Genomic DNA, 142,971 nt, shown 5'->3' on the forward strand with positions numbered 1-142,971 from the left:
AAATCTTGATTCCAGCTTGTGCTTCATCCAGCCCAGCATTTTACATGATGTACTCTGCATATAAATTAAATAAGCAGGGTGATAATATACAGCCTTGATGTACTCCTCTCCCAATTTGGAACCAGTCTGTTGTTCCGTGTTCAGTTCTAGCTGTTGCTTCTTGACCTGCATACAGATTTCTCAGGAGGCAGGTCAGGTGGTCTGGTATTCCCATCTCTTTAAGAATGTTCCACAGTTTGTTGTGATCCACACAGTCAAAGGCTTTGGCATAGTCAATAACACAGAAGTAGACAGTTTTCTGGAACTCTCTTGCTTTTTTGATGATCCAACAGTTGTTGGCAATTTGATCACTGGTTCCTCTGGTTTTTCTAAATCCAGCTTGAACATCTGGAAGTTCATGGTTCATGTACTGTTGAAACCTGGCTTGGAAAATTTTGAGCATTACTTTGCTAGCATGTGAGATGAGTGCAATTGTGTGGTAGTTTGAACATTCTTTGGCATTGCCTTTCTTTGGGATTGGAATGAAAATTGACCTTTTCCAGTCTTGTGGCCACTGCTGAGTTTTCCAAATTTGCTGACATATTGAGTGCAGCACTTTCACAGGATCATCTTTTAGGATCTGAAATAGCTCAACTGGAATTCTATCACCTCCACTAGCTTTGTTTGTAGTGATGCTTCCTAAGGCCCACTTGACTTCATGTTCCAGGATGTCTGGCTCTAAGTGAGTGATCACACCATTGTGGTTATCTGTGTCATTAAGATCTTTTTTGTATAATTGTTCTGTGTATTCTTGCCACCTCTTCTTAATATCTTCTCCTTCTGTTAGGTCCATACCATTTCTGTCCTTTATTGTGCCCATCTTTGCATGAAATGTTCCCTTGGTATCTCTAATTTTCTTGAAGAGATCTCTAGTCTTTCCCATTCTATTGTTTTCCTCTATTTCTTTGCATTGATCACCGAGGAAGGCTTTCTTATCTCTCCTTGTTGTTCTTTGGAACTCTAAATTTAGATGGGTCTTTAGATCTTTCCTTTTCTCCTTTGCCTTTAGCTTCTCAGAAAAATAGGGACCCTTTAATCCTTATTTTTAAAGAGTATGTTCTTTAGACTGAAAGCTCCATAAAGAAAGAAAATAGCTTTTTTAACCACTGACTCTGATGCGGGAGGGATTGGGGGTGGGAGGAGAAGGGGACGACAGAGGATGAGATGGCTGGATGGCATCACTGACTCAATGGATGTGAGTTTGAGTGAACTCCAGGAGTTGGTGATGGACAGAGAGGCCTGGTGTGCTGCAGTTCATGGGGTTGCAAAGAGTCAGACATGACTGAGCAACTGAACTGAACTGAACTGAACCTTATCTCGATGTATGGGACATAGTGGATACTTCACAAATTCTCTTTTTTGAATGATTGAAAAATGGGTGAAAGAATTTCAACATGAAGTAAGGGGTAAAGGAAAGTGCATATTTCTGTGGTCAGGCATGATCTAATTTGCAGTGGGACATTTGTTGAGAGCTTCCCAGGTGGCTCATGTGTAACAAACCTGCCTGCCAATACAGGAGACGCAGGTTCGATCCCTGGGTTGGGAAGATCCCCTGGAGAAGGAAATGGCAACTCACTCTAGTATTCTTGCTTGGGAAATCCCATGGACATAGGAGCCTGGCGGGCTATAGTCCATGGAGTCGCAAAGAGTTGGACACGACTGAGAGACTCAGCATACACACACACACACACACACACACACATGATTCTGGTGGAGGCCTAGGTATGTCTTCAGCAAGAATGTAGCAGGTGGGCCTTAAATAGGGAGGCGACTCCTCCACTCTTTGAGATTCAGCTTCAGGGCTTCCATTCTGAGGAGCCGAGACATTGGGATCTGTGTTCTGTGGAAATCCTTGCTGAGATCTCCCCTCCCCACTCCTTCATGGGAGGAGCATGGGAGACAGAACATGACAGGGCCTGAGAGCCTGAGAAGGAACTTTGCCTACAACCAGTTTATCTAGTTTGGTGTTTCTCTTGCTGTTTTATGGTTTCCTTCCTTTAGCTTGGTCGAGCATTTCAGCTTTGTCTTAGCTACACAAAAGGACATCAAAGGAAGAATGACACACCCCAGGGCTCGAGGTCCACAGGCCAGCTGGGTGGCAGCATCCGTCAGTAAGAGAGATTAAGAGGAAATTGGCTGTCAGGGGATCAGAGCCTGACTTTGTGGCCTTGCTGTCCTTTTTTTTTTAAAAAAAACTTTTTGGCCACACCCCTCCACCTGTGGGATCTTAGTTCATTGACCAGGAGTCAAAAACACACCATCTGCATTGAAAGGCAAAGTTTTAACCATGGGAATGTGAAGGAAGTCTGCTGTCCTTTTTTAATTTGGAGGTTTTCTTTACAGTGATAAGCTTAGAGGGTTTTCTTTTCATTTTAAAAAGTGGGATTTTTCTTTCATTTGGTAGTCTGATGCAGTTGATCCCTATTCCCTTGAATAATTTTCTATGCTAATGATTTCTGCCTACCAGGCAAACCAATGGCCGGTTGGGTAGATGAAGATCAGTCTGCCACTGCCATTTATAGGAAAGCAAGGATTTACCTGGTGGCTTTACCTTGTGGCTCAAACGGTAAAGAATTAGCCTGTAATACAGGAGACCCGGGTTCGATTGTTGGGTTGGGAAGATCCCCTGAAGAAGGAAATGGCAACCCATTCCAGTATTCTTGCCTGGAGAATTCCAGGACAGAGCAGGCTGGCGGACTAGAGTCCATGGGGCTGGAAAGAGTTGGACATGACTTAGCGACTAACACTTCCACTTTTTAAGGGCCTTCCGCAGTCACTTGTTGAACCAATACAGATCTGCCATCTGGCTGGAGATGGTGTTATCAACAAGCATCTACTGAATTTTCACACGAACTTGTTCGAGGACAGTTAGTGTCTGTGTGGAAAGGTTTCTTACCTAGACTTCACAAGGAAGGGGACACGGACAAATCTGTCCTCACAGACTGCCATCCTATTGGATGGCATGTTTGACCCAGACATAGGAGAACAGATACTAGAATTCGGCCATTGTAGGGTCTAGATGGCAGGCCTTCTACGAGAAAAAGCTTCCTCGAGGGCTTTCCTGGTGGCTCAGTGGTAAAGAGATCGCCTGCCAATGCAGGAGACACTGGTTCCATCCCTGGTCTGAGAAGACCCCACATGCCGTGGAGCACCTAGGCCTGTGTGCCACAACTATTGAGCCTGTGCTGTGGAGCCGGCGAGCTGCAAATACCGAGCCCATGAGCTGCAACTGCCGAAGCCCATGCACCCTAGAGCCGTGCTCTGCAACAAGAGAAGCCACCTCAGTGAGAAGCTCACCTCAAGTAGAGAGCAGCCCTCGCTCGCCTCAACTAGAGAAAAAGACCTGTGCAGCAACAAAGACCCAGCACAGCCAAAAATAAATAAAATTTTTAAATTATTAAAAAGAAAAAACACTTCCTCAAGTGCACCACCCAATATGAAAGGCATGTCACACACCCCTCAGATTAGACCATGACACAGGAATTTGGTCGTTTGGTCAAATGCCTTTCCCTATGTAAAGATGACAGAACTTCTACCCAGAGTAACCCTGACTCTAACTTTGGTGATGTTTCTTTGGTTTGACTTTTTTCTTTTTTACTCTTTTTGGTCAGACTGAAGCACTGGAAAGTAAAGGATTATTAACTACAAGCTTTTGTTATTCTGCAGTTTGGGTGGAGTGTTTGCATTTAACGAGGCAAGAACTGATCGTTATTTGGGTTGGTATACTTTGTTATTTTTGCTTTGCCTGCCGTGGGATCCTGTGTCGGAGTGGTATGAGGGTGGGGAGTGCTGGAACGAGCTGTTTTGGGGTTGGGTTGTTAGTGGAAATGTTCCTACTGCTTAGCGGAGAAGGCATGTTAGGTAAAACCACTCTGTCCCTTTGACCCTGAGTCTTAAGGTATTTAAATAGCCTTTCCAGAGGTGTTTAGTATTCACACACGCCTGGGAGACCGAGTCAACAATCTGTACAGTAGACACAATCCTGTAACAGATGTTCCTCATAAGTGAGACTAGAAAGTTTGGTTCTTAAAAAAAAAAATTATTTTATTATAGTTGATTTACAATTTTGTGTTAGCTTCCAGTGTACAGCAAACTGATTCAGTTATATGTATACATATATACATACATGTATATACACATGTACATATATATATACATGTATGTGCTTAGTCGTGTTCGACACAATCTTTTTCATACTTTTTTGCAATATAATTTATTACAGGATATTGAATATAGTTCCCTGTGCTAAACAGTAGGACCTTGTTGTCTCTCCAACCTATATATACTACTTTGCATAATCCCAAGCTCCCAACCCATCCCTCCCTGCCAGCCTCTCCCTTGGCAACCACAAGTCTATTCTCTGTGAGTCTGCTTCTGTTCTGTAGATAAGTTCATTTGTGTCAATTTCAAATTCCACATATATGTGACATCATATGATATTTGCCTTTCTCTTTCTGTGTCACTTCACTTGGTATGATAATCTCTAGGTTCATCCGTGTTGCTGCAAATGGCATTATTTCATTCTTTTTCATAGCTGAGCAGTATTCCATGGCATACATGTGTGTATATATTTATGTCACATCTTCTTTATTCATTCATTTGTTGATGGACGTTTAGGTTGCTTACTTATCTTGGCTATTGTGGATCGTGTTGCTGTGAACATAGGGGGGCATGTATTTTTTTGAATTATAGTTTTGTCCAGATACAGTCTTAGGAGTGGGATTGCTGGATCATAATGGTAACTCTATTTTTAGTTTTTTTTTAAAACAATTTTTTAAAAGTCTTTATTGAATTTGTTACAATATCATTTCTGCTTTACGTGTTTTTGTTTGTTTCTTTGGCCCTGAGGCCAGTGGTATCCTAGACCCCAATCAGAGATTGAACAGGCACCCCCTGCATTGGAGATGAAGCTTAACCATTGGACCACCAGGGAAGTTCCCTATTTTTAGCTTTTTGAGGAAATTCCATACTGTTATCCATAGTAGCTGCACCAATTTACCTTCCTCCCAACAGTGTACAAAGGTTTCCTTTTCTCCACACCTTCTCCAGCATTTATTGTTTGTGGACTTTTTAATGATGGGCATTCTGACTGGTGTGAGGAGATACCTCATGGTGGTTTTGATTGCATTTCTCTAATAATTTAATGTGCTTAGTCATTCAGTCATGTCCAACTCTTTGCAACCCCATGGACTGTAACCCGCCAGGCTCCTCTGTCCGTGGAATTCTCCAGGCAAGAATACTGGAGTGGGTTGCCATGCCCTTCTCCAGGGGATCTTCCTGATCCAGGGGTCGAAACTGGGTGTCCTGCATTGCAGGCAGATTTTTTACCAACGGAGCCACCAGGAAAAGCCCAGTACTTTAAAGCCTGGTTCTTAGAGAATAGAGAGCACCGTCTGTCCTACATGGGAACAGAATGGCAGAATTGAGCTATGTTTTGATTTGCTAAACATATGTCAGATCATCACAACAGGAAAGAGACCCTGCCCCCACCCCCCACCCCGGTGACCCAGTGGCTGGGACTTCACCTTCCAATGCAGAGGGTGCAGGTTCGAACCCTGGTTGGGGAGCTAGTATCCCACATACCTCCTTGCCCAAAAACTGAAACATAAAACAGAAGCAATGTTGTAACACATTCAATAAAGACTTTAAAAATGGTTCACATCAAAAATGTCTTAAGAAAAAGGTAACAACAGGAAAGTTCCACATTTGGGATATTATATGAAGATGTGTAGATCTTAATCAAACCATCATGGCAGAAGCTATTGGTTACCTAGCCAACAACCATGTATTTCCCCCTACTTGCTTCCTAAGAGAACGGCAGTTTTGTTGGAGCCTGTCATGGGTCCGGACCTGACAATGCGTCATAATCAGTCTAAGCCTATTTCCACTCTCACAGCTTTTATGACAGCTAAGGCTGATCACACAGCCCAGATATGGCCAATGAGATATGAGCAGATTTCTGCTGAGAAATCTTCTGGAAAAGCTCTTGCTCTCCAGATAGGAGGAGGCAGAGGCAGCTGGCATCACTAGTTCCTCTTCTTCCTGCCTTGAATACAGACCTGAAGTTCAGAGCTGCATCAGCTGTTTTTTGACTGTAAAGCAACATGCTAAAATCATGCGGAAACAACCTCTTATATAGTTAAGCCACTATCAGTTCAGGCTTTCTATAAGATATATACGAATGACTCTCTAATATGCTGTAATAATACAAGAGATGTTTGAGTGCCTCACATTAACGTACCCAGCATTCTGACAGGACGGGGGCAGGAAGTGCGAGTTATTTCCAGGGATTCTTTGATGACAGACCCTGAAGATTCTAAGTCGGAACAGCTCACATTTCAGACAGGAGTTTATTCGATCTTGTGCAGCTGGGCTTTCTCATGTGTTGTCCTAGATTAGCTCTGCTTGGTTGAGGAACCATTGTAGGATTCTGGGTGACCATTTATAGTTCCTCTAGTCACGCTCAAAGCCTTTGTCCCCTGGTCTGTCTCAGCACCTCTTTCCCTTGTCCCAAGTCTGTTGTGTGGGCTTGCTATATTTAGACTTACTGGAGAGTCGGGAAAATTCCTTTAAGACAGAGACAAGAACCCAAAGATAGATGAGGACTGGATGGGTTCAGGCATTTTTTCTCTGGTCAGATGGCTGATCTTTATTGGTTTTAAAAAATTGACAGGTCGGAGACCCTTTGTATGCGTATGTGTGCTCAGTCACATCCAATCTTTTGCGACCCCGTGGCCTGCAGCATGCCAGGCTTCCCTGCCCTTCACTGCCTTCCAGAGTTTGCTCAGATTCATGTCTGTTGAGTTGACTGTGCCATCCAACCATCTCATCCTCTGTTGTCCCTTCCCCTTCTGCCCTCAATTTTTCCCAGGATCAGGGTCTTTGCCAGGGTGTCGGCTCTTCACATCAGGTAGGCAAAGCATTGGAGCTTCAACGTCAGCTTCTGTCCTTTCAGTGAATATTCAGTGTTGATTTCCTTTAGGATGGACTGGTTTGATCTTCTTTCTGTCCAAGAGACTCTCAAGAGTCTTCTCCAGTGCCACAGTTTGAAAGCATCAATTCTTCAGTGCTCAGCCTTCTTTATGGCCCAGCTCTCACATCTGTCCATGACTATAGTGCAATGAAGCAAATACTGTCATCCACGTTTTACCAGCAAGGAACTTGTGGGGAAAAAGAGAAGTTAGGTAACTTGAATAAATCACACAAGCTGTAGGCAGCAGAGCTGGGATTCCACTCAAATCTGGCTCACCACAAAGCTCTTCCTTATGGTGCCACCTCTCCTGTCTTTGGGGCTTCCCAGGTAGCTCAGCTGGTAAAGAATCCGCTTGCAATGTGGGAGACCTGGGTTCAATCCCTGGGTTGGGATGATCCCCTGGAGAAGGAAATGGCTGGCTACCCACTCCAGGATTCTGGCGTGGAGAATTCTGTGGACTGTATAGTCCATGGGGTCACAAAGAGTCAGACACAACTCCTCTCCTATCTAGATGAATTTCTCCCCTACCCATGTATCTTTCAGTCATGGAGCCATGTGGCCGAATTGCTCTATGTTCGCACATTAGGCAACCACCTTCTGCTCCCCTCTAGGAAAAGATCTTGGTTCTGAGGGCTCTTGTCAGGCTTCTGTTTCCTTTTGGAGTTACTAGTTTAAACAAAATCAAGAATTCTATCAGACCACTTACCTGGGTTGGCATGGGTGGACCCGGGGGCTTAGAATGGTGCTGTCAAGTCTCTGTTTCCCTTGCCATCTTTCCACAGTGCTTCTCTCAGAGTCTCTCTGTGTTAGATTGACCCTCACATTGGTGAAGAGGCTGCAGACAGGCACCAAACTGCAAAATTAAAAAAAAAAAGAGAGAGAGAGAGGGAAAGACCATTCTCTGTATGAATCCATATACCAAATTTTGAAAGGGCTCTGTGCAGTCCTTCTTGGGTATTTCTCCACAATACTGACAAGCACTCCAGGAAAACGCAGATTGGACCAAGCCTAGGATGAGATGCTGACAGCCATAAACACATCCATATAAATGCTGAGCAAGGTGGAATCATAGAGTGGAGAGCTGTGGTCTGTTTCCTCCTCCTCAATCTTACACCAGCACGTTATTAGCAGTTATCAGCCTACCTAGAAGCCTCAGGGGTTCCCAGCTGGTGCAGTGGTAAAGAATCTGCCTGCCAATGAAGGAGGCTCAAGAGACTCGGGTTCCATCCCTGGGTTGCGAAGATCCCCTGGAGGAGGGCATGGCAACCCACTCCAGTATTCTTGTCTGGAAAATCCCATGGACAGAGGAGCCTGGCGGGTTACAGTCCATGGGGTCGCAGAGTCACACACGACCGGGCACAGCACACCAGCCCTGCCTGGTAATTGTTCACATCTTACCTTCCTCACTCGGCTGTGAATACCTGTGAAACCAGGATTCCATTTTTCATTTTGACATCTCAGAATCTAGCATATTGCCTGAGATAGAGGAACTCAAAACATATTTACCAAACAAATGAATATAATACAGAATAATGCTATGATTTGCAATGCTGTGGTTAAGAAAACATTCTCCAGAGGTCTGGCAGGCACCACAAGAATAAAAGCCACTCCTTAGAGGCCTCTGTATAATTTACAAAGTAAACAATAGCTACTTTCCTGAAAACTTTTATATACACATCTCATTTAAACCTGAACGCAAGGAGAATGTATGTACCAGTACTTAGAAGCCTCACACTTAGTGGGTGTAGAGGAGGGTGAGGGAGGTGGGAGAGGTGGAGGATGTGATCTGTAAGGAGACTGTGGTTCTGAGGATAACTAAGGCAATGAGAAAAATCACTCCAAGACAGTGGGGGACTAATTCCTTCATTCAAATGGATGTTCAGGTGCTCCCTGGCAAAGGCCCAGCGTCAGCTCAGGTTCCAAGGAGGAACTTCGGGATCTATTCAGAGCGGAGTTAGAAGGGTGACAAGAAGATGAGCTAAAAAACATGACATGTGTGGAAAGGTTAAAGGAACTGGGATGACTCAGGTTGGAGAGGAGAAGGCCAAGAGGAAACTGAATCATTTTCTTCAAGACAAAGAAGGGATCTCTCGCTGGGGGCTGGTGACCAGCTGTCCTCCGTTGCCTCTGCATGTGGAGCAAGGGGAAACGGGCTTAGACCGAAGGCAGGGCTAAGATTAGAGACAAGGAAGAACTTGGCAGTGAGGGATGTTGTATAACCTACTTTACAGACACTTGGGGACTGAGGAGACTCCCACATTCCTGGTCCCGGCCCAGTGGACTGGATGCGGGGATGGTCTGGCAGGCTGGCAGGGAATGGAGGAGGAAGGGATCCTGGGGGCCCTCCGTCCGTGGCCCGATCTTCCTCGGTGTCCTCAATTTCCCGTTGGAAAATTCAGTTCCCCAGTTTTGGAGCTGGCAAGGCAGCACCTCCCCCACCCACCACGCACTGCACCAGTGTTCTGGGCTGGGTAATAATGCCTGTCATTTCCTCTCCCGGGGGAGTGGGGCTGCAACCGCCCTGACAGCCCCGAGGGATTGAAGGCAACTAAAAATAGTGCATTAAATATAATCTGTTGAGGGGCACGTTTGCATTGCTCTTCTTTCCCCCTCTGGTCTTTTTATCCTGCTGGGCAGGCCAGGCCTGGGTCCAGCTCTGGGGCCCTGGGAATCAGGTTTTGAGCTCCAGCTGCTCTCATTTTGTTGCAGAAGGATTCTCTCGGCAAGAGATTTCAGGGAGCAAATCCACAAAGTACAACCGGGGATCCTCAGGGGCCACCTCTCCTCACTTCCCAGTGGGCCCTCTGGGTCCTTCAGGGCCCGAAGGTACAGGGAGAGAAGCTGGAAGTGGGGGAGACAGTGTTGAGAAGGAGAGCCAGCTCCGGCTTTGTTCTCCCATCAGCCACTTCCGTCTGCTGCACAATCTTTCTGAGGTTAAATATTAATTAAGAGCAGAATGACAGTGAGCGCTGAGCAGTGTCACTTTCTGTCCCAACACAAATGCTAATTTCCTTCCCGGTATGAAGTGACTTTGGAGTGGGATTGGCAGCGCAAGGAGAAAAGCTGGTGGGGGGGGTGGGGAGAAGGAGAGGGGAGGAGAGATGGGTAGCCCAGCTTTAGAGAACTAAGAGGAATGATGCGAAGGAGGGGGAAGAAGAGGGCTGTCAGGTGACAAAATGTGGTCACGATGCCAGCAGGGCCCTGTGGGACTGCTGGGCACGGATGCCTTTGGTCCCCCATCCCTTGTAGGCAAGATTCTAGCCTCCACGACCTTCTCTGAGTTCCAGGAGGGAAAACAGTTGCTGATCGAAGGAGAAGCCGCAATGAACCACCTGAGGCAGAGTCTCATCCAGAGTAGGAGATGGACCACTTAGGACCCTGTGAACACCCTAATCTGTCAGCAACCCCACCCTTTTGAAACTGCAGAAGAAAGAAGAATGCAAGGTTGTTACTGCCTTGAATCCTTATCCCATTCTCCTGCCTGACTATAAAACCTTTCCCTGCTCACCAGGGAAGGGACCGCAGTTCTTGAGGCGCTAGCCTACTTACTCAGTTCCCCCTTTGCCTGGCAAAGTAATAAAGCCACTCTTTCTTTCTCCTCCATAACTCTGTCTCCGTATTTCTGTCTGGCATTGGTACACAGAGAACCAAGATTTTGGCAACAGTCACAACACAATCCTAGACTTTCTCCACTTTGTTTTTTTTTTAAAAACTTTAAATTTTGTATTGGAGTATAGCCAATGAACAATGTTGTGTTAGGTTCAGGTGGACAGTGAAGGGACTCAGCCATACATATCCATGTATCCTTTCTCCCCCAGACTCCCCTTCTATCCAGGCTGCCACATGACATTGAGCAGAGTCTCCTGTGCTCTACAATGGGTCCTTGATGGTTATCCATTTTAAATATAGAAGTTGAACATGTCCATGTCAAACTCCCTAACTATCCCTTCCCCCATCATTCCCCACTGGCAATCATAAGTTCATTCCCTTAAGTCTGTGAGTTTCTTTCTGTTTTCTAAATAAGTTCATTTGTATCATTTCTTTTTGGATTCTGCTTATAAGGGATGCCATATGATATTTCTCCTTTCCTGTTTGATTTACTTCACTCAGTATGATCACTTTAACCTGATGATCTAAGAAGCTGGGGTAGAGCTGAGTGTCCCCACATCTATAAGGCAGGGTTCTTGACATGGGTCCATGCATTGGTTACAGGGCTTATGAAACTGGAAGTTGTTTGCAAAATTGTGTGTGTGTACATAAGCAGCTTTCTGAGATTTCTGAATTTCCATCACAGCCAATATGATGTTCCACAGGGTCAGCCTCAGTATGTGGTACCCATCTCATGGCTCAAGATGGCTGCTAGAACCTTAGCCAAACATCTGTCTTCTAGGCAGGAGAAGGAAAAAGGTGGGACGAAGAGGGGAGGGCAACAAAGTTCTACTCCAGTTTTCTGTTTCCCTATTAATGAACTGTCTCAGAAATCCCTGGTGGCTCAAACAGTAAAGAATTGACCTTTAATGCAGGAGAACAAGGTTCGATCCCTGGGTCAGGAAGATCTGCTGGAGAAGGAAATGGTTACCCACTCTAGCCTTCTTGCCTGGAGAAGCCCATGGACAGAGGAGCCTGGTGGGCTACAGTCCATAGAGTTGCAAAGAGTTGGACAGACTGAAGCAACTGAGCTCAGGGGCACCTGGAGAGGTTAGTAAAAGAGAGAGGGATTTAGGGAGGAATACTGATTTGTGTGAGGCCTTAAGGCAAAATCAAACCCCCATTTTTAGGGCAGCACCTGGAACTGTGGTGTTTGAGAAGACTCTTGAGAGTCCCTTGGACTGCAAGTAGATCCAACCAGTCCATCCTAAAGGAGATCAGTCCTGGGTGTTCATTGGAAGGACTGATGCTGAGGCTGAAACTCCAATACTTTGGCCACCTCATGCAAAGAGATGACTCATTGGAAAAGACTCTGAGGCTGGGAGGGATTGGGGGCAGGAGGAGAAGGGGACAACAGAGGATGAGATGGCTGGATGGCATCACTGACTTGATGGACATGAGTTTGAGTGAACTCCGGGAGTTGGTGATGGACAGGGAGGCCTGGCGTGCTGCGATTCATGGGGTCCCAAAGAGTTGGACACGACTGAGCGACTGAACTAAACTGAATTGAAGGAAGGGGCAGGAGGAAGAGAAAACATAATCTTTGGAGGTCAGATGTTTTGGCAGGGCTGGAGAATTCCTTTGGGAATCTAGAAGTGTTTCTATTTAACACAGGGAAACTATGCTCTCTATGTTGGGTTGAGTACAAAGCCTGACTTTTTCTTCTGGAAGGAGACTGTGTTGTTCTTTATTTTATTTTTAAAAATATTTTTTGTGTTTATTTATTTGGCTGCCTCTGGTCTTAGTTTTAGCACATGGCATCTTAGTTCCCCGACCAGGGATCGAACCTGCAGCCCCTGCATTGCAAGGCAGAGTCTTAACCACTGGACCATGAGGGAAGTTCCTCTTGTTCTTGTATAGCTTGAAAGTGCTGGTCAAGGTGTCAGGATGGCGAGATGGAGGTGTTCAGGGAGAGGAGGCGAGAGGCCAGGGTGGGGGCTGGGATGCGAGCCACCTTGGTCCAAGTGTTTTGCAGGCCTTTGGGAAGGAGATCCCATGCTAGGTCCTTCCCTCGCCCTTCCTTTTTCTGTCTTTCTTAAAATATCCTGTGTTTCTGCAGCAGTGCGGCTGCTAATCTAAAATAAAAACAGCAGGAAATGCAAATGGTCAGGTTCTCCTAGCAACAGGAGCCAACCCACGCAGGGCGTGTGGAGCAGAGAAAACTGTCCTGAGGCTGAGATGTGGGTGGCTGGGCCAAGGAGCAAGACTCCTCTGACAGTCTCGCCCCTCTCACTGCAGACAGGGGCTGTCTGGTGGGCAGCCACCTGTTGTGCAAAGAAGCCCTCTATGAACTGGACTGGGGCAAAGGATCACGTGCTGGGGAGATGGTGCGAGGGTAGGGAGATAGCAGCAGCCTTGGTTTATTTAAGACACCTCCTAACCAACACAACACAAAATGTAAGCCATTTTCCTCTGATTAAAAAAAAAAAAAAAGACATCTGTTGACGGTAGTGGCTGGAGTGACCCCTTGGAACCTGACAGAGGGGGTCTAACTAGGTATGTGATTGGGAAGGGCCTTGATTTATCAACATGTTCTTATATGTCTATTTGAGTCAACCCTTGGAGCCTTGCCGTTCCGAAACAATAGCCATAACAATTTAATAACAATAGGTTATGAAATGAGAGGAAGCAGAAAATGGCTCAGATGCTTAGGTAAGGGGACCAAAACCAGGAGACTGCAAAGACTCTTAGAGACTCCTGGTTTAGGGACTTACTTGGTGGTCCAGTGGTTAAGAGTCAGCCTGCAATGCAGGGGACATGGGTTTGATCCCTGCTCCCGGATGATCCCAGGAATGGTGAAGCAACTAAGCCCGAGAGCCACAGTTAATGAGCCAGCCCTCTAGAGCTCATGTTCCGCAACGGGCTTAGGCAACTTACATAGGTTCTGAGAACTGGATTCTTTATCTGTAAAGCAAGAGCAATTGTGTCTGTTTCACAGAGTCGCATCTCACAGAGGTATGTGAAGTGCGAGCACCGCCAGGCATACAGTAGGCCCTCAACAGATACTGGTTTTTGCACCTCTTACTTGTGGTTGCGGTTGCTCAAGGGACCAGGTGGGAGTTTCGACTGCTATTGCCAAGGCAGGGAATGCTATTTTCCAGGTAGCCCGAGATGCAGCTCAAAATGGAATTCTCCCACACACACACACACAAAGGAGCTTGCCTTCATTATTGATTAAATGGCTTTTTAATAGATAGATCTGAGACCATAATGCCTATGTCTGTTTTTCATCATTGTGTCCTCAGCACCTGGTACTCAATAAACAATTGTTGAGTGAATGAACCAATGTGGTGTTTTTTCCATGAGGAAAGGGTTAGGGTTAGGGTTAGGGTTAGGTTAGGGTTAGGGATAGCCAGCTTACAAAAGAATATTGAAGCAAATGGACTTCCTGAGTTTGATCTGCTTAGGCAACCTCTTTGAGGTCAGGTCCAGAGAAGACAGGTCATGGCCCAGGGTGGGGATCTGACCTGTTAGTGGGTTTACCAAGCCATGACCTGCAACCCTGCTCTGTGCAGTTTCTTGGCTCAGACAAGACGACAAGCTGTCCTGATTGATATAAATGGCTGATGAGGGGGTAGGTCTTTTCAGGAGATCTCTGATGGGCTGTTGGGCTCAGAAAAGTGAGTCATCACCCTTGGCCTCAGCAACTCCATCCTCCATCCCACTCTTCTACCTGATGAGGGGCATATGAGGCTGAGGTCACCTCCAAGAAGGGGTTTGCTCTTCCGTCTTATTTGTAAACATCTCCCTGACCCTACACCACTGTCTCAGTCCCTCTCTGTGTTTTTTGTTTTTTTTTTTTAATTAATTAGTTTGTTTGGTTGCGCTGGGTCTTAGTTATGGCAGGCCAGAACTTTGATCCTCATTGTGGCATGTAAAATCTTCAGTTGCTGCCTGTGGGATCTTAGTTCTTTGACCAGGGATCAAACCCAGGCCTCTTGCATTGGGAGCAGGAGTCTTAGCCACTGGACCACCAGGCACATTGCCTTTTTTACTTTCTTTTCTCTCTATTGCATCCTTCTCTTTCTCTCTCTCTCTCCCACACATACACACGCATACAGACATGCACATATGAATTCGGATATTGATTTTTACTATTTTAACTCCAGGTTCTGTTCTTCAAATGTGGATAGTTCCAGCTTATTCATTATTCCCTTGTCACTGGGGCTGTCATAAAAATGAGTTTCCTGTTGCTGAGATAGTAGCCCCTGTGTGTCTCAGGGAGATCAGCAAGGGCAAAGACCTTCCCATCAGACCCCTGGGAAATCACAGAGCCTGTTGGAGTGTGGGCTCAGCATGTGAGGTCCCCAGGGAATTATGGCCCACTCCTCCTGGGAATTGTGGACCTGCTGAGCTGATTTGCAATCTCCTTGAATCCCAGACTTACAGGAGTGTTCAGAGTCTCTTCTTTTTGCTTTCTCCACTTAACACATTAAAGACCTACAAGAGGGCAGAGTACCTAAGGATGAGGCAAAGTCTTTGGCCTTAGTTTTTTTCTTTATAATATAAGTTATATTAGTTAGCTCCCTAGAATCTGGCTGCCTAATATCATTATCCATGAAACAGGTGGAGAGTAAGAACTGTCTTTGTCTTCATGGGTAGGAAATCAGGTCATCCTCTCCAAAGGTATAGAATACTCCCCCAGGCTGTGGAGAGCAGGTTCTGGTTTCTACCCAGAAAAGCTAGAGAGGAAAACTGTGGCTGCCTACTAGAGTATCAGGGGAAAAAGCAGAGATATTTTTAACATACGGAATATCAGTGAACAGAATGCTAAGGAACTAGAAAACTTATTCCAATAAATATGAAGCATATGCTCTTCCTAAAGCAAACCCAGCTTCTGCTATATACAAATTTCATGAAGGAAAAAAAATGTTGGAAATAGCAGAAATATCTGGCCTGAAGTGGGCTACAACCACTTACTGCAGGAGACCTGGAAGGCTGCACAGACAGCCTGGGAACAGTGACTGGGGGGTCGGGGGTTCTTGGCCATCTTGTCATGCGGGTTGGGGATTGTCCAGAGCCCTCTGGAGTCCGGGGAGCCCAGCTCAAGATAGACAGTCAGACACACAACCACAGCTTGTAATGTCAGAGCATGCGTCACCAACAATCGGAATGTCCTCTCCAGCTCCGCTTACCCAGAATCCCAAAACACAGAAAATGCCTTTCTGAGTGGCAGAGATTCCTGCCATCAAATGGCCTTTTGAATCAACCTGTTTTTCCTCTTGCAAGCAGAAAAGGCGATTTGTATTCATCTCATTAGTAGGGTTTTGGTAACTGGGGCTATTATTAATAATTTCATTGCGAAACCTGACAAATATTTTACTCTCTCCTGTAGTGGGTAATTGCATCCCCAACAGCATCTCTTTTTGTGGCGCCAGATGGAGAGGATGTGTGTTTGCCATTCTCATTAATACAGTTAGTACCTTAGCATCGCGCCTGTCCTCTCCCTAGCCCCACGCTCTCCTGGCTCGGGGTGGGGAGGGGAGACCGAGCAGGAGGCCTGCTGGGGTAGGGTGGGGGGCGCCTGGGGCCCTGGGCGGAGGCGGGGAAGGCTGTGGGAGGGGCTGGCGGGAGAACCCTGAGAGAGGCTAGGCACTGCAGAGTGCTAAACCACAATAAAAACACCGCCGCTAACAACAGGGTGATGGAGGAGACACAAATCACGATGCTGCCTAAAACTCCCACTGCAGTATTTCAACCCCAGAACAGCTCCCCTGATTCAGGGTGCCGCCGGCCGCCCTTCCACCCGCCAGCGCCACCCCCGCAGCCAGACTGCTAACACGGTGCAGCCACTCGCGCCCCCGGCTGTCCCCGCGCCCAGCACTTCGCTCCTCCCCGCCGGGAGATGCTGGGAGCCCCGTCGGGGAAGGGGGAGCGCTCTCAGCAGGCTGGTATCTGAAAGCCTGTTCCTCTTCCCCGGGAGGAGGAGGAGCAAGGATCGCGCTCCGGTTGCCTGGGCCTCCAAGTCTCTCTCTCCACCCCCCATCCGAAGGCTGCTAACCTGGCCAAATCCTCACGACGTTCCTGGCCCCGCCTCCTCAGCCCCAGCTGGCCCCTGACTAGCAGACGCTGGCCTGATACAGCTTCTCTCCTGGAGGGATAGGGACAAGGGCAGACGCCGGTGAGGGATGTAGCTGCTTCTGCTGCTGCTGTTAAGTCGCGTCAGTCGTGTCCGACTCTGTGCTACCTCATAGATGGCAGCCCCCCAGGCTCCTCTGTCCCTGGGATTCTCCAGGCAAGAATACTGGAGTGGGTTGCCATTTCCTTCTCCAATGCATGCATGCTAAGTTGCTTCAGTCGTGTCCGACTCTGTGCGACAACAGCCCATGGACAACAGCCCGTCAGGCTCCCCTGTCCCTGGGATTCTCCAGGCAAGAACACTGGGGTGGGTTGCCATTTCCTTCTCCCATGAGGGATGTAGTCCAGCCCGCATCTCAGGGTTCCTTTCTGCGGGGTGTCACAAATGAGACCCATGACGCACTAGCTGGAGTCCCCTGGCTCCTGCCTTTTCCCAGTTGTCCGGGAGATGCTTGAGGGTTACCCCTCACTTCCAACTTTGCCTACTCCAAAGGGAAGGCAAAACTAGGCAGGGTAACCTTTCTCTGGCGTCTGAGTGTGGATTTGGGGACCTTGAGGGAAGAGTTCCAGAAAGAAACCACCTCGAGGCCAGCCACAGTCTACTCCTAGGAAGGAGTCTGTCCTTCAAGGGACCTAGGTTGTTATAGAATGAAAATAATTAAAAAAAATCATCCCTGGGTATAGCAGCTAAGAGTGGCCATAGTGCTGCTCCATCCAGGTTTGCCCAGGGGCACCACTTTCTTTTCCCCCATTTTGGGTCACCTACTAATATCATTTGAGCCAGATATGGCATTGGTGGCAAAGACTATTACAGTGGGGTTTGGACTTGAAGAACCTGGGTAGAAGCAAGCCTATGGTCCCTAATCCTGCTAATGTCACCATAGGGGCCAAAGCTCTGAGCTTTGTGTGACCTCTATAATTTAAGACTGATACTTCTTCCTGAGCTTCAAGATTTAAAAATTTTTTTATTGGCAATAATAAAATAATTTTTATTGGAATAAATAGTTGCTTTATAACATTATTTTCTGCAGTTCAGCAAAGTGAATCAGCCATACATATACATATATTTCTTTTTTGGGATTTCCTTCCCATTTAAATCACCAGAGTTCTCTGTGTTGTACAGTAGGCTCTCAATAGTTATCTGTTTCATATAGAGTATCAATAGTGTGTCTCCTTCATGGACCATAGCCTTGTTGTGGAGAAGCATCACCGACTCCATGGACATGACATTGAGAGAGCTCTGGGAGATAGTGGAGGACAGAGGAGCCTAGCATGCTGCAGTCCATGGGGTTGAAAAGAGTTGGATATGACCTAGCGACTGAACAACAACAATCAATAGCGTGTATATGTCAATACCACCCAATTCATTCCAGCCCTTTCCCTTCTTGGTGTCCATATGTTTGTTCTCTACATCTGTGTCTCTATTTCTGCTTTGCAAATAGGTTCATCTGTGCCTTTTTCTAGATTCCACATATATCATTAATGTACAATACTTTTTTTTTGAGGTTTTTGAAACAAAACTGAATGAAAATACCTGAGTATTATAGCGGTTTCCCCTGACTCGGATGGACTCATCTTTTCTTTCCAACATATGATCCCAAACCTCTTCTCCCAGCAAGAAACTTTCCTTGACCTGTTCTTTTCCATGAAGTCATCTTCATGGAGAAGGCACTACCTGTCTCACTCACCATTGATCTGACAGCCTTATGATGAGTTTCCTGATATGTGGGTAGGAGCAACACGATCATATGTGGTATATGTTGCCTCTAAAATTCAAAGAGGCAAGCACTGTGCCTGTCAGAGTATATTCTGACATGATCTAGACCTCTAGATCCTTAGGAATGCTGCTGATGTGGCAAATCCTTGAGCTTTCTATCATGACAACAAATGTGACGGACTAGTATGATGTTCTTAGGGTACCAAGACAATCAAGGTCTCCCCAGACTGTCATGACAAAGAGCAGGTGCCTTTACAGTGAAATATATTGTTGTCTCTGCCACCTGGAGTCAGATTGCTTCTGATTAACTTTGGCCATCAGAATGGGGAGTGGGGGAGAATTTGTTAGGCTACAATCTGCATACCAGTTTCCAAGGGCTCTGTTGCTTTGCTCCAGCAAAGATACCACATCCAGAATCAGCTGCAAATGGCATCACTGATTAAGTGTGTGATAATCTACAGCCATTCTCCAAGACCATCTGTTTTTTGAAAGAGCCAAAAAAGGAAGTTAAATGGGGATGTGGTTGGAATCACACCTCTGCCTCTTTCAAGTCTTTAACGGTGACACTAACTCTGTGATTCCTCTGGCATGGTTTCTAGCTTGTTTTTGGGTTACTAGCTCAGCAGAGGAGAATGGGTGGGGGTAAGGCCGTTCAAGGACCTTCAGGTTGGCCCTCCTTTCTGTATAATAGACTGCACTCCATAGGTCACGGAACCACTATGTTATTACCTGTGTCTGTTCCAAGTATATTTTCTGAGACTGGGAACCATAAAAATAGATCCATGGTCCCACTGAGTTTCCAAGGAAGGTGGATCTTTTACCTGACTTTCATAAGCACACTCTGACTAGTGGACCAAGGTGAGGGGCTTCAGATTTTAGCATTTGTGTGTGCATTTTCCAGGCAAGAATACTGGAGTGGGTTGCCACTCCAGGGGATTGTCCCGACTCAGGGATCAAACCCGTGGCTTCTGTGTCTCCAAAGAGTCCTGCCAAGCATTGGGCCTGAGCCACCTGGATTAGGTTACATTTACCACAGAGCCACCTGGATTAGGGTCAGGTTAACTGGAAGGATTGGGGGCAGGAAGAGAAGAGGACGACAGAGGATGAGATGGCTGGATGGCATCACCGACTCGATGGACGTGAGTCTGAGTGAACTCCAGCAGTTGGTGATGGACAGGGAGGCCTGGCGTGCTGCGATTCATGGGGTCACAAAGAGTCAGACACGACTGAGCGACTGAACTGAACTGAATTTATTTCTTAATTCCTTGAAGAATGGAATACCTTCCAGGAACTCCTGAGGAAATATGGCTGCCGAGTGGTTGAGTAGGTTGTACATAATAGATCCTTTTTAGCATCCTCACCTTCTTTAGCATTTAGACCTCTGTCTATAGCATGTCTGATATTTCAGTCTTACTGGCTATAGCTTACTGTCAAGATTGGCTAACCTAGTTGAATATTAATACCTCTTCCCAAGTGCTCAAACCATGACATTACATCCTATTTTCCAGTTGAGCACCCATTTCAAAATATTTTAGGTAATCAGGCCTTCGATTACATTCTTGTTTGTCTAGCAACCTTAGAATCTAGTTAAATGCATGTTCCCCAGAACTCTTTACAGGAGTTGATGTAAGTTAATGAAATCCTGCACTTCTTTTGGCAAAAAATCTGTCTCCTCCAGGCACATGTCTTGTACTTTACTATCTGAACTATGCTGCCATTTAACCCTCCTTGAGCATAGCGGAGGTGGTTTCTGAAGAAAATCACATTTTCTTGGCGTGGTCATTGAAAGGTTTTCATTTGGGAAGGTTTAGAAGGATTTGCATATTCAAGGTCTCAGTTTCATCTGTGTCTGCACAAATGTCTCCATTCCATACCTTGGAATCTTCCTTCTTTCTCATCCGTGTGTGCATGCTCACTCACTTCAGTCATGTCCAACTCTTTTGTGACCCCATGGACTGTAGCCCGTGAGGCTCCTCTGTGCATGGGATTCTCTAGGCAAGAACACTGGAGTGGGTTGCCATTTCCTTCTCCAGGGGATCTTTCTGACTTGGAGATTGAACGTGGGTCTCCTGTACTGCAAGCTAATTCTTTACCCACTGAGCCACCAGGGAGGCCTTTCCCATCATACCCTCCAATTATTGTAAGGGACTTAAACCAAAGGGTTTGAGTATTTAATTGGGTTTGCAACTCTGCCACATTAAAATCATTTTCTAGACTTGATCCTCATCCACATCAATCCAGAGGCTACAGGAGGAGAAGTCTTTCTTTAGAGCAAACACTGAGACTTCCTGATTTTCCACCTGGTTCTGAGTCGGGTATTAAAAGTTTTCAACAGGTCCTTTTCCCTTCTTACTCTCTTTGGAGCCATCAGAAGCAGCCAGCTGACTCTACAGTCTTTATAATAACTATTGTCACCATGGTGACTAAGTTTCACAGTTACTGTATTTCTATTGCCCACCACCTGAACTTCATCCCTTGCAACACCAATGATAAATTGAGTCACTGTGATGCCACTAAATGCCATGGATTATCAGTATCCCATTTTCTCCTGGTAAAAAAGTTAGTTGTGTGCTTCTTAAATATGAGAGTAATAGAGATTTCTCTGGTGGTCCAGTGAGTGGCTAAGATTCTGCACTCCCAATTCTGAGGGCCCAGGTTTGATCCCTGATCAGAGAACTAGATCCTGCATGCCTCAACCTAAAAAAAAAATCCCTCATGCCCCAATGAAGATCAAAGATCCTGCCTGCCTCAACTAAGACCCAGTGCAAAGAAATAAATATTTTTTAATATTTATTAAATAGAATATATAAATATATATATAATTTATATATATAAATATTTGTAAATATAAATATTTAATATTTATTAAATAGAATATTTAAATAGCTATAGAATATTAGAATCCCATTTTTAGGGACAGTTTTCTTCGGTCCTTTTTTGATATCTATTCTTACCTTTGTCTAGAGCCTGGAAGGCAACAAATGGCACACTCAAATAATGTAATTGAGGTGGATTTAATAAAAGGGGCTATTTATAATGATGAAGATGGGACCAGCAGATTGAATAACTGACTTCAATTCTTTATCCTTATTTTTATCCATATCCTTACATGGTATTGTTATTTGTAGAGTGTAATTCCCAGTCTCACTTCTTTGGGCTTGGAGGACTTTTTGGCCAATAGTATGTGGGTGAACGTGAGACCATGCCGGTCCCAAGCTTAGGCCTTAAGAGGAAGCCTGTGTTTTGTTTGCTCTTTTGAGGCTCTGCCACTGTCATGAGACAAACATACCTACCGATCCAAGGGTGAGAGGCCTGTGGAGCAGAGTTGCTTCCATCTCACAGACCTCCAGTGAGAAAAGCAGCTGCCCCAGCTTCCAAAGCATGAAGTAAAGAAGTCCAGCTGAGCCCGTCCTAAGTCACCCCAGTTCTAGCTGACCTGGAGATCTGTCAGAACAAATGGCTGCTTTAAGACATGGACTCCAGAGTGGTGGAAATGCAGTGCTGGTATATGCAGCAGATACACAAGAATAAGTAAAAAACAGTAAAAGATGGGGCAGAGCCTCAGAGATGCTGATGGAAGGCTTAAAGGATCAAGGGGAGGGAGGAGTTACCAGAACTTGGGCAGTAACTGTAGGAGAAGGTGTGTGATGAGAGCTGTGGCCTTTGATAGAGGGATGGAGACAATCCATAGAAGCCAAGTGAGGGGAACAAATTTCATTCCTTTGCTCTTGTTGCGTCCTCTGACCTCCTGATGGTGCCTTTTGTTATCAAAACTGGAAGGCAAGGGAGCCCACTGATGCAGACCATGAAAAAAATTCTCTGAGTACACAGAGCGGGATGAAGGTCTGGAAGGGACAATGGAAGATATCTAACAAACACACTTTGCATGTCTGAGAACATCTTTGTTCACCCTCATACTTGTATGATAGCTTGGTGGAGTATAGAATTCTAGGCTTGAAATGATTTCCTTTAGAAGTTTGAAGAAATTTCCAATACAGTGTAGCTATTGAGAAGCTTGGAAGTCTTCTGATCTCTTACCCTGTATGTGGGACCTATATGTGTCTTGAAATAAGTAGAATCTTCTTGTCCCCAGTAGTCGCAAATTTTCTCCAGGTGCCTTGCCGTGGATTTACTTTCAGTTATTGTTCTGGACACCCATAGGGTCCTCAATCTGGAAACCTATGTCCTTCAGTTGTTTCTAGAATTATTTCTTGGATAATTTCTCCTATTCTGTTTTCCTGCTCTCTCTAAATTTCTAATTTTCTTTCTCCTATTTTCCATCTTTTTCCTTTGACTCTTCTTTCTGGGAGCTTTCCTCAACTTTTCCCTTCAATTCTCTTGATTTTATTTTAATAGCATTTTAAAATTGAAATATGTCTCACATATTATATTTACAACTTTAAAGTGTACACTTCAGTGGTTTTGAGTCTACTCACTATTTTGTGCAGCCATCACTTCTATTAAATTCCAGAACATTCCCAACATCCCTGAAAGAAGCTGTGTGCCTATTAGCAGTTAATCCTGATTGCCTCCTACTGCCAGCCCCTGGAAAACACTGATCTATTTCCTGTCTCTTACGGATTCACCTATTCTGAACATTTCATATAAATGGAATCATACAATATGTGGACTTTGTGTCTGGCTTCTTTCACCTGGTTCATCCATGTTCTAGCATTTGACAATATTTCATTCCTTTTTAGGGCAGAATAATATTCCATTGTAGAGTGGTCCCTCACTATCCGTGGGGATTTCCAGAATCAATCCAAATCCATGGCTGCTCAAGTCATTTATATAAAATGGCATAGAATACAGTCAACCTTCCATATCTGAGGATGTGAAATTCACAAATAGAAAGGGTTGATTGCATTTATTGAAAAAAAAAAAATCCAGGTGTAAGTGGACCCCAGAAATTCAAACCTCTGTTTTTCAAAGGTCAAACGTAGAGATATGCCACATCTCATTTACTTAGTCATCAGTGGATGAACATTTGGTTTATTTCCACTTTTTGGTTATTACGAATAATGCTGCTGTGAACATTCATGTACAAATTTTGTACAAACATATGTTTGCAGTTCTCTTGGGTATGCACCTAGAAGTGGAATTGCTGGGTCATATGGCAATTCTATGTTTAACTTTTTGAGGAACTGCCAACTTCATTGAGTTTTAAAGTTCTGTAACCAAGTTTGACATTTCTGAGAGCTTTTCTTTTCATTTCCTGAGTGTTTATCCTTTGAAAAAAATTGATTGTAATCTCTCTCCTCTCTGAGGATATCACTGGAATTAAAAAAAAAAAAAGATTTCTTCTCCCTGAATAGCCTATCTTATAAAGCTAATTTAATTTTTAAAAACCTCTGCTTTCTAGGGCTCCTTGGTGGTCCAGTGGTTAAGAATCTGCCTGCCAATGCAGGGGACACGGGTTCCACTCCTGGTCCGAGAAGATCCCACATGCTGCGAGGCAGCTACACCCGTGTGCTGTAACTACTGAGTCCACGAGCCAGAACTGCTGAGCCCGAGTGCCCGCGAGCCTGTGCTCTGCAACAAGGGAGGCCACTGCAGCGACAAGCCCTCACACCTGCTCAGTGCATCTAGAGGAAGCCTGTATGCAGCAAGGGAGACCCAGCACAGCCAAAAAGCAATAGAACTAAAAAAAAAAAAAAAGAAAAGAAAACCACTCTGTTTTCTGCGTTAGTAGCTTTGATCAACTGTCTATATATCTCATAATCCTTGGCCGATCAAGAGTGATTTTATTCAAGAATAAAGAACCAGAAAACTGATTGGATCACATTTGCTATCACATGGGTCATCTTCTTGACTTTGAGTTTCAAAGTGATTTGATGGGCTGTTTGTGGAGAACCCCTAATGCCAGTTATTCCCATGAGAGTCTTCAGAGAAGGACCTTCCAGTCTCTCATCTGGAAGGTTAGGATTCTTCTCCCTATGCTGTGGGGGAGGAATGGGAAAAAGGGTTGGATGTCTCTGGACTCACGAGTCAGTGTGCTCGTGGTCACGCCACACTCTTCTTTGGGCGAGGTGGTTCTGCCCTCAATGGGGCCTGTATCTCCCAGTCTGGGGACTATGCTATTTTCTCTGGATTGCAAACCTCCGGATTTCTGCTAGTGTGTTGGGGCAGGTTCCCAGTGGCATGAAATGGAGAAAGGAATCTAAGGATCTGACTGCTGCTTAAGCAGCTTTTAAGCCATTTTCTTTTACATTGCCTGCCACCTCCCCCCTTTAACTAATGAGTCCTGCATATTCCTGCCAATGCGGTGGTGCGAATTGTGTTGATGCTCAGCCTTCCTCGGATTAGGCTTGGGATTTGGAGCTCTCAGTTCAGCTGAATCTAGTTTCCAGTTTCTAAAATTTGTTGATTTTTGCCTCATTTCCTATTGCACTAACCATGCTAGAATGTAAAAAACAAACAAAAATCCACTTGCTGTTGTTTTTGTGGGGTTACTGGAGGATACAGAATTAGATGCACATGTTCAGTCTTCCAACTTCATCCAGAAGTCTGCGTCCCACTCTTCTTAATGAAAAAAAAAAAAAAAAGAAAACTGATATTTTGATTCCCATCTGAATTAGACACCATATAATCATGGAACAAAACCCTCTATAGTTATCTTAATAGATAGAATGTAACATAAAGAATTGTTAATCAGGTGTAAAGAATTGTTAACACGGTGACTGAAAAAGTTAATAGAGGAACCTCAGCTATTAAGGAGATAGAAATTGCAGGAAGCAGCTACTAACTGTTAGGCCTGGAGGAACAAAGAGAAGAAGCTGGAGTTTTTAAAACATAGAAGAGACTCACAGACTTAGAGAAAACACTTATGGTGGCCAGGGGGAAGGAGAGGGGGAAGGGATAGTTAGGGAGTTTGGGATGGACATGTACACACTGCTATATTAAAAATGAATAACCAACAAGGATCTACTGTAGAGCACAGGGAACTCTTCTCAGTGTTCTGTGGCAGTCAGGATTGGCAGGGAGTTTGGGGGAGAATGGATACATGTGTACGTATGGCTGAGTCCCTTCACTGTGTACCGGAGTTGTGTACAACATTGTTCATTGGCTATACTACGATATAAAAGTTAAAAACCAACAACCAAACCTAGAAACATAGCGAAAGGGGCTCACGGAGCTGGAAGTCAGACCTCTGAGGAGGAACACATCTTGGCTGGGGCCGGCACCTCCGAGGGGGCGTGCTGAGGCTAGCTGTGACTGTTGGAAAGCTGGGCTAAGCTGCTTCAGGACTGGACACTGCCCTGGGATGAGAAGAAGCACAGCGAAACCAATGGGCAGAGGAAGCCAACAAGAAGTGGACAGAAATGAGCATGTGTCACCTTCTCCTTCAGCCTTGCAGTCTCCCTCGTGGCCTTACTGTAGGAGCCTAAAAGAGGTCCAGGGCTTCCCTGGTGGCTCAGTGGTTATAGCATCCTCCTGCCAATGAAGGAGACACGGGTTTGATCCCTGGGTTGGGAAGATCCCCTGGAGGAGGGCATGGCAACCTACTCCAGTATTCTTGCCTTGAAAATCCCATGGAGAGGAGCCTAGTGGGCTACAGTCCATGGGGCTGCAAAAGAGTCAGACACAACTTAGCAACTAAACAACAACAAAAGAGTCCAGCTTGCAAAGGACAGGAGTGGGGTGTGGTGTGCGGTGCCCAGTCCCAGCATCACAGAGCCAACCGGAAGGCGGGCTTGAAGCTGAGGAACAGCTGCTTAGTAACTAGTATAGTCTATGCTTTCAGGTACTTGAATGCCTATGTATCCTGCTGAGCCTATTGTGAGCTTTCATTACAACAAAATCCACACTGTGTCTCCATCTTCTCACAAAACCATTCTCACTCTCTCCCCAAATGAGAAGACGCCAAGTCCCAAGAGCAGTTGTACTGATACGTGGGAGATGGTTTCACTATCTATTCCGAGCTATATTAACAGCTGATCAAATTCAGCCACAGTTCCACCCAAACACTCTGTTTCTAAACAATGTCTTTTGATCTGGTGTTCCTCCTTTTTCTCAGTTGGTTCAGAATTTGGGGTGGGAAGACAGGGGTATTATATACTGACCTTCTTTCCCACTAATGGGTGTACTTATTGTCGACACATTTACCAGCTTCTGTGCCAATTTACATTCATCCCCAAGAGCAATGTGAGTTTCAACTGTTTCACAGCATCGACTCATTACTGTCAGACTTAAATTTTGCCAATTTATGAATGACAAATTGTATCCCATTATTGTTTAATTTACATTTTCCTTAATGGGGAGGCTGAACATGTTTTTCCCATTTGCTTTTTGGACTCTGGTTTCTGCTCATATTTTTTGCCCAATTGTCTAATTTTTTCTTCTTAATGAATTGCAAGAATTCATAAAATTTTTTTGGTAAAATGTATATGAAACATGTATACATATGGCCGATCCATGTTGACTGTGAGGAGATACCCTACATCCAAGGGCAGAGAAGCCCCAGCAAGATCATAGGTGCTAGAGCGGCAGCTGCCTGGTGCTGGAGTGACTTTGAGGAGATACTTCACATCGAAGGGTAAAGGAGAAGCCCCAGCAAGATGGTAGGAACGGCGAAATCACATTTAGGATCAAACCCCATACCCACCAGAAACACTCAAACATACCTTGTGCCACAAGGACCCAGAGAGTGAGACAGAACTGTGTCTGAGTGTCTCCTGAGGAGGGACGGGTCAGCAGTGGACTGTTGCAGGGGCAGGGGCTCTGGGTGCAGCAGACTTGGGTATGGCATAAGCCCTCTTGGAAGAGGTCACCATTATCCGTGCCATAGAGCCACTGGAACTTACACAGGACTGGGAAACAGACTCTTGAAGGGCACAAACAGAACCTTGTGTGCACCAGCACCCAGGAGAAAGGAGCAGTGACCCAAGAGACTGACCCAGACTTGCCGGTGCATGATCCAGAAGGCGTGGGTCAGTGGTGGCCTGCTGCAGGGTTGGGGGCACTGAGTGTAGCGGTGCGTGCATGGGACCTTTTGAAGGAGGTTGCCATTTTCTTCATTACCTCCACCATAGTTTGGCCTCAGGTCAAATACCAGGGAGGGAAAACAGCCCTGCCCTTCAACAGAAAATTGGATTAAAGATTTACTGAGCATGACCCCCTGCTCATCAGAACAAGACCCAGTTTCCCTCTCAGTCAGTCTCTCCCATCAGGAAGCTTCCATAATCCTCTTATCCTTCTCCATCAGAGGGCACACAGATGGAAAACCACAATCATAGAAAACTAACCAGTCTGTTTACATGGACCACAGCCTTATCTAACTCAATGAAACTATGAGCCATCCCTAGCTCTATCTATCTAGGGCCACCCAAGATGGACAGGTCATGGTGGAGAGTTCTGACAAAACGTGGTCCATTGGGGAAGGGAATGGCAAGCCACTTCAGTGTTCTTGCCTTGAGAACCCCATGAACAGTATGAAAAGGCAAAAAAATAGGACACTGAAAGATGAACTCCCCAGGTTGGTAGGTGCCCAATATGCTACTGGAAATCAGTGGAGAAATAACTCCAGAAAGAATGAAGATCAGATCAGATCAGATCAGTCGCTCAGTCGTGTCCGACTCTTTGCGACCCCATGAATCACAGCACGCCAGGCCTCCCTGTCCATCACCAACTCCCGGAGTTCACTCAGACTCACGTCCATCGAGTCAGTGATGCCATCCAGCCATTTCATCCTCTGTCGTCCCCTTCTCCTCCTGTCCCCAATCCCTCCCAGTATCAGAGTCTTTTCCAATGAGTCAACTCTTCGCATGAGGTGGCCAAAGTACTGGAGTTTCAGCTTTAGCATCATTCCTTCCAAAGAAATCCCAGGGCTGATCTCCTTCAGAATGGACTGGTTGGATCTCCTTGCAGTCCAGGGACTCTCAACAGTCTTCTCCAAACCACAGTTCAAAAGCATCAGTTCTTCGGCACTCAGCCTTCTTCACAGTCCAACTCTCACATCCATACATGACCACAGGAAAAACCATAGCCTTGACTAGACGAACCTTTGTTGGCAAAGTAATGTCTCTGCTTTTGAATATGCTATCTAGGTTGGTCATATCTTTCCTTCCAAGGAGTAAGCATCTTTTAATTTCATGGCTGCAGTCACCATCTGCAGTGATTTTGGAGCCTGGAAAAATAAAGTCTGACACAGTTTCCACTGTTTCCCCATCTATTTGCCATGAAGTGATGGGACCGGATGCCATGATCTTCGTTTTCTGAATGCTGAGCTTTAAGCCAACTTTTTCACTCTCCACTTTCACTTTCATCAAGAGGCTTTCTAGTTCCTCTTCATTTTCTGCCATAAGGGTGGTGTCATCTGCATATCTGAGGTTATTGATATGGAGCCAAAACAAAAACAGGAGATGGCAAGAGTGAACATTGACATTTTAGGAATCAGTGAACTAAAATGGACTGGAATGGGTGAATTTAGCTCAGATGACCATTATATCTACTACTGTGGGCAAGAATCCCTTAGAAGAAATGAAGTAGCCATCACAGTCAACAAAAGACTCCAAAATGCAGTACTTGAATGTAATCTCAAAAACAACAGAATGATCTTTGTTCGTTTCCAAGGCAAACCATTCAATATCACAGTAATCCAAGTCTATGCCCCAACCAGTAATGCTGAAGAAACTGAAATTGAATGGTTCTATGAAGACCTACAAGACCTTCTAGAACTAATAGGCAACAAAGATGTCCTTTTCATTATAGGGGACTGGAATGCAAAAGTAGGAAGCCAAGAAATACCTGGGGTAACAGGCAAATTTGGCCTTGGAGTACAGAATGAAGCAGGGCAAAGGCTAATAGAGTTTTGCCAAGAGAACACACTGGTCATAGCAAACACCCTCTTCCAAGAACACAAGAGAAGACTACACATGGACATCTCCAGATGGTTAATATTGAATTCAGATTGATTATATTCTTTGCAGCCAAAGATGGAGAAGCTCTATACAGTCAGCAAAAACAAGACCTGGAGCTGACTGTGGCTCAGATCATGGAACTCCTTATTGCCAAATTCAGACTGAAATTGAAAGTAGGGAAAACCACTAGACCATTCAGGTATGCCCTAAAAAAATCCCTTACGATTATACAGTGGAAGTGACAAATAGATTCAAGGGATTAGATCTGATAGAGTGCCTGAAGAACTATGGATGGAGGTTTCTGACATTATACAAGAGGCAGTGATCAAGACCATCCCCAAGAAAAAGAAATGCAAAAAGGCAAAATGGTTGTCTGAGGAGGCCTTACAAATAGCTATGAAAACAAGAGAAGGGCAAAGGCGAAAAGGAGAGATATACCTATTTGAATGCAGAGTTCCAAAGAATAAAAAAGAGAGGTAAGAAAGCCTTCCTCAGTGATCAGTGCAAAGAAATAGAGGAAAAAAAAACAAAATGGGAAAGATTAGGGATCTCTTCAAGAAAATTAGAGATACCAAGGGAACATTTCATGCAAAGATGGGCTCGATAAAGGACAGGAATGGTATGGACCTAAAAGAAGCAGAAGATATTAAGAAGAGGTGGCAAGAATACATAGAACTGTATAAAAAAGATCTTCATGACCCAGATAATCACAATGGTGTGATCACTCACCTAGAGCCAGACATCCTGGAATATGAAGTCAAGTGGGCCTTAGGAAGCATCACTACAAACAAAGCTAGTGGAGGTGATAGAATTCCAGTTGAGCTATTTCAAATCCTGAAAGATGATGCTGTGAAAGTGCTTCACTCAATATGCCAGCATATTTGGAAAACTCAGCAGTGGCCACAGGACTGGAAAAGGTCAGTTTTCATTCCAATCCCAAAGAAAGGCAATGCCAAAGAATGTTCAAACTATTGCACAATTGCACTCATCTCACATGCTAGCAAAGTAATGCTCAAAATTCTCCAAGCCAGGCTTCAAGAGTATGTGAACCATGAACTTCCAAATGTTCAAGCTGGATTTAGAAAAAGCAGAGGAACCAGAGATCAAATTGCCAACATTCGCTGGATCATCGAAAAAGCAAGAGAGTTCCAGAAAAACATCTATTTCTGCTTTATTGACTATGCCAAAGCCTTTGACTGTGTGGATCACAATAAACTGTGGGAAATTCTGAAAGAGATGGGAATACCAGACCACCTGACCTGCCTCTTGAGAAACCTGTATGCAGGTCAGGAAGCAACAGTTAGAGCTGGACATGGAACAACAGACTGGTTCCAAATAGGAAAAGGAGTACACCAAGGCTGTATATTGTCACCCTGCTTATTTAACTTATATGCAGAGTACATCATGAGAAACGCTGGGCTGGATGAAGCACAAGCTGGAATCATGATTGGTGGGAGAAATATCAATAAGCTCAGATATACAGATGACACCACCTTTATGGCAGAAAGTAAAGAAGAACTAAAGAGCCTCTTGATGAAAGTGAAAGAGGAGAGTGAAAAAGTTGGCTTAAAGCTCAACATTCAGAAACCTACGATCGTGGCATCTAGTCCCATCACTTCAAGACAAATAGATGAGGAAACAGTGGAAACAGTGAGAGACTTTATTTTTCTGGGCTCCAAAATCACTGTGGATGGTGATTGCAGCCATGAAATTAAAAGATGCTTGCTCCTTGGGAGGAGAATTATGACCAACCTAGACAGCATATTAAACAGCAGAGACATTACTTTGTCAACAAAGGTTCGTCTAGTCAAGGCTATGGTTTTTCCAGTAGTCATGTATGGATGTGAGAGTTGGACTATAAAGAAAGCTGAACACTGAAGAATTGATGCTTTTGAAGTGTGGTGTGTGAGGAGACTCTTGGGAGTCCCTTGGACTGCAAGGAGATCCAACCAGTTCATCCTAAAGGAGGTCAGTCCTGGGTGTTCATTGGAGGGACTGATGTTGAAGCTGAAACTCCAATACTTCGGCCACCTAATGAGAAAAGCTGACTCATTTGAAAAGACCCTGATGCTGGGAAAGATTGAGGGTGGAGAAGAAGGGGACGACAGAGGATGAGATGCCTGGATGGCATAACTGACTCAGTGGACAAACTCCAGGAGTTGGTGATGGATAGGGAGGCCTCTTGTGCTGTAGTTCATGGGTTGCAAAGAGTCAGACACAGTCAGTTCACAGCTGACTGAACTGACTGATATAAAAGATACAAATTAGAATAGAGGATCTGCTGTTGTTGTTCAGTTGCTAGGTCATGTCTAACCCTGTAACCTCTGCAGCACACCAGGCTTCCCTGTCCTTCATCATCTCCTGGAGTCTGCTCAAAATCAGGTCCATTGTGTTGGTGATGCCATCCAACCGTCTCATCCTCTGTCACCCTCTTCTCTTCCTGCCCTCAGTCCTTCCCAGCATTAGACTCTTCTCCAATGAGTTGGCTTTTCATATCAGGGGCCAAAGGATGGAGCTTCAGTGTCAGCATCCATCCTTCCAATGAATATCCAGGGTTCATTTTCTTTAGGATTGACTGGTTTAATCTCTTGCTGTCCAAGGGACTCTCATGCATCTTCTCCATCACCACAATTCAAAAGCATCAATTATTCCATGCTCAGTCTTCTTTATCGTCCAACTCTCACATCTATACATGAGTAGTGGAAAAATCATAGCTTTGTATAGAAGATATTAAAAAATACTCTCATGTTTCCCTCACCTAGTTTCATTAAATTGTTGTATTGGTTTTCATTCATTGTCTTAATTTGCTTCAGATTAAAGAAAACAGAGAAACACAGTGGACACTCTGTATCCATGGAGGCTGCTGCAACCAATCCCCCATGGCTCCCAAAGGATGACTATACACTGTTGAGATCCCTTTCGTTCCCTTCTCTGTTTTTACTCTTCTCTGATCCTTCCACAGTCATCTCTATCATGGATTTAGTGTTTACCATTCTCATGCACAGCTTTTATACTGAGTGGGAGTTATATTCTGGATACTAATCTTTTGTTAATTTTATGCATTTTGAATTGCAAATATCTCCTCTCATTCTGCGCTGTTTTTTTCACTTTGCTTATGGTGTTTTTTTGATATTTGAAAGTTTTAAATTTTAATGTGATCGTATTTATCAGCTGTTTCCTTTATGGTTTGTGCTTTTTGTGTCATGTTTTTAAAAAATCCTTTCTCTTATCTTTCCTGTACTCTTTTTTGGTGGATGTTTTGTTTTATTTCCTTGATGAATGTCTGTGGTTCCTTGAGGAAAGACAAAATCATGATTATGTATGTCTTTCATCCTCTACAATGTTAATAATTCCAGTGACTCCCAAATGGTAGGTGGGAAAGGCCAGATTGGTGGACAGTCGCTTGTTATCTTTCTCTGCAGATCAGGCTGTAGCTGCTGTTCTCTTTAGTCACTATCTTAGGTTCTTTCCTCTCTTTCCCTTTTTTTCATATCTATGTTTCTCCTTTCCATTCTTTTACACAGTACTCAAAAGTTTAGAAGAACATCAGTTGCAGCTTAAAACTACTAAAAATAAAGGGGATTTACCATAAACAGTAAATGCTAGAGAGGGTGTGGAGAGAAGGGAACCCTCCTACACTGTTGAAGGGAATATAAAGTGGTATAGCCACTATGAAGGACAGAATGGAGGCTCCTTAAAGAATAGAGCTACCATATGACCCTGCACTCCCACTCCTGAGCATGTATCTGGAGAATAACATGGTCCCAAAGGACACATGTGCCCCAGTGTTCATTGCAGCACTGTTTACAATAGCCAAGACATGGAAGCCCTTACACATCTATTGACAGAGGAATGGATAAAGAAGATATGGTACACATATACAAGGAAATATTACTCAGACATTAAAAAGAATAAAATAATGCCATTTGCAGCAAAATGGATGGACCTAGAGACTGTCATATTGAGTGAAGTGAGTCAGACAGAGAAGGAGAAATATCCTATAATAGCCCTCATATGCAGACTCCAAAAAGAAGTGATGCAAATGAACTTATTTACAAAACAGAAATAGACTCAAAGAATGAATTTATGGTGGCCAGGGGGAAGGATTGGGGGAAAGGATAGTTAGGGAGTTTGGGTGTTGGGATGGACATGTACACACTGCAATATTCAAAGTGGATAACTAACAAAAATACCTACTGTAGAGCACAGGGAATTCTTCTCACTGTATGTGAAAGCCTGGATGGAAGGGGAGTTTGAGGGAGAATAGATACATGTAAACATGTGGCTGAGTCCCTTCGCTGTCCACCTGAAAGTATCGCAGCACTGTTAATCAGCTATAAGGTGAAAGTTGCTGGGTGGTGTCCAGCTCTTTGTGACCCTGTGGACTATACAGTCCATGGAATTCTGGACTGTATACTGGAGTGGGCAGTTGTTCCCTTCTCCAAGGGATCTTCCCAATCCAGGGATCAAACCGAGGTCTCCCACATTGCAGGTGGATTCTTTACCAGCTGAGCCACCAAGGAAGCCCTAATCAGCTATACCTCAATATAAAAGAAAAGTTTAAAATGGAATAAAAAAGTAAAGGGGATTAATTGGCTCAAACAAGTAGAAAGTCCTTGGACTTCAGCTTTGATTCAGCAGGTCATTGACATAACACCATTAGTAAAGGGACAGATACTCTGTCTTTCCACTTTTTTGCTCTACTTCCTACCAGGTCAGTTTTATTCTAAACTTGTTTCCCTCTCAAGCGCATGACATTTTTAATGCCTAATTTAGGATTTCTTGAACTTGACACTAGTGACATTTGGGTTGTCTAATTTGGGGATATGGGGGCCTGTCTTGAGCATGGTAGGATGGTAAGAAGTGTGTGGAGAGAGGAGCCTGGTGGGCTACAGTCCATGGGGTCACAAAGAGTCAGAAAGGACTGAGCGACTAACTCTAACACTAACAAGAAGCATTCTGGGCTCTACCCATTAGGTACAAACAGCAGAAATCCTCCCCACCCTGAGCTGTGACAACCAAATGTCTCCAGACATTGTCTGATGTGTCCTGGGGTGAAATCACCCCTGGTTGAGAGCGTCTCTCCTAATTAGATAGGCTTAAATCACATCACATGTCTGGTCTTGGAATAATGAGAGTCGCCTGAAGGGATGAAGGTGCTAATTGGCTTAAGCAGATCTGGATTTATTTCTAGAGCAGGCTCAGCCTTTGGTCTGTGTTGACAACAGGTAGACACTGGAAAGAAGATCTAGGTGAGAGCAGAAAGGAGGACGGTGGAGATGATTCTGAACAGTTAAACGGCTCCCCCAAACAATCTGATATGAAGCCCAAAGTGACAGCTGAGCGACCTTTGCTACTCTTTCCCACTTTAATATTCAATTGTCAATTAAAGGTAAGCCTTCACCATTAGCTCTTCCATTGTAATAGAAAGAGGCAAGATGGATGAATAGAGAAACTGGTGCATACATACAATGGAATATTATTCAGCCTCAGGATTTTCAGAAGGAAATTTGCAACAGCATGCGTAAATCTGGAGGACATTATGGGAAGTGAAATAAGGCAATCACAGAAGGAAAAATGCTACATGATTCCACTGGTATGAGGTATTAATACTAACTAAACTTACAGAATTTACTAAACTAATAGAGTTTTGCCAAGAAAATGCACTGGTCATAGCAAACACCCTCTTCCAACAACACAAGAGAAGACTCTACACATGGACATCACCAGATGGTCAACACCGAAATCAGATTGATTATATTCTTTGCAGCCAAAGATGGAGACGCTCTATACGGTCAGCACAAACAAGACCAGGAGCTGACTGTAGCTCAGATCATGAACTCCTTGCCAAATTCAGACTGAACTCCTTGCCAAATTCAGACTGAAATTGAAGAAAGTAGGGAAAACCACTAGACCATTCAGGTATGACCTAAATCAAATCCCTTATGATTATACAGTGGAAGTGAGAAATAGATTTAAGGGCCTAGATCTGATAGACTGCCTGATGAACTATGGACAGAGGTTCGTGACATTGTACAGGAGACAGGGATCAAGACCATCCTCATGGAAAAGAAATGCAAAAAAGCAAAATGGCTGTCTGGGGAGGCCTTACAAATAGCTGTGAAAAGAAGAGAAGAGAAGCGAAAAGCAAAGGAGAAAAGGAAAGATATAAGCATCTGAATGCAGAGTTCCAAAGAATAGCAAGAAGAGATAAGAAAGCCTTCCTCAGCGATCAATGTAAAGAAATAGAGGAAAACAACAGAATGGGAAAGACTAGAGATCTCTTCAAGAAAATTAGAGATACCAAGGGAACATTTCATGCAAAGATGGGCTCGATAAAGGACAGAAATGGTATGGACCTAACAGAAGCAAAAGATATTAAGAAGAGGTGGCAAGAATACACAGAAGAACTGTACAAAAAAGATCTTCATGACCCAGATAATCACGATGGTGTGATCACTCACCTAGAGCCAGACATCCTGGAATGTGAAGTCAAGTGGGCCTTAGGAAGTATCACTACAAACAAAGCTAGTGGAGGTGATGGAATTCCAGTTGAGCTATTTCAAATCCTGAAAGATGATGCTGTGAAAGTGCTTCACTCAATATGCCAGCAAATTTGGAAAACTCAGCAGTGGCCATAGGACTGGAAAAGGTCAGTTTTCATTCCAATCCCAAAGAAAGGCAATGCCAAACAATGCTCAAACTATCGCACAATTGCACTCATCTCACATGCTAGTAAAGTAATGCTCAAAATTCTCCAAGCCAGGCTTCTGCAATACAGGGGTGAAATCACCCCTGGTTGAGAGCTTCTCTCCTAATTAGATAGGATTAAATCACATCACATGTCTGGTCTTGGAATAATGAGAGTCACCTGAAGGGATGAAGGTGCTAATTGGCTTAAGCAGATCTGGATTTATTTCTAGAGCAGGCTCAGCCTTTGGTCTGTGTTGACAACAGGTAGACACTGGACAAACAATGCTCAAACTATTGTACAATTGCACTCATCTCACATGCTAGTAAAGTAATGCTCAAAATTCTCCAAGCCAGGCTTCTGCAATACATGAACGGTGAACTTCCTGATGTTCAAGCTGGTTTTAGAAAAGGCAGAGGAACCAGAGACCAAATTGCCAACATCTGCTGGATCATGGAAAAAGCAAGAGAGTTCCAGAAAAACATCTATTTCTGCTTTATTGACTATGCCAAAGCCTTTGACTGTGTGGATCACAATAAACTGTGGAAAATTCTTCAAGAGATGGGAATACCAGACCACCTGACCTGCCTCTTGAGAAACCTATATGCAGGTCAGGAAGCAACAGTTAGAACTGGACATGGAACAACAGACTGGTTCCAAATAGGAAAAGGAGTACGACAAGGCTGTATATTGTCCTCCTGCTTATTTAACTTATATGCAGAGTACATCATGAGAAACGCTGGACTGGAAGAAACACAAGCTGGAATCAAGATTGCTGGGAGAAATATCAATAACCTCATAAGGGTGGTGCAGATGACACCACCCTTATGGCAGAAAGTGAAGAGGAACTAAAAAGCCTCTTGATGAAAGTGAAAGTGGAGAGTGAAAAAGTTGGCTTAAAGTTCAACATTCAGAAAACAAAGATCATGGCATCCGGTCCCATCACTTCATGGCAAATAGATGGGGAAACAGTGGAAACAGTGTCAGACTTTATTTTTCTGGGCTCCAAAATCACTGCAGATGGTGACTGCAGCCATGAAATTAAAAGACGCTTACTCCTTGGAAGGAAAGTTATGACTAACCTAGCTAGCATATTAAAAAGCAGACATTACTTTGCCAACAAAGGTCTGTCTAGTCAAGGCTATGGTTTTTCCAGTGGTCATGTATGGATGTGAGAGTTGGACTGTGAAGAAGGCTGAGCGCCAAAGAATTGATGCTTTTGAACTGTGGTGTTGGAGAAGACTCTTGAGAGTCCCTTGGATTGCAAGGAGATCCAACCAGTCCATTCTGAAGGAGATCAGTCCTGGGTGTTCTTTGGAAGGATTGATGCTAAAGCTGAAACTCCAGTACTTTGGCCACCTCATGCGAAGAGTTGACTCATTGGAAAAGACTCTGATGCTGGGAGGGATTGGGGGCAGGAGGAGAAGGGGACAACAGAGGATGAGATGGCTGGATGGCATCACCGACTCAATGGATGTGAGTTTGGGTGAACTCCGGGAGTTGGTGATCAACAGGGAGGCCTGGCGTGCTGCAATTCATGGGGTCGCAGAGTCAGACAAGACTGAGCGACTGAACTGAACTGAACATTCAGGACTGATATCTGTTAGGATGGCAGGGACGCAGGACTGGATAGGACTGTGATAAAATTGCAATACAAGCTCAGTTAATACTGTGACTGAGAGCTGGGATGGCCCTGCAGGGTTGCCTCATTTTGAGGCAAAAGGCCAAGCCCTTGTACCACTGCGGTGACTAGTCAGTAGACACAAGCTGTCTTGAGGGACAGTGTAACCTGGACCTAAGTAGCTCATACATACTGCTGAAGGCTTAAGTTAGCGAAGTAATCTAAAAGAAAGCAATCTAAACTCACCATCAAGATTGTTTACCGTATTGTTAGGTCTCTAGGCAAGCATTCTATTGTCTTAAAAGCAAGTTTTCTGATAGATTCCAAAATTGGTTTAATGCCTGATTTATCAAACTGAGCCCTACTTTTTTAAAAGATAATTTTTATTTGTATATTTTTGGCTGTGCTGGGTTTTTGTTGCTCCGCGGGCTTTTTTCTAGTTGCAGTGAATGGGGGGCTATTCTTTCTTGCGGTGCATGGGCTTCTCATTGGGGTGGCTTCTTTTATTGCAGCGTACAGGCTGTAGGGCACACGGGCTTCAGTAGGTGCAGCTCCCAGTCTCTAGAGCGCAGGTTCAATAGTTGTGGATCTTTGGCTTCGTTGCTTCACTGCCCGTGAGATTTTCCTGTACCAGGAATCGAACCTGTGTCTCCTGCATTTGCAGGCAGATCTTTTACCACTGAACCACCTGGGAAGCCCTGAGCCCTACTTCTTAGTAATATGATTTCAATGGAATAAAATGCCTTCATTCTTGGTCAGAATCCTCTGAGACAGGAGCCTTCAGGGAGAGAATGATGGCCAATGTTGACACCTTTTCCTTATATATGACCCCCTTCGGGTAGTGTTGATATACTCCCTCTGGTGATCTCCTGGTTTTGGAGTGCTACCATCCTTTGCCAAGGTGTGTGGTAATGAGTATGGTGGCTGTCCAGATTTTAGCTACTATGACATCACCACCTGACAGGCATTTGCTTTTTTTTGCTCCACACAACAGAGACTGGTTACTCCCAAGCACGGTTCATTGATGAAAATAATTTCACATTGTGAAATATTGTATTTTGCATGTTAAGTCTCTTCTGATAGCCTCACGGGCATGAATAACTGTCAATCCCAGTAGCTATATTTGTCTGAAGTACTTCAGATTTGAAATGTTTATCAACATCATAAATTGATACAAATTGGGTCATGATTATACACTCCTTAGAGACAGATGGGAAAAACAGGATTAAAAATGAAGAGTGAAAGTTCTTGTCCTGTTTGTAAACTGCTCTTTAGAAATATCCTCATGTCAAGAGAGCTGCATGTGGGAAATTAGTAGCTGGCTCCTGTATGGCCTCTCCTCTTTCCCATAAAATAAGATCATGGGAAAATTTCACAGGAGAGAATCCACAGTTTGAAGAAAATATAGTACCTGCTGAAAGGTCTTCAAATGTTAAGAAACTCAGACTCAAGTTGTTTTGAGGTACAGAGAGGAATGATTGGGTGGATTTTATTGAGAAATTAGGGAAGTAAGTATTTATTTTGCTTTAGAAAAATGACAAAAGTGAATGATATAACTGAGTGTGGAAAATTATTAAACATTGAAAGAAATGTTGGTTTAATTAGCAAATTGTGACATTGATGCATGTTCTAAAATATTTTTTTAAATGCAGCACTTTAAAATGAAGATTATTTTAAACTAAAGTGTTCTGGGAAATTCCCTGGAGGTGTAATGGTTAACTACAAGCTTGGACTACAGGGGCACGAACTCAATCCCTGGTTTGGCAACTAAGATCCTGCATGCCATGGCAGGGCCAAAATTTTTTTTTTTAATTTAAAAATTTAAAAGGTTAAAGTATCTTGGACTAGAATAACTGTATGAAAAGGCAAACACATTTTGTTATAGAAAATCTAATCTGACTTTAAAAAAAAAAATGATACCTGTTTAGGCACAGAATCATAGCAACAATCAGATCCTTAATCTGGGCCTCATTTCTCACTCATAGAAACACTGATCGAGCTCTGTACACAGCACAACAGAGAACATGTCCCTCCAGATGATACTGGACTTACATTTACTGAAAAGGACGGACTGATGATCTTGACAGAAGACTCTTTTTCTCTAGATAGTGTTCATATGAAACGTTCATATGAATGTTTTATGAAAAACGCATGTTCACAGACACTCACATGCAGCCTCCCACAGAGCAACATTTTGCCTGTGTTTTAAAAAAACAGTTTGTTTTTTCTCTCTCACATGATCTTCATCTTCTCCTAGAATCCAAAGCTCTTTCTTTTGGGAGGTTCCCCTGTCTGCATCGCACAGCTCCAAGGAACACCCGTTCAGATTGCAATTTCTGTGGCAGGCGATTTAAATCCCTGCAGGTCTGTGTTTGTTAAGCTCTCATTCACTGTTTTAACTATTTCCTTTTTTCCCCAGCCTTTGCTTGTGACAGAAGATTTAATAGGCAGTACAAGCATAGTGAGAAGCCCTGTGGATTCAAATATTGTGAAGGGTATTGTTTGCTGCCCAGCACCCACTATTCCTTTCCCCTGACAGTATTACACTATTTCCTGTAAGGGACTTCAAACTGCCTTGAAATTCAGCCAGGTGACCTCTTACTCCATGGGAGTGTTATGAGCGAAAGCCTGGAATATTCTCCTCTGTTGGCTTTTCCTGCTTGTGCTTCTGTGACCACCATGAGAAGAACATGCCCCAGGTAGTGTTTTCAGCCTAGGCTCTGAACAGGAGACATGAAACAAAGGGACTGCAGATGACTCTTGGGCTCACAGCCGGAAGCAGACCTTCCACAGCCAACCCACAAAGCCTTAGCTTACAGCAGACCTGAACTTGCTCTTGAGCCCAAAGTCCAGCCCAGCCAGCCCAGCTCGCTTCCCAGGAGGTTCTAGAGGTAAAGAATCTGCCTGCCAGTGCAGGAGATGTAAGAGACATGGGTTCCATCCCTGGGTTGGGAAGATCCCCTGGAGGAGGGCATGGCAACCCACTCCAGTATTCTTACTTGGAGAATCCCATGGACAGAGGAGCCTGACAGGCTATAGTCCATGGGGTCACAAAGAGTTGGACACGACTGAGCATGAGAAAAAATGTTTGAAATCAATGAATTTGGAGTGGGTTGTACAGCATTAGTGTGTCAATGACCAAGACAGAGGGAACTGCGATGCGTCATGAGAGACATGATGGGAACTAGAACCAGGGTGGCAGCAACAGAAGTGGTTAGATGCCGGGTAATTTTAGCCATAGAGTCTACAGATTTTGCTGACAGATTGTAAACGAGGACTCCTGTGCCACACCTAAAACCTGATGCAGCCATAAATAAGTAAATAATATACTAAAAAAGAAAAAAAAATAAAGCCAAGACTGGACAGGATCCACAAGTAAGTGTGATCACTTGAAAAGAGGTCCAAGGACTAAGGCTGGGGGCATTTTGTATTTGGTGGCTGAGGTGTTGACGAATTAGCAGCAGAGAAGATTGAAAAGGAGCAGCCAGAGAGATAAGAAGAAAATCAAACACATGCTAATAAAGTTAATTCATATGCCTTGTCCTAACACCGCCACCATTTTTCTTTTCCTCCTTCACCCAAAATATTACCATCCCTAGATGTGTCTGTGTATGTGTGTGTGTGTGTCTGCGTGCACACTGACTACATGGAAGACACAGTTTTAATCACTTCCCAGGTATAATAGAATTATTGAAAAAGTTAACTGGCATCTTATTTTGCCCTGTTATATATTCACTAGGGAAAAAGTCTTTGTCTCTTACATCAGGCAGAACATTATCTTAGTCTGCTGGTAGATGGCAACAGCACTAATTAAAAGATAAAACTCCATTTTCTCTCCGTTTTATTCTGGGAAGGGAACTGCAAGTTTTGGCCTAAGGCATGAACCCTGCAGTCTTTTTGATATTCAAGGGTGGGGAAGCCTCAAAAAAGGAAAACTAAACTTTCTGAAAATAAGGCCCTGAGAGCCTGAGTGGTTCACTGAAAAATAAAAGGCATGGGCTCCTGAGTTTGTGAAACATGTATTATCATTTACAATTTAAAGAAACTTGGGAAATTTTAGCTAAAGAACAGAGCATCTATGACGTTATGATAGGTTTTGTTTTTTTTTGCAAATATTATACATTAGTTCTGTGCAGTTCTGGAAAGCAAGACAAAAGAAAAAACAAACAAACAAAAAAAACCTGCCAGCTGCACGAGTGTAAGAGCAGATGTTTACTACTAAGTCCCGGCCCATGAATTGTGCTCAATACATTTTTTCAATAAAAGATTGTCTGCATGCATGACAAATGAAAACCAGTGAGTGAAACTTCCAGGGAGACAGGTTTTTGACTCAGTTTATCTTTCTAATAAATTTGAGTTACTCAAAAATTAAATGGACTATTCTAGAAAGGCAGTGAAATTGTCTACTACTGGGAGTGAAACAAGAGACAAAGGACTATTTTTCAGGGATGTGATAGAGAATATTTATTCATTAGATAATGGTTAGGCCAGACACTCTAAATCCAGCTTTGGAACTCTAAATCCAAGGGCCTCTAGACACACACTCGGGAGAAGTATAAACAAGACTCATGATATCAGAGAAATCTTCAAGAGGCATGTGTTCAATGGCATGTTTATTAAACAAATGCTCACGACAGATTTTTCACAACAGCAACAAATGTTATTTCATGACATCAAATATCACTTACTAAGAAAAAAAGACAATCACAACAAGGTTGATGGATTTGGATTTTTTTCTTGTTTTCTGTGGGGGTAAAGCCAGTCTCCTCACTCGTTTTCCTCTGTTTTCTCTTCTTCAAGATCACTCGATTTCATTTTCTTTACCTCCTCTCTGGCTAAGTGTCCCCGGAAGGCTGCCTGGATTTTGAGAGCAGCATTCTCTTCCATGTCCTTGTCTTCTTCAGGAGATTCCTTCCCGGAAAGGAGAACAAGTAAGAGACTTTTAAACATCCCCCATATTTTGATGCCATAAAAATAAATGCCTAAATTTAATCGATTTAGGGATGTAACCGTTGAGATGGGTTGCTTCCTGAGGGGATTTTACATACATACCACCACGTTGGATATGCACCAAATGCTGTCCCTGTTGTTTAGTCACTAAGTCATGTCCGACTCTTTGCGACCCCAGGGACTATATAGCCCTCCAGGCTCCTCTGTCCATGGGATTTCCTAGGCAAGAATACTGGCGTGGGTTGCCACTTCCTTCTCCAGGGGATCTTCCCAACTTAGGGACTGAACCCTTGTCTCCTGCACTGGCAGGCAGATTCTTTACTGCTGAGCCGCCAGGGAAGCCCACAGGGGTACCAAATAGTGAACGCCAAAATAGTAGGCATTTTGTTTTGTCAATTTTTGATGTGTCTCTGCAATAAAAGATTGCTGTCAATTTCTTCCCTCCTGAAATAGCTCCTATTTAACAGCTTCTTATTTAACATTTTTTGGTGGGGGAAATAACTCAGAATCCTTGAAACAGGGTAAAAATGCCAAGAATAGTAAGTGTGCTGTTCAAAAGAATGGTGATTACACAAAATGGATTAAAGTAAATTCTCAATGATTAGCTAATCAGAACCATATATTTAAAATGAAATGCCACAGAGGAATCTATTTAATGTGACAAAATCAGTTTTAACATGATTAGTTGAATTTTTACATATAGTTTCCTTCTTTAAAAAAAACAGGTATAATTTACAGATAGTGAAATGCACACATCTTGGGTGTACAGGTCAATAGACATACAGCTTTTAATATATTTTTTAAATTTTAAAAGTGATACATATACATTTAAAAACTTAAGTACAGTGGTAGTGAAGGTTTTCTCTGTCTTACAAAGTTCTACACCTAAGAGATAACTGTTATTATAGGTGAAGTAAATATAACCTTATAAAATTTCTCTATATATCAAATGTAATCTTATGGGTATATATTTGCCTTTTTATTTAAAGAAATGAGATCATGCTAATCACAATGTTCTACAACTACTTTTTCCATGTGACAATGAATCTTGCCTCTCTTTTTCTATGTTATTCACTACATAATTCTGCCCACTTTTTAATGGCACCATTGTATTCCATTGCATTGATGTACTTTGATTAATTTACTCATTTTCCTATTAATGGATCTTTGGGCTAATTTAAACCCCTTCTCCCCTGATGACAAACAGGCAAATTCAGCTCTTGAAATTTATTAAAATGCAAACAGATTGGTATAAAATTCTCTGAGATGATACCCTAACATGGGCAAAAGAATTATGCTGAAGTCAGAAATCAATGGGACCAAAATTCAAAGTCAAAAAATCTCTGTAAGAGCATCTAATTAGAGATGTAAGGAAAGGATACTCCCTCCCTTATTTCCTGACCTCCCAGTGTATCTTGTGCTCATGTTAAGCAGATGGAGTTGCACTGAAATGAATTATAAAGGTTATAAGGAAAACTCTCACCCCACTGGGGAGGGGGATGCCCATTTTGGGGGTCAATTATTGGGTAATTAACTGGGACATTAATATATTAAAAGAAATTCAGAAGTCTGGCCTTTAACACTGTAGACAGTGAGTTCTTCTCACTAGGCTTGGTCCTCTTGGATCTGGACAATGAAGCATATAGACAGTGATATGTTTATAGTAAATGTTTAACTGGCTCTTCAGAAAAAAACAGTCATCATCTGTAGTATTTATGATGATCTTAATACTCCCACTATAGCTGATTTCAAATATCAAAGTGATAATTTGGAGTGGTGTAGATATGTGCACAACTGTCTCTTAAGAGCTAGCTTTAGCACATTATTGAATATAAGCATTTTGAAGGTGGACAGAGCCTAACCCACCATTGCTTGGATGTAGGCCATCAGGCAGAATTTTGTAGAGTGAAATTCATGGAAGATGAGTAGGACTCACTGAGTGAAGCCATTTAATTTGACTGTAATAAGTAATTCCCCATGAGAACAATTTCCCCATAACAAATTTCCTTTGTTATGTGTGAACCTTTGCCACTGTGTAGTGGGAACAGCCTTGATTAGTGAAAAGTTCCCCGAGTGGAAGAGGAATCTGAAAGATCAAGGCTGAGACTGTGAATTGGGTCTGTTTGTCTCCTTGGGGAGATTTTTCCCATGATAATCTTGGAAAATAAGATTTTCTTTATAAGGGGAAGAATAGTTTTCTTTATAAGAGGCAGGGCTAAAAATGATCCAGCAGTTAGTACATCACTGTTGCTAGTTATCTAGAAAGCAAAATCATTATTTTCAGTTCAGTTCAGTTCAGTCACTCAGTCATGTCCGACTCTTCGACCCCATGAATTGCAGCACCCCAGGCCTCCCTGTCCATCACCAACTCCTGGAGTCCACCCAAACCCATGTCCATTGTGTCGGTGATGCCATCCACCATCTCATCCTCTGTTGTCCCATTCTCCTCCTGCCCTCAATCTTTCCCAGCATCAGGGTCTTTTCAAATGAGTCAGCTCTCTGCATCAGGTGGCCAAAGTATTGGAGTTTCAGCTTCAACATCAGTCCTTCCAATGAACACCCAGAACTGATCTCATTTAGGATGGACTGGTTGGATCTACTTGCAGTCCAAGGGACTCTCAAGAGTCTTCTCCAACACCACACTTCAAAAGCATCAATTCTTCGGCGCTCAGCTTTCTTCGCAGTCCAACTCTCACATCCATACATGACCACTGGAAAAACCATAGCCTTGACTAGATGGATCTTTGTTGACAAAGTAATGTCTCTGCTTTTTAATATGCTGTCTAGGTTGGTCATAAATTTCCTTTCAAGGAGCAAGCGTCTTTTAATTTCATGGCTGCAATCACCATCTGCAGTGATTTTGGAGCCCAGAAAAATAGTCTGCCACTGTTTCCACTGTCTCCCCATCTATTTGCCATTAAGTGATTGGACCAGATGCCATGATCTTCGTTTTCTGAATGTTGAGCTTTAAGCCAACTTTTTCACTCCTCTTTCACTTTCATCAAGAGTCTCTTTAGTTCTTCTTCACTTTCTGCCATAAGGGTGGTGTCATCTGCATATCTGAGGTTATTGATATTTCTCCCGGGAATCTTGATTCCAGCTTCTGCTTCATCCAGCCAGTGTTTCTCATGATGTACTCTGCATATAAGTTAAATAAGCAGGGTGACAATATATAGCCTTGATGTACTCCTTTTCCTATTTGGAACCAGCCTGTTGTTCCATGTCCAGTTCTAACTGTTGCTTCCTGACCTGCATACAGGTTTCTCATTATTTTAGCAATATGGATAAGAGACTGGATTAATATTTGAAGTATAATTTTAAATTGAGTGAAGTCATTTTTTTTTTGTAGGAACCCAACAGTACATGGAAAATATAACTTACTAAGGCTGTCTTCTCTTTCACAGATGTCTGAGAATTTTCTTTTCCAGTCTCATGTTTTTCAGGCGATTCTTGCTCCTGGAGAGAGGGGAGAGGTCCAAATAGGTAATGTTTCCAAAACAATAAAGTCTTGGATCAAACTCTTTAAAGGTGATTAAAGATTAAATTATTGATAAGTACTAGAAATTAAATACATATTTTTAAACAAGGAAAGCTGGTTGGATAAAAAAAGAAAACTCTCAAGGGAATAGCATAAACAAATATTAAAGACCAAGGAACTGGTTAAAAAAAGTTTGACCTGATTTTGGAATGTGTGTAATATTGTTTTATATTAAAAACAAGCAATTGTCTTATACTAAAACTTCATATGATGCTGTAATGAACCTTGAACAAAGAATAAAAAAGAGATGCCAATAGTTCCTCAAATAGGAATGAAATAAATCCTATTTTGTTCCATAATGTGAAGCCAAGTAGACTTTTTAATGAAGTTTGTAAATTAAAAACTAAGTCAAAGAAGTAAGTTTTGCTGTGGGGAAGGATTTAAATAGAAAAAAAGGAAACCAGTTCTATCTTGACATGGTTACCGAAATCTTCCTCCAGAAGAGCAGCATTGTTAATTCACAACCTATGGGAAGAGCTTCTTTAATTCATAAAACATAAATTTAAGGACTTATAAGCTAATCAAATAAAGCCTTTAGAATTCAAAAGAGAAGAAAAAATACTCTAAAATTGCTATGTGACTTAAGATTAAAAATTTTTCAACATTATTTCTTTGCTTTCAATAAAACAGGAACACAGAAAATCAAGTTAGATGGAAAAAAAAAGAACACCTCTATGTCTGGCAGGCACAAATGGATGGAACTTCACTTTTGAACTCACAGAATAAGTCTCAGTGGGATTTGCCCAGAAAATCCCCCAAGTCTACTCTGTAGCATTATCAAAATTTGACCTTTGCTTACTAATTCTAGTACCTGATGATGCTTCATGGCTAATGTATTATCACAGTTGCCTAAAGTAGTGTTTCTCAGACTACATCCAGATTCTGGCGTATCTACAAGTTACTTTGTGGGTCTTGTTAAAATTTAACTTCTGATTTGGTAGACCTGGGGTAGAGCCTGAGATTGAATTTCCACCAAGTTCCAAGTTGGAGCCAAAGACGCTGGATCACACATGGCCTTTCTCAACCAGTGTTTCTCACTGGAGTCACAGAACATAGAATGCTTTAAGTGATTATTTTCTCAATTTTCCCAAGGATGGTACATAAACATAATCAGTCTAGATACAAAGGAGAGACATTGATTCCTGACATGCAATGGATGCCTTAGGCTTAGGGCTTAATTATTTCGAGGAGCCTCGGTTGAGAAAGACTGGTTCTGAGAATGCTACTGAGAAGAAGACGGGTTCAGACTGAATAGATTGGTTTAATAGAGAAGGCTCTAGATCATCTTGAATTCTAATCAGTCTTTTGTAAGATATCAACAATAATGAATAATTGTTTTATTTTATGTGTTTTGTTTTATTTTATTTTATGAAATAGCATTCATTAATTCAACCACTGTTTATTGCACATCTGCTATTGATAAGCACTGTGATAATAACATTTGCACAATAACTGAAAGTAATCATTCTATCTCTTTCAAGTAACATTTTTCCTGTTGATCATCTGTAAATTTAAGCTAAGTATGGTACATGATTCAGATACCTTAGAAAAGAATTTATTTCCAGAAAGAATAGCACAATTAAAAAGATTTCATAAGATATTTGTAATGCCTTTCACAATATTCATGATTATGGGCAATCCCAAGGATCTCTGTATTGGAGACAGAGAGAAGTATTAATCAAATCCAAAAGCTTATTGGGACCATACCTTGAATGCATGGTTGTTATAGAAGCGGTCATCAACCTTAGCCCCCCATTCTGCTGGATCAAAGCTGGTTTCTAAATAACAAAAATATAAGTCCAGACTTACTTTGAAGTTCATTAAAGTAAATGCCGACTAGTAACATAAAATGCTTTCTTTTTGAAATTATAGGTCCTTTATTTACCCTTGAAAATTTTATTGACATTGTACAGAGCCTAGTGCTGTGGATATAACCAGTGATGATGATGAATTAAACACCAGATGAACCCTTGAGGATGTTTAGAAAGGCAGTTAAAAAACCTACTTGATGCTTTCATAGAAGTTATAATAAAATGGGAGTGGTAGAGAACAAATGGCAATACTTAAATATCAGTATAGAAATGTATTACTATATACTTATAGAAACTTATTATGTATTAGTAAACATAAGGAAAATGTATAAAAATAAATGGTGAATAGTGAGGAAATTTGGAAAAATGAAAGAGGGGAGAAGTTTTTTCTTAAAAAAAAAGTAGGCATATTATGTAGTCAGGTAGACAGAAATATTTATATTTAAATAGAATTTTTCTTTAACTTTTCATTATGAAGTATTTCAGACTTAGAAAGTAGAGAGAATAACAAATTTCCAAGTGCACATTACTCAGATTCAATAATTACAAGCTCATGATTGATCTTATTTTATTTGTAACTTCATTCATTTTCCTGCCCTTTCTTCTGATTATTTTCAAGCCAACCCCAAGCATCTTATGATTTCATCTATAAATACTTGCATCAGCATGCATCTCTGAGATATAAAGCCATAATGCCATTATCATAATAACATAATAGCAATAATTCCTTAATACCATCAAATATCCAAATTCCTCCCATTATCTAGTATTGCTTGTGCTCAGCTGCTCAGTCGTGTCCCACTCTTTGCAACCCCACTGACTGTAGCCCGTCAGGCTCCTCTGTCCAGGGAATTTTCCAGCCAAAGCTACTGTAGTAGGTTGCCACTTCCTACTCTAGGGGATCTTCCCAACCCAGGGATCAAACCCATATCTCTTGCATCTTCTACTGAGCGACCTAGGAAGCTCCATTATCTAGTGTATTTTTATTTATTTATTTTTACTGTTGATCTGTTCAAATCAGGACCCAAACACACAACCTTTTGCAGTGTCTTTTAAATCCCTTTTAATTGAAACTTCCCTATCTCCCACCCCATATTTTTTCCTTGCCATTTATTTATTGAGGAAATTAAGTCATTTTTCCTTTGGAGTTTTCCACAGTTTGGATATTTCTAATTCCATTCCCATTACGATTTTTTAACAAGTTCCTCTGCCTTTGAACTTCCTGTATATTTCCAGTTAGATCTACAGGCTTGATCTGATTCAGGTTTGATTTTTTTTTTCCCAAGAATACTTTATAGGTAGCATGGTATAATTCTGTTAGGAAATATATATCTGGTTGTTTCTCTTTTTCACAGTTTTTATGGGCCCATTGATGACTCGCTTAGATAATTTCTTTAAGGATTGCAAAATGGCAGTGTTCTAATTTGATTATTACTTCTCTATTTCTGGAGTATGCAAGAAAAAATACTTTACCTATTTGGTTACTCTGAAATACAGTTCTTACAGTAAAGGCAGGTTAGAGGTTTGACTATTTACCAATTTTTAGATTAATAAGTAAGTTCCTTAGGATCCTCTCAAGGAGTTTTTTGTTGTTGTTTGTTTTGCTTTCCAGTAAATAATTATGAACTAATTAACAGTTAAGAAATGGAATGAATTTCAGTCCCCTGCATTTATTCATCTTGCTGCTGTTGCTAAGTCCCTTCAGTCGTGTCCGACTGTGTGCGACCCCATAGACGGCAGCCCACCAGGCTCCCCCGTCCCTGGGATTCTCCAGGCAAGAACACTGGAGTGGGTTGCCATTTCCTTCTCCAATGCATGAAAGTAAAAAGTGAAAGTGAAGTCGCTCAGTCGTGTCCGACTCCTAGCGACCCCATGGACTGCAGCCTACCAGGCTCTTCTGTCCATGGGATTTTCCAGGCAAGAGCACTGGAGTGGGGTGCCATTGCCTTCTCCTTATTCATCTTACTAATGTTCTAATTGTCCCAAATTGGCCAGTATGAGCTTATTCAGGTGTTCAGATGTTCCTGAGTCCTATGGAAACAACTCTAATAATCTTTGATAGCTTTCTTACTTTCCAGTACAACAAGGTGATGAGGCTAATCTTGCATACTTTCTGGTCAGTTCACGGGATTGGTTGGTTCTCCAGGAAGAAAAATTGTAGTTAGAAGCCACAGTCTAGGGACGAAGGGCTCACTGATACTGGGCTGGTCATTGTTTTGAGACCTTTAAAAAAGTATATAGAGCTAGAAAATAATATTGTCTTTTTTTTAAAGAGAAAATACACCATGAAGTCACACTGACACTTTTCAATTCAAATTTAGAATTATGGGAGTTTATTAACTTCTTTCATTTTTATATTTGTATGTACTTTTTCTTACATTAAAAATCCTATTCCTAATACCAATAGGATAGTTAATTATTTGCTATGTCCTACAATGTATAAAAACTTTGAAATAACTACACTGTAATATTATTAACAGTGATAAATGAAAACAATTTAATATATTTTTTTAAACATCATTTTGTTTTTAGGCTATATCCATCAGGAATGCACAAAGCACTGTGTTATAAAGTAACATGAAATAATTCTTTTTTCTGTGGTCATGTTACCCATTTAATACTAGTTAGGTCCATTTATTTCATTTTACTTCTAAATTTAGAAATTGCTGAACAATTTTAATTCTATTTTTATAACTATGTTAAACATACATGATTTGATTTAAGATACAGTCAGAGAAGTCTAGCTTCTATGCTATTCCCTCCACTCTTCCTTCTCCTGGTTGGGGTAAAAAATAATTTTTAGAAAGATTTATTCTCCATTTAAAAATATAAGTGAACAGTTATGTATTCATATCAATACCTCTGTTAGATAATTGGTACATACTAAACATATTTTCTTCTATCTTACTTTTTTCACTTAATATGCCCTGAAGATCACTCTATAGCATCATAGAGATCTTCCTCATTTCATTTTTGCTTGTTTTTTTATAGCTGCACGTTTATCAGTAGTGTAGACTTACTCAAATTTATTTTAAAAAATCCCCGATGATGAATATTTGGGTTGCTTCCTCAAGTAACAATACAATGAAAAGTGAATAAAATACAGGTCAAATGTAAAAATAGATGTAATTTGGTAGATATTGCTAAGTCCCCTCCTTGGGATTGTTATCATTTTGCATCTCCTCCAGCAATGTATATGAGTGCTTATTTTCTCTCTAGTGTTGCCTACAATAAATTGGCACACTTTTGGCTTTTTGTCAACTTGATGAGTGGAGTCCTGTTGGTGGGTGGTGGAACTTCATTCTAGTTTTGGTTTGGGCTTCTGTTATTCTGTTATCATGGGTTACTTTGAATACATTTTCATATGTTGAGGGTGAGTCATTTACACTTGTTTTTGTGCAAATTGTCTGCTCGTATCACTTGCCCATTTTTATTATAAGGTTGTTGTTTTCTTCTCATGATTTTGACATGCTTTTTATTCACTACATTTATTAACCCACTGTAATAGAACTTGCAAACATCTTTTTTCTGTCATTTGTAGTTTTCTTTTCCATGTGGTGATTTTTGTGAAAGTAAAAATCTATTTCTATGTTGCCAATTTTGTCAATATTTTCTTTAACTGCTTTTGGATTTTTAAAGTATAGTAACTTAGTTAGCAAAAATTTTTCCTCTTTTATGTTACAGAGAAATTCAGCCATGCTTTCTTTCAGTATTTGTATGGTTTCATTTTTAAAAATATTTAAATCTCTGATCAATTTGAAACTTTGTCCTGGCATATGATATAAGAAATAGATTCAATTTAATCTTTTAACATCTTTATCTCAAGATCATTTGATAAAAGCCCACCTTTTCCCTAGAGGTTTGATACCACTTAATGTCACATACTAAAACATTTCCTGTCACAAAAAAATCTTCAAGATTAAGATGAGTTATTACCTATGAGTAATGCTGGCAAGGGAATTCTTGCACTCTGTGAGAGACTAGGCTAGAGGACTCTTTTCTGTCTTTTTGGAAAGGCTAACTTCTGATCCTTGTATCACCTTGTTTATATGAGTGGAAACGGGTGTGGCACTTATATTTTTCAAAGTAGTTTTACCCATTTTTTATTAGTTAGAAAGTTTGTATTCTGAGACCATTAATCTGAATCACCAGTTACTTTAATTATCATGATCTGGCGACAAATGACTCACATGGTTTTGTAATGGGATGTTTCTGAGGTCTAAAATCAAATAAACAAAGACTTTTTAGTCATGAGTTTGTAAAATTAATGTTATAATAAGAAAATTAATGTTCATTGCAGTTTACCTCTTACTCTCAAGGATTTCTCTTAATTGTTTTTTTAGTGGCATTTAAGTTTCAGATTGGGTAACAAATATTTACACTGACCGGAAATGGAAAAGACCAGCAATTCCGAAAATTGGCAGAGATTCTGAGCTTGGTTAAGGTAGAGCAAAGAGGAGAAGGAGGTGGAGCTATGTAGTGTGTATGGGTTGTTTCAGTTCAAGCCTCAGGTAGGTTTCCTCCCTCTGTAAAATGATTAAAATGGAATGTTTATTTGCTTGTGACTATTTGTTTCTTGTTGTTGTTTAGTCACTAAGCTGTGTCTCTCTGCGACCCCATGAACTGTAGCCTGCCAGACCCCTCTGTCCAAAGGATTTCCCAGGCAATAATACTGGAGTGGGAGCCATTTCCTTCTCCAGGTGATCTTCCTGATGCAGGAACCAGCGTCTCCTGCATAAGCAGGAGGATTCTTTGCCTTTGAGCCACACCAGGGGCACCTTTACTACTCTGTTGGAATACTATTATCAAAAGTAATGACAACAGCTTAAACAAAATGGTTGTTCTAGTCAGCATTTTTAATAGAAACTTAATAGTTGAGAATTTGGAAATTTTATTTATGGAAGTGAAGAAACTCTGCTTTGGCTCTCAGCCAAAGAGTTAGCATGAATCTTAGTCTTTGGACAGTATGGGACCTTGGAAATATAGAAAAAGAATACAAATTACTTTCCCAAGCTGGAAGTTCACTTTTCAAAGCAGTTTTTCTCTGTACTTTTATTGAGGAACAGTTTCATACACCCCTGCGAATACCAACTTATTTAATGTAAGGAGTATAACATTTTTTTTTACAGCACTAGAAATACAAAGCAGGTCTGGGTGATAAACTGGTAACCTTCAATAATGTGAAATAATGTGATTCAAGGCACCCGTGTGTGTTCTAAGCCACTCCAGTCGTGTCAGACTCTTTGCGACCCCATGGACTGTAGCCTGCCAGGTTCCTCTGTCCATGCGATACTACTAGAGTGGGTTGCCATGCCCTCTTCCAGGGGATCTTCCCAACTCAGGGATCGAACCCGTGTCTTTTAACTCTCCTGTATTACTGTATAAAGTTGGGTACTTTACCACTAGTGCCACCTGGGAAGCCCCCAAAGGCTGTTTCAAATAACAAGAACTCTTAGTTGAAAGCTCCCTGCCTCATAAAGGATTTCTGTGGAATGACGCTGGTCTTAAACAAGTCTCACCATAATCAAACGTTTAGTCTCTCTCTTTTTTTTAAAGCCTATTTTTATAAAGCTTACTTTCTCTTTTCTCTAGAAGATTCTCAAAATATGCTGCGGCAAAAGCTGGTATATTGTCCGGCTGCTCCCTCAGAATCTCGCGTGTGAGCCCTTCAAGAAGATTTCCAAATCCTTGTGGAATTCGGTACTGGGTGTTGGAAAATGGAATCGACATCTCCTTGGGAGGAACTGTCTACTGTACCTAGAGATGCATGAAAGAGTTCTGTCTTTAAATTTGTCTCATTTCACTCAGATAATCACAACTAAGACCACAAATTATTTCTGAGACCCCAAATTTCTGGACTTCAATCCTTTCCCCCCCAGTACAATCCAAGTCCGTCAATTTCTTCCAAAGAGTTTTGAAATTTTCATTAGAACATTAAAAATATTTAATAGGTGAAATCATTTTTAAAAAATTACAAAAATCACAGATTTTCACTATGATACTAAGTACTTTCTCCTCTCTCCCTTTAAAAGAGTAATTTTTCCTATCCCACAGTAATTTAGAGAATGATTGCTAAAAATTCATCTTAAATTGCTGGAAAAAACCCTGTTTAAGGTCTTAAAAAAAAAAAAAGTAAGTCATTGAAACTACTCTAGCTTGTCGAATGAATATGTTTCGGACTTAAGTAAGTCGTTCCCCTGGCTTCCACTTCTGAAGTAAGACCTAGGGTGCCTCGTCGAAGCATCTCTGTATTTGTGGAAGAGGCAGTGGGGCGAGAGAGCTGGGGGCAAGGTCACGACATAGCAATTCCAGCCTCAAAAGGTTTGGGATTCTTACTTTTTTGTTTGTTTGTTTTGTTTTCTCTCTTAGCATACAAGGGCCAAGATAAGGATAGATGCTAAGCAGCGGGTTGGGCTACTGAGTCTGCAAACAACTCTCAGGGACCTGGCGTGTTTGTGACAGCGTCACTGCCGAATAAGCCCGGAAGTCGTGGTAGGGGTCTCGGTGGGGGTCTAGAAAGCTTAATGAGGCCGAATCTGTGGACTTTCTTCTCCTTCTTCTTTTTTTTTTTTTTTTTGACGGAACAGGAGGTGAAGCATTGAATCATTGGTTGTGAGAGGAAGAAACCCTGGACCGATACGGGGAGTGGAGGGCGGTCGGAGAGGGACCACAGGTCTACTGGGGGGCGGGTCGTCGAGGATCTGGGATTTCAGACTCGCAGAATGGACTACTGGGTTCCCAGCCTGTCCTCGGCTTCCCAGATTGCGGGAGAGGATCCTGAGACGAAGGGAAAAGGCGAGGTCTCTATTTCGAAGAGGAAATGGGGTAAACCGCCTCACCTCTTCGTTCTCTTAGAGCTGGAGTCGATGGTTCCGGTTGTTTTTTCTCGTTGCCGGGAAACCGTTTCCTCCTTCGTCCCCGTTCCCTCATTCCACTACGGTGGCCGAAGAGAGGCACGGGCCCCCGGCGGCCGCGGACGGCTTCGCGGACTTCTGGCCTGGGAAGGGCGGAGTCAGACCTTTTCCGCCCCGCCCCTCGGCCCCGCCCTCGCTGGCGTCCATGCCTCGAGGCCTGCGCGGCGGGAACGGCTTCTTGCCAACATGATTGCGTCGGAATTTGTCTTGGGTCTGGTGCTACGGTTATTCCTGCAGGCCCACGTAAGTGCAGGTGAGGCGGCCGCGCTCGGCCCGACCCCTGCCCATCCGTCGGCCTGCGAGGACTCCGAGATTCCGCGTCCTCCGCAGGACCGCCCCCGGCGCCTGCTTCTCTAGGTCGGGAAAGGATCCCCGGGCAGGAACCGGGTTCTACGGCCCAGGCCTAGGTTGCAGGTGTCTGCTGGGCCGGAACCCCGGCCCGTCTGCTTCCTCCACTCCCTTCCACCGCCCTTATGACGCCTCGCGTGGGGCAGCGAGAGCGTTCGGTTTATCTCAGGAGGGGAGGCCTAGGTGTGCCCAGACCGATGCTCTCAGGGTCTTTAAAGAACTGCGGGGGAACTCGAAGGGGAGGGGGAGAAGCTAGTTAGATAATATTTGGAAACGGGTGACTGAGTCATCCAAAACATTTCAGTGCTGCCCCCTCAGTGGTACCGTTGGGGAAGGTTTGCCCCGGGCTGGATTCCTTGGGGGAATTAACTTTTACTAGTTTAAGTGGTGATGATGGCTAAGACAGACAACCCCCTCACCAGCTCGGAGTATTTAAGACTCAGCTTTGATTCCTGCTCGCGGGCATTGATAGTGGGATAATAGCCGTTTTTTGGGGGTAGGAGGATGACTCATTTTGACTATTGTCCTGGTCATATCGTGTCGTTTGACCCCGGGCTGGACGCTGGGTCACAGAAAGAAAGTTTAAGTGGGAGAACAGACTGCGTGCAGTAAAGGCACTCTTGCTCTGTGTATGAATCCGCAAAGTACATAGATGAAGACAAACTGCAGCTCATAAGTGGTTTTCGGGGCTTAACAAAGGCATAAACGAGCACTCTGTATCGTTTCCTGATTCATCCCACACAGTGACCTTTGAGTCCAGTATATGAAGTGGGGAGAAGGGAAAGAGGGCCATTATTAGTTTTTATGTTAAAGGCTGTTAACTTTAACATCAGTATTTTATTTATCTTTGCCTTTGGGTCATATTGTTACATAACCTTAATTAACAATGTCTTTATTTTTTTATTCATTGATGCTCTAGATTTTCTTTCCTTGGTATTTGGTTGCATATCCGAACTTCTTCAAATCATTCCCTCTCTTCCCATGTTTATAATGTAATATTTGAAATGTACATGAATATATGTAGCAGTGAAGCAATAAAATGAACACCCAAGGGTTTTACACACAATTTAAGAGGTAGACTGTTGCAGTGTTATTGAGACTCCAAGAATATTCCTCCCCAAGGGAGCTACTAGTTCTTCACCAGAAGTAACCACTGCCCTCATGTTGTCAGTCTACTTTTAATGACTACTTTTAACATCCCAGAACACTAATTCCTGTTTTTCTACTCTGACACCAAAATGAAGAAAAAATTGAAGACCTAAAACAAAAAAATTCAAATGTTAAATGTCTTGTAGTTGACAAAAACAATGACCAGTCCCACCACCTTTCTCGTTCTGTTTTGTCCATTGTTCCATTCCTTGGTAATGTACCACTGTCTACTGTTGTCAGCTTGGAATGTGAGCTTTATAACGACAAGGAATGTGACTTTTCTTTGCTTTACTACCAGTATCTAACTGTGGCAGAGTAGTGATTGCAGTTATCTTGGAATCAGGTGGCTTGAGTTCTTGTCCTGTCCTGAACTACCTGTGTGATTTGGGGCCAAAGAAGTTTAACATCTGTCATGTGTCTAGTTCTCTGCCTGCCACAGTTAAGCTCCCCAGTAGAATGTAAGCTTCCTGCTGGCAAGGAATTTTGTCTGCCTCCCTCTCGCCCCCAACTTCTTTCCCTGTTGTATCCTCAGTGCTTAAAATTGTGCCTGGCACATAGTGCATGCTAAGTCACTTCAGTCGTGTTTGACTCTTTGCAACTCCATGGACTGTAGCCCGCCAGGCTCCTCTGTCCATGGGATTCTCCAGGTAAGAATACTGGAGTGGGTTGCCATTTCCTTCTCCATGGCACATAGTCAGTTCAGTCGCTCAGTTGTGTCCTACTCTTTGCGACCCCGTGAACCGCAGCACACCAGGCCTCCTTGTCCATCACCAACTCCTGGAGTCCACCCAAACCCATGTCCATTGAGTTGGTGATGCCATCCAACCATCTTATCCTCTGTCGTTCCCTTCTCCTCCTGCCCTCAATCTTTCCCAGCATCAGGGTCTTTTCAAATGAGTCAGCTCTCTGTATCAGGTGGCTTAAGTATTGGAGTTTCAGCTTCAGCATCAGTCCTTCCAATGAACACCCGGGACTGATCTCCTTTAGGATGGACTTGCAGTCCAAGGGACTCTCAAGAGTCTTCTCCAACACCACACTTCAAAAGCATCAATTCTTCGGCACTCAGCTTTCTTTATAGTCCAACTCTCACATCCATACATGACCACTGGAAAAACCGTAGCCTTGACTAGACGGACCTTTGTTGACAAAGTAACGTCTCTGCTTTTGAATATGCTGTCTAGGTTGGTCATAACTTTCCTTCCGAGGAGAAAGCATCTTTTAATTTCATGGCTGCAATCACCATCTGCAGTGATTTTGGAGTCCAGAAAAATAAAAGTCTGCCACTCTTTGAACTGTCTCCCCATCTATTTGCCATGAAGTGAACATAGTGGGCAACTTAAAATATTTGTTGAAATAATACGCAAACTATTTAAAAAAATTATCTAATCTAGTTGGGTCTCAGTCTGTTGATCAGTAAATAACATGATTCTACCCTAGGGTGGCAAAGATCCTTTCCATCTCTCAAATTCTGTAACTCAGAATAGAGTCGTGCACAAACAGTTTCAACGGATGTGTGTGGTCAACAACAGACTAACTGAGGGGTTGGGGGAAGGTATTTTCCCCCGACGTTTGAGAAGGTGGCTGCACACACCCAGAACCCCTCATTTGCATGATCTCATGCCTGCAGCCAGCCCCCTCCAGTATTCTTGTCTGGGAAATTCTGTGGACAGAGGAGCCTAGTGGGCTGTGGTCCACGGGGTCACAAAAGAGTCTGACATGACTTACTGACTAAACAACAATAACGCCTGCAGCAGCCAGTTTTCTTCAATCCCTTCCCTACCCCATCCTCTTTCTGCTTAGCTCTTAGGCCTTGAGTTTTCAGGTTTTGTTCCATTTGAAGCACTTACCCAAGACTAGGCCTTCCCACGCATGCGCCTCTTCCCTTCCCTCCAGCAGGCTGCCAAAAGTGCTTATGCAATTCTAGACTGTTGTAGTCTCCTCTTAGAGCATTTTGCTCCTGGTAGCTGTGCATCTCCAGCCTAGTGGGTCTTCTGGATGATCTTTGATTGTCATGTAGATTTTACGATGGAACAAACTCCTAAGAGAGAGCTGAGGATGTCTAAGGACTGGGCTGTTATTTGAAGTGCAGGACAAATAGGCCACCAAGTCTATGTAGGAGACCCATTAGTGATACTGCCCTGTTAAGTATAGCCTGAGGGGCTGTCACCCTTTGGAGCTTCCGGGGAGAAAAAAATGTCAACTTTGTTAGTTTTGATTCTCTTTCCTGCCTATCATTTTTATTTAAAACACTTGAAAAAAAATCTTAATTTTGTTAATTATTTTCTTCTAGGGGGTTTTGGTCTGTTTTCTTCAGATAAAGTGGGATGTAAGTGAAAAAAAATTTTTTTCCTTCTCATTAAGTTTTGATGAATTCACTGAGATAATTTGGATAGATACTTGTTATTAATAAAATACTTCGATATAGGCTGGAGCTTAAAAATAGGAATGATCTCGTTAAAGTGAATTCTTATTCAGCCTTGTTAGTGACTGTCTAGAATAGAATCCACAGTTTCAAGGGCTCTTTCTCTTTTCATATAATTTAGCTTGCAAAATGGGCGAATTGCAAGGAAAGACCTTTGGTTCAGACACTTTGACCTTCTCTCTCTCACTAACCCTATTTTTTGCATCTTAATTGGTTTGAATTTACCTTAGAAGCAGTCAGACTTGTCACATAAACTCATAAAGGTTTATTTAGAATTTTCAGTGGGTTGTCAAAAAAACACAATAAGGAGAGTTATTTGAGGGAAATTGACACTGAGAGAATGGAAGAGGGGAGATAAAGAGTGGAGGGAAAAGATTAGAAAGGGCTGTGATGGAGAGAGGCAGCCTCTTTATTCCAAGCTATGAGGAGTGGGAGTGGCAATAGAAAGTAGGGAAAGGAAGTGGTTTATTTTTCTCATAAATACCATCTGTGAGAGGCATAAAAAGAGAGTGTTTGGTGATTTTGGGGGGAGGGAGTCAAGCGTTAGGGCCAGGCCTGAGAGCAAAGGAACATGAGGAGCTTTGAAGGGGAGGAGGCACATATTAAATGGGTTGTCCCAGGCTCTTTGAATTTCCCTTACTGGTCATCTTGTTCTATGATGCATACTGCTGGAAACTGTCCTTGTGATGCTGCTTACCTAATTAGGAGGAATAAGATCTGGTTTTAGAAAATTGAAAGGACAGGGTAACTTGGAATTCTCACGTATTAAGACTGCGTGTTCCTCGCTGTTTCACCAGATTCAATCTGGCACTGAATCTCTCCAGTGATGCTCGTCTAAATATTTGCTGGATTTTTCAGATGTTGGTTTTCGCTTTGCTTCGTACGTCGATGACTACATGGTGCTGCAGAGGGAGCCTGCAGGGGCAGTGATCTGGGGTTACGGCACACCCAGAGCCACAGTGACGGTGACGCTGTGCAGGGATCAGGAGCCCATCATGAAGAAAGTGACCAGTGTGAAAGGTAAGACAGGTCAGCCTCTGTTCAGCTTTTGTCTTCTTCTGCCACCTGCTGGATGATGTGAAAATGAATGCTAATAGTCCAGCTCAGGTTACCCATCCATCCATCCATCCAAGTTACTTGAGTATTTACCATGTGCACTGAGGATACAAAGGAAAATAAGACCAAGTCAAAGTCCCTGTCCTCCAGGATCTCGTGCAGTAATGGGAATAGACACCAAGCCATATAGTGAGTGTGGTCAGTGCTGACGGGAGGTGGATATGGAGTGTCATGGGATGCAGAAGAGAAACACCTCAGGTTGGATGGTAAGGGAAGGTTTCCACTGGAAGTGACATTTGAACTGAATCATGTGTAAAGGAGAGGTCGCTGTACGGGGAGGGTTAAGAACCTAAGCCCTGGGATTCACCGTTCCCATTCAGATCCTGTTTCTTAATGGCTATATGCCCTTGGACATTTTATTTAACATCTCTGCGTCACAATTTCTTTATTTTAAAACAGTGATAAAAATAATATTTAGGCTTATTTTGAAGATTAAATGAATTAACACATATCAAGTACCTCGAACAGTGCCTGGTGCGTAATAAGTACTGAATAAGTGTTAGCTGTTGTTATTTCTGGGCTTCCCACTGGCTCAGTGGTAAAGAATCTGCCTGCCACTGCCGGAGATGCAGGTTCAATCCCTGGGTCAAGAAGATCTGCTGGAGAAGGAAATGGCAACCGGCTCCTGTATTCTTGCCTAGGAAATCCCATGGACAGAGGAGCCTGGTGGGCTATAGTCCATGAGGTCACAAAGAATCAGTCATAACTTAGTGACTAAACAACAACAACATTGTTATTGCTGTCATTATTATTATTATGTTATTTAGTCAGTCACTCGGGTATTTACTGAGTCACTACTAGGTGTCAGATACAGGGTTAGGTATTGGTTATCTAGTGATGAGCAAAACAGAAAAGCTTGGAGGCTAGGGGAGGAAACAGAAAAATAATAATCAATTACAGTGAAGCGTGATGCCACAGTGGGGAAGTATAGAGTGCTGTAAGAGTGCTTAGGAGGGATAGTAAACTTAGTCTAACTATCCAGGGTCAAGAAGATTCCCTAGAGAAGGAAATGACAATCCACTCCAGTGTTCTTGCCTGGAGAATCCCATGGGTAGAGGAGCTTGGAAGGCTACAGTCCATGGGGTCGCAAGAGTTGCACGCAACTTAGTGACTACACCACCATGACCCGCAAGGCTTGTTTTGAAAGATGAGCAGGGCAGACCCAACAGAGGGAGCAACCTGGGCAAAGGCATGGAGGTGTGAGTGAGCCCGGGTTGCTGGAGGAGTGACAGGCAGGTTGGTTTGTCTGGATCACTAGGGTGTGTGATGGTGGATGGCAGGAGATAAGGCTGGAAATGGAGGGAGGCTTGTTTGTCATTTCCAGGGAGTATATACACTACTTTGGGTAGATGGCTTTTAAGCAGCAAAAGAACACAACCAGATCTGTATTTTAGAAAGATTACTCTGGCTGCTTTTACTCTTACTCTTACTGGGGAAGAAGAGTTGGAGATGGATGAAACGAGAAGTAGGTGGGACCTGTTAGTAGGCTGTTAGGATATTCAGGCGATAGACAGGGAAGGCCTGACTCCAAGTAGTGGCTGTGAGCATGTTCAACAAGGTGAGAATTAGCAGTTAGCAGACTTCATGAGCAGAGAGGTCATACAGAGGAGTCTCTGCCTAGAAGAGAGAAGGATGTATTAGGTAGTGTGTGGAGGAGCTCGAAGTTCCAGGATGCAGGAAGGCAGGTTCAGGGCTGGGTCAAGTGGAGACCTGGTTGTATTATATCTCAGTTAGAGGTCTCTCTACAGCTATGGGATGTTGAGGTGAGAGTCAGACAGGTGAGGACGCTTCTCTGGGGTGGGTGGTGGTAATGTGGGGGTTGGTGGCTTGATAAGGGACTTGAACATACATGTGACAGCAAAGCTTGTGAAAATTTTATTGGCCCCTGAAAACAAAGACCACCTGATTAGTTTTGTCAGTGTACAGGACCAATCTTCAATCCAGAGTGATGCAAACGCTGGTGCAGACTTTTAATAATTCATTTCCAGGGCCTTCCCTGGTGGCTCTGGTAAAGAATTGCCTGTCGATGCAGGAGACACGGGTTCAATCCCTGAGCAGAGGAGATCCCACATGCGATGGAGCAGCTAAGCCTGCGCATCACCACTGTTGAGCCTGTGCCCTAGAGCCCGTGCTCTGCACCAAGAACAGCCGCCACCATGAGAAGCCCACACACCGCAACTGGAGAGTAGCCCCCATTTGCTGCAACCAGAGAAAGCCCTCACAGCAACGAAGACACAGGACAGCCAAGAATAAAAAAAAGAATGCATTTCTTTCAACAAACATAAAGAAAGTATGTACTAAGTACTAGGCATAGGTGCAAGGTAAGTGCTTCTGGTTCTTGGGTTTTAACAAGACTTTTTAGCAGAAGAAGCTTATTTGGTGAAATTCAGAGAGCTGAAAGGGGAACTTAAGCTGATTGAGAAGTTGTTCTCTGTTAGATATAAATGCTGTTGGTGACTTGCAGGATATACTGAAAATGAAGAATTTGGGAGACTAGTAGTGCTTTCTTTTAGTGTTGTGTCATCTCAGAAATAAGCCGTATGGAGTACAGGTAGTGGTACTCTCAGTAAAATGACGTTGACTTAAAGAGCTAAAGAATTGATGCAGTTTAATTAAGTTTTGGCTTCCCAGGTTCTTCAGTGGTAGTGTAAAGAATCTGCCTGCCAGTACAGGAGATGCAGGAGATGCAGGTTTGATCCCTGGGTCAGGATTATTTTTAATTAATTAAAACAATTTTAAACAATTATTTAAAAATTTTTGACCATGCCCCACAGCATGTGGGATCTTAGTTCCCCAACCAGGGACTGAACCTGCACACCCCCCAACCCCTGCACCCCCAGCATTTGGATGCACAGAGTCTTAACTGCTGGACCCCCAGGGAAGTCCCAAGAATTGATGTAGTTTAAAAATAAGAAATAGGATTTCTTTGGTGCTAATAATTAACATTACCAATTAATACTTAGGAGACAGAGATTGCACACTACTGTAGAAATAGAGCAAGCACATAATATGTAGCTTTTCAGTCTTAAAAATGTTCTTATGCATTATTTTTAGTTTTTTTACCCTTTCATGGCTGTTGCAGGACCGATATTTGGAGTGGCCAGAGACAACGCAGGAGAGTAGGTGGTGACAAGAAGAAATAAAAGCTGATAATTAGGAGATGAGCCCCTCTCCTTCTTTAGTGAACCTGTTCACTTATCTTGAGTTCAATTCTGTGAATGCCAACTGAGGGCTTATTATTTATAATAAGCTAGAAACCCTAGAGATTCAAAGAAGAATGTAAGTAGTGTCCACCCTCCAGGAACCCACTCGCTCATGCCTTCCTTTCCATTCCCATTTGGCAGTTTAGATTCAGCTCAGTTGCATCACTGAAAAGTGATGCATCGTTTGGAGTTTGGATGTATAGCAGCAACTGACAGGAGCCAAGTGATTCATGGACTGTTGATGGGAATTTCACAGGGAAAGAGATTGTTGTTGTTGATGGGGTCAGGAAGGGGCTATTTGGTGGGCTTCCACACTGTCTTGGTAGAAAAAAAAGGTACCATAGTTTATACAGATCCATAAAATAGCTTCAGTGGACAGCTTGCTCTGTCCTGCCCATGAAGCAACATGGATAAAGTGATATTTGGAATAAAAAAGATAGACATGTAGGAAATTTCACTGGGCAGTGAAGGAAATGTGTCTCAAAGGAGACACTGTGGGGCATTTTGAAGGGTTGACTTCTATTTAGATTCTGATGACGACCCTGGGATTTTCAGCCAGACTGCCTCATTTGGCCACTCTGTCCATCTCTGTTAATATTTAACTTATTACCTATAATCCCCTAAGTGCCCACAGCAAAGCAGAATTTAATGGCATAAAGGGTTTTGTCCAGTAGACTGACACTTGAGCTTTGGGAAAGTTGAGACCTGAGGGATGGCTGGGAACATGGTCAGGTTCTGGGCCTGTTTATGTCATCAGGTGACGCATAATGCTTCTTTCAGAGACAAGGCGTAAACTTGGGGCAAGGAGCCTGCATCCTCTCACTTTGACACACGTTGGGGGTGCACCTGCAGGTGATAAAATGAAGGTGTATCTGCTTGAATTTGTCATCATGATTGAGGTAAACATAAAAACTCAAAAAGCCTAAACCTCATAGAAAGTAAAAAATCTGCATTAGTTTTCTGTCACATAGTAAGTTATCGCCAACTTAGGTGATTAAAACAACTTACTTTTACTATCTCTGTCGATCTGAAACTTGGCCGTCATTTAGCTGGGTTCTCAGAGTTTCAGAAGGTTGAAATCAAGGTGCTGGCTGGGCCGAGTTCTCATCTGGGGGCTCGAATAGGGAATGATTAACTTCCAGGTTCCGTTAGGTTGCTGGCAGAGTCCTGTCCTTGTGCCTGTAGAATTCATGGCCCCATCTCTGAAGCTTCACATCTCTGACCTCTAGACCCTACTTAACGGGCTCACCTTCTTTGGGTCAGACCCACCCAGAACAATCTCCCTTTGAGTTAACTTCAAGTCAACTGATGAGGGATTATTCATTATACCTGCAAACCTCCTTCATCCTTTCTAGGTAACATAACATAATCATGAGGATGGCATCTAATCCCCTCTGCCATTTTCTGTTGGTTAGAAGCAAATCATGAATTCTGCCAGCACTTGAGGAACTCTGCAAGGGTGTGACTTATTGGGGGTCATCTTTGGCTGTGTCTGCCATAGCAGGCTATAGATTAAGGAATTTACAGGAATAGTTTTATTGATAGAAAAATATTTAAGCTTTTTATTTTTCATTCATGGTGGCTGTAGAGATGAACTTTATATAGAATAATGCAGGTCTGGAAGGGGCAGTTTGGGCAGTAAGGCCTCCTTTACCTCCAGGTCACTTCCACAAACCAGTGAGCCTGTCTGCAGTTGGTGGGGTGCCAGGGTTCTGTGGGGGAACAGTGACTGGGGGCTTCTTCCTGATCCAGGTTTTTCCTCTTGGAAAGGGAAGAGTTGTTGGATAATTTTCCTTTTTCTCTTCTTGGCTGCTGAGATTTGGCACAATAACCTGAAAAATAATTAACATCTGATGTGAATGGCAAAGAGGAAAAAAGCAAGATGTGCTTTATGACTAATCACGTCTCTAGACTCATTATTTTCTTTCTTTTTTTTTTGCCTTTGATTTGTTGATTCTTCCCATTTTGAGGTGGGGGCTGGTCTGGGGGATGGAGAAAACATGGAGAGAGTTCTTTTCTTATGCCTGTGGCTGGAAAATGAAGAGAAGAGGGACAGTGAGAAATAGACCACCAGATACGCTAGTGGTTGGGCAGGAAAACACAGTCAGTTTGCGTGGCTTTCTTGTCAGTATAACCTGGCACTGGGGTTTGCTCTCTGCCCTTACTTGGTGACGCTCCTGGCACATGGTGGGCACAATGAAGGAAGGACATGTATCTTCCTGGATGAAGAAGAAAGAATGGAGGAAGCAGATGTTTGACTGCAGCAAAAATGAGCATTTACAGAAACCTGGGCCTGGATTGGTAAGAGATATGACAAGACGGCAAGTGATGGGGGCCTAGAGGAAGGACCTGGAACAGCTGTTGCTCAGGAAGCCCATTGGGGTCAGCAAACGCCGGCTGAATAGTGAGCTTCAACTCTTGGTGGTCAGTCACTTAATTTTATCACTTGGACTCAAGCTAATGGACTTGGTGGGTCAATGGTTTCTAAAATCTACAACTGGACTTCACTGGCCTATGGTCAGCTCCACTTAAACAGCCAGTCCTAAATGGATGGGCCAAGGCCGAATCAGTGCTCCTTGTGGACCGTCCCACCCTTGCTTTCAGTCTAGAAACAGTCTTCACGAGGGCTGTTCTCCTTTGTATACACTTTGTTGTTCGGGCACTAAGTCATGTCTGACTCTGTGACCCCACGGACTGCAGCATGCCAGGCTTCCCTGTCCTTCACTATCTCCTAGAGTTTGCTCAAACTTATGTCCATTGAGTCAGTGAGGTCATCCAATCATCTTATCTTCTGTTGCCCGCTTCTCCTCCTGCCTTCAGTATTTCCCAGCATCAGGGTCTTTTCCAGTGACTCAGTTCTTGGCATCAGGTGGCTAAAGAATTGGAGCTTCAGCTTCAGCATCAGTCCTTCCAATGAATATTCAGGGTTAAATTTCCTTTAGGATTGACCGGTTTGATCTCCTTGCAGTCCAAGGGACTCTCAAGAGTCTTCTCCCACCCATGGAAGTAAATCTGCATTGTTTTAAACTGATTGTTTCTGAGTTAGTTTGGCCATTAATAACCTCTCTGTCGTGGAGCTGGTTTCTCCTGCCTTGTGTGGCAGTTAACTTTACTTGACCCTCAGTGTGTCAGAGTTTTTCTTTTATGAAGTGGGAGAGGAAAAGAGCTAGAAACTAAAAGAACTCGGGGACTAGAACAGAAGGAAGTTCTCAAGGTCTTTGAGGAAGTTGAGAGGTTTCCTAGAGGGAGCGGTTCTGGAGAGCAAGGCTCTCGATGCCTGATTCTCTTCAGACGCTTTGGGCTCTAGGGGAAGTGCCTCCTCTGGCTGAGGTAGGGGGGTGGTGCTGTGTTTTGCCCAGCTTCCTCCCCCTTTCCTTCTTTGCCTTTTTATTGCTGGGCAGCAGAGCTTTTCAGAAGCTCTGGGGAAGGTGGTTTTCCACACCAGCCATATTGCTTGGATGGAGACTAAGTGCAAACACCTAATTAATAGTAGTGACTCAGAATAGCATGTACTGTAGTAGAAGGCTCAAAAAATAGCCCTGTCCTAGGTTTTCCAGGGATTGACCGCATTATCACAAATGAGTAACGTTGATGGCAGGAGGACGGAGCTCCGGTAAGAAGCCTGGGAAGACCTTGGCAAGGCTGCCGTTGGGACAGCTGGAGAGTCTGCCTTCTCAGACGAGAGCGCCGTACGGATCACCTCACACCTGTGCGGTGCAATCTGTGCTCGCTGCCCACTGTTTCCCAAACAGTGGTTTTTTGCTTTAGGTGCATTCTGCATTTAATGTGCTGATGTCTGTGGCGATTGGTGGTGTAAAAACAATAGCAGACATTCGGTCCTGGGCTCAGTTGCCCTCTCACGGGTGGGAATAGCGGACTCAGTTGGCTCTGCTTCTAAGAGGAGTGACCTGAGCCCTTTCACTGTTGCCTAAGGGTTTTGGATATTTCTCCCAGGCTCTTAGTAATCTGTTACCATTTCAGCCTTTACCCATCTCCTGCCATGTGTCTGGACTTCTCCCGTTAGCTCTTACTGACTAGGAGGATCTTAGCATGTGGTACAGAGTAGGCACTTGGCTCGTATTTTTGTTTTTTAGTATTTTTATAATTGATATTTTTTCTGGTTGGTACAATAACCTTGGCTTCCCAGGTGGCTCAGATGGTAAAGACTCCTCCTGCCAAGCAGGAGAAGTGGGTTCAAAACCTGGGTCAGGAAGATCCCCTGAGAAGGAATGGCAAGGGAAGGAATGGCGACACATTCCAGTAATCTTGCCTGGAGAATTCCATGGACAGAGGAGCCTGGCGGGTCCATGGGGTCGCAAAAGAGTTGGACATGACTTAGTGGACTCAACAACCACAACGATAACCTTAGGATGCCTCATTTGCCATTCTTGCCATTCCTTCCCTTTGAATTGACATTGATCTGATGGGCACAAATTATCAATCAGTCCATATTCTTCAACATTATGCCAAGAATATTTCTTTTAAAATGACCGTCTCTATTTTATCTATTTTCTCCTTCCACTTCTTCAACTTGGTTTCTTGTGCTTTAGTTCTCCTAGGCATAATTTTGCCACTTGGAAGATATTCTTCTTGAGTTTCTGAGTATGATGTTGGCAGTGGTGGTGGTATGAGTGGGTGAGAGGTGGGAAGGTGGTGGGGGGGTGGTTCCTAGGGAATATGCTATGAATTTCTGAAACAGGGCCTTGGATGGCTTTTCATCTCCTTAATTGAGTCCGAAAACATTAAGACTGGTAAATAACTCTGTGAAAATAATTAATTGGGTAAGTCTAAATATCTTCTTCAAAGAGAGATGAATTTATTTGCCTCCTACTACTTCTTTGCGTCCATTTCTCCACTCACCTGTTTAACTGTAGATAGAAGAGGCCAGAACCACTGGTGTTTTTAATCCCCAAGAGCAACATGGGGAGGAGGTGGGGGTGTTGATGACAAGGATGGTACCATCAAGTAAGTTTCAGATGATGAGTGGTTTTCTCTAACCTGTGCTCACATTTGATTGGATAGTTCCAAGTTAGTTTGGGGCACTGTAAACCTATTAGATTATGATCATGTTGATTTTGACAGTTTGGTGGTATAGTAAGAATTTCCATCTTGCGTTTTTGTATTAAACTCCCTTGCATTTAATATCTGTATTTTTGTCTGTCCTTGCTTAGGATTATAACTGGGTGATTTACTTTTCTTATAAATGCTTCAGTTAAAAGTAAGGAGGGATTGGTACAGATTAAAGAAAGCCACACTACTGCTTTTGTTATTTCTGTTGACATGTCTAAAATTTGGCTGGTCTTCATAGCTTTGGATCCAGTTCATCACAGAAGAGGGGAATTGCCGCAAATAAGTCTGATGCATGACTCTGGGCTTCAGTTTCATTTTAGTGGATTGATTCATTAATTCCTTGGAGCCTTGTTATTATTTCAGCAGACTCTAACACCTGGACAGTGGTACTGGATCCTATGAAGCCTGGTGGACCTTACGAAGTGATGGCACAGCAGACTCTTGGGAGTATAAACTTCACTCTGAGAGTTCATGATGTCTTGTTTGGAGACGTTTGGCTTTGCAGTGGGCAAAGTAACATGAAGATGACAGTTTCACAGGTAATTTGCAAAGTCTCAGTGATAATAACGTTGATGATGAAGAAGAAAAAGAAGGAAGAGGAAAGGGGCGAGGAGGAGCAGGAGGTAGAAGCCAAGATCTGTTCTAAGTGCTTTCTCTGCATGTGCTAATTAATTCAGTTGAACAACTTCATAGGGTGAATACTTACAAGACATTCGTATCTCACAGATGAGGACACTGGCCCAGCTGAGTTTAAGCTCCTGCCTAAGATCACAGCATAATTGTGGAGCCGGGGAGTGAATGTGACCCCAAATCCTGCTTCGCTAGTCATGGCCAGGGTGCTGTCTGTGTATGGGGCACTACTTTCTCACTTTCCTGGGCTAAAGGCAGAAGCTGGACAGTGTCTGATGGTAACGGAGATTTAATAGCAAATCGGGGGCCATGTAGATTACTCTTCTCTTTGAATGGTCTTAGAAGATGAGCTTCTGGAGACAGCCTAGGAGATCAAAACAATTAGATTTTGTTTTGATGCTGAGCAGTTCACACACTCTGTCTCTTGTTGCCATGGAGATTTTAAGAGCTGAGACTGAATGTTGGCTTTGCCTTACTAGTTGTATGGCTTGGAGCAATCACTTGGTGTTTATGAAACTTTGTTTTTAAAACATGCTTTTAAAAACTGTGGCTAAAATGAATGTAACATAATGTTTATTATTTTAACTGTTGGTAAGTGTACAGTTCAGCAGCATTAAATATATTCACAATGCTTTGTGTACCCAGTCACCACTATCTATCCCCAGAACTTTATCATCATCTCTAACGTTTACTCCATACCCATTAAACAATAAATCCCGCTTTCTCCTTCTTCCTGCCACTGGTAACTCTATCTTGCTCTCTGTCTATGCATTTGCCTCTTCTCGGTACCTCCTAGAAGTGGAATCATACAATAGTTGTTCTTCTGTGTCTGACTTATCTTTCTAAGGATCATGCTTTCAAGGTCCATGCATGTAGCTTGTATCAAACTTTTGTCCCTTTTTATGGCTGAATTGTATTCCATTGTATAGGCCACATTTTGTTTATCCATTCACCTGTGGATGAACACCTGGGTTTCCACGTTTTGGCTATTGTGAGCAATGCTCATAGCAATATTAAATCAATGCTGTGAACATTGATTTACAGATAATCTGTTTCAGTTCCTGCTTTCAGTTCTTTTGGATATATGCCTATGATTGGAATTGCTTGGTTAGTTCTATATTTAATTTTTGAGGACCCATCAAACCATTTTCCACAATGGCTATACCATTTTACATTCCTACTAGCAATACAGAAAGGTTCTAATTTCACTGCATCCTCACTGACAGGTGTTAGGTTTCATTTTCTGATTATAGCCGCATTAGTAGGTGAGAAGTGGTATCCTAATGTGGTTTTGATTTGCATTTCTCTGACAACTAGTGCCTGCCAAGACTGAAGGAAACACATAATTTAGTATTGAAGATTGTGTTAGTTTTTGAAAGAAAGCATTGTAATACATTTAAATTGTGTTTTTATGTAAACCATGACTTTATTGAATTAGACTTTAATTAGGTCATAGTACTAATTTGATCAGAATATTAATTAGGTCAGAGTATTAAAGTAACCATCATTTTTATTGAGTGAATTATAATCATAGAGGCTAGACCTAGAAACGGAGAAGGCAATGGCACCCCACTCCAGTACTCTTGCCTGGAAAATCCCATGGACGGAGGAGCCTGGTAGGCTGCAGTCCATGGAGTCACTAGGAGTCAGACATGACTGAGCGACTTCACTCTGACTTTTCACTTTCCTGCATTGGAGAAGGAAATGGCAACCCACTCCAGTGTTCTTGCCTGGAGAATCCCAGGGACGAGGGAGCCTGGTGGGCTGCCATCTATGGGGTCGCACAGAGTCAGACACGACTGAAGCAACTTAGCAGCAGCAACAACTAGTGATGTTGCATATTACTTCATGTACTTATTAGCCATTTGTATGTCTTATTTGAAAAAATGTTTATTTAGGCCTTTTGTCCATTTTTGAATTGGGTTGCTTTTATTGTTAAATTGTAGGAATTTTTTTATATCTTCGAGGTATTAATCGCTTGTCAGATGCATGATTTATAACTATTTTGTCTCATTCTCTACTTTGTCAGTTTCATTTTCTGAGGGTGTCCTTTGATACATAGAAGTTCTCAATTTTTATGAAGTTCAGTTTATCTGTGTTTTCTTTTGTTGTTGTCTATACTTTTGGTATCATCTTCTTGATACTGTTGCCAAGTCCAGTGACATGAAGATTTTTCCAGTGTTTCTTCTGAGAATATTTTAGTTTTAACTCTTAAGTTTAGGTCTTTGAGTCTTTTTGATCGCTTTTTTATATGTAGTGTAAGATGAGGGTCTAATTTCATTCTTTTGCAAGTGGATATCCAGTTCTTCCAGCACCAATTGTTGAAAAGATGGTTCTTCCTCTATTGAATGGTCTTGGCACTTTTTTTCAGAAATTCATTGGCTGTATATATGAGGATTTATTTCTTGGCTTTTTTAGTCTATTCCATTGGTCTATATATCTCTCCTTATGGCAGTACCATACTGGTTGAATTACTGTAGCTTTGTAGTAAGTTTCAAAGTTGGGACATGTAAGTCTCCTCCAAGAATTTCTTTTGTTAGTGTCAATTTTTCTCTGTTTTAGTCATGGCCTTGTAGATTAATTTTTCTTAAATTTTGAAAACTAGCATTTTTTTTCTCCCAGAGGCTTCACTGGGGTCTGTTTATGCCTGATAGAAGGTCAGGAGGAAGAGCACTACAAGGGCTCCCAAGTAGGGATGGGCATACTCAGTGAACAGAAAACCCAGTGCAAACAGGGGGAATGCCAGCCTGTCGAAATGTTGTCAGTGAGGAAACTCAACTTGAAGTATTCCTACCTCCATTGCTATTAGAGCAATGAGTGAGTCTGACACATAACGAGTGAGTCTCTTAAGTGAAGCAGGATAAAGGGGACATCAGAAGGGCTTCCCTGGTGGTCCAGTGGTTGAGGATCTGCTTGCCAGTGCAGGGAGCACAAGTTCGATCCCTGGTCCGGGAAGATCCCACATGCTGCGTAGCAGCTAAGCCCCTGAGCCACAACAATTGAGGTTGTACTCTAGATCCCAAGAGCTGCAACTAACTTTAGCCACTTGCCCTAAAGCCCATTCTCAAGAGAAGCCACCACAGTGAGAAGCGCGCACACCACAGCTAGAGAGTAGCCCCTGCTCGCCACAACTAGAGGAAAGCCTGTGCACAGCAGTGAAGACCCAGTGCAGCCAAACATACATTTAAAAACATATTTTTTTTTAAAGAAAAGGATGTTGAAAAAGTCATCAAGGAAGCAAGCTTCTTAATTGTTTACTGGTACTCTAGCAAAACAAGAGTGGTAGAACAAAAGCCTTGGGGCTCTGAAATTTCTTTCTGCAAACAACTCTGCTTTCTGATTGAACACCAAAGCAGTCTAGAATAAAGGGAGTGGATTTCTGGATAGAGTGGGATGGGGTTTTGCTTTTGGGCCTCAGAATTGTCCTTCCTTTGTTTGTTTAGTACAAGCTATTTGATTTAAAAATAAAAGTAAGGGAATCATTGCTGTTTCATTTATATTAGAATCAGGGCTGGACAGTAGCAAGTTCATAGTTATGTTTAAACTTTATCAGCTTAAAACACTGCTGAGAGATTAGAAAATATTTTTTTTACTCACTCTCAGACCTCCAGAGAAATTCATGTGAATTAAGTCCTTTGACACATTTGAAATTAGGGTTGATTTTCTTTGCTTGTCTTTATTATCTGATTTTTCTATAATGAGCATGAAATGACTGGTTTTTAAGACAAAGTTATAAAAACAAGAAATTGATATTCACTTAACTGATACCTTAAATATCTATCAAAGGCTCAATTTATAATAAAGAGGCACATTGTATAAATAAGAATCTTAGGAATAAATGATTTAACTTGCATTAGGGATCAGAACTAATATGTTTATACTTTGACATGTACTTTTATTTGTTCCCATTAATAGGTTGAGATCTTGAAAAGATTATGATCTTCCCTAGTAGCTCTTTCTCTAAAACTCAGTTCCTTAAGTTGATTTTTATTTTCTTGCCTTTTTTTCATTATCTACTTCTTCATTTTTGAGAGATATTTAAGTTTGAGTTTTAAAAAACTCTACAACTAAACCATGATCTCAATTAATCTTTAAAAAAAAATGTATAAAATTGAGCCCTTGCACATACTTAAGGTCTCTTGTTTTGCTTCTGTAGCTTCTGCCCCTTCTGGCTTCTTTTTTTCTCTCTTTTAAAAAAAAAAACCAGTTAATAAATAATGCTTTTAAAAATATTCTACTTCGGACATACCTATTTCCTTTCATTATTAGTTTTCTAATTTAAAAATATAAATTCTTGCATTTATGTCTTTCTAACCAATATTTTACTTAGTCTTGCTTTCTACCCTACATAAATATATGGGAACCTTTTAAATTTAAATGTTTATTAAATTTGACTTAACTGGGCTCCATTTTAACATCAGTGAATAGAAGCAAAATTGAAGTTTCATCTCTTGATAGAAAGCTTGGTTTTATATAGAAGTGGGATTGCTGTTAACTCATTAAGGAAAACAGTATTTTCCTTAATGCTTTAATTGCAGTTCCCTGTTTGCACAGAGAGGCATGGACCAGATCTGTTTGTATCTGCACAGTCAGGCTCTCAACTGCACTCTGTGCCAGGGGATCTCATCCCATTTTCTGTCAAGCTAAGTCACAGTTTGATTGTTAAGACTGAACACATTTTTTTTCTGCCTGGAATTTACTCTTAAACATCTTCTATATCGAACTAAGGCTATACAAGCTCTGAGATACAGGAAAATAGAAAAAGATTCCATCTGAAAAAGCCAAGTGTTAATTTTGTTTGTTTTAGAATCACGCGCTTAGTCTGCAAGACAGCATTTTAGGTGCTGACAGTACCAAAAACCACATTTTCTAGTCTCTTAACACTCTCTGTAGGACTTTGTTTTTGGATCATAAAGATGCTTGACATGACTCCTCCTTTATTCATTTTCCTCCCTTCCCCTGAAGACTCCCAACACACACACACACACACACACACACACACTGCCTCTCTCTTTCCCCTTCTCTCCCTCCATATGACATTTCTGGGGAGACAAAATTTCCACTATAACCAACCACTCTTCACAGTCAAATGAAGGAAATGGCAGATTGTGTGCCCATCTTGTTGTTAGGGTAAAGTGGAATTTTAAAATCGAGTGTTATTTATAACACCGAGTGAGATGTTTATAAATGGAGAAAAGTCTAAATGCTCATCTGTCACCTTCTAAGTCAGGGTACATCTTAAGACTTGGCTATTTCTAGTTAGGCTCAGAAGAAGATGGCCAGTGTTCGATGGGAAACCTGGTTTTCCATATCTCAGCAGTCCCCACATTCCTGCTTTACAAATCGGGCAATTAAAATCCAGAAAAGAAGGGCTGGTGCCACAGTACAATAAAAGATTCCCGGGAGGTATGATAACTGGCTTATTTATAGTTATTCTTTCAACTTTAAATCTGCCATATTGTAATGTGGTCGAAGGTAAAGTGGCGCTTCTCTGGTGGCTCCATGGTGAAAAACCCACCTGCCAATGTAGGAGACACGGATTCAGTCCCTAGGTCGGAAAGATCTCCTGGAGAAGGGAATAACAACCCACTCCAGTATTCTTGCCTAGGAAATCCCAGGGACAGGGGAACCTGGTGTGGTCTTCCAGTCCATGGGGTCGCAAAGAGTTAGACATGACTGAGTGACTAACACCCTCACTTCAAAAGCTGACATTATTTTGTAAACTATTATACACGATAATTACACAGTCCGTCACTGCCCTTCGGACACAACTGAGTGACTGAGCACAGCCCCCGCCCCTCCCCGCTCCTCCCCACCACACACGTGCCTTGCTCCCCTGTGCAGACCCCATACTAGGACTCTCTGAGGAAATAGATTCTTGACGTTTCTTCATTAATTCAAGAATGTGGTGTAAAGGTTACAAAATGAACACTGGCGAGCAGCTGCTTTGATGGTGAACTGTGGGTCCCCAGAGAGGTGGAGGGCTCTCCCCATCGCTGCAGCCTTAATGACTTCAAATACTTTGGTCTTCATTTACATCCTCATTTCAATACTTGGTAGAAAAATAATTACACCGAGGTGTTTGATGAGATGAAATTTGATCTCAGCAGATGGAGGAAGGCTTCCCCTTTCATCAGCAGGGAAACCAAATGTCATTTAAATGAAAATCTTCCTGAAATCTCTTTATTCCTAAGTTTGCTGCCAGTATCCCCGAGGAAATGCTTCCATCAAAAATGGCTTGGTGAGACCTACTGTAAGCACAGGGAACTCTCTGCTCAGTGTTATGAGGCTGCCTGGATGGGAGAGGAGTCTGGGGGAGAATGGATACATGTATATGTGTGGCTGAGTCCCTTCGCCCTCTGTTTACCTGAAGCTCTCACAACATTGTTCCTTAATCAGCTATACCCCAATATAAAATACAAAGTTTCTTTTTTTTTTTTTAAAGGCTTGGTGATTCTGGGAAAGGATTCCCATTTCAGAAGTAGTTGTCATCAGGTCCAGCAAGAATTCTCCCCACCCCCATTTTTTGCTAACACTTTCTGTGGCTTTTGAGTTTTGGCTTGAAATACTGCACACATGTGAGTTTGAAAATGGAAGTTTCCCAGCCAGTGCTTTGGATTCAGTTCCGCGTGTGCTGGTAACAATAGAGGACGATGCCACCCCCTCCCCCAGTTCATTTGGCCTTGCCATACTCTGGAGTGTTAGCAACGGGTCACCGCGCCACCTCCTGAGCTGGCCCTGGAGTTCCCAGTCGGTGCGGAAGCTGGTGTGGGTGGAGGGAGCGAAAGCAGTTTCATCCTCCGTTTCCATGGAAGCAGCATACGATCCTTAGCACTCGGTGCTGAACTGAATTTCAAGGGAGGTGACTTTTTACAGGTACTTGCCACTGAAAAATAACTTCCCTGCCAAAATATACTGAGTGCATTAGCCTGTTCTTCGTCTTCAATGTTTATTCTGCATGAAACTTGCCAGGCAAGATCCAGAACGGGCAAGCCTGGACTTCCTGTGGAATTTTCCTGAGACCATGTGTGGAAGCCCAGTAACCCTGGCAGCCCGGAGCCACGTCACCCAGCCACAAGCTGCAGCTCCCGCTGGGACCAAAGGGCCATTGCCTTTGCATCCGGCCGGCTTATTGGCCACAGCGGGCTCAGTGGCAAGTCAAAAGGCGATTCCAGGGGCAGCGCATCTCAATGACATGCTCTGTGGGGGCACTGCGGCTGCTCCTGCACGGTGGGCCGCAGGGCCAGCTGTATTCTCTGCGGTGGGTGGGAGGGAAGGCGAGCCAGCTGCACACCCTGTGGCCAGCGGCCAATGGAGAGCGGCCCAGCCTCCTGCAGCCTCCACAGTCTTGTCTCAGCTGGAGCTCTGGTTCCCTGAGGCCAGTGATAACTGGCCTTCTTGAGGCTCCTGTTAGGCTTTTGTTTTGGGACGACCAGACTGTCCAGAGGGGTGGAGAGGAGACTAGAAAAAACAAACACTCATTAAAAAGCAAAACAATATTTTTATGACACAATCTTTTTTAGTTTTTAAAACATGTTTAATTGGAGGATAATTGCTTTACAAGGTTGTGTTGGTTTCTGCTGTTCAACAAGGAAAATCTCCTATAAGTATACTTATATTCGCTCCCTTTTGAGCCTGCCCCTGCCATCCCACCCAGCTAGGTCATCACAGAGCACCGGGCTAAGCTCCCTGTGCTGGACAGCAGCTGCCCACCAGCTATCTATTTTATACATGGTAGTGTAAGTGCTGCTCTCTCAGTTCATCCTCCTCCACCCCATTTTTTTTTTTTTTAATAAAGAAAAACATGCCTACTCAACATCAGGATTGAAGGAAATAGCACTTATGTGTGAGCCCTGAGAGGAAAGATGCTTGATATATTAGGTGTAGCACACATATTCATGTCCAGAGGAACCCTAAGCCAGTCCTGTCACGTTCTTGGCTACTGGTGAGGTTTCATACAGTGGTTTGGGAAAAAGTGATGTGCTTTTGGATAGACCCTTCTCTTTGTCTGGTTTCTTGGGACTGATCTCAGCAATCACCCTGGACCCTGCCTTCTAAACTTCCGGGCCTCCTGTGCTTTTCTTGGGCAATTTTCCAGGACTGAGATGAGAAGATAAGCCTTTTGAGGCTGATTTCAGGATGTTGCAGGAGTTCAAAAATTGTTTCTCAATTGTGTTTCTTTTTAATACACATCTCTTGAAGTCCCTCAGTTGTGTCTGACTCTTTGCAACCCAATGGACTATAGCCCACCAGGCTCCTCCATCCATGTGATTCTCCAGGCAAGAATACTGGAGTGGGTTGCCATTTCCTTCTCCAACACATCTCTTATGGGGTAGGAAAGAAAGTGGAAAGTGAAAAGTGAAGTCGCTCAGTCATGTCCGACTCTTTGTGACCCCATGGACTGCAGCCTACCAGGCTTCTCAGTCCATAGAATTTTCCAGGCAAGAGTACTGGAGTGGGTTGCCACTTCCTTCTCCAGGGAATCTTCCCAACCCAGGGGATCAAACCTGGGTCTCCCGCACTACAGGCAGACGCTTTATCGTCTGAGCCACGAGGGAAGCCAAAAATATTTCTTTGAGCCGCTTTTTGGTGGGGGGGGGGGGGGACGGCGGGGGTGGGGGAGTGGCAAGAATACTGGAGTGGGTTGCCACTTCCTTCTCCAGGAGATCTTCCCGACCCAGGGATTGAACCCTGGTCTCCCGCATTGTAGGCACATGCTTTACTGTCTGAGCCACCAGGAAAGTCCTTATGAGGTATGGATTACATAAACCTACCTCTCCATGGCCTTTTTGGCTCCATTTTTTTTTTTTTTTAAGAAGATAATGCTATGGCTTTAATGGATACTTTTCCTGAATAGAAGTATTTTTCTTTCAAGATGTCGACCTTTTTTAGCCCAAACCCATCCACAGCTCCTCTCATCCAATACAGACTTGTCCTTGAGATTGCAGATGTCATGGTGTTCCCACCTTCTTTGGGGATATGACTTATCATGGTGTCTGTGGGTCAAGATGGATCCAGGCAATCTGGACCAGCCCATCGTGGGTTTTGATTATGCATTTGTTCTCTGTATCCTGAAGGTGCAGAAGGAGCTGCAGGCGGGGGGTGGGTGTGGTAGCATCTATGAGGGGGCAGCAGCATCATCAAGCGTCCACTTGGTTGGTGTAGGAAATGACGTCCCTGCTTCTTTTCCAGGTATTTAATGCCACAGGCGAGCTGTCGAACACGGCTGCCTATCAGTCTGTCCGCATCCTCTCGGTGTCTTCCACCCAGGCTCAGCAGGAGCTGGAGGACCTCGCCAAGGTTGACCTGCGATGGTCCAAGCCCACCTCGAGTAAGTGATGGCTGGAGCGCATGCCGGCTCCTCTGTGAGTGGTCGGCGCCCTGTGTGGCATCTGTGAGCCTAAATTGGGTTCTGTTGTGTCTGTCAGAACTTGCCCACCCATTTACTCATTTCTTATTGACCCCCCTGCCCTGCCCTGGTTCCTGGTGGCTCAGTGGTAAAGGATCTGCTTGCAATGTAGGAGACGCAGGTTCAATCCCTGGGACAGGAAGATCCCCTGGAGTAGAAAATGACAACCCACTCCAGTATTCTCAGCTGGGAAATCCCATGGACAGAGGAGCCTGATGGGCTACAGTCCAGGGGGTCCCAAGAGTCAGACACGACTGAGCAACTGAATCACCACCACCCACTTCCTGATGGTACCTGTTTCATGCGTTTCTTCCCAGGACTCCACAGTGAATTTGCCCCCTTGCTCTGAGCAGATGGCGCTTCCTCCAGCTTCAACGGCCTCATGGAAGCCACTCAGCACAAACTCCGCCAGCATCTCCTCAGAGCCCGATGTTCTCCTCTCCTCTTTCTTCCTTCGTTTCTGTGTCTGAACACAGCTGACTGTTTTCCTCAAGGCTGTCTCTGGCTCGGGCTCTTACCTTCTCCAGGGCCTCCTCTTAGCCCTTGGGCTCTCTCCTTTTACCCCACCGTCCAGCCTGCAGGGAACCTTTACTCCAGGCTGCTCTGCGCTGGTCTCTGTTCTGGGTCCCAAGGGTGCAGCTGTGATCAGGACCCAGTCCCCACCCTCAGGGCTTCACTTATCTGTAAGGAACACACCCCTTTCTCCTGGAACCGCTCCTCTCTCCTTTGCTTTGTTAAACCTTCTTAGAACATCTTTCCATTCTTTTCACTGCCTTCCTGAGTGTGTACTCTTTGTTGTTGTTGTTCATTCACTAAGTTGCGTCTGACTCCTTGCAACTCCATGGACTGCAGCACGCCTGGCTTCCCTGTCCTTCACCATCTCCCAGAGTTTGCTCAGACTTATGTCCATTGAGTTCGTAATGCCATCCAACCATCTAGTCCTCTGTTGTTCCCACTCTTTAACCCTTTATAATCTGGCTGCTGTGTCCAGGTTGACAACCGGTTCCCCCAAGGTTTCTACTGTTCTTCTGTGATGCGCTCTGGACAGCCCGTGGCATTGGCTCTGCTGACGGCTGCTTCTAGAAGCTGCACCGCCCTCTGAGCCTGCGAGGTGCTTCCTCTCCCTCGTGCTCCCTCTCTGTCTGCACCCTGCCTGTTTCTTGGCTTTCTCCAATCCCTTCCTCCCGAAGGGAGGTCCCTTGTGCTCTTTACAATCCCTTTTTTAACCTGTACATACTTTACCCTGGTAACCTCAGTTACGCTTACATTTTCAAGTATTAATTCATTCAGCAAATATCTGGGTGCCTTTTGTGTGCTTGGCGCTATTCTAAGTCCTGGGGGTGATAGCAGAGAATAAAGCAGGCAGGCACGCCTGGTCTCCTGGATGGAGCTTACAGTCTAGTGGGAGAGTACAGAAGATAAATAAGAAAATTAGTAAGTTATATATGAAGTATTGTACTATTGAGTGTCACGCTGTCTGAACTTGCCCTTTAAGAACTCAGGAACTGAATAGATTTGGGTAAAAATTTTTTAATGAATCCTTTGGTCTACGAACTCTTCTTGCATGTCCTCCAAAACTCAGGAATCAGTTAGATTGGATAAGGTATTATACCTTGCTGTCGGTTCCTTTTCAGTCTCTGAACTCAGAGACTCAAATGTTTGAACATCAAGGGATAGGTTAGATGGTGGTATGTGCTGAGAAAATCCAGGGCAGGGGGCAGTACTGCTGGGGCTGGGGTGGGCTGGTGGTTTCCAATTCAGAGCAGACATGGAGGTCCCACCTGAGAAAGGCAGCATTTCCGTAATAACTTGACAGAGGTGAGGCCATGCAGGTGTCTGGGGAAGAGCCTGGTAGGTCAAGACCCTCTCATATTTCAAGTCTCTCCTGCTTCTTCTACTGTCCTGACTGCAGCTGGGAAAGGTCTCTCTTTTTTTTTTGGCTGTGCTGGGTATTCAGTGCAGCACACAGGCTTCTCTACTTGTGGCTTAGTTGCTCTGTGGCACGTGGGATCTCAGTTCCCCAACCCAAGGATCCAACCCACGTCCCCTGCATTTCAAGGTAGATTCTCAACCACCAGACCACCAGGGAAGTCCCCAGGGTCTCTGATTTTAAAGACTATTGTGTTGAGCTTGGACCTTTCTGGATAGTTGAGGACAGTCGCCCCCTCTTTAGGTCCTTACTGTTGAAACATCTATGATGTCCGTTTAGCCACATACGGTTCACTCACAGGGTCCAGGCCTTAGACTGGAGACACCTTTGCTGCCCAGCACACATTCTCATTCCCATGCCTTTCCAAGTGACTTTCCATTTTCTTTACTCCAACCTCCCCTCCAGTTGTCTCTTACACTATTCTCCTTTTGTAATTGATACTCTCCTCAAATACTTGAGAAACTCTCCAGTTCTGCATGTGTCTGTACATATTGTTTCTTTTGCCCAGAATGCTAGCTCTGCTGACTGCATTCCTGTCTCGAAGGTCTCTCCACCTCCCTCCCTTTCCTCTTGATTACCTTCTCCCTCTACCTCCCCATAAGCGAGTCCACCCTTATTCCAGCCACCACTGCCACCCAATACCAGCCAGCAAACATTCACTGACTCTGCACTGGGTCCCAGACACTGAGAACACAGAAATCCTAATGGTTTAGCAAGGTGAGGGAAACCCCAAGCACAGAGCAGGACCGGAGCACAGGGAAGGAGCCGCCTTTCCTGGGCATGTTACCATCTGCCTTTCGTTTGCTATTCTTTATTTTGCTGTTAGAACCCCTTAACACACCTTTGTACTTCTTAAAGCACTAAACCATATTTTGCAATATATTTGACTTTGCTGAATGTGTTTCATTCTGTAGGATAGAAGACCTCTGAGGAAAGGTTCCCTGTCTTTCCTTTTCCTTTTCATTTCTGTATCACAATCATCTAGAAGTCCCTGGTGCCTAGTAGGGGCTCAATCCATTTTAATTGATTGAAACTGATTTTCAACTCCTGCCATCACACTTTCCACGTTTCGAGAGCCGGAAATGTGTTGTTTGGCTCTTTCGTGCATCAAGGCAGTGACTTACGCCTCGTGGTTCTTTCACAGCTGCTGGGTTGGGTTGATCCCACCAGTTGCGTGTGTGCCTGTTCCCCTGTTCATTCTTCCGATGTGGAAATCACCCTTCCTGGTCTGTGTTGGTTCCTGGGCTACATGGATGAATGAGCTCGATGGTGCCGAACTCTGAAATGCTGGTTTTGGTTTCTGTTGCTTTCCTTTTTGGCCAAAGTCCCCATCACTTGTTTATTCTTGTGTTCATTACTGTGGCTATAAGCTTGGATATAAAACCACCCAGAAAAAATATACCTTTCTTCTCGACATTCTCTGTGCTTGCTTGTCCCCTTCCACAGGGATAAGTGGGGATGGGGTGGATGTTGGGTAAGAGTGTAGGCCAGGGAGGAGGGGTTGGGGGCCAGCAGCCTTTCTGCCCCTCACCTGTTGCAGAGGGTTATCAATATTCCTAGGTTCTCAGGGCCCTGCACGTGGCGAGGAAGCCTCCTTGCCTGGCTGAATATACATGTATATTCGGCTTTCTGCTAGCCAGCCAGCTACCTCTCCATCTTCTCCTGCCCTTGGAAAGTCTTAGAAAGGAATGCAAGGCCTGACCCAACACCCGAGCTTCTCACCTAGGCCCACCCAGGGGCTCCAGGCCGTGTCCACCTACTTTTCCCCTGACTGTCTCTATCTGTTTCTCTGAACAGAAAACTTAGGCCACGGTAACTTCACATACATGTCAGCAGTGTGTTGGCTCTTCGGGCGTTTCCTGTATGACACCCTGCGGTATCCTGTGGGGCTGCTCTCCTCCTCGTGGAGTGGGACGCCCATTGAAGCCTGGTCGTCTAGAAGGTCCCTTGAAGCCTGTGGGGTCCCGAGGTCAGGGTAAGAAAGCGTCCTCTGGTTCAGGAGAAAGCCTGCCAGGAAATTCTGTGAGAGAGCAGGATCACAGTCTCCTTGGGGAAGTCGAATATGAGCTGAATGTACAAGTATGTGTTAAATGTATGTGACTTATTCAGGTGTTACTTTCACTGTTATCATGATCACAATCGTTTGACACTATGTCAAGAAGTAATTATGACCCTTTCCTTAATAATAGGGATAGCTAATATATTTTTTTAATCAGATATTTTTAACTTTTTGTATTAGGATATAGCCAGTTAACAGATAATGTTGTGATGGTTTCAGGTAGATAGAAAAGGGACTCAGTATACGTGTATCCGTTCTCCCCCAAACTCCCCTCCTGTCCAGGCTGCTTCATAACATTGAGCCGAGTTCCGTGTGCTATACTTTGTTGGTTATCCACTTTAAATACAGCAGTGTGTATATGTCCATCCCAAACTCCCTAACTATCAGTAGGGATAAGTTAATAGACGCTTTCTAAATGCCAGATACTGTCATGAGCACTTTATATAATATTCACTCATTTAATGCAACATTCTCTTGAAATATGGGTACTATTAACACATGAGGAGAAAGGGGCTAATTGGGAGAGGGGTTTGGTGACTTGCTTGGGAACACGACTAGTAAGTGATGAAGTCTGGTGTCAGTGTCTGTGCTCTTAACCGCTGTGAGAATAAACCCAATCTAACAGTTTGGAAGAACACGGTATCCATGTCATCAGAAAGCGGTATTGGAAGACTGATGGTGAAAGCACATTCAGGAAAAGCTGGATCAGGAATAACAGTGGGTCTGGCAGAGGCAGAGAAGAGGCTAGTCGATAACTTCTTGACACTAATGTTGCCATAGAGATGGACACTGTGTGAGCTGCCTTCACAGAACTTGTCTCATCGGTTCTGGCAAGAGCATGGGTTTGAGCTCTTGGTGTGTCCTGGGTAAAGGCCTGCCTGCTGGGGAGTGAAGTCATCCTGCTTTGGAACAGAAAGACTTACTCTCAGTAGAGGTGGAAGAATCTAAAGCCAGGCTTCCCAGACCTCAGGGGGGCAGGGACAATACCAAGGGGCCGTGGGGGTTCTCGCACACAGCCACTCCAAGAGAAATCCACACAAGTATTCCGCAGAGACAACTTGGGGCCATGTTCCAAGTCATCAGAAAACGTGCCTTCTGACCTGGCCATCTCATTTCTGGGAATTAAGACTGTATGTAATGATTCAGCTCTCAGGAAGATAATCATGGCATTGCTTATAAAAGCAAAGGACTTAGCCTCAGTGTCCATTCAGTGAGTGCTGGTTAAGTAAACTTTTTGCCTGTGTGATAGAGTCTTTAACACTTGCCTGCTCCTCCCCCCGCCCCCGCCCCTGGTCTCAGTCACTAGACGAAACCGGCGACGGTGCCACTGAACTCAGAGAGCCAACTGACACACGTTTTCATGGAAACAGAGTGGTTGAATTGGACTCTGAACTGCTTTCATCAGGGGTTTGCCCCCAGGTGAAGCTGGATAGGTGCCTGGCTCAGGGCTTATCATGGGATCGGTCCCTGGCTCTCTCCTGACACTTGTGTGTCTTCCTCACTTTAGGTCCCTGCCATCCGACCTTGAAATCGGTCCGAGCGCGCACTCTGTTCTCTGGAACGCCATGATCCATCCACTCCGTAACATGACCCTGAAGGGGGTGATATGGTACCAGGGTGAGTGTTCAGTTTCCGGTTTTCCATTGTGTCAGTTAGCTGTTGCCACATAACAAGCCTCCCTGGGGCTCAGTGACTTCAAGCCATTGTACTTTTATTTGGCTCACTATTCTTTGAGTTGGCAGGGCAGTGTTTCTGTCGGGGCTGCTTTGGCTCATTTCTGCTGGGTTCTCCCATGCGTCTTTGGCAGCCTGGCAGGTTGTCTGGTGGCCGGATGGCCTAGGATGGCCTCTACCTCATGTCTGTTGACTGGGGCTCCTGGTTCTCATGTGGCCTCTCGTCCTTCAGCAAGCTGTGATAGTGATGGTTTATTGCTCAGTTCTGTCCGGCTCCTTGTGACTCCATGGACTGTTGCTCACCAGCCTCTGTCCATGGGATTCTCCAGGCAAGAATACTGGAGTGGGTTGCCGTTTCCTCCTCCAGGGCAAATTCCCGACCCAGGGATTGAACCCTGGTCTCCTGCATTGCACGTGGATTCTTTACTGACTGAGCCACCATGGAAGATCTTCAGCAAGCTAGTTCAGCCTTATTTATCATTTACATGGCAGTGTCAGGGTTCCACGTGTGTCAGGAAAGAACACACTCCAGAGCCGATTTGCTCTTGCAATCGTGTTTGCTGATGGCCCATCAGCCACAGCAAACCCGAGGCCAGTCCAGCGAGACCTTAGGATGGAGGCTAGGGAGCAATGTGGGGTCATCTTGCGTCTACCCCAACTCCCTCTCACAGTTTGGACTGTTTTCAGGGGAGTCCAATGTAAACTTTAACAGGGACCTGTACAATTGTACATTCCCTCTGCTCATTGACGACTGGCGCCAGACCTTCCACGATGGCTCCCAGGGGCAGACAGAGCGCCTCTTCCCATTCGGATTTGTCCAGGTAGGTGCCGAAAGGAAGAGGGTTTGTGGGCTTTGGTGGGGGAGATGCTGCTGAGACCTCTTCCCTGGAATCCATGTTCTGTTTTTTTTTGCCCTCATAGCCTGCCTGCTGTTCATCCCAGCTCACTGACAGGACAATTAAATCTTAAAAAAATTAATAAGTAACCAGTATTTGAGCTTCCCAGGTGGCTCAGTGGTAAAGAATCCGCCTGCAATGCCGGAATGTTGGTTCAATCCCTGGGTCGGGAATATCCCCTGGAGAAGGAAATGGCAACCTACTCTAGTATTCTTGCCCGGGAAATCCCATGGACAGAGGAGACTGGTGGGCAACAGTCCATGGGGTCGCAAAGAGTCAGACATGACTGAAGCAACGTAGCATGCACACAGCCAAGTTCTTAAGTGCTTCACCTCACCTGTTCACACGGCCCCTCCAGGACCAAGACGTCCCAGCGGGGCAGTAGTTCTGACTTTTCTAGAACATAGGAATTAAACAAGTAAGGTGTGACATAAACAAGACCCGCCTCACAACACAGACACGAAACAGGCGTTAGTGTTTGAGCTGGACACCCATCTGTAGGCGTCCGCCTCTGGTAGCCCACAGATACTTCCCTCTCACCAAACCCCCTTGCCTCCCCCACCCCATTCCTCTCCTCTGTCCTAGTTCATAGGCCTTTTTTTGGATAAAAGATTTTTATAGACCTGCTTTCCACTTATAATTACTTTACAATCATTTCCTTTCTCCTTTCTTAACATTTGTTTTGACTTTGAACGAGAATATTCTGCTCATTATTTTCAAAATAGCAACGCCTGTCACCACTTCTGTATTACTGTTGGTAGAAACTACATTTGGTCCTCGGAGGTACTTTTTTTGCCTCTCAGCCGGTGTACATGGTGATTGGAATGTGACTTCAATCAACTCAGGCCAAAAATACGTTTAAGTGTTTATTATATGCCACAAACTGTGTGAGCTACTAGAAATATACTGCAGGAAGCAGAGAGACCTGCTCCTGTCCTGTACTCCTGGTTTAGTAAAAGTGCCTTAGCCTTGGGCGCCAGCTTTATCATCATCAACAGTATGTTGGTTGCTTGTGAAAAACTGGGACTATAAATGTTTAACTTCAAAGGGAACTGTCAAATACAACAGTTTAATGGTTCCGAGCGTAGCCTGGGGATTTGAATCTCAGCTCTGGCACTTCCTTAGCTGTGTGATTTCGAATAAGACATCGAACCTCTTTGTTATTTTAAGTATTAAATGAGCTAGTCCATGTAAAGCTTGGCACAAGTGAGAAAATGCCCGTGTTTATTATAAATGAGAGAAGTCGGAAAATCTGGAGGGGCAGTTGGTCTGTAAAGGAAGATGAATTGGCTGAAAGGGCTGCATGTGAAACCATGGTGGCAGTAACTGGAGCACGAAGTTAGATGGGTACGCGAGCTCTGTGGAGAGGGCAGGGCTACATCCACGTGTCTGCGAGTTTAATACTGATGTGTGCTCTGAGGCATGGGGAGAGAGAGGAGCCGGAGTTCAGGACTGGAGACCCTATTATTGTTGTTTGGTTGCTAAGTTGTGTCCGACTCTTTGTGACCACATGGACTGCAGCATGCCAGGCCCCTATGTCCTCCACTATCTCCTGGAGTTTGCTCAAACTCAGGTCCATTGAGTTGGTTATGCCATCCAACCATCTCATCCTTGGAGAAGGCAATGGCAACCCACTCCAGTGTTCTTGCCTGGAGAATCCCAGGGATGGGGGAGCCTGGTGGGCTGCCGTCTATGGGGTCGCACAGAGTCGGACACGACTGAAGCAACTTAGCAGCAGCAGCAGCAGCAGCATCTCATTCTCTGTCGCTCTCCTGTCCTCCTGCTCTCAATCTTTTCCAGCATCAGGATCTTTTCTAATGAGTCAGTTCTTCGCATCATGTGGCCAGAGTATTGGAGCTTCGGCTTTAGCATCAGTCCTTTCAGTAAATATTCAGGGTTGATTTCTACAGGGTTGCCTGGTTTGATCTTCTTGCAGTCTAAGGGGCTCTCAAGAGTCTCCCCCAGCACCACAGTTCAAAAGCATCAGTTCTTCGGCACCCAGCCTTCTTTATAGTCCATCTCTCACGTCTGGACATGACTACCAGTCTCGAGGGAGTATATGCTTTTTCAGAAGGATTTTGGAGAAACAGTGAACCAGACTACAAAACACAGATGCTATTGTAGAATCCTGCAAATACAGCCACTTTTATATTCTGTGGCTGTGACATGCCTTCTTTAGCAGCAGTGTTTCTCCTAATCCCTGCAAGTGGCCTGCTTTATATCTCAGGGGAAAAACACAGGAATTTCCTGTGGCTGTAGAGTCTGCTGGTGCCCCCATGTGGTCAATCTGTAGTAGTACAGCTGATGAAGTAGTGGGGAATGACTGCAGGAATTCTCAGCCAACTGCCATTTTGAAACAACTTCCTTGGCTTGAGTGGCTCTTGGTAGCATTTTCCCCTCCGCACTTCAGGCTGGAACTCCCCCTAGACTCTTCCAGGGGGTTCCTGCAGGGATCTGCATCATGGTGCCCGTTGGTGCACATGGCCCCACTTTCAGCCTTCTCTCTTGGGTGTTGTGTGGGAAGCAGCAGGGTTACTCAGTGGGTCTTTTTATTGCCATTTTCTAGTTTTCATGACATTTCATTGCGAAGCTCCACCACCTTTCATCACTTCATGTGTTAAGGCCGATTTGCATAGGAGAGTTTACTAAGAATCAGTGGTGGGGAAAATGTACTCTTTCTTTCAGTGGGAGAAACCTCATGACCAGTTGGCGACAGGGCATGGCTGCTGGAACGTGCGAAGGACTGGGGTCTTTGATGAAGTCTGCTATGTGCTCAGGGGTAGATGCTGAAGCTGAAGCTCCAATACTTTGGCCACCTGATGTGAAGAGCCGGCTCTTTGGAAAAGACCCTGATGCTGGAAAAGATTGAAGGCAAAAGGAGAAGGGGGTGATAGAGGATGAGATGGTTAGAAAGCATCACTGACTCAATGGACATGAATTTGACCAAACTTTGGGAGATAGTGGAGGACAGAGGAGCCTGGTATGCTGCAGTCCATGGGGTTGCAAAGAGTCGGACACGACTTAGCAACAAGGGGAGGGTCCTCTCCACTTCCCTACAGAGCTTTGGCCTGTATTGTACACAGATGTACAATAGGTCAGTGACCTACTGCCTTCTAACAGACGGCCTCAGAACTTCGGGGCTGACAACAGCAGCCACTGCGTTTGCTCCTCATTCCATGGGTTGGCCAGGCAGGGAGAGGTGGTCCCCCGGAGCGGCTCATTTCTGCTCTGAGACATTAGCCAGGCTTGCTCGTGTGCCTGCAGCTGGAACTGAAGGATCCAGAATTCACGTGACTGGACCCTCAGCTGGGAAGGCTGGGACATGAACGCCTCTCTCCTCATGACCTTCCGGTTCCCAAGGCCGCTGTCTCCACATTTCTTCAGCAGGGTAGCGGCACTTTTGTTCCGTGGCCATCTCAGGGTTCTGAGAAGACGAAACCAGAAGGCAAGCACTCCTGAGGCAGAGACTCAGTAGCTGCTCACCATCACCTCAGCTGCATGCTGTTTGTCAGAGCAAATCACAGGCTTAGCCCAAGTTCATTGCAAGGAGAAATAGACTCCAGGTCTTGCTGCGAGGAGGGGGCTGGAGGGTGGAGTTCCACCACAGCTCGTGGGATGAGTGGTTCAACCATGAGGGTGAGAGACTCGGTAAGAACGTGTTGGATCAGCCCGTGGGCGAGTGAGTGAAGCAGAAGCAGGGTCTGCTTGTGAAAGACTCCAGTGTTGGTTTCTTTAAAACATTTTTTTTCTTAATGTTTTTCTGGCTGTTTTGAAGTGTAGGTTTCTGATGCAGTGAAGTTCTGATGCACAGTGTCTACTTTCTAGTTATCTTCCTATTTGTCTGGTGAAGCCCTGCATGATGGACTTCCCCAGATGCGTTGGCATCAGACAGCCGACTTTGGCTACGTCCCCAACCAAAGGATGCCCAACACCTTCATGGCTGCCGCTGTGGATCTCGGTGATAGGAACTCAACTTTTGGCAGGTGGGTGCTTCTCGGGCTTTGCTTGAACAGTAATATGTGTTTTCTGTGCCCTTCTCTTGATGTTCACTTGTGAGCGGGCCTAAGGAATGGGCCCTAGAAGCATGATTTATCCATCATTCACACCCTGGATGTACTACAGTAACTAACACCCCTCCCCACCCCAGGGCCGTGATGCCACCGAACCTTATTTCGTGTTGACACTCCCATGTCCAAAGAAGGGACGGGCTTTGCTGTCGTCGTCATTCACAGATCCAGAGTGACAGAGGCTCCGGGGGGGATCTGTGCTTCCACAGCTGCCTGACAGTCTCATATTTGCAGCTGGAGGCTTCCACCCAAAGCAACACAAGTCTCTTCTGCTCACATTGCACTGGCCACGGCAAGTCCCATGGCCATGTCTATTTTTAGTGAGAGCAGGAAGTGGAATTCTACCCCAGACTCAGAGGAGGACTAGCGGGACGTTGGTGAACAGCCCCGATGACTACCGCCTACTAGGATACCAGGGAATAGCAGTGTGACCTGGAGCCCAGTGCAGAGTGTCCCAATTACAGCAGGAGCCTGAATGAATATTTGTTTATTGAATGAATGAATGTTTGTTGCGTGAACACATAAAACCTGGAGGGGGCCAAGTAGTGAAAACCTGATTCAGATGAAACACTTTGAGAACGTTGAGTGCTTGCAACAGTCTTACGACAGCTCTTTCTTCTAGGTTAGTTCCAAAGTCTGCCCTCCCTCCCTCCTCCTCTTCCCTTATTCCTTCCTTCCAAGCCGTCAATTATTTCAGGGTTGTTGATGCATAGAAGACCCGTCTGTGGTTACAATTCACCATTTCTCTTAGGCTGACTAGCCCCAGGTCACTGGCTATTAGATTCAGTCTCACCTTCTTAAAGGGTTCTTTGTATAAGATTTCTTTTTTTTTTTTAAAAATATGACTATTGTTGAGCCCAAACCCTAAGTTCTCTCCCTGTTCTTTGTCCTGTAGCATTCACCCTCGAGATAAGCAGACGGTGGCCTACAGGCTGCACCTGGGGGCCCGTGCCTTGGCTTACGGGGAGAAGTTGATCTTTCAAGGACCACTGCCTCAGAAGATAGAACTCCTGGCCGACACCGGGCTGCTCAACCTCACATATTCCCAGCCAATTGAGGTGCAGAGGCGTGACGACAAGATATTTGAGGTGAGAGCTGCAGAAAACAATAGGGGTTCATCCTGCGTGGGGATCAGGATTTCCTCCACACCGAGGCTCATCTCTAATTATATACGAGGCAGGTCTTGGTTGGTCAGGGGCTAGGTTTATCTCAGAGTGACAAGTAAGCAGTTCTTTATTCATTTGCTTAGAGGCAATTTTGATGAGACAAAAGCTAATTTAAAAATTAAATCAATATTAAATAAAAAATATATAAATGTTATAAATCTTTTTATTTTATAAAAATATATAATTTTGTTTACAATTTATAAAATAAATCAAATTAGTTAATTAAACAAGTAATTAAAAATAAAAAATTATTAAAATTAATAAATTAATTTAAGAGTCCATATTAAAAAGATATTCCATTTGTATTTTCCCTCCCAGAGCAGCCATTTTTGCTCAGGACAGGTAGCATTATTTGTGGGTACCTATTTGAAAGGAAAGGATCCTGGCTGCAGAATATTTCCCTCATCCTTGGACATCTTTTTTTGTCACACTATCCTAAATTCTGATTTTGAGTTTAATCTCTCCTTTAAGAGATTTAAGTGTGGTGATTTGCAGCTTAGTTTGAATTACTGTAATGAGCTTCCCTGGTAGCTCAGCTGGTAAAGAATCCGCCTGCAGTGTGGGAGACCTGGGATCCATCCCTGGGTTGGGAAGATCCCTTGGAGAAGGGAAACGCTACCCACTCCAGTATTCTGGCCTGGAGAATTCCATGGACTGTAGTCTGTGGGGTCGCAAAGAGTCAGACATGGCGGGCGACTTTCACTTTCACAGTGATGGAACTCTGTACTTGCTTCTAATACCTGGTGAGGATCATTTCACTGCAGAACTGAGGCTGTTGATGAAACAGCTTATTTAGGAGTCTCCTAGGTTGAGGCTTCCCTGGTGGCTTGGTGGTAAAGAACCCACCTGCTGATGCAGGGTTGAATCCCTAGGTCGGGGATTCTGATCCCCAAGAGAAGGAAATGGCAACCCACTTCCAGTATTCTAGTCTGGGAAAGGTCACAAAGAGTCGAACACAACTGAGCAACTCTACAACATCAACAAGGCCAGGGTGGTGGCTGGAGGCATCCCCAGGTGGAATATTTAAATGAGTGTCTTTGGGAGTCCTGAGGCCCTTAGGCATTGGGGGGTGGTGAGTGAAAAGAGGGCATTGGAGGGACAGTGAAAGAATGTAGAAGACAAACTAATTACACAAGAGATCATGGGGCTGTTCCTCCTCTGGAATCCCCCTGCCTCAGGTGGATTAGCACCTGACTTAGCACCTAACTCCACTTAGCTTCCCTGGATGCTGGGTTTTAGGTGAGTCCCAGCGCCCTGGAATCTTGGCACTCTGAGTTCCCCTCTGTAGTCAGCTGCTGGCAATATGCCCACTGCCTGGCCCTGGAGTCGGAGTTGGGGCCAGCACAGATTTGAACCTTTGGGAACTGGCTATTTTAACACTCCCTTCACCAGAATTGCTTTCTGACTTGAGAATAGCTTACCATCCACAGTTCTGTGTGCCCCTTCCTCTTCCCCCAGCTCCACTGGGAGTCAGAGAGCAGCCCAGATTCCAGTAAGGAATCTGCTCACCCAGATTCCTGCCTGATTGGTGGGAGGACCACAGGAAGATTGTTCAGGGGAGCCTTTCCTAAGTGCTTCATGTCTCCATGCTATCTTATCTCTCTCAGTAATTTGCTGTTTTATTTCTTGATCTCAGCTATTTATCTTGTGAACTTTTATTATCGATCTGTGGCTGTGATAACCAGACCCAATTTGTCCTGGTTATTGTAGAAAACATGTCCCTTGGCCAAGAGCAGCCCCTTCTCGCTCTTCCATCTGTCTGCAGAGCAGGCCCATCTCTTGGCACATCCTCCCAACTATGCTAACCATTTCTGTTCGTGACTCTCCTGTTTAGGTCTCGTGTTGCAGTGACCACCAGTGCACGTGGCTTCCAGCTCCCATGGACACCTTCTCCACACAGACCCTGGCCCTGAACATCACGTCTTGCCATGACACCCCAGCTGCTCTTCGGTATGCCTGGACCCCATGGCCTTGTGAATATAAGCAGTGTCCCCTGTACCACCCAACCAGTACCCTGCCAGCTCCTCCCTTCATTGCTCTCATTACAAACCCGAGCCCTGGCTATCACAGCAGGACTGCTAAATGATTTCACAGCAGTGTAATCACGTCTCAGACACAAGTGTGGATCCTTTAGATTTGGGCATTTAGGAGTTTAAATGACAACTACTGATTTTTAATGGAAATTAATCAAACTGCCTCATTGAGAGCACCCGGCTAGCACATGGCTGTTTCCATATTCTGAGATGCCAGGGCTGGTAGGCGAATGGAACGCTTGCCTTCTGTCCTCAGCCAGGCCAGGTATCCATAGTAGACTAATTAATTACCAACTACAAACAAGTTGAACCTGTGTGATTCACTTCCTTAATTATTTGGAGTGAACAGTCTTTAACACTTTTGTGTTACCTCTAGACTGTGGAAACTCAGGATTGGAAGAGATTTCAAGGCCATGGAGGCTGACTAGCATTTACGTGTTTCTTTTTTAATAAAATCTGACAAGTGGTTATCAAATTTCTGTAGAGTTTCCATTCTAAGCTTCCCAACAGTTTTTCCTCATGTGGAACTGAAATGTTTCTTCTGGTACACAAGTCTTTCAGAGAAGTGAAGATGGCCCTGTTTTGTGCTAAGCCAAAAACAATTCTGTTCCTTCAGTCTAAATGATAATGTGAATGTTTAAAACAAAGAAACCACAACTACACGCAGGGATTTTGGGAGGTGTGAAGGGACAGCTGTGAGGCGGCAAGAGAGGGCAAGGTGGAGCAGCCTGTGTGGGAACCACGTGACTGCAGAGGTCAGGGAGAGCAGATAGCGCTACTGGGCTCTTGACAGGTAAGAGGTTTAACAAAAATAATCCAGATGGGAGAACAAAGAGAGTCTGAAAGTAAAGCTACATGATAAGCATTTAGAAAAATAATCCAGATGGGACAAATGTGAAAGAGGTCTTTGGTGTATACTGTTGAGAATCCTAACGGTGTTTATTGGCTGATTAAAAACAGCTGAAGGCACTTGATAATTGTCATCTATTAAGAAGCTGGAAATAAAGTAACATCCTGAGTCATGGGTACACATTGATCTCTAGACAAAACTGGGTTTGGAACAGGCTTTCAAATTGTCCTTTGAAGCTGAGAAAGGAGCAAGATTTATCTGCGAGTAGTTTCCATTGTCTTAACGTGAAAAACAAGCACAGAAGCACACGCATCACTCGCCACACCTGCCCCAAGGGGTCCTAGTGTAACTGAACAGCAGGGATGCTTTGTTAGTGCCAGGATTTTATTTAAAATTTTATTTATTTTTAAATTTTTTGGCTGTGCCACACAGCAAGCAGAATCTTAATTCCCCAATCAAGGATTGAACCCGTGCCCCCGGCAGTGCCGTCTTAACCACTGGACTACCAGGGAAGTACCAGTACCAAGATTTTAGTTAGCAAAAACCAAAACAGCTATGCAGCATGCAAAGAACTTTGGCTCCTTCGAGGACTTCTAGCGTACATCTAACTCCTCATACCTGCACCTTGGCCTCTGATTCATTTGACTTCACAGAAACCACGAACCCTGCACCAACTCCTGAGAAAAAAATCAAGCTACTGTGTACCCCCAACATACAGGCGCTCAGTAGCTGTTCTAACCTGGAAGGAGCAAGAGACAGCCAAGAGCTCTAGGCCTGTGTTCCCTTCACTCCTAGTAACCTAGGGCACACCATATAACTAGTTAGGTTTAGGTAGTGGATATCTTCATGCAAAGTCATGTGAAAATTATTTTTAATGGTTGAATAATTTAAAACATTCTGTAGGAATTGTTTATTTCCCAAATGAAAATAATACTGTTTGAAAATGAAATTTATGATCACTGTAGAAGACTTGAGTGCTAAAGAAGAGTATAAGCAAGTAAAATCACTCCCAAATTCATCATCTGGACAGTCTTTTGGTGAACATCACTTGATTTGTTTGGGTCACATTTTACACACCACTATACTGTATATTATTTAGTAATTGGTGTCTTTTATTTATTCTAACAAAATAATTTTCCTAGGTAAAGTGAAAAGAGATTTCATTTGCTTCAGTTTGTGGGTGCCCCATACTTTAACCAATTTGCCATGAGTAGACAGAGAAGGTTTTAAACTAATACTGTGATAACTGTTACATGTCAACATCATTCTGCACTTAATCTCTTAGGGTCCTTAATGTGGACTAACAGGTTTAAGAATAAATATGTTTAACATTTTAATACCTACAGCTTAACCCTTCCAAAGGGTTCAACAGTTGACATTTCCACCAAGGTAAAGTCCCATATTTCCCCCTATTCTCACCGACATTGAATACTGTCAAACTTAAGAAATATTTAATAATCTAATAGATGAAAACAATTTTTAAGTGTATAGCTAGGACAGTATTTTTCAAGTTATTTAAAACAATGATTCATAGTAAAAACAGTTTGTCATTCCACATATCCCCATGTGTACTGTGTGAGTGGGAGATAAACACCTATATACACAGTATAGTTGAATTCAACCTTTCAGCATCCAGTGCATTCCAGTATGTTCTGTCTTCGAACTTAATTTTAAAATATGTGGGTCTTGACTGCCACAGTTGAAAACAACTAACAAGGCTGAGATTTGTAGTTTGAAAATACTTCTAGGGAAGCTACAAATGAATGCTTATTAAAGTAAACCATGCACTAACTTATGGGCTTCCCTGTGGCTCAGTTGGTCAAGAATCCACCTGCAATGTGGGAGACCTGAGTTCGATCCCTGGGTTGGGAAGATCCCCTGGAGAAGGGAAAGGCTACCCACTCCAGTATTCTGGCCTAGAGGATTCCATGGACTGTACAGTCTGTGGGGTCGCAAAGAGTTGGACACGACTGAGTGCCTTTTACTTCACTTCATGCACTAACTTATAAAAACTTTTTAATGAAGCTCACTGTGAACTTGTAATTAACTTGGGCTGTAACAGAATGGAAAGATACAGATTATGTGATAAAAGCAGCAGATACCATTTCTGTGTTAAGTACAAATGGGTTCTGGCATCTGATGTAGAGAAGAAAACTGAAAAACATGCAGCAGTTTTGAGCGCTCTCCTTTCTATCCCGATTTGCTATTATCCATATTTTATTGTATTTTTGCACTATAAAAGTTACACAGACTTGTAAGACCATAATTAAGAGTCATAAAATCAACATTAGTCACTTTAGCATCTGATACGTTGTGGTGGCCAGTGTGATGTGCTCTAAAGGCTGCATTTGATTCGTCCCTCGACTGTCCAGATCCAGTCCCATAAAATGCGAGGCCCCGTTTGTTTTCTCCGTTAGTGGCTATGGATTGTAGCACAGTGACAATCCAGTTCCTCCACTCCTTCCCCATCCTTCTACCTCTGGCCTCCTTTGGTTCGTTCCATTCCAGACAGCCCTGGTTCCTGGCTGGTTGACAGTGAATCATCACACAAGGTACAGTGGAGGTGAACCGGCTGGGCTTCAGTGATAGGGTAAGCCTCTACCTTAATGCTCTAAGTGGAGTCCAGAAAATTCTGTTATATAGAATGCAGTGTTATTACACAGCTAATGAACCGATGGGGTGAGTCTGTTAAGGAGGATGGAACCAATCATGTGTATTTGTGTTAGTGTGTGGCTTCAGTGTATTCAGTGGAGCCACAAAGGGGATGTAGACAAGGCTAGAGATGACTTTTTGGATCCTCTTGTGAAATGTGAAGAAGATGAACAGTGGGTCTTGCGTGAGGAACTCTGCCCGTGGCAAAGGTCATGAGGAAGGAGGCTCGGCATACGCAAAGGCGGGATCGAGCCTCAGGAGTCCCCCTGGAAATTCTCGAGCATCTACCCCCAAAACCAGAGTCCGCCTACTTTATAACTTTGTGCTCTCACCTACACCTCTGACTTTACGGGGGGCTGTCCCCCACTACCTCTCTGAAAAAGAGTTAACTTAGAGCTCCAGTTAATAATAATTCCTGAGCATGACCTGAGTGTTTCAACCTACAAACTCCTCTGAAGGTTCTCGAGCCTGCCTGACAGGATTGTCCGGCCACATGTGATTGTTCACAGCCTCCCAACCGTGAGAGGCACGAGATGCTCTGAACTTTCTAAAAACAGATTCTTTTGAGAAGTTAGAAAATTATTAGTATAGTATTAGTGGGCTAGTTAGAAATTATACTGGTGGAGGGTTTCATTGTTGAGCCAATATTTGCTGCTACATATCTCTTGCTCCTTATACACATTAATGAATATATAGAAGAAATAAGTATTAACCTTTGATATTAATCACATTAGACCTTAGGCTAAATAAATTCTACACCCTCACCCTATAGGAATGTAACTTCATCTGGTACCTTTGGAAGGTGGCGTCTGTTTTAAGAATAATCACCCCTGGAGAAATAAGTGTCCTGGTTGACTGACCGTTGTCACAAGGAGAGGGTCATAAATTGTCAGCAGGCCCCCTGGCCAGAAGATGATGTAACACCCCTAAGACCTCTGTATACATTTGTATGAAGCACCTGACTTTAATAAAAGTCAGGACTGCTGACCCTGCGTGACTTTTGTATAAACATCTCAGTGTATAAAAGTAGACCATGGAAAATAAAGAATGGGATCAGTTCCTTAAAAGACTGGTCTCCCCATGTCGTTCTTTCTCTCACCTGGCTGAATCCCCATCTGGAACGTGGAGGCTCGTCAAGCCTACTAATTATGCCTGGGCTTCTAAGATCTGACCGGGGAGGCCTTAGTGTCTCCTCTCCTTCAGGAGAACGGGAGGACGCCTGCGGCCTACGTAGGTGACGTAAACTCCTTGCCCTGGAATTTTATTAGCTTTCCACGTAAGCCAAGTTATTCAGCCTTTTCTCCACTGAATTTTCCTACTGAGCTATCCTTATTCTATTACTCTTTATATCTCTAATTAATATTTAATTAAAGCTATCGTATCCTGATCGCTGAAGCCGTCTCTCCTTCGAATTTCCCTGGATCCACCGGGGCTGGACCCCGGCACTGGACCTTCCAGCTTGGGGATGAGTAGGATCTGATTCTGATCACACTGACATGAAGATAAAGCAGCAGCTGGTTGCAGGGGCTGAGACAGTCAACGACCCAGGCTCAGAATCAAGGGTGGAGGGTTGTCAGAAGGTGTAAAATTCTGATTATATCATGATGACAACAAGATGAAAATAAGCAGAACTGTCAACAGAAATTTATTACTAAAAATAAAACCAAGTTGAAGTTTTTCCCAGGAAAGCTGTCACCATGGGAACCTCTGCGACAAAATGTGTTAATTTACTATCTTCTTCACTCCTGAGTTGCTGCCTTCTTCTATATTGTCTAATTAAGCTAAAATACCCATCCTGATGAGAATGATGTGGTATTGACTCCTTTTACTTCAATCCGAAGACTGAGATGGGCTGCACGGTGACGGAGACTTCAGGTGCTGTAGGTGAGCGTCTACCAAGGGTTCATGGGTCAGGAACATGGGTTGGTAAGAAGACACAAAGGCTGTAGGCTGAAGCTCCGGGAGGTCCAAGGATCCTGGAGAAAAAAATTCCTTAAGTTCCACTGCTGCCTGGGAATCTTAGGAGACTGGCTTGATCAGACACACACATATCCTTTTAATTCTTTCAACTCGTTTGCATCTGTCAGCCCAATTCTGCCCTTGTTTGATGAGACAGGACAGATATTTACTTTTACAATGAAGCAAACTGGCTGAAATACAGCAAGTGGTGCTGGGAAAGCTGGAGAGCCACATGTGAATCAATCACAACCCCACACCCTACACAAAGAAAACTCAAAATGGTGAAGACTTTATATAAGACACGACACTATAAAACTCCTAGAAGAGAACACAGGCAAAACATATGACATAAATTGAATGTTTTATGTTTTCTTAGGTCAGTCTCCCAAGGCAAAAGAAATAAAAGCAAAAGTAAACAAATGGGATCCAATCAAACTTAAAAGTTTTTGCACAGCAAAGGAAACAATAAAACAAAAAGACAACCTATGGACTGGGAGAAAATATTTACAAATGATGCGACTGACAATGGTTTTGTTTCCAAAACATACTAATAGTTTATACAGTTAAAAAAAAATTAAAACCCAATTGAAAATGAGCAGAACATCTAAACAGACATTTCTCCAAAGAAGACATACATATGTCCAATAGGCACATGAAAAGATGCTGCTGCTGCTGCTAAGTAGCTTCAGTCACGTCCGACTCTGTGCGACCCCATAGACGGCAGCCCACCAGGCTCTTCTGTCCCTGGGATTCTCCAGGCAAGAACACTGGAGTGGGTTGCCATTTCCTTCTCCAGAAAAGATGCTTATCATCCCTAATTATTACAGAAATGCAAATCAAAACTACAATGATGTACCACCTCACATTAGTCAGAATGGTCATCATTAAAAAGTCTACAAAATAATAAATGTTGGAGACTGTGGAGAAAAAGGAACCCTTCTACACTGTTGATGGAATGTACGCTGGTGCAACCACTGTGGAAAACAGTATGGGGGTTTCTCAAAAAACTACAGAGTTATAAGCATGATCCAGCAATCCCACTCCTGAGCGTACACCCAGACAAGACTATAAGCCATGATCCAGCAATCCCACTCCTGGGCATACACCCAGACAAGACCATAACGCAGAGAGATGGGCACCCCTATGTTCATAGCAACAGAATAGTCAAGTCACTGACAGATGAATGAATGAAGATGTGGTATGTAAACATAGAATGGATATAATGCAGCAATAAAAAAGAATGAAATAATGCCATTTGCAGTAACATGGATGGACAGAGGTTATTATACAAAGTGAAGTAAGTCAGAAAGAGAAAGACAAATACCATATGATATTGCTTATATGTGGAATATAAAATACAACACAAATGAACATATCCACAAAACAAAACCAGACTCATCGACATAGAGAACAGACACGTGGTTGCCAAGGGAGAGGAAAGGATTGGGAGTTTGGGATTAGCAGACTAGACATGCATACTAGTATGTACATGGATAAAATGTATGGATATTTTATGGATGGATGGATAAAAACCACCCATAATGGATAAAAAACAAGGTCTTAGTGTATAGCACAAGGAACTATAGTCAATATCCCGTGACAAAACAGAATATAAAGTATATATGTATAACTGAATCACTCTGGCATACAGCAGAAATTAAGTGTAAATCAACTAAAATAAATGTTAAAGAAAAAAAAGGAGAAAACTCTTGCTGCAATAGATTAAGTAACTTGCCTAAGGTTACAGAGCACAGTAGGTAAAGACAGAGAAGTTAACTCTTATTTTCTCATTTCTAGTCCAGAGCTCTCCCTATATGACACCCATGCTGGATCCTCTGATCACTCCACTCATTTGTGGGGGGAATCCATGGAGGATAGGCAGGATCAAGGCCATGGATTTCCTTACTACATGTTATGTTTCAAGTCCCACAGTGAACTTCCCCTTAGAGTTCTGCTGAGGACATCCAGCTTAGAAAATGAGCTTCTCTAAGTTCTCGGTGAGCCCTGCCACCCCAGGATCTCAGCCACGCCTTGAGACTTCTGCTAGAGCTACCTGTGGCTGGAGCAGGGAAAGCCTTTGTCACTCACTGCCCAGGTCAGTGGGCTTCTCGGTGATGAAGGAAGAGGGAAGGGTAGCCTAAAAATGGTCAACTTTCAAACCAGAAAGGAAAAATAAAAAAGATACCTTGTAGAATGGGATCACTATGATCTTCATCGAAGGTGTGTCTCTGAAAGGCTTCAAAGCTTGTAGCTATGTCATTCTCTAGCTGTTCTTGTGGTGGGGGGCTGTCTCCAGGTTTGCACACATCAAACTTCACCCACTGGTAACTGCAGGACCAAAGGGAACATTATTGAGTCGTCCTTTGGCTATTAATCCACTCGTCCCTCCAAAGGGATTAGGTATTTTTTTCTTTAGGGCTCTCCTATATATATCTGAAAAACATATTAACTAACCAAAATTGAAAAGCACACAGACAGGCGTCTCTAGTGACACTTATTCTGCAGGACTTCCCCATCCATCAGCTGTCATGATGCACAAAATGCTAAGACCTTCAGGACAGCGGGGTACCATCCACAGGCCACAGAAGACAATACTGTGCCTTATGTACAGAAGCAGCTCAGTAAATAGATGAACAAGCAGAGCAGTGACCACCAGTTTAGTCCCTGGCCCACTGACCATGGAGCTTCTTTCAAGGAAATGGGTTCGACCCCACTTACTTGACACATTTTCGAGCTCCTGGACAACTCTGGATCAGGTTGTGGATGGTTGGATGAGAAAACCCAAAAAAGTCAGCTCCAGATGGATGCAGGTTGGGTATTAGTTTTCCCCTAAATGGGAGACAGAGAATTTTTGCTTGAGAGCCGAGAGATGAGTATGAACACACAGAGTAGTCTTTCCTGACTTGGAGAGTCTGGAGCCTGTAGCTGCCAAGATACGCCAAGGACATAGGCTAGCTTTCTATACAATAAGGGATCTCTACTCATTAAAAGCAAGAGAGAAGGTCTCACTGTACCCCAACTGACCTTTCTAGCCTGCCTTCCAGTTACCAGTCAACTTACATAGCCGCGCTGATGGTCTTGAGCAGCTCTGCATGACAGGCATCAGCGGAGGAGCTGATGATAGCATTCTGGGGGTCGTCTTCAGGAACAATTTCAAACTGAGAAAGATAAAGGAGCAGTGAGCCCAGTCTTCAGGGAGAAGGTGGCAGTCACACTGCTGTTACTGCTGTTCTTCACTCTGGAGCCTGAAGCAAGGTGTGCCTCTTGTTTAACCGTGTCTTGGCTGTTAGACACTCCAAGCCATAAAACAAAGAAAGGCTTTCAACTGTTTGATTCTGCACCCTTTGTTTAACTACTGTCCAGAGGGCAATGCTTAACTTGTTCCATACCTTTCCAGATGCTTTCTTATCCACTAACATATTTATAAGCTATAAGTACAGATGATATTTTAAAACAAATGAGATTGTTCTCCACATAATCTTACATTGATTTTACAGTATCTAGGAAGAGATCTAGGCCATTTTGACTACAAATCCCCATTTCACTTTATTTTTTGAGTTGTAAAATATCTTGTTTATAAAAAGAAACTGTTAGATCAAAATTCTACTAATACTGAGGAATTTTTGCCAGGAAAGTATTTTGTAACAAGTGTGATCTAGCTAACAATTCCCTGACAAATTTTCTATACTGTTTAAAGACTTTTGACAAAAAAAAAAAAAGAAAAAGAAAAAGAAAATTCTTTTCTGTAACAGGTTCTATATTTAGTCAGTTAAATTCCTTAATCAGTTTTCTATTAAGTTCAATTAAGCAGTTTCCAGTCTTTCAAAGTTTAATCAAATTATTCCATACAGGATTAATCTATTTTCTGTATAGCTATATATATATACACCCACACACATACACACTATATATATTTATAAATAGTATGTATGTGTTTACAATTATGTGCATTTATCATTTTTTTTTTTAAGAATCCAAAACAAACCCTACTGAGTGGCTTCTACTACTGTTAGTTTTCCTCTGTGGCTATTATTTCACTTGATTCAATTTTCCTGTGTCAAATTTCAGAGCTCTTTAAATTTTGTTAATAATAAATTATCTTGTGAGTAGTTTCAGTCAGAATGGTTTTATTATTTCAATGACATATGTTGCAAATTTAACATTCTGATGGTTTATACTGATTTCTCAGCTAATTCATGAAAAAACTGTTAACAATTATCTTCGAATATTTCAGGGTTGCTCTTCTATTTGATATTGATCACGCCAATCCCAACCTTTTATATTGTGTGTACACTTATATATCCTATTCGAGCAAAGCACAGTTAAAAGCCTAAAATGTATTATTTTGGTTTTGGGATCTTTCTCTACTTCATTCTTTTAACTGTTGTATAATATTATACAAGGTGGATATATTTTAATTTTTAACCATTCACCTACTGATGGCTATTTAGGCTACTTTTAAATTCTTGCTATTGCAAACAATGTCGCAATTATACTGTTATATGTAACTCTTCTGTTCACATTTGTGCATCTAAGACATTCCAGAATATCTAGAAGTATCCTGGACCAAAGATTCACACATTAAAATTGTTGATACTACCCCAGCAGCCTTCCAAAAAAAGGAACTTTACAATTTTCACTCCTACTAATGCCATTTGTACTTGTTTTCCTACACGCTGGCCAACATTTGCTATTATCTATTTGATATTTGCGTGAGAAAAATAAGATCTTTTTGTTTTATTTTCATCTCCCTAACTACGAGTGCTATCTGCTCTCATCGACCATCTGCACTGTTTCTGTGAAATACCTGTTTTTTTTTTTTTCCCCATCTGATTGCTTTTATATCTTAGACTACAAGAGCACTTTATATGGATTTTAATCCACTGTGATATGTTTTCTTCTTGTTTGTTGCTTGAGTTTTAACTTTGATTATGGTGGCACCCCACTCCAGTACTCTTGCCTGGAAAATCCCATGGATGGAGGAGCCTGGTAGGCTGCAGTCCATGGGGTCGCTAAGAGTCGGACACGACTGAGCGACTTCACTTGCACTTTTCACTTTCATGCATTGGAGAAGGAAATGGCAACCCGCTCCACTGTTCTTGCCTGGAGAATCCCAGGGACGGCGGAGCCTGGTGGGCTGCCGTCTATGGGGTCGCACAGAGTCAGACACGACTGAAATGACTTAGCAGTAGCATGGTGGTTTTTGTAATTCAGAAGTGTTTAAAATTTTAATAGTCAAATCTGTTACTATTTTCCATTATGGCTTCTACTTTTCACATCTTGCTAAAGAAAACCTTTCCCCTCACCCTAGGACAATAAAAATATTGTTCTATGTTTTAACATATTACAGTATAGAACATTCTATGAAGCTAAAGCAAGTAAAAGTCATACTGGGATTTATAGTCAAATAGATGAAACAGAACTGTCTGGAAACACAACAAAGTATTACATGTATTTAGTATACATTAAAGGTGTCACTTGATGTCAGTTAGAGAAAAAAAGGAAAGCTCAGTCTGTGGAATTCTCCAGGCCAGAATACTGGAGTGGATAGCCTTTCCATTCTCCAGGGGTTCTTCCCAACCCAGGGGTAGAATCCAGGTCTCCTGCACTGCAGGCAGATTCTTTACCAGCTGAACCACAAGCAAAGCCCACTTCACTTCACTTCAAAGGTGTCACTTGATGTCAGTTAGGGAAAAAAAATGAAAGCACACAAGGTACCTGAAAATCCTGTGTGGATGGAGTAATGACTTAATAAAAGAAACAAAAAGCCGACAGAATCTGTGTTTTCAAAAACACTTCAGCATTTGTCTTTCAGGGCTCCCTTGGTGGCTCAGGTGGTAAAGAATCTGCCTACAATGCACGAGACCCAGGTTCAATCCCTGGGTTGGGAAGATCCTCTGGAAAAGGAAATGGCAACCCACCCCAGTATTCTTGCCTGGAGAATCCCATGGGCAGAGGATCCTAGTGCGCTACAGTCCATGGGATGGCAAAGAGTTGGACACGACCGAGCAGCTAACACTTCCAGAGGAAATTAAGGACCAGCTTGTGGGTTGTCATTTACGTTCTATTAGGATTCTGATTAGATTTTCCTTAAATATATAGATTTGTTATAAACACTGCTACATCATCAAGTCTGTCTGTTAGAACACTTTCTAAAGAGAAATGCTGCATGGCCAAGGTCATCAGAACTCTCAGCTGCATTTAAGAGCCTTCTAACAAGGATAGGAGCAATGCAGAATTATCCACAAGTGGCAGGCAGGCTCTCAGCTTCTGCTCAAAGCTTCCACCCCATTTTCCAGCCACCTGCAACATCATCAGACAGCGAAGCCTGAAACTCTGACAACAGTCTATCTTCCCCAAGGATCAGAGGACATGGTGTGGGAAAATGAACCGTCTTGAACCACAGCACTGAGAGGATGCGCAGTCAGGGATTTCCCCAGTAGTCCAGTGGTTTACAGTCTGCCTGCTAATGCAGGGGACACGGGCTCAATCCCTGGTCCCAGAAGATCTCACAGGCCGTGCAGCAGCTAAGCCCAAGCGTCACAACTACTGAGCCTGCACGCCTACAGCCCGTGCTCCACAAGAAGAGAAGCCACCGCAATAAGCCCGTGCGCAGCAATGAAGACCCAGTGCAGCTGAACATAAAGGAATAAATTTAAAAAAAAGAGCACGTGCAGGCAAAAGTGAATATGTAGTTTATCTGCTGCCTCCATTTTGGTTCCACCTGAACGGGCCGAGTGTCACACTAATCTTCCCTGAGTGTAAGCCTGAACTTCACACACAAGCAGTCTGGTCAGGCCTCACATGGTCACCACTAACGTGAGGAGCAGAACGGTTCACGGGAAGGGGTGTCAGTCGGGGAATCACACGGATGCAGATTCACATCCCGGCTCCATCACTTACTCACAGAGTGCCTGTCACAGAGAAGGTTCTCAGAACAAGAGGGGAAAAAGAAGCAAAACCCAGCAGTTATCCTTAGGGCGGGTACCTGAGGCTGCGCGCCACCATCCTTGATCTGACAGGTGTATAGACACTCCTGGTCCGGAGCGCGCATGCTGGCCCAGGCCCGAGTGCTGCAGTAGCCCACGGGGTAGATGGCCGTCTCGTCATGGAAGCCAGGTCGGTCGGTGATGATCTGGAAAAGAAAAGATCCCCCCAACTTGCCACTGAGGTCGCTGGAGAACTGAAAGGCCCAGGGTCCTGTGGAAGCCTCTAGAACCACCTTGGGGCTGAAAAGAGTGACTCAGATCAGAGAGACAAAGAGCGCTGGATGTGCAGCCGATGAAAACAATCTGCTTTCCTAGGGACTGGAGGTTTTCAGGGGTTGGTCTGGATCAGCGAGGGACTGCTGCTAATGGGAACAGGGAGGGCAGGCTCAACCCCACTCCCGAATCTCTGCTGCTCCTCTCTCTTGGTCGCTGGGCTCACTCACCTCCCCCAGGCTATACACTGTTAGGCCCCCCAGTCCGATGGGGAACACAGGCCGTCCTGAGGGGTCCAGGGCAATGGGCTGAACCGGCTTGCGAGCACCTGCCTCCATTTTCTTTTTCTTGGATGTTTTCTTCAGAACTGAAACGCAAATCTGGGGTCACCCACTTTAGGTCCCTCCCAATGCTGAGGGGAAGGGAAAAAATTTACACGATGCTAAGAGCAACGAGACAATCCTGGTTCTACGCACACACTGAAAGGGCACATGGGGCTTTTCTCCAAAGCCCTGTTTATCTTTCTAACCCGCCCACCTGGCTGTAACCAATTTCAGCATCAGTGCTTAGGATCTAGAAGCCTTACATTTTGTAAGGCCTCTGGCTTCCCTTATAAGGTCAGCAATTTCCCAAGCCATCCATGTGCTCAGAGGCCACCGAGCCCATTTCCCTGCCTCTAGGAAAGACTGAACTGGAGGCTCCCAGACAGTTGGGAGTGTAGGAGAAGTGGGGGAAGCCATGAACTTCTCTCATTATATTTAATCAGGTCTAACCATGAATCCTCTACCCAGAGTGGCTTGAAGACACTTGGTTTTCAAGGGCTTTTACCAGGGGTGCTTAAGGACCAGTGAGAGTTTACATCATCTCTGTGGCCGAGTGTCTACCAGTCAGGACCAGGTTCTTTTCATTAGTTGCTGAGCCACCAGGACAACTGATATCCTCTCGCCAAGGTACCTTCCAGTTTGTTGTTCTCTTTGCCTTTTTCTTTTTTCTCCTTCTTGGATTTCTTCCCAAATGGTTCCTCAGCCCCAGTGCTCGGCCCAGAGACTGGCCCATTTCCCTGGAGGGTTCCCACAGAGCTGGCCACAGTGTAAGTCAGGGGCAAACTGGAGCTGTGGGAAGGAGCTGCAGCCTGTACGTCCCCTTCGGTTAAGGCTTGTAGCTGGAGGAGCTTCTTTAGCAAGTACCTGAGGTTGGGGAGGAAAGGGAGCAGGGGTATGAGTTTCTGTTTTGTCTCAATTCCATATTTTATTCAAGTACTAGGAAAAGTCACAAGTACATGCAAAGACGATCACATTCACACAAGTCAAGTTCTTATTAAACCCTGGGAAAAACGAAGCTCCAGAGGATAACACCTCAAGAAGCTAAGGATAAAGGACTACAGTGCATCCCTTCTGCATATGGAGAGCATATGGTGAGCTCTTCTAACTGGATGCTGGAAGATGTTAGGCTTCCAAAGGGCACGTATCATGAGCTGCTCACTCAGAGTACTCAGTCGCTCAGTCGTGTCTGACTCTTGGCGACCCCATTAATCGCAGCATGCCAGGCCTCCCTGTCTATCACTAACTCCTGGAGTTCACCCAAACTCATGTGCATCGAGTCAGTGATGCCATCCAGCCATCTCATCCTCTGTCGTCCCCTTCTCTTCCTGCCCCTAATCCCTCCCAGCATCAGGGTCTTTTCCAATGAGTCAACTCTTTGCATGAGGTGGCCAAAGTATTGGAGTTTCAGCATCAGTCCTTCCAATGAACACCCAGGACTTGTCTCCTTTTAGATGGACTGGTTGGATCTCCTTGCAGTCCAAGGGACTCTCAAGAGTCTTCTCCAGCACCACAGTTCAAAAGCATCAATTACTACATACTGAATATTTGTAGGAAAAAAAATGTAGTTTTTAATTCCCTGGCTTTTATAATAGCCCAGTTATAATAAGATTACTTATTAGATGTGGTCAGAGGGTTTTGTTGGAAAGATGGAGAGCGCTGTTTCATCATCACAGTCTAACATGACCTGGGTTGCTATGAATCAGTACCACAGGCTGTGAGTTTCTCTGGACCACACTGGTGGCCGGTGCAAAGTACAAAAATCTTGATGGAGGAAAAAACCCCCAAGGGCACCAACACCGTATCAATCACCAAAAATGTGATTCTGAACACAAAGTGACCCCAGCTCACCGTCTCTCTTCTTTTGCTTTAAGAAATTTTTCCTCAAGACGAGCAATTTCATCACAAATAGCAGCATTTTCCTTGAAGAAAAATTTGGAATATAATCACACAAAAGGAATAAAAGATCAGAGTATGCTGAGAAGAGGAGCTATATTTCAAATCAAAGAGCTATGTGTTGCTAGGGAGAAGAGGAGCCAGTCTACAGTGCAAACTGTAAAGAAACCTGTAAGTAGGTAGGGCCAATTTCTACTATGGGCAGAGTAGTAATTTGGAAACTGCACCACCTTCCAGTGAAAAGTGGGAGTTAGTAAAGATTTTGCCAGAACAATACGGCAAAGTAGGGTGTCCCAGAAAAATCAACACATATGGTCACTTTAATTAGGGTAGCCTTCAGCAGTGAGAAGGCCATACTGCTCAAATCTATAGATACTTTACCTCAACCCTTATAACCATGGGGAACATCCTCATTCCCAAGTGCCTTGACTCTTAGGGAGCTTATAAAGCAACCTAACCCAAAGCAAAGCATACAGTAATGAACCTTAAAGAGAAAAATCTGGATGGAACAAAATGAAGTCTAGTCTATAAAATTTTAAACTTCACAACCTATTTATATGTATTCAAGCATCATCTTTCTTTACTGATGGCTCCATTCATCTCTCAAACATGAGTCCTAAGGGGACTGTTTCAATCTGGATGTTCCACAGTTGGGACCTCAAACATTGAACGATCAAAACAATACCTTTTTTCTTCACAAAACCTTCTTCATGGGTCTGATGGAACCAATAGTCTAATAATAATACAAGTGCCAAGCTTTAGGTACCGCTAATATTTAGGGATAAAAGAAAGGCAACATCAATTAGATACCAAATCCTTTAAATTCTGCTTTTCTTACTTCTCTCCAGTGCACATAGCAGGTGGCAAATAAATGTCCTCAGAATAAGTGTTCTAATTTCCAAACCTTTCCCTGTGCGTCCAAAAAAGCTAAGGGATGTTCAAATTTTGGTATGCGAAGAGGTAAGGTGTTGATTCACATGTGGGAAGACATTTGAGATACTTGCTATCTCCAAGCACTGAGCTGAGCTTGAGCAAGCCACAATATCGTCTAACAGTTGTGGCTGGCAAACCAGAAAGAGTTCATTCAATAAACCCCCTGCACCTACAATAAAAGATCAGCAGAAAACTCGGAAAACTCACAAGAGAGCAGAAGCGGGGACTATTTAAAGTTTCATGTGCCTGTTCAGGGAAGGGGTTGGCTTGTAGGTGTGCGGAGTGCGTGGGAAACAGGTTGCGGTAATGAAGTAATAAACTAGAATCAGGTGTTTGACTTGTTGGAGTCAGGGCTCTGCCAGAGTTCTCAAGTTTCTTTGGAGAACCAAAGGCATTTCCAAGGATTCTATGGCAATAAGGATAATGACTAAAGCTTACTGACACATCTTCTAGGTACTGGCCCCTTAACTTTCCTCATTTAATCTTCATTAACTCAGCAAGGTAGGTTGTTATTAGCGCTCATTTGTAGACAAGGAAACAGAATTACAGGAATTACGTAATTCGCACAAGGCTAACCACAAGTAATGTACCCTGGAAGAGCTAACATTCTATTAACACTGCCACTCTGGGAAGGAGAACAGTTCGGGGAAAGATTTCGCGAGTTAGGAGAGGCTAAAGGTGGAGAAGGCCCGAGCGCCGGCATACTTTATTTTATTTTATTTTTTTGGTTCGCCGGCATACTTACAAACACCGTGGCTTTGGCTGCTCTGCGCAGCCGCAGGTACTTGAGCCGGTACTTTTCGTTTTGGCTCTTCTTCGGGAGCTTTTTCATCCTGGCCTTGCTGGACTGCAGCGGGTCTCGCGGCGAAGAGGCCAGGCTGCCCAGCAGGCTCATGGTCCGGCCCCGCTACGGGGGCTCCAGGGCGCGGCCTGCATCGGCCCTTCCGCTGAGGAGCGGCCCTCAACGTCGCTTGGTCTGGGCTGGGCTGGCGGGAGCGGGCCTCTAAGAAACGACCTCTCTAGAAGGTTCACCAGGCGCCTGGCTAGGCCAGAAATCCTGTAACCGAACCGACTCGAGCTCCAGGCGCCTCCTGCACTTCCGCATCTGCTTCGGAAGTCAGCCGCGACCGGAGGTTACGTCACGGCGTCAACCTCACGTAACTTCCGGTGCTGGAATCCGGTCTCGGCAGGGCGGATCCGCGGCTCGGGAGGCGGAGGAGAGGCGGGGCTTGGTGAAGAGGGAGAGCGGTTGGAAACGACCGACCGTTTGAGACGTTGTGTACATGTGTGTGTTTAGCTGAGGCTTGTTACTGTTGAGCTAAAGACCAACACACAAAAATCACACGGTTCCTAAGCCCGAAGTGTTTTAGCACCTCTTTCCCACATTCCTTACAGACTGGCCTTACCCGATTGTACGACGCGCTGGAGCGCATAAAGGGACTGCTGTTGTCTTTGCTTCTTTTCTTCATACAGCTCGCATAGATGTTTCCTGAGGGCCCAGTACGCTGTCATTTTACTGGGATTACAGTGGTGAATAGAAAAAAGAAGTCCCCTGCTTTCAGATTAGAAGGCAATGGCACCCCACTCCAGTACTCTTGCCTGGAAAATCCCATGGATGGAGGAGCCTGGAAGGCTGCAGTCCATGGGGTCGCTGAGGGTCGGACACGACTGAGCGACTTCACTTTCACTTTTCACTTTCATGCATTGGAGAAGGAAATGGCAACCCGCTCCAGTGTTCTTGCCTGGAGAATCCCAGGGACGGCGGAGCCTGGTGGGCTACCGTCTATGGGGTCGCACAGAGTCGGACACGACTGAAGCGACTTAGCAGCAGCAGCAGCAGCAGCAGCAGAAAGGAAGATGGAAGATTTAACCGGCACTTTTAATAAGGAGCTTGCACTAAGTAGGCACTCAGTATATATTTGCGTAAGGAAACCAAAAATATGTTTCTGTGCTTAAACTTATATATCTCTAACTCTGTAACCAAGGTCTGCCTGAAATCATCAAGTAGAATAGACAGTTCTTTAGAATGCGGTATTGGTAACTGTACTGGGTTGGAAGGTAGAAGGCTTGCAGTATTTCCAACCCCCCCCCCCCCCCCCCCCAGCCATGCCACTATCTAGAGTGAGCCTCTGGGTCCCAGGTTTCTCAAAACTGAGTATGCTTTTTAGAATGATGAGGTGAAAGAGAGTTATAAACTGAAAGATTCTGTACTGATACCTAATTACTGTTGTGTATACTCAAAATTTAGATTTCTAGAATTGTATATGGAAATTAAGAAAAATATGTACACTGTCAAAACAGTAAGTTACTGGAGAAAGACCTGAAGCTTAAATAAGAAACTTATGATCAGCTGAAAAAAAAAAAAAGAGGTTTAGAATAAAAAATCCAGGTACTTCATTTCTGGAAATTGTTAAGAATAGTTGCAAGAGTCCTGATAAAATGGCTTTCCCACAGAGAGGTTGAGTCCTTTATGTCCATCTGTAGTGTAAGCTGCCCCATTGGACCTCATGTTTCTAGTGTGCTTTTACAAACATACTCAAGGCAGCCTTATAGATTCATGTCAGGAAATTGCCTGGAATACTTTCAGCCGACCAACTAATCATGCTCATGCCTTTCATACTATAGATTGGCACTTTACCTTGGAACCTGAAAATAGGTTGTTCTAATTGACAGGAAGTTTTCTTTCTTCTTTTTTTAACCTTTATTTGCTAACTGCCTGATTTATTTGATGTTCAGCTGTATTTTGTCCTTGCAGGCTTTGTGATCTAACTTTGTTTTCACTATTCCTCCGCATATATTACATGTATCCTACCTAGTGGGAGGGAAAGTACTGTCATTTATCTTGGTTTGCAAGCTGCTCTGGCCAATGGATTTCTGTGGCATTTACATTAACATTTTATTTTTCATTAGAAATACTTCCTTATGATTTACAAAACAGTTCATGCAAAATTCAGAAAATATAAAGATTTTTAAAAATTCATACATCTGCCACATGAAATGAATCATTTTTAACACATGTTTAATTTTTTAAATTGAAGTATAGTTGATTTACAATATATTAGTTTCAGGTGTACAGCATAGTGATTCAGTATTTTTGCAGATTATACTTCATTTAAAATTATTACAAGATAATGGCTATGATTTCCTGTGTTATACAGTACATCCTTGTTCATATCTGTTTCATATGTAGTAGTTTGTATGTTTCATGTTTTAATGCACATTTACATAGGTTAGATGATACTGATGTAATATTTCCTCTTTTGTTCACTTACCACTGTTATAGTCATTTTGTAGTGTTATTATAACTTCTTTATAAATGTAACTTTAGATGGCTGCTTAATATTCCAGTTGTGGGGTAATAACTACATAATTATTTATTTCCATGTTTGACTTTTTTTTTTGTTTCAAACTAGTTTATTTAAGGGTTCCAGTTTCACTCCTCAATGAAGTGAAAGTGAAAGTCACTCAGTCGTGTCCGACTCTTTACGAACCCGTGTACTGTATAGTCCAATAGATCTTATGTATTTCTCACATGCTTCTTTGCTCTTTAGTTCATCTAGTTCTGAAGGGTTACCAAGTGTTATCTTGATCAATCAACCATCTTCATATCAAGATTTGTTGACACATCCTGGATTTTCTGCTAGAGCTTCATTCATTTCAATTATTTCTCCTGATGGAGAAGAGTAGAACTCTCTAGTAGCTTTTATGCTTTCCAAAGCATCAGAGTCCTCTTGTTCAATTTTTTCCCGACTTCAGGCAGACTACAGCAAAAACACCTCCCAAAGCTTCTTCTTCCCTATGTATTCAGAAGAATATTTATTTATTAGTGCCTATGATGACACAGCCTTTAGGTAACTTATTTAAGAGGAAAAGACAAGTACATGGGCTATATTATACAGTGTAATAAGTTTTATCTCAGAGGTAGGTATCAAATGATATGGCAACACTCAGTTAGGGGAGGAGCGTTTTCTGCCCAGGAAACCCTGGGCAGATTTTGAAGGAGAGCATGGTAAACTGAGTGTTTATCCTAGAAAGGTCATGGAGTAAATACAGTGGGAAAAGCCTGCCTCCATGAATAGCCTGTAGAACTTTCTCCCTTTTTACAATGTCTAGACTTCCAGTTTCAGTGTTCTTCTTGTCATCATATTATGCTCTAGATGTAATATATATATATTTTTTATTCTTCAGCTCCAACTTTCAGATTTGTTTCCATGTGATGATTTTATCTTCTCATCTTTGGGATAACATGATATAGGATGTTCGACTCAGCTAAATCCAAGCTTAGCAATCCTAACATGGGTGTTTTTGTATATTAGTGCATGAGGCTTGTGAAAAAGGGGAGAGATTTTTACTTTCCGTAGGACTTCTTGCTTCACAGTTTCTTAACTATGGATTTTCATCACACATCCCATGGGTGAGATGTTTAGGTTTTGAGGGTTCTAAGCCAGCCAATAAAGTCATGAAATCAACCACGGTGTCAATGTTGTGCTTCTGGGTGGCTGTGTCCTTCAGCGCACAAAGGACACTCAACCAGCTAAAAGAGACGAGCTCAGAGATGTTGGCTCGAAGGAAAAGAAGGATCACATTGAGGTCGTTGATGGGACAGCCCAGCATTTTTTTGCTGAGAAGATCAAAAGCTGGGAGCATCTCATAGATGGAGAGGAGCCGTTTGTCCCACCGGCAGAGCCGTGTGAGGTTGTATAGTATCACTGGAACCAACAGGGTGTAGATGGCTACGCTGGCGAGACTGACAATCTGGAAGACAGACAAAGAGGTCAGCCTGCATGTGATGAGGTCGGGGATGTGGGTCTCATCATGTAGCAGCCCTGTCTTGACGGAACAGCTGAATTCCTCTTGGAAGAAGATGTCCAGGTGAAAGTGGCCCAGGTACAGGTAGGTGGCGGAGGTGAAGAGGAGCAAGAGGGCGTTCCTCAGGAGGTAGGTGGCCACCAGTGAGTGTGAGCGCTGCTTACAGGCCAGGTACCGCTCCAGCAAGGGGAATTCAAAGTACCGTTCTTTCCGAGCCCTGGGCAGGGGAAGAAAGCGGCCAAGTTTAGGAAGAAGCGTTTAAAACTATATCCTGAGGGGGGCTTCCCTGGTGGCTCAGTGGTAAAGAATCCACCTGCCAATGCGAGAGACATGAATTCAATCCCTGGTTTAGGAAGCTCCCACATGCCGAGGAACAACTAAGCCCCTGTGCCACAACTACTGAGCCTGTGTTCTAGAGCCTGTGAGCCGCGGGCTTATTTGTCCCATGGCATGTGGAACCCGCATATTCCACAGCTACTGAAGCCCATGTTCCCTAGAGCCTGTGCTCCACAGCAACAGAACCCACCGCAGTGAGAAGCCTGTGCATCACAACTAGAGAGTTGCCACTGCTTGTCACAACTACAGAAAAGCCCATGCAGCAATGAAGACCTGGCACAGCCAAAAAAAAAAAAAAAAAAATCAACTGTATCCTGATGTACTTCCCTGGTTGCCCAGTGGTTAATACTCCATGCTTCTAATACAGGGGTCCTGGGTTCGATCCCCGGTCAGGGAACTAGATCCCACATGCCGCAACCAAGACACGGCACAGTCAAATAAATAAATAAAATTTAAAACAAAAACAAAGAAACTATATCCTGAGAGCTGCGTGGGGGAAGTAACAAAATCTGTGTATCTAGCATGGTATTCTTGGCTCACAGAAACATCTGTCTTTTTTGAGCATAACCACTCCTTTCCCCCAAAACAGGTATGTGAGTGTATCTTAATTCTCCAAGTTATGAATGCAATGCAGTAAACCCAGCAAATGATCAGTGAGTAATAAATGACCGATTACTCTGGATTTCTGCCTAGTAGGGCAGACTAAATCTGTAAGCTGAAGCAGGATTCTTAGGAAGCACTGATTTATTAAATTAGCCTTGGACTGGGGTGCGGGGTAGCAGGGATTCTAAATTACCATGTTCTGGTTTTCAGTCTGCTTACTTTGTGTGTGATTTTTAGGTCAGTTCATTCATTTTATAAAAATAAGTGTGCTTACAAGTGTTTGTTGAGAGTTGTATTTAGGTATATGTAATCCAGTCTCTGCTCTGAAGAAGCTTGCTGCCGCCAAGTCGCTTCAGTCGTGTCCGACTCTGTGCGACCCCATGGACTGCAGCCTACCAGGCTTCTCTGTCCATGGGATTCTCCAGGCAAGAACACTGGAGTGGGTTGCCATTTCCTTCTCCAATGCATAAAAGTGGAAAGTGAAAGTGAAGTCGCTCAGTCGTGTCGGACTCTTAGCGACCCCATGGACCGCAGCCCACCAGGCTCCTCCATCCATGGGATTTTCCAGGCAAGAGTACTGGAGTGGGGTGCCATTGCCTTCTCCCTTAAGAAGCTTACAGTCTGGCTTTCAGGGAAAGGGCAGAGGAGACATGCAAATATGAAATGAAAATAATGCTTGACTTGTTGCTAAAAGATAGATACAAACCACAGTAGTTGTAAAAGTTAGGAGACAGACCACAGTGTGAGCTGGAGTGTTCAGAAACATCTCTGGAGAATGTTATTTTAGATTGGTCTTCCAAAGGTAGATAGGGTTCAGAAAGATAGACAGGGGAGGAGCTTTTTTCAGAGGATAGAAATGTGCACAAACTGGGGTTTCAAATCTTAGCTCAACTGTGCTCAGATGGGGCCTGCCCTGGCCACCCAAATTAAAACTGTGCCTCCCTCCACCTCCCAGCCTTCCTGAGTCCCTGACCCTGGCTCAGTTTTCTTTATCCACTTATCTTCTACTATATAATTTATTTGTGTGTATGCTCATTCATTGTCTGCTTACCCTCAATACAATATTACCCCTTCCTCCCTCAACACACATGTACACAGACATCTCCATAGCACCCAGAGCTGTGTCTGGTGCTCCATAAATGACAAATGAGTGCTTAAATGAATGAATGGCTTGTTTGGGAGAAAGGAAGGACACTGCCCAGGGGGCATGGAAGGTTTCCATTACTTGGAAGTTTGAGAGAAGCTTGACAAAGTAGTTGATGACAGTGTGTGGAGGGCCTAGGAAAAATATTTGGGAGAACTTGGATCTTTTTTCCTACAGGCCTGGGAGAAGCCATTCAAGTTTCTGTAAAAGCGATCTTTCAGGACTTCTCTAGTAGTCCAGTGGTTAAGAGTCTATCTGCTAATGCAGGGGACATGGGTTTAATCCCTGGTCCAGGAAGATTCCACATGCCATGGGACAAATAAGCCTTTGTGCCACAACTACTGAGCTCGTTTGCCCACCCTAGAGCCTGTGCTCCACAATGAGAACCACTGCAATGAGAAGCCCGCTCGCTGTGCAGTCAAAAACTAAAATAAATGAATAATTTCAAAAACCTCAGTAGAGATTTTTTAAGAAGTGGTCTTTCAGAGGTTAACCCCTTTGTGACACTTTGGGTTCACCTGTAAACTGGAGGCACACTCCTTTTCCCTCTCCCTGTACAGAGATGATAGCGCGTTAATGAGGTGATGTGTTAAGCACTTTGAATTCTAGAGAAGGATGGCGCAGAGGAGAGTTTCAAGATTACCCTGCAAGGTACCATTTTAGTGCTCGACAGAGTCTTTCGGAAAGGAGTGGAGGAGACAACTCACTTCTCCAGCTCGTCCCAGAACACATCAGTGTCTGAGCTCTCCTGTCGGATCTTCAGCATGTGCTGTACCAGGCGGATGGCGCGGTTGTAGGACTTGTCCAGCTCGCTAATGATGAACAGCAGGTCCGAGCTGAGGGCCGGCACGGCTGCATACTGCCACAGCAGAACCGGCAGGTACATGGCCACGGCCAGGGCCAGCAGCGAGTAGGGGAGGGCCTGCAGGGGAAGAGAAAGCTGAGGAGGGCAGCCCAGGGTTGCCCAGACCTTGCACCCTTGCAGAGAGAGTGCTGAGGGAGGCATCTCATTCTCTGATTCCTGTCTCAGAAGGGGAAGATAGAGAGAGAGACAGACAGACAGACAGACAGAGACGGGAAGGAAGGGAGGGAGGGAAGAGAAAGAGCACTAGCTGCCTGTTCCCACCGCCCATGCATGTTATCCTGGGTTGCCACCTAGAGGTCATGGCCATGGTCATTATGTCAGTCTAGGGGAGAGCACCTTATTCCCAATCGTCCACTTTTCTTGCTCTGACCACTCCAGATTCTTAACATCAGACATCCAGAGTTCACTAGCCTTCAAAATGCTGCCAGGGGCTCTGACATGGCTTTTATTTCAACTCTTCAGAGAGGAAGTCAGAGCCCCATTTCCTCCATGTAGTCTGCCCACCACCCCTCCCCACTGCCCCCTCCCGCCGCTCCTCCTCACCCCCATATGCAGTGGCTTTTTCTCCTCTCTGGATTCTTGGTAAGACCAAACTACACATCAGGCACTGTCTTGGATTCCTTGGGTGCTGTGTCTGGTCTCTGTGTGTGGAAGCTGATGTCAAGGTGTGTATAAATTTGGTGTTCTTCATTATAATGTTTGCTCCCTGAGATGAAGGATTTTTCCTTATGGTTCCTTTTCACACTCACCACACCTAATAGGTTAGGCCTACTATTTTGCACACAGTAAAAACTCTACTTACAGAGACTTAGTTAAGGACATGTGTGCTGGGTACTGAATATGCATTTTTCATTCAGGGTCAGGTACTATCAGTATTTCTATTTTATAGACAAAGAAACTGAAGCATGAAAATGTTGAGAAACCCCCACAGGGTTATGTGTCTAGTAGGTGAGTGAGCAGGATTTGGATCCAGGCAATTTGATTTTGGAGTTTAATCCCTTAATAAATGGGCTTCCCAGGTGGCTCAGATGGTAAAGAATCTGCCTGCAGAGCAGGAGATGTGGGTTCAATTGTTGGGTCAGGAAGATCCCCTGGAGAAGGGAACAGCTACCCACTCCAGTATTCTTGCCTGGGAAATCCCATGCACGGAGGAGCCTGGTGGGCTACAGTCCATGAGGTTATAAACAGTTGGACATGACTGAGCAAATAACACACACCTTTAATAAATACTTGACTATAGCTTCTCCGAACTATAGTTTGAAGAAAAAGAGGGAGGGTGCATATTTGGTTGTGTGTGTGTGTTTCTGAACTAAATGAGAGACAGGCTAGGAAAGTCATATCAGGCCACGAGAGAAAATGGGAACATTTTCACTCCTGTCTAAGAAATTATATTTCTTGAAAATGAACTCTTCACCCTAGAGCTTCTGTTTCAATAGGTTTAAAGTGGAGCCAGAGAATATGGGCTTAAAGAGCTCTCAGGACATTTCATGATTGACAATTTGATTCTCTTCTGACATGTAAATCCCCGCTGCAGTACTTTGAACTTGTTACTGTCTAGATCCTGCTTGAATACTTCCAGAGACAGACACCTCATGAACTCTTTCTATGACGTCTCTCTTTTTTTTTTTAAATTAAACTTTTTATTTTATATTGGAGTATAGCCAGTTAACAATGTCATGATATTTTCAGGTGGACAGCAAAGGGACTCAGCCATACACATACATGTATCCATTCTTTCCTAAACTCCTCTTCTATCTAGGCTGCCAAATAACATTGAGCAGAGTTCCCTGTGCTATACAGTAGGTCCTGGCTGGTTATCCATTTTAAATATAGCAGTGTGTACACGTCACTCTTAAACTATCCCTTCCCCCTACTTTCCCCCTGGTAAAATCTCTGGTTTTGTTTGGGTCCTAGAACTGTGGCTTGAGGTGTAAATTGTTATAACTATCATAAGCTGTAAATTGTCATAACTAGAAAACGCTATGCGTGACCTCTGTTTAAAACTGTAAATTGTACATACATATTACTTCTGCTCCCTCATGAAACCTCACTAGAATGACGATAAAGGGATCCCCCCATAATCCTATAAGGACAAGGAAAATAGGAGAGGAGACAAGAGTGACAGTGTGTTGAAACCTGGGAAGCAGTTGTGTAATAGAGGGTACCAGCCTGCAGAGAGGATGCGGTGTTGAGGTAGGGGCCACAAGCTGCTTTTCACCACGCACAGAAGCAGAAAGGCTCAGGAATGGGAGATAACCAGATATGTCTGAAAGTGGGGATGCAAGTGGAGCTGGAAACAGGAATACTGAGAAAACAGACCCGCAGGTCCTTTCTGAAACATGATGCCCTCAGCCAACCACCCTTATGGTTTATTCTTTGGAAATGTTAAATCAGACAGATTCTGCACTTGGGTTCATTGAGGGCAGGGGGCCATACTGAGAATGGGGGCAGGGGGCAGTGAACTGTGTAAGTACTGGATGTTGACACCCACAGTTGAGTTCCAAGAGGATTGGCAGACAAGCTTGATGCCAACTGCCTGCTGCCCCCTCTGCACAAGTTAGGGACTGACTGATTCTTTTTGGGAAAACTGACCAGTCCAGAATATCAGATTGCAGCTGTTATCAGCTGATATTTGAGGTTTTGCTAATGAAATGGCCCAAAGAGGTCCCTTTAAACTGACTGCTTCAACCCGAGGCAGTCAGATAAAAGCGAGTGAGCAAATATATGACCAGATATTCAAAGAATGCCTGAAACATGAAAGTCAATGACCAAAATAAAATGGCAGGGGCAGGCAAGGAGAGAACATAATGACTCAGTTCCTCCCCCTCCACCCAGCTGGTAGAGCCCCAGCCACTTTACCTTGTGAGGCCAGAGGGATTTTGTCTTGGACTGGCCAGACTCATCCTGTTCGTGGTGAACCAGGGAGTCCCAACAAGAACTGTCCACGTAGGCAGCCTGCCGGATGCTGAAGTTACTGGGACAAAAGCAGCTGATGGGAGACCCTGAAATAGGAACAAAGCTTGAGGCAGCCCTGGGTAGGGGTGGAGGAACAGAGAGCTGGGGGACAATCAGTTAAGAGCTTTCCAGGGGTCACTTCCAGAACTCTGACCATCTCTGTATCTGTCAGGCACTGTCTTCTTCCCAGGCCCTAGCTTTCTGGGTGAATGAAGAAGAAGGGGGAGGCTGACACATCTCCCTGGGAAAGTTAGGGAGCTCACTATGCAACCAGAAAAGAGAGCTGGAAATCCCAAATCTGAGGGACTCCCCTGGTCGCCCTGTGGGTAAGATTCTGTGCTCCCAATACAGGGGGCCCGGGTTCAATCCCTGGTCAGGGAATTAGATCTCACATGCTGCAACTAAGACCTGGCACAGCCAAATAAATAAATAAATAAATATTAAGAAAAACAAATCCCGATTCTGAGAAAGCTCATGTTGTCTTTAATAGAGGTGGCAGATTTGCTGAGTTAATCTAGCACCTGGACTACTCAGTACATGTATTTGTTAGTGTTTCTGCTCAGGGCTGGGGTTCTTGAAGATGAAAGAGTAGATTTATTGAGCACCTTTGCTGCTGTCAGGCTCTGCCAGGCACTTAACATGTGTTCTCCAGTCAATAATCCAGGAGGTGGCGAGTAAGAAAACGCCCCAAGAAGATAAGAGATTTATCTAAATTTTGGCTAATTAAAATCTTTAGAGGTCCTGGAAAGACGATACGACTCTAATGTCTTTCGTCCACATGAAAATCAAAACAAAACTAAGTATTGCAATGATTTCAAGCATACTAGAATTAAGGCTATTTTTTATTGCAAAATTTTGGAAATGACTTTCAAAGTTTTTCTGAGTCTCAGCTTTGCTGGCATCCTAAACAGATGCATAATCTCCCTTTTGGGTGATGCCTGGCCCCAGTCATGCGATCTGGACAGGGTGGGGGCTGTCTTGCCTCAGGGTCTACTGGGGCTTGGAAGCCACTCACCAGAGGAGAACTCCTGGGCAAAGGCCAGTGACATCAGCAGCAGGGGGAAGCCCACGGCCACGAACTTGACCATTCGGTCCAGGGGAAGCTCCAGGCGCAGTCCTTTGAGGCGGGGGCCCTTACGGTCGGGCAGCAGGGCATCCGAGAGCATGTACTCTGCAGCTGTGTGTGCAAGCGACATGCTGCTGTCGGTCGAGCTTGGGCCCAGGGGCGGCAGAAGGGGGTCCTGGAGAGGGGGGTCCCAAAGAGTGGAGACCTGGTAGGTGGCAGCTTCAGGGAGCCGGCTTTCAGCAGACGGCCCCTGCAGCCTGGGCCTCAAGAGTATCTGTGTGAGGAGCGGGCACTGGTTCTCTAAATAACTGGCTAGGCCCTGAGCCAGGCACCTGGTAATTAGAGGGAGGCATCGCCCAGTGGGTCGTTACTGGAGGAGGGTCGGGTGTCGGCTGGGGCTGGTGCCAGGCCGCCCTCGGGACCGTCGAAGGCAGACACAGTCCCGTGGCTTTAAGCTGCCCTCTCATTAATCAAGTATTTTTGGTGGGGTGGGGGAGAGGAGGAGGGCTGTCAAGCAGGCCCCCTGTGTAATTGGTGTGGAATCTGGGTGGAGATTGCTTAAATGTGTGGAAGGCCCTCATTTTGTGGTTTGGGGTGGGAATGGAGCCCCCAGGACTCTGCTAGGGTTGCGGCTCCTACATAGTATTTGTCCCAGTGATGATTTTTGCTTCGGGCACAGGCTCCTTCCCAGAAACTGATCTGTTTTTGGCATTACGTACCCTGCCCTGCCTCTGGTCTGTTTCTAAAATGTTTCAACCACGTATTTACAATTTCCTTATATTTACATTTTTTTAAAGCTCCCATTAGTTCTCTAGAAAGCTGAGGGAAGAGTGGGAGTGTTGACGTGCAGAGAGAACATGACTTGTGAAATCTAGAGGGAAAGACTTCATGGACACACAGCAGCACTGTTCTTTTTTTTTTTTAATTTTTATTGAGTGACTGCAGGAATCACTTTTGGCTCAGTATTCTCATCTATCAAAAGGTACTATATTGGTTGCGAAAAATTGTAAAGATTGATGAAGAGTATTGTATGGGAAGATGGATTGTAAACTGTAAAGTGTAGTGCAAATGTCAACGTTTCATTTATTTATTTAAAATTTATTTAGCTGCGCTGGGTGTTCGTTGTTGAGCGTGGGGTTTTCCTAGTTCTGGCGAGGCCGGGCGACTTTAGTTGTCGTGCTTGGGCTTCTCCTTGCGGTGGCTTCTCTTGTTGCGGAGCACAGGCTCTAGGGGCATGGGCTTCAGTAGTTGCCCTGTGGCGTGTGGGATCTTCCTGGACCAGGGATCAAACCCGTGTCCTCTGCATGGGCAGGCAGATTCTTAACCAGTGGACCACCAGGCAAGTCCAACTCTTACTTTGATTTGGTGGGGTTGGATGGGTAGTTGGAAAAGCAAACACTGGGGACTATGGTAATTGTTGAGGCAGTCTGAATGCAGGTTGGAAAAGAATTTCCAGACACAGAGCATTTCAGAAGGGAGTGAAGTTATTAAGAACAAAGAGCAAAGATAAAGTGGGCACTGTGAGCACAGTGGGCAGACCTCCTGACAGACTGGGGAAAGCTGACAGTTTTCATGGGTTAATAGCCAATTTTTATAGCTTCAAGACAAAGAAAATTCCTGCTGGAAGGTTGGTGCTAGGTGATTGGTTGGGGCACTATAGGGAGTGGACATCTATAGGGAGTGGACATTTACTGGAGTGGGCATCTTTGCCTAATTGGGAGTCAGGAAGCTTGTTAGTGATGATCAGGGGCTTTTGACAAGGTTACAAAGGGGCTCAGTCAGCTTCAGGGGTGAACTTCATTCTGGGCTCTGCTTCCGTGGCCTTGGTGTAAAGCCTCACACCTGTGTCCTTTGGGGCAGGACTCAACAGTAATCTCTCTAGTACTGCCCTTAGACTTGGCAAGAGAGGCCTTGACCTTGGCTCTCAGGCTGGTCCCCTTTGGCTGTGGCCTTCCCACAAGGCAAGGAGTGCATGGGGCCTCAGGGATGTGCCTGTTCAGGGCCTATGCATCTACTCTAGGCCATTCTTCTCACACCTGGGGTGCTGTTATTCTCTGCTCCGATGACCCCTGTCTGCCTCTGGGGCTCGTGCAGGCCTTTTCCTCAGTACACCATCCTATCAGCAGATTATGCTGCTGGTGTGCAGCCCCTCACTGAGGGGGTGTGGATGGAATTTAGAAGTCTTGGAATTTAGAAGTCACTGTGCAACTGTGAGGCTTCTTGCAATATGGGACTTACTTGGGTGGGGGAGATGGGAAGATTGAGAAGATTGAGAAGACTGAGAAGATTGCTTATGTAATTTTATTTTTTTTCCCTTTGGCTGTGCTGTGAGGCTTGTGGGATTCTAGTTTCCCAACCAGGGATCGAACCTAGGCCCCCTGCAGTGGAAGCAGAGTCCTAAGCTCTGGACCACCAGGGAATTCCCAGGGACTTGGGCAGTTTGAGGATTCTCAATTTGAATCTGACATTCCTGATCATTATGAAGGGCTGTGTGTGTGTATGTCAGGGTAGGCAGATAAAGCATATTTTATTTAAGTTTGCTAACTTGATTTATAACTTCTGATTTTTTAGATACATGGCATGTAGGCTGGCATTACCTCTCTCCATCCCCAGGCTAGAGGCCAACTCTGATTCACAGCTGCCCTGTGTGTACTAACTATGGATCCCTACCTAGGAGCTAGAGAAAGGGTCCTTTATTTCTGTTCCTCATTGGCCTCTCCACACTATGTGTTTTTGCCAAATGTATTTTTGCCAAACATTATTGATTTGTCTCTATGCATTTTCTTTTCCCTTTTAAAAATACTTTACATTTCAAAAATAGATAGCCAATGGGAATTTGGTGTATGACTCAGGAAACTCAAACCAGAGCTCAGTAACAGTCTAGAGGGGTGGGATGGGGAAGGAGGTGGGAAGGGTGTTCAAGTGGGAGGGGACATGGGTAAACCTATGGCTGATTCATGTTGATGTTTGGTAGAAATCAATGCAATACTGTAATGCAATTATCCTTCAATTAACAATAAATAAATTAAAAAAAGTTTACATTTCAATGGCATATATAATATATATTTATATACACATATCCCATATATTTTCATCTGATCAAGAAATAGAACCTCAGTTAACACCTGAAAAGCCACCTTTGTGCTCCTTTCCAAAAACCATCATTTCCTGAGAGGTAACCATTATCCCAATTTCTAATAGCATAGATTAATTTTGCCTTCCTTATGCTTTATAGAAATGGAATCATGGGTATATATGCTTCTGTGTTTTGCCTCTATTGCTTTACATGATATCTAGGAGAATCCATTTTATTGCCTGATTTTATTCTCTGTGTAAGTGGAATAATATGTATGTATTTTTTTGTGTGTCTGGATTGTCTGCTCAACATATTTCTGAGGTTCATCCACATTATTGTATGTGTCAGATTCCCATTCCTCCTTATTGCACAGAAATACAACAACTTGTTTGTTCATTCACCAGCCAATGGACATTTGAGTTTTCATTTCTGTTCTTATAAAATAATGCTACTGTAAACATTCTAATTCTTGATGTCTTGTGGGGAATATATGTATGCATTTCTGTTAGTTATATACCGATGAGAACTGGTATATTGGAATTGCTGGGTCACAATGCTTTACATATATTTGTTTTCAAATGATTGCTTTTATTTACATTTTCATCAATAGTTTGATGAAAGCCCAGTCCTATTTGCTACATATCCTTATGTTTTTGCAATCAAAAAAGTTTGGCCATTTAGGAAGGTGTGTAGTAACATTGAATTGGGGTTTATCTTGCATCTCTCTGATGCTGAATGAAGTTGGTCACTTTGACCGTTTGGAAATTTTCTTTTCTGAAGTGTATGTTTAAGCCTTTTTTTCCCCTCCTGGGCTGTATATATTTTTGAATATTTATTTGATAATTTCTTTTTATATTCATCTGAGACTATCATCAGATATTTGTTATATTTTTACCTTCTGGGAGTCTCAGTTCCTTGTTGGGTGTTGGCAGGAGGTCTTAATTCCGCAACAGGTAGACCTCTCCCTGCTTCCCAACCTCTCACGGAGAGCGAGCGAAGAGGGAGCCACCGTGCCTTTAATGACCTAACCTCTGAAGTTGGATTTCTATTTCTATTTTTTTTCCTATTCAATAAAAGGAAGTCATGAAATCCAGCATGTTAAAGGTGATGGGAATTGGGCTTCACATTTTGAAGGGTGTATCAAAGGATTTGTGGAATATTTTAGGCCATGATTCCTGAGGAAATTTTTTTTTCATCCAAATTGTCAAATTTACTTGCATACCATTATTCACAATATTCTCTTGTCATATTGTATTACTATCTTATTTTGGAAAAAAATCTTAAAAATACAGCAAAGTTGAAAGAATTTTCCCATGAACATCTGTAATAGTTAATTCTATCAATAGCATTTTACTTGGCTTGCTTTGTTAGTTATCTGCTTAACTATCTACTGCTCTGAAGTGTTAGTCACTCAGTCATGCCTGACTCTTTGTGACCCAGTGAACTGTAGTCTGCCAGGCTCCTTTGTCCATGGGATTCTCTAAGCAAGAATACTGGAGTGGGTTGCCATTTCCTTCTCCAGGGGATCCTCCTGACCCAGGGATCAAACCTGGCTCTCCTACATTGCAGGCAGATTCTGTATCACCAGGGAAGCCCTTCCACTCCTCTATCCATCCATAAACCATTTAACTTTTTTTGGATTCACTTCAAGGTAAATTGCAAATATTGATATACTTCTCCCTAAATGCTTCAGCATGCACATCACTAACTGTACTTCAATATTTGCTTACGGTTTATTTCTCTTAAGGTAATAGTTATGTGCAATGAAATGCACAAAACTTAAATGTGCATACATAGATTCTGACAGATGCAAACACCTGTGTAATCCACACTTTATCAGGACTAGGACATCATCACTCCAGAAAATTCCCTCTTTTTCTTTTTTAGAGGCCCTGATTTTCTGATGAAAATCTCCATACTTTCATCTAACTCATTAATCTTCCATTTTCTTTCAAATTAATTAATTAATTGCCATGCCACATGGTTTATGGGATCATAGTTCCCTGACTAGGGATTGAACCTGGGCCCTTGGCAGTGAAGCACAGAGTCCTAACCACTGGACTGCTGGGGAATTCCCATCTTCTATTTTATTAATCATGCTAATCAGAGTTATTTTAAAATCCCTATCGCTAACTCCAGGATTGGAGTAACACATAGATCTGTTCCTATTATCTACTTTTTGCAAAGATTACTGTTTGGAATTTGCACTGTGTGGTGAACCTGGGGGCTAAAGGACCGTAAGAACCAGAGATGCTCTGGGTGATGCTGTCTTTCACCAAAGACGGCCCCCCTTTCCTCTATTAGGTGTACAGGGAGAAGAGCTGACCCCTGAATCCCATCAGGGTCTGAGTTGAGTTAGGTGTGTGCTGGAGTTTAGTGAGAGTCAGTGTACATTTAGTTTTTCCTATTCCTAGAGTCTGATCGTTCTAGGATTTTGACTGAGCCTGTGGCTCAGATGGTAGAGAATTTGCCTGCAATGCCGGAGACCTGGGTTTGATTCCTGGGTTGGGAAGATCCCCTGGAGGAGGGCATGGCAACCCACTCCAGTATTCTTGCCTGGAGAATCCCCATGGACAGAGCAGCCTGGTGGGCTACAGTCCAGGGGATCACAAAGAGTCGGACACGACTCAGTGACTAAGCACAGCACACGCAGCACAGTTGAGTCTTTGTCTCCTTAAGTTCTGAAAGACTGTGAGAGGGTCTGTTTTTCTCTTCAGAGGATTTCAGTTTAGCTCCTTAGCCTCCTGCTGCATGTAGCCTCGGATCTGGCCAGTGCTTTGAACGAGAGACTGCCTTGGTGAGTCTGATCAGTGACTTTCATGTGGGACTCTTCTCTTTGCAGTATATTTGTTTCCTAATTAGCACAGAGTAGAGGAGATTTCATTTTGCATTTTAGAGGCTTTTAGTCTATCTAGTCCACACCTCCCCCGCACTCAGGAAATGTCCTGTAGGGAAGACTGGGCATGCATCTCAAATTTCCAATTGTTCACTCCACCCTTGTAACAACCACTAAAAGCTTTGATGGTTCATTTTTACTTGACAGAGGGCCTCTGCTTGGACCAAGACCAATGGGTGAGTTGACACCCAGAAGCAGAAAATTTTCCCAAGGGAAAACTTGCTGGACATTGTTTTCTTACCCCAAATGGTTCAATCTCCTCTGGGATTTAACTTCATCTTGTCTTCATTCCTTCCACAGCTTCCCGATTTCCACAAAACATACTTTTTGTAATCAACCAATCATTATTGGTATTTGTTGCTACAGAAGCATTTGCCTGCTATGACATACTGTACTTCAAAGTCTGTCCATGATAATTTTAATACACTAAAGTGATTTTATGTTTTATATTTTACTGTTTCTTACTTTTTAAAACTCAGCTCTGTACCTCTCAAGTCCATCCACGTTGCTACGTACACAGATATAACGAATTGTTTCTACTGCTGCAAAATATTTCATTTTATCTACTTGATTGCCTGTTGATGAATACAGCTCTTTGTTCCTTGATGTTGTTTAAGACTGCAGGGGATCCTGAGATTAAATGTTTGAGAGCTGTTGGTATAAAGATTGTATAAAGCAGGACCTGATAAGAATATGATGATATACATATACTGGTCAGGGGTCAGCATCAGGTGGCCAAAGTATTGGGACTATTTTAAGGGTAAGACCCTTAAAGTACTGATGAACTTTGTGTCAGGGAAGATCCTCTCCGTTGAGGATGGCTTGTCATAGCTCTAATTCTTGCTTGTATTGTTCATGGCTAAGGGTTACATTTCAAATCCTGAAAGGTGATGCTGTGAAAGTGCTGCACTCAATATGCCAGCAAATTTGGAAAACTCAGCAGTGCCCACAAGACTGGAAAAGGCCAGTTTTTGTTCCAATCCCAAAGAAAGGCAATGCCAAAGAATGCTCAAACTACCGCACAATTACACTCATCTCACATGCTAGTAAAGTAATGCTTAAAATTCTCCAAGCCAGGCTTCAGCAATACGTGAACCGTGAACTTCCTGATGTTCAAGCTGGTTTTAGAAAAGCAGAAAAGGGAATCAGAGATCAAATTGCTAACATCTGCTGAATCATCAAAAAAGCAAGAGAGTTCCAGAAAGGCATCTATTTCTGCTTTATTGACTATGCCAAAGCCTTTGACTGTGTGGATCACAATAAACTGTGGAAAATTCTGAGATGGAAATACCAGACCACCTGATCTGCCTCTTGAGAAATTTGTATGCAGGTCAGGAAGCAACAGTTAGAACTGGACATGGAACAACAGACTGGTTCCAAATAGGAAAGGGAGTACGTCAAGGCTGTATATTGTCACCCTGCTTATTTAACTTCTATGCAGAATACATCATGAGAAATGCTGGGCTGGAAGAACCACAAGCTGGAATCAAGATTGCCGGGAGAAATATCAATCACGTCAGATATGCAGATGACACCACCCTTATGGCAGAAAGTGAAGAGGAACTCAAAAGCCTCTTGATGAAGGTGAAAGTGGAGAGTGAAAAAGTTGGCTTAAAGCTCAACATTCAGAAAACGAAGATCATGGCATCCGGTCCCATCACTTCATGGCAAATAGATGGGGAAACAGTGGAAACAGTGTCAGACTTTATTTTTCCAGGCTCCAAAATCACTGCAGATGGTGACTGCAGCCATGAAATTAAAAAGCACTTGCTCCTTGGAAGGAAAGTTATGACCAACCTAGATAGCATATTCAAAAGCAGAGACATTACTTTGCCAACAAAGGTCCATCTAGTCAGGGCTATGGTTGTGTATGGATGTGAGAGTTGGACTGTGAAGAAAGCTGAGCGCCGAAGAATTGATACTTTTGAACTGTGGTGTTGGAGAAGACTCTTGAGAGTCCCTTGGACTGCAAGGAGATCCAACCAGTCCATTCTGAAGGAGATCAGCCCTGGGATTTCTTTGTAAGGACTGATGCTAAAGCTGAAACTCCAGTACTTTGGCCGCCTGATGCGAAGAGTTGACTCATTGGAAAAGACTCTGATGCTGGGAGGGATTGGGGGCAGGAGGAGAAGGGGATGACAGAGGATGAGATGGCTGGATGGCATCACCGACTTGATGGACATGAGTTTGAGTGAACTCTGGGAGTTTGTGATGGACAGGGAGGCCTGGCGTGCTGGGATTCATGGGGTCTCAAAGAGTCAGACACGACTGAGTGACTGAACTGACTGAACTGAAGGGTTACATGCTGACCCATGACCAGTGTATCATCATATTCTTATCAGGTCCTGCTGGTAGTTGCAGTATTTGTAATGCGGTTGGTTGGTTTCAACCATAGACATTGTGCCTTGTATTAACATTGTCTTTTGTGAGTTACTCATCAGTCTTTACTTCTCTCGTCCATTAGCACAGATGACACCATCATTATGGCAGAAAGAGAAGAGGAACTAAAGGGCCTCTTGATGAAAGTGAAAGAGGAGAGTGAAAAACTGGCTTAAAACTCAACATTTAAAAAACTAAGATCATGGCATCCAGTCCCATCACTTCATGGCAAATAGATGGGGAAACAATGGAAACAGTGACAGACTTTATTTTCTTGGGCCTCAAAATCACTGCAGATGGTGACTGCTGCCATGAAATTAAAAGATGCTTGCTCCTTGAAAGAAAAGCTTTGACTAACCTAGACAGTATATTAAAAAGCAGAGACGTTACTTAGCCTACAAGGTCCATTTAGTCAAAGCTATGGTTTCTCCAGCAGTCATGTACGGATGTGAGAGTTGGACTCTAAAGAAAACTGAGCACTGAAGAATGGATGCTTTTGAACTGTGGTGTTGGAGAAGACTCTTGAGAGTCCCTTGGACTGCAAGGAGATCAAATCAGTCAATCCTAAAGGAAATCAATCCTGAATATTCATTGGAAGGACTGATACTGAAGTTGAAACTCCAATACTTTGGCCACCTCATGCGAAGAACTGACTCACTGGTAAAAACCCTGATGCTGGGAAAGATTGAAGGCAGGAGGAGAAGGGGACAATAGAGGATGAGATGGTTGGATGGCATCACTGACTCAATGGACATGAGTTTGAGCAAGCTCTGGGAAATGGTGAAGGACAGGGAAGCCTGGCATGCTGCAGTCTATGGGGTCGCAAAGTGTCGGACACGACTGAGTGACTGAACTGAACTGAATAACAGAGTAGCTGCAGAGATCCACAGATGATGAATTTCAGAGGAGAGTAGTAAATGGGAGTGTGAAGTTGAGGATTAAGAAAAGTTGGAGCAGTCAAGACTGGGCGTCCCACTGTGGTGCTCCCTGGAAGAGAAGGAGCTGGGCCCCTGGTTGCCTTTTTGATTCCCTGAGAATGAAATCTGTTTCTGTAGAGCCATTTTCTGCAGCCATTCCCTTCTAGGCAGCAGACCTGTGCCAAGGCCAGGAATGAGCATCTCCCCCACAACTGTTTCATGTGTTTTCTTCATCTTACTACTGCTAATGTTTGTTAGGACTCCAGACTCAGTGGGCAGTGTTTCAGAGACCAGCATGGTTAGAGGAAATGGGCAAGGCCTGGAGTTTTTCCCGCTTACAACTTCCTCATATATTTAGAGATAAAAGTTTCTGTTTTATTTCTTGGACATGCATTTCACTTCAGAAATGTAATCTCCCCTTTCCTATAGCCAATTCCAAAATATTCACCAGAACATGATAATGTAAAGCTGACATTATCCCAAATCCACAGAATACAGTGTGGTGTTTTTATATTACTTACTGAATGACAAGTCATGTCCTTATCTATAAAATGAGAAATAAAAATATCAACTCCCATGATGTGTTATAAGTACAAAATGGGATAATGCATATGGAAATATTTTTTTCAAATGCTCAGTTGCTATAGAAATGAGAGTTGTCATTAGGCATCTGGAAATTGACCTTAGTTTTCCCCTGGACTTGAAGCTCTATGATTTAACTCAGCAGGTATCTTCCTACTTTGGGGAGGTTGAAAGTGAAAGTGAAAATGTTAGCCCCTCAGTCATGTCCAACTCTTTGCAACCCCATAGAATACAGCCTGCCAGCCTCCTCTGTCCATGGGATTTCCCAGATAAGAATAATACTGGAGTGGGTGGCCATTCCCTTCTCCAGGGGATCTTTCCAACCCAGGGCTCAAACCTGGGTCTCCAGCATTACAGGCAGATTCTTTACCATCTGAGCAATCTAGGTTAGTTACCAGCTAACTTGGAGGACAGCAGCTGGGGTGAGAGCATCACGTGGTGTTTCCTGAGAAACCATCCCAAAAAGGAGGGCAGTCTGCACACCACCAAGCCATGTATTATCAGTGTTAATGAGCTTGACTAATTGAATTTTAATGTGCACAGATGTCAGAGAAGACCATAAAAAAACTGTGTTAGGTGCCTGCATGTGGCCTGTCTGTAGTGTGGCCCGAGGTAGCCAAAGAAGAATGGAGAGGATAAAGAACAAGGATTATAGACACCCAAAAAAACATGCATGTTGTCACAGCTGAGTATTTGTGAAAATATTGTATATATGCTTGTGGGTATAAGTACTGAAAATAAAAGATGAAGTAGGCTATAATACTTTGTGTATTTATGCCAATAACTGGGTTTACTTTGCATATGGAGTTGAATCCAACAAATTGGTGATTGGGCTTAAGTCTTATGATTGCTTAAAAGCCAGCATCTCTGACTCTAGACTGAAGGCACTGTTCTACTAAAGAAAGATTACATTATAGCAACTGAGTAGCTTGAAAAATCGGGGATTCAGAAAAGTTTTGTAGCTTAAAAAATTGGGCAAATTAGGCTTGGAATGTAGTTTATTCTGAATAAAATAAGGGAACTAAGAAAAAAAGATGTGCTCAGAGGCGCTCAGGAAAATTCAGGTTAGATGAGGTTAGAAGTAGGTGGAACCAGAAATGGAATATGACACTCACAGATCAAAAGAGAAATGATTCACGTGGGGAACGAAAACCCTCTCTGCTCTGTGCCCTTGGTATTGGGGTCCCAAGAAGTCTGTCCTTGACTTCCACTTCTCATGCCACAGTCTCCCCCTGGAATTGGAGTATGTGGAAATATTAAGGAGAGGCACATAGAAAACCATGGGGACAATAGCTACGCTGGGAAAAAATAAAACGGAGCAAGTAGGGAAACACAGTACATAGTTAAGTGCTGAGAATGAAGATTGTGATGTGCCCGCACTGAGAGGAGAGGAGAAGGGACTGAGGGTGGGGGACATAAGACAACTAAATCCCAGTCAAATTGAATTGGCAGTAATTCCGCAAGCAAATAATGATGAAAAAACTATAACTACTATTCTAGGCCCTGAATTATGACTCAATTAGATGAATCAATTAATAGCATTGTAAACCTATTAGTTAGAAAATCCTGATTTTAATCTTTGCTGTGTGACCCTGGGCAAATTATTTGGCCATCTGAAGCCCAAACATTTTTAGTTACAAATTGGGAATTATTCAGGCTTCTCAAGTAGTGCTCAGTTCAGTTCAGTTCAGTTGCTCAGTCATGTCCGACTCCTCGCAACCCCATGAATCGCAGCATGCCAGGCCTCCCTGTCCATCACCCACTCCTGGAGTTCACCCAAACTCATGTGCATCGTGTCAGTGATGCCATCCAGCCATCTCATTCTCTGTTGTCCCTTTCTCCTCCTGCCTTCAATCCCTCCCAGCATCAGGGTCTTTTCCAATGAGTCAACTCTTCACATGAGGTGGCCAAAGTATTGGAGTTTCAGCCTCAGCATCAGTCCTTCCAATGAACACCCAGGACTGATCTCCTTTAGGATGGACTGGTTGGATCTCCTTGCAGTCCAAGGGACTCTCAAGAGTCTTCTCCAGCACCACAGTTCAAAAACATCAATTCTTTGGCTCTCAGCTTTCTTCACAGTCCAACTCTCACATCCATACATGACCACTGGAAAAACCATAGCCTGAACTAGACGAACCTTTGTGGGCAAAGTAATGTCTCTGCTTTTTAATATACTGTCTAGGTTGGTCATAACTTTCCTTCCAAGGAGTAAGCGTCTTTTAATTTCATGGCTGCAGTCACCATCTGCAGTGATTTTGGAGCACCCCCCCCAAATAAAGTCAGCTACAGTTTTCACTGTTTCCCCATCTATTTCCCATGAAGTGATGGGACCAGATGCCATGATCTTCATTTTCTGAATGTTGAGCTTTAAGCCAACTTTTTCACTCTCCTCTTTCACTTTTATCGAGTAGTGCTAGTGATAAAGAACCTGCCTGTCAATGCAGGAGAGGCAAGAGATGCTGGTTCGATGTCTGCGTCAGGAACATCCCCTGGAGTAGGGAATGACAACCCATTCCAATTTTCTTGCCTGGAGAATCCCATGGACTGGAGCCAGTCAGGTTCTTTTGTCCAAGCGACCGCAAAGAGATGCGACTGAGCATGTGTGGACACATACACACACATCTCCAGATACACTTGAAAAATATTATTTAATAAATTTAAATTCTTGTGTTATTATTATTTACATGTTTCTATCATGGCTCTTAAGCAAGAAACTCATCTCCATCGGCAGTGGCAAAGGACTCAGATTTCACAGAAGCCTTCTAGAAGCATGGATCTTTACTGTTGGGAAGCTAAACTGACAGACATCTCTGTGTCTGAGATGTATTTCCTAAAATAAAAATAATTTAAATTCTCGCTACTTTAGTTGCCTAACTTATATAATTAATGCTATTTGCATAATTCAGTAGAGTTTATGCATTCTTTTCACAAGTTTAAAATTTTAATCCTCATAAAAATCTTGGGGGCAGATGGTATTTATTAGCAGGAATTATAATATGCTTTTTTTTTTAATTGGTGAGGAAACTCATGTGCAGATAGATGAAGAGAGTTGTTCAAAGTCACAGAACTAAGAGAGGTGGCTTGACCTTGACCTTGAAAATTCTGTTCTTTTCTCTTGCCTATAGTTCAGTGGTTCTCAGTGGGTGGTCCCCAGACCAGCATCATCAGCACTGACTGATAATTTATAAATCCTTGGGCCCCACTCCAGACCTATTGGAAACTCTGGAGAGGGAGCCTGGCAGTCCGAGTCTAAATAGTTTTTCTAGGCGATTCTGATGTACGTTAATATTTGAGAACCACTGCTTTAGTTTGTGGGCTTCCCAGGTGGAGCTAGTGGGAAAGAACCTGCCTGCCAATTCTGGAGATGTAAGAGATGAGGGTTCTAATCCTGGGTTGGGAAGATTCCTTGGAGGAGGGCATGGCAACTCACTCCAGTACTCTTGCCTGGAGAATCCCATGAACAGAGGAGCCTTGTGGACTACAGTCCATAGGGTCACAAAGAGTCGGACACGATTAAATCAACTTAACATGCAAGCACTCTCTAGTTCGTAGCCTTTTAAGTCTTCACACTTGTATCTCTCAGGCATTTGCTTTACTCTTGATGTCTTATTATCAGCATTGCATAGTGAAAAAGAGGAATGGTGTATTATTGTTTTCATCTAGGAAACAGAATCTCAAGAAGTTACTCAGGGACTTCCGTGGTGGTCCAGTGGTTAAAAATTCACTTGCCAATGCAGGGGACATGGATTTGATCCCTGGTCTGGGAAGATCCTATATGCCCTGGGGTACCTGAGCCCAGGCTCCACAACTACCGAGACTGCACTCTGGAACCTGTGCTCTGCAACAAGAGAAGCCACTGCAACTAGAGAGTATCCCCCATTTGCTGCAACTAGCCAAAACCTGTGAGCAGCAACAAAGACTCCGTGCAGCCGAAAACATAAATAAATGCACAAATAAAATTTTAAAAAAAGGTTACTCAAGTTACTCAAGGTCACACAGATAATAAAGGGCAGACCTGGGCATGACCTAGAACCCACAACTTCTGACACCAGCCTAGCCTGTCCTCTCTGGAACATGCTGTTTTGCTATAACTTGCTTTTATATAGGACTTTATTTTTTCAAGTTAAATAGGTTCATTGAATTTCTGGGGACAAATGGAATATTACTGCTGTATATCATAAGCATTTTTTAAGGTTTCAAAAGCAAGATATGTGCACGAAGCAAATGAGAAAATATAAGTGGATGAGAAAAAATGAGAAATTAAAAACACCATATTTCCTCTGCATTCTTAATTACTTAATGTCTGTCCTTCCTGATATTTTTGTATGGATACATATGCCTTTCTTTTTTTGAAATGAGATCATATTACATATACTGTTTACAGCTTGCTTTATTGGGTTGCCTTTTAAGATACGTGGTTTTATATGATTCCCTTACCACTGAACACACACACACACACTCCACTAACAATACCTGCCCCAATCATGCTCCTTCAGGCTTCAGATTACAATGGTAAAGACAGGGAAATCCACATTGTATGGGAAGCTTTATACCTTCAATTGTAGTACCAGAATGGCTCTACTTATGCATAACTACAATTCTGAGTTGTGTTTATTATTCACATTTCACGATAGGGGATTTGAAGTTCAGTGAGAGGTTAAACAAATTTCCTGCTGTCATCCAGCTAGGAAGTGGCAGAGCCCGGGTATGTACTGAGATCAGACTAATTCCAAAGTTTATTTTCTGAATACTTAGCAGGGCCGTATGATTTGTAATTCAAGTAGGATGCATCAGCTTTGAGAGGGGTTGAGTCTAGAGCACCGTAACAGCCAAAATGGCAGAATAGGGAACTTCCAAAGTCCTTTCATTGACAAAAAGCAACAAACAAAGGTGACAAAAATGTTCAAAATAGACTTTCTTGGAACTTTCTGGGTACTAACCAAAAGCTTGTAGCAACCAGGGGAACACAGGCTCAAAAAAAAAAAACAAAAAAAAAAACAAAAAACAACCCTCAAAGCTGACTCTCAGTAAGAGAGCTCTGTGGCATTGTAACTTATCCTGACTGCATCTCCTGCTCTCAGCCCAGTGTGGGCCTTGGAGACAGCAGGCTGTATTCTTGGTATGTAAGTACCAGTACTAGAAGGAGCATGACAGACCTTATTCTCCAAGAACTGAAGTTATTTGCTTTGACCTGCCTGGTGCCTCTCTGAAAGATAATAAAAGGGCTTGCCTGTATTTTGCCTGACCTGGTCACCTCCCTCTCCCCACTGGCTGATGGGACTACAGGGAGAGGAGGCCGTGTGTGGAGAATGTTTAAAGGCAAATGTATCCAGGTGGCAGGGTGGTAAAGGATCCGTCTACCAGTTCAGGAGACACAAGAGACTTGTGTTCAATCCCTGGGTCAGGAAGATCTCCTGGAGGTGGAAATGGCAACCCACTCAGTATTGTTGCCTGAAAAATTCCATGGACAGAGGAGACTGGCAGGCTTCAGTCCACGGGGTCACAAAGAGTCAGGCACAACTGAGCGACTCAGCACACATGCACGCAGGTGTTAGTAACTGTCACCGGGGGCAAGGGGTAACAGCAGGGGCAAAGACAGCATTAACCAAGAATATTGGGCAGAATGGCGAGAGAGTGATGTGTTTTTGAAAATAAGGGCTTTGAAAAGAGCCCACATGTTCCTGGGGATCTAGAAGGCCACACACATCATTAAGGCTGGGCACATGCTCAGAAATGACCTGAGAAGAACCGTAGCTCTCACCTCTGGCCGACCTTCAGACAGCATTATTTACAATAACCCCCCAAATGGAAGCAACCCAAACGTCCACCAACTGTTGTATGGATAAATAGTTAAAATGTGATATATCTATGCAATGGAATATTATTCAGCCCCCCCAAATGCTGTGGTTATATATGTTACAACATGGACAGACCTTGACAACATTAAGCTGAGTGAAAGAAGCCAACAGGAAAGGCTGCACGTTGTATGATTCTATGTATATGAAGTGACCGGAAGAGGTAAATCGGTAGAGATGGAAAGCAGATTACTGGTTACCAGGGACTAGGAGGCAGAGGGAATAGGAAGTGATGGGGTTTCTTTTTGAGCCAATGGAATATTCTGAAATTAGTGCTGATGGTTGCACATTAATGTGAATGTACCAAAAACCACCATGCTGCTGCTAAGTCACTTCAATCGTGTCCAACTCTGTGCAACCCCATAGACGGCAGCCCACCAGGCTCCCCCGTCCCTGGGATTCTCCAGGCGAGAACACTGGAGTGGGTTGCCATTTCCTTCTCCAATGCATGAAAGTGAAAAGTGAAAGAAGTCACTCAGTTGTGTCTGACTCATAGTGACCCCATGGATTGCAGCCTTCCAAGCTCCTCCGCCCATGGGATTTTCCAGGCAAGAGTACTGGAGTGGGGTGCCATTGCCTTCTATACACCTTAAAATGGTACATTTTATGTTTTGTGAATTTTACGTCAAAAACAGTAAAAATAAGGGGCTTCCTTGGTGGTTCAGATGGTAAAGAATCCACGCATATTTCAGGAGACACGGGTTCAATCCCTGGGTGGGGAAGATCCACTGGAGAAGAGAATGGCAACCCACTCCAGTATTCTTGCCTGGAGAATCCCATGGACAGTGGAGCCTGGCGGTTTACAATCCATGGGGTTGCAAAGAGCTGAGATTTTACCTCAAATTCTACCTCAAATAAAGTAAAAATTAAGCAGAAAAAGCAAAAGCACAAACACACAAAAAGGGGCTGCTCTAATAGCTTTGAAATGCATTTGAAACGATGCTTCCATGGCAACAATTTCCGAAGTAACTTCAACTCAGAGGAGCTTTTCCTGATGTTGCATCATTCAGACAAGAGCCCTCAGAGGATTTTAAGAAAAGTCAACTTTTAATGAACCCCTGAGGTCTTATTTGCTCTTGAGTCCCAGGGAGAGTCTGCCTTCTGGGCTTATTTGAAGTTTGTGATAATGAATTGTTTTTCCTCTATTTGTAGCATATGTGTTGCTGAAGCAAGCACCATTTTTCTCTAATGTAAACTTCGTGCAGTGGGATTGAGGACAAGGATTGGGATTTATTAATAATCCTGAAGGATGCAGCAAGATTCTAAGTGAAAAATCTGTAAAAAAAGTCACCATTACTTCTGAGTCATGGTTGAATATTGGCCACAGAGAAATGTGAGCAATCATTGATAAGTGTGTTCATACCCTCATAAACATAAACAGACCTTGAGGATGATGGGTTTTGGCCTCTGTAGTATGATTTAATAACTTCTGCAAGGGAACTCTAGCACTTAACTCTGACTAAGAATATATCTAACCTACCTGCTCTCTGAGGTTTGAATTTTTCCCTTATTGGATTTACTGCTCTGGCTGAAAAGCCTGTCCTCATTCAGACAACAGTGACCTGAAATGAGGAATGTGGAGTACAGTTATCACATACCAGCTGTATTAGTCCTTGAAGTAATGGCTTTATCATATCCCTTCCTGAAGTCAGTTGTAGAGTGTATGGAATTTGGAGGTGCCAGGGCTGGGTGTTTGGCATACAGAATTAGGTATAATACGTACCTTCATGAAATGACTTACGATTTCTTAAATCATATGAAATCTCTTCCTTTAAACTCTCAGTGTATCTAAATTTTTCTTTGCTTTGGGTTTAGTTATGGTTACTGAAGTGCATGGTATTGCCGAGGGGGGATGCTTTACTGAGGCACGTTTACCCGAATGGACATTAGAGTAGCTGATATAACCGAGGACAACTTCGGCCATGTGTTTCCAAGTCTTTGCACGAGTATTACCTCCACAATGAGGCTAACTCACCACTCCACCTACATTTGCAGCCCATGGTCCTCATTTTCCATCATCTTTCCTTCCTTTATTTATGATCATATTAAGAATTGAGAAAAGTATCTTTCATATTTATCCACACATTTTTACAGTTTTAGGTGCTCTCCAAGTTTATATTTACATTACATCTCCAAGGTTAATTTTTACAATGTTAGGGGCTCCCCAGTCTTCCGTCTTTTTTCCTTCTGCCTGGAGAACTTCTCTTCATGTTTATTGTTTGTACAATCAACTGGCAGCAGATTCTCCAAGCTTTTGTTTCTATAACTTATTTATTTCACCTTCAATTCTGGAAGATGTTACCACTGAATATAGAATTCAAGATTGACATTTCTTTCTGTACTTTAAAGATGCCATTCCATTATCTTTCTTCCTTATGTCTTTTGCATTTCTGATGAGTAGTCTAGTCATTCTTATTTTGTTCCCCTGTATGTGATGTGCTGTTTTTCCTCTGGTTGTTTTTAAAACATTCTCTTTATGTCTGATATTCATCAATTTAACTACGATGCAGCTTTGTGCAGTTTTATTTTTGTTTATTCTGCTTGTAGATTCATTGGGCTCCTTGGAAATGTGGGTATATAGTTTTCATCTAACTTGGAAAAATTCTGGCCATTTTATATATATTGGCTTAACATTTTTAATTTATTATTATTATTTTTTGCTTTCCCTCTTTACTTTTATTGGCCATTATATATTTAAATATTTTTCTTTTTCCCCCTTTCTCTTGCTAGGATTCAAATTTCACCTATGTTAAACTGCTTGATATTGTTCCATAGGTTACTGAGGCTCTATTTATTTTCATATCAGTCTTTTCCCTGTGTTTCAGTGTAGATTCTATTGCTATGCCTCCAAGGGCATTGACATTTTCTTCTGCAGTGTTGAATCTGATGTTAATACAATGAAGTGATTCTTTTCTTTTCAGATATTATATATTTTAAGTATTAGTATTAAGTATTAGTATTAAACATCTAATACTTAGTGTGCTTAAAAAAGCACACTAAAAAAGGTATATTTAAATTATTGAGGATATTGAGTATATTTATAATAGCTAATTTAAAGTTTCTATCTGCCGATTCCATCACCTCTGTTATTTCTTGGCTGTTTCCTGCTGATCATAGGCCACATTTCTCTACTTCTTCCATATCAAGTACTTTTTGATTGGATGTGGTCATTATAGATTTTATGTTGTTGAATGTTGGATTTTACTCTATTCCTTTAAAGTGTGCTGGGCTTTTTTCTGGCAGGTTTTACTTATCTTTAGAGTCAATCTGACCCTTTGAAATTTATTTTTGAGCTTTCCTAGGGTACATCTAGAACAGCCCAAGGTATGTCCCCTGCATTTACTGACATCTCTTCTCTCTTATTAGTAAGAATTTGGATGATGCCAGGCTGTGTGAGCTCTGGGAGTTGTTCTGCTTATTGCTCTTTGGTAATTGGTTTTGTCCGAGATGCTCTTTTTGTTCTTCTTTTTTTAAACCTAGCGTCGTGGAATTTAACTGTACATTAAATCCCCTACATGTGAACCTTCAAGCTGTGAACTTCCAAAGATGTGGACGTGTGCTCGCGTGTCCAATCACCTAAGTTAGTTCACGTGTCTGACTTACATCGTCACGTGCTTGCATCTGCTACGAGTGGTTATGCTTTTGTGGACTTACTCTGTACAGTGCTGTGTGGAGTTAAATAGTGCAGTGTCTTTATTTCAAGCCCAGGATGTCCTAAGCAAAGGAATGATGTAGCTGGTATATACTATTAAACTTGTCAAGGAATTGTACTGTAAGATTAAATATGTTTTCTTTTTGTTATTTTTTTTAATGTATTATTTGTGTGAAAAGTATTATAAACCTATTATAGTACAGTACCACGTGGCTGATTGTGTCAATTGGATATTTAGGCTAACTTTGGCAGACTTATGGACAAACTGGTCTTAGGAACATACTCTCAGAATGGAACTCATTCGTATGTAGGGGACTTACTGTACTCAGATATGGTATCAAGTCCAAGTCTCAATTAGACCTCTATGCAGGTTTGTGAAATTCTTGTTTGCAAAGTTCCCTCTGCTCCCATATTCGGCTCCACAGATTCTAGTTGCTTTGGGCTCCCTGAACTCCAGCATCTGTCTCCTCAGTTAGAGAGACCGCCAAGCTCGGTTTGCTTCTCTTTTCTGGCACCCTTGTTTGGAAATTGCCTCTAGGAAGAAAGTCAGAATGATCACATTTGGTTTTCTTTTTTTTTGCCGGAATTAGATTCTTCTGCTGCTTTTTGTTAATGTCTGAAAACAACTGTTTCATATATGCTATTTTTCTAGTTGTTTAAAGCATAAGGAAAATCTGAACACTGTTGCTCCATCAAGGTTGGAAAAGAAAGTCTCAACCCCAGTTTTTCTTGAAGTATCTTTTCTGTAATTTTAATCTGCAATTCTTATATGAGAAAAGTTGAGCATCTTTTCATACGTTTAAAAACCATTAATATTTCTATTTTCTTGGAAATTTCTTCATATCTTTTGCCCAATTTCTCTTGGGTTGTAGGTCTCTGGATTCTCGATTTATAGAAGCTCTTTAGTTTTAAGACATTAGCTTTTTATCTGTGATATAAATATATATTTGGATACATCTGAAATTTATACTGCTTATGGTGTGAAAAAGGAATCTAATTTTATTACTTTTCATGTGGTTGTATCCAGTTGTAACATTACTATTTAAGAAAATGGGAACCCGTTTTTTTTCTCTGCTGATTTGAGATGCTACTTTCATCATATATTCCATTTCTATTGTTCTCCCATCTATATGTGCATTTTATATTCTATTTCAACATTCTCCCTTCTATTCATGTGTTAACACCAACCTGTTTTAATTATAGAAACTTTGTAACGTTTCCATACCTATTAAGGTTAGCTTCCAAACAACGTGCATGTTCAGCTTTCACGCTCTTCTTGCTAGTTTATTCTTTCACATAAACTTTATAATCAGTGTGGATTTCTCTTGAAAAAAGCCTGATGCTATTTTTATTGCAATCCTGTTATAAACAAAGTTATAACTGATATATTCGGTTGAGTGTTCCAATCCAAGGGCTTGAAATGTCTTTGTGTTTCTTAGGTGTGTTTATACCTTTAGTCATATAGGTTTTGTTAAAATTCTTGTTAGATTTTTGCTTAGGAACTTATTTACTTTTCTATTGAAATGAGATTTATTTTATATGTTCTCACAGGTTATTGTTTGTATATGAAGTATACTGATTTCTAATTTTATTCCTGCAGTTTTACTGGTATTATTTTTAGGATATTTTCATGGATTCTTTTTATATTTCTGGACATATATTATTGGTACATTATTGGAATGGTAGTTTTACCACTTCCATTCTGATTCTTCTGCCTCTAAATCCTTTCTTTTCGTTAATGGCATTCTCTTGTCCCTTCTACACAATATTAAGTAATAGAAGAGGTGGTCGGAGAAGGCATTGGAGCGACTTTTACTTTCACTTTTCACTTTCATGCGTTGGAGAAGGAAATGGCAACCCACTCCGGTGTTCTTGCCTGGAGAATCCCAGGGACGGGGGAGCCTGGTGGGCTGCCATCTATGGGGTTGCACAGAGTTGGATACGACTGAAGTGACTTAGCAGCAGCAGCAGCAGCAGAAGAGGTGGTGGGCATCCTGTTCTTGGCTCAGGTTTTAACAGGAATGTATTAGGACTTCCCCAGTGGTCCAGTGGCTAAGACTGTGCTCCCAATGCAGTGACACTGGGTTTGATCCCTGGTCAGGGAACTGGATCCCACATGCTGCAATTTAGGATCCTGTAGGCCAGAACTAAGACACGTAGCACACCCACATAAATAAACAAATAATATGTATTAAAAAAAACTCAAAATAGAAATGCATCTATATTACTTTGCTAGGGCTGCCATAACAAAATATTATCGAATGGGTGGCTTAAACAACAGAGATTAATTTTATTGCAGTGTTGGAGGCCAAAGTTCAAGATCCAGGTACCAGTATGTTTGGTTTCTCCTGAGGACACACATCCTGCCTGGTTTGCTGACTTAAAATACCTCTCTAATAAAGGGCCTTATCTCCAAACACTATCGCATTCTGAGATACTACTTAATTACCTCTTTAAGGGTCTTATCTCCAAACACTCACATTCTGAGATACTGAGGGTTAGGGCTTCAACATATAAATTTTGAGGGGACACAATTCAGCTCATTATAACAATGGATATTTTAAAATTAAGAATGGCCCCAATTCATCAATAGAATTGTCTATCAATGTAGAGAACAAATATATGGACACCAAGGGGGGAAATGGGTGGGGTGGGATGAATTGGGAGTTGGGGATTGACATAGACACACACTCGTGATACTATATATAAAATAGTTAGCTAATGAGAACCTCCTGTATAGCACAGGGAACTCTGCTCAGTGCTCTGTCCTGACCTAAGTGAGAAGGAAGTCCAGAAAAGAGGTGATATATGTTTACACATAACTGGTTCACTTTGCTGTCCAGTAGAAACTAGCACAACATTGTAAAACAACTATGCTCCAATAAAAATTAAAAATAAAAGAATTGTCTATCAATTCCTCCTTCATTTAGTATTTACAGTAATGCTGCTGCTGCTGCTGCTAAGTTGCTTCAGTAGTGTCCGACTCTGTGCGACCCCATAGACGGCAGCCCACCAGGCTCCCCCGCCCCTGGGATTCTCCAGGCAAGAACACTGGAGTGGGTTGCCATTGCCTTCTCCAATGCATGAAAGTGAAGTCGAGTCGTGCCCGACTCTTAGCGACCCCATGGACTGCAGCCCACCAGGCTCCTCTGTCCATGGAATTTGCCAGGCAAGAGTACTGGAGTGGGGTGCCGTCGCCTTCTCCAATGCATGAAAGTGAAGTAGCTCAGTCATGCCTAACTCTTAGCCACCCCATGGACTGCAACCCACCAGGTTCCTCCATCCATGGGATTTTCCAGGCAAGAGTACTGGAGTGGGTTGCCATTGCCTTCTCCATTACAATAATGAGTGATACTGAATATGGTCAAAAGCTCTTGATCCCAGTCCTTCTCATCCCTTCAGGTATTTCAAATCCTCTAAGTTCCATTTTCTTCCTTGTACCTTCAATACAGTTTTCTCTACTAATTTTTTTCTTCAGTGTACAAACATAAGGGTACCTTCATTACCCTAAAAGTGTGCCCTCCCATGCCCTTTCTCTCTCTTTCCTTTTAATTGTAAAAAATGTAAGAATACTGAGGCATACTTAAGACTTCCTATGTACCTTTAAAGGCTGGTGTTCATTTCTAAATGTTATACCATCTCTCCTCATACCCACTGCAACTCCTGTACAAATGTACTTGTAAATCAAAATCTGGGTTTTCTTTCTGTTTTGGAACTTGCTGTGTAAAGACCAGGTGTTTCCTGGGCTGGAAGATGAATTCTGAGGACCTTTGATTCCTGTCCTTGAATTTTAGGCATATCGCCACTAGGTGGCAGTAGGAGTCATCTTCTGAACCGACACTGAAGATGTTTAGGCCTCTGCTGATTTAAAAAGCAAAAATTTCCCCTTTTTTTTTCAAAGTAGGTGATAATTTTTTTTTCTATGCTGAGCAACATGTGGGACATTAGTTCCCTGAGCAAGGATCGAACCTGTGCCCCTGCAGTGGAAGCATGGAGTCTTCATCACCGGATTGT

At 43.3% G+C, this 142,971-nt stretch overlaps 4 protein-coding genes and 2 long non-coding RNA genes across 10 annotated transcripts; 2 read left to right on the top strand and 4 right to left on the bottom strand.

Moving 5' to 3' along the window:
- Positions 1–23,823: 23,823 nt before the first annotated feature.
- On the bottom strand, positions 23,824–36,087 carry LOC129653698 (uncharacterized). The gene is made up of 5 exons (XR_008715208.1): positions 35,779–36,087; positions 25,793–25,889; positions 25,604–25,714; positions 24,885–24,977; positions 23,824–24,394 (listed from the first exon to the last, which is right to left on the bottom strand). It is a non-coding gene; the product is annotated as an uncharacterized LOC129653698 (long non-coding RNA).
- A 6,135-nt stretch (positions 36,088–42,222) lies between these two features.
- On the bottom strand, positions 42,223–54,899 carry SPA17 (sperm autoantigenic protein 17). Its single transcript, XM_055581283.1, has 5 exons — positions 54,765–54,899; positions 53,502–53,682; positions 47,822–47,892; positions 45,958–46,032; positions 42,223–42,537 (listed from the first exon to the last, which is right to left on the bottom strand). The coding sequence occupies exons 2-5, from the start codon at positions 53,653–53,655 to the stop codon at positions 42,394–42,396; spliced, it is 444 nt and encodes a 147-aa protein (XP_055437258.1). The 5' UTR covers positions 53,656–53,682; positions 54,765–54,899; the 3' UTR covers positions 42,223–42,393.
- SIAE (sialic acid acetylesterase) lies at positions 54,769–92,485 on the top strand. 4 transcript variants are annotated; one of them, XM_055581276.1, is made up of 10 exons: positions 54,769–55,092; positions 59,617–59,787; positions 68,514–68,686; positions 77,970–78,108; positions 81,914–82,091; positions 83,683–83,792; positions 84,536–84,669; positions 88,570–88,727; positions 89,707–89,899; positions 91,812–92,485. In XM_055581276.1, exons 1-10 carry the CDS (start codon positions 54,792–54,794, stop codon positions 92,061–92,063), a joined length of 1,809 nt encoding a protein of 602 aa, XP_055437251.1. In that variant the 5' UTR covers positions 54,769–54,791; the 3' UTR covers positions 92,064–92,485. The 4 variants fall into 4 exon arrangements, with proteins under 4 accessions (XP_055437251.1, XP_055437252.1, XP_055437253.1 ...); XM_055581277.1 differs by having other exon boundaries at positions 59,617–59,778; positions 68,511–68,686; XM_055581278.1 differs by having other exon boundaries at positions 59,617–59,778.
- Positions 61,376–64,684, top strand: LOC129652554 (uncharacterized). Its single transcript, XR_008714581.1, has 3 exons — positions 61,376–61,432; positions 61,907–62,195; positions 62,957–64,684. It is a non-coding gene; the product is annotated as an uncharacterized LOC129652554 (long non-coding RNA).
- Positions 92,486–97,141: 4,656 nt separating the features above from the next.
- TBRG1 (transforming growth factor beta regulator 1) lies at positions 97,142–108,982 on the bottom strand. 2 transcript variants are annotated; one of them, XM_055581280.1, is made up of 9 exons: positions 108,568–108,979; positions 106,845–106,915; positions 105,628–105,860; positions 104,904–105,040; positions 104,460–104,606; positions 100,532–100,629; positions 100,190–100,300; positions 99,657–99,799; positions 97,142–97,488 (listed from the first exon to the last, which is right to left on the bottom strand). In XM_055581280.1, the coding sequence occupies exons 1-9, from the start codon at positions 108,715–108,717 to the stop codon at positions 97,343–97,345; spliced, it is 1,236 nt and encodes a 411-aa protein (XP_055437255.1). In that variant the 5' UTR covers positions 108,718–108,979; the 3' UTR covers positions 97,142–97,342. The 2 variants fall into 2 exon arrangements, with proteins under 2 accessions (XP_055437255.1, XP_055437256.1); XM_055581281.1 differs by lacking the exon at positions 100,190–100,300 and having other exon boundaries at positions 108,568–108,982.
- Positions 108,983–110,109: 1,127 nt separating this feature from the next.
- Positions 110,110–119,965, bottom strand: PANX3 (pannexin 3). The gene is made up of 4 exons (XM_055583412.1): positions 119,550–119,965; positions 118,439–118,581; positions 115,422–115,636; positions 110,110–112,848 (listed from the first exon to the last, which is right to left on the bottom strand). Exons 1-4 carry the CDS (start codon positions 119,728–119,730, stop codon positions 112,209–112,211), a joined length of 1,179 nt encoding a protein of 392 aa, XP_055439387.1. The 5' UTR covers positions 119,731–119,965; the 3' UTR covers positions 110,110–112,208.
- Positions 119,966–142,971: the final 23,006 nt, after the last annotated feature.

The sequence above is a fragment of the Bubalus kerabau genome, chromosome 5 (assembly GCF_029407905.1).
Source record: "Bubalus kerabau isolate K-KA32 ecotype Philippines breed swamp buffalo chromosome 5, PCC_UOA_SB_1v2, whole genome shotgun sequence".
NCBI classification, from domain to species: Eukaryota; Metazoa; Chordata; class Mammalia; order Artiodactyla; family Bovidae; genus Bubalus; species Bubalus kerabau.

What these genes read in the sequence shown, in the direction of transcription:
- SPA17 (XM_055581283.1), bottom strand. Translation starts at nt 53,655, where the DNA reads ATGTCGATTCCATTTTCCAACACCCAGTACCGAATTCCACAAGGATTT. An exon ending in ATAACAACCATGCATTCAAG is followed by an intron (nt 46,033 to 47,821) that starts GTATGGTCCCAA and finishes CCCTCTCTCCAG; the next exon opens with GAGCAAGAATCGCCTGAAAA. An exon ending in TGAAAGAGAAGACAGCCTTA is followed by an intron (nt 42,538 to 45,957) that starts GTAAGTTATATT and finishes CTTTCCGGGAAG; the next exon opens with GAATCTCCTGAAGAAGACAA.
- SIAE (XM_055581276.1), top strand. Translation starts at nt 54,792, where the DNA reads ATGGTTCCGGTTGTTTTTTCTCGTTGCCGGGAAACCGTTTCCTCCTTC. An exon ending in CAGTGTGAAAGGTAAGACAG is followed by an intron (nt 59,788 to 68,513) that starts GTCAGCCTCTGT and finishes TTATTTCAGCAG; the next exon opens with ACTCTAACACCTGGACAGTG. An exon ending in AGGAACTCAACTTTTGGCAG is followed by an intron (nt 88,728 to 89,706) that starts GTGGGTGCTTCT and finishes TTTGTCCTGTAG; the next exon opens with CATTCACCCTCGAGATAAGC.
- TBRG1 (XM_055581280.1), bottom strand. Translation starts at nt 108,717, where the DNA reads ATGAGCCTGCTGGGCAGCCTGGCCTCTTCGCCGCGAGACCCGCTGCAG. An exon ending in ATGGTGGCGCGCAGCCTCAG is followed by an intron (nt 100,630 to 104,459) that starts GTACCCGCCCTA and finishes TATCTTTCTCAG; the next exon opens with TTTGAAATTGTTCCTGAAGA. An exon ending in AAGACCATCAGCGCGGCTAT is followed by an intron (nt 100,301 to 100,531) that starts GTAAGTTGACTG and finishes TCTCCCATTTAG; the next exon opens with GGGAAAACTAATACCCAACC.
- PANX3 (XM_055583412.1), bottom strand. Translation starts at nt 119,730, where the DNA reads ATGTCGCTTGCACACACAGCTGCAGAGTACATGCTCTCGGATGCCCTG. An exon ending in TGCCCAGGAGTTCTCCTCTG is followed by an intron (nt 118,582 to 119,549) that starts GTGAGTGGCTTC and finishes TTCCTATTTCAG; the next exon opens with GGTCTCCCATCAGCTGCTTT. An exon ending in TTCTGGGACGAGCTGGAGAA is followed by an intron (nt 112,849 to 115,421) that starts GTGAGTTGTCTC and finishes TCCCCTGCCCAG; the next exon opens with GGCTCGGAAAGAACGGTACT.